Genomic DNA, 102,113 nt, shown 5'->3' on the forward strand with positions numbered 1-102,113 from the left:
GTGCTGCGTAGCCCACTGTGCCCGGTGTCAGAATGGGTCCTCGGTATGGCCTGTGACAGTGGAGGTGTCTGCTCGTCAATCGTCGACGCACGGTGTCCGCACTAATGTGTCGCTGGTGTGTCCCCATGGTCTCTCGAGCAGTTTCCGCAGCAATAACAAAGCGATCTTGAAGATGCTGTCGCACAATCTGACGATCCTGACGTCGGGTGGTGACCCTTGGTCTTCCACTACGTGGTCGGTCATCTGTAGTGTTGGTGGTCTGGTACCGTTGCTGGAGTCTGTATATGGTCCTTACGTGGACTTGAAATGCATTGGCAACTTGCCGGGCGGTTTGTCCAGCTTGCAATCGTCCAAAGGCTTGGTGTCGCTGATTTCTTGTCAATCTTGGCATGTGGTAGCAATTCAATAACGAATGAATGTTATCCGATATGGGTGGATTTTTATAGGGCAAGAAATTGGGGGACGCATGTGCATTTAAATTTGCACGGAACTCACGTGCATCGAGTTACCATGGCCGTTGTCGTGATGCGTTTGGGCGATCGGTTTTATTGTCATCTGCTTTGTTTTTTTTATCATCAAATTTCATTTTTCCGGACAAGGTCATGTTAAATTTTTAAAAACTTTGACAAAAATTACACAGATATTTAAATGACAACCTTTCATGCAATGTTACTTGGGGTGACGTTTCCTTTTCGGTTCAGTATATATATAGTATACGTTTTGCCATTTTGCCTTGGACGAAAACACCTGTCGGGCTATTGTTATAGGGATAGAATCAATTATTTTTGACAATTGTGTGTGTATGTATATAATTGTGTGTTGACTATAAAATATCGATCAGTAACAAGTCTGCCTGACGGCACAGACTCGTCTTTACACGTGAATAGTATTCACACTGAAAAGTCTGCATTAACTGTTTTAACATGTATGACAACACAGTCCGAGATGGAGATGAGTTGTGCCTGTTCCGTATTACGAGGTCTAAACGTTACAACTCGCTGTGAAGTATTGCGTCCCCTTTGGTTTCAGGATCAGGTTTTTTGCGAGTCTGCCTGAACCATAGCCGTGCTCGTTGGCTACATGTCTTATAGTCTTCAACGTCCTGTGATAAGAACATTGGCTAGCCAAAGAAACAGGATTGTCGTCACAGGTGCAGATGGCCAGTGGTCTGCCGATCAAATGGACATGGTCAAGTTCACTGAATACAATGATGGTATCACCTATGTTCTTGTGGTAATTCATGTGCTTTCCGAATATATGTGGACCGCCTCCGTGGTCTAGTGGTAGAGCGTCCGCCCGGAGAGCGGTAGGTCCGGGGTTCGATCACCGGCCGCGTCATACCAAAAGTTGTAATAACAAGTACCATCTTTTAACGTCTTTTGGTATGACGCGGCCGGGGATCGAACCTCCGCTCTCCGGGCGGACGTTCTACCACTAGACCACGGAGGCGGTCCCATGTTAGATGAAAAACAAAAATCCAGGTAGCTCCGTCCGAAGAGTCCTGGGTGTTTCTCCCGTGAACACAACAGTGGAACTGAACGCAAGCCCACGAGTAAAATGATGGCAAATATACATAATCTTGTGGGTAGTGTGTTTCATTTCAGTCTACATGATTCAGTTAATTATATACAATTTGCTTTTGAATATAACCAGGGATAGACCAGTCAGGAAAGGTGGAACATTAATATCACAGGTTATTGTGGATCCGCTTTAATTAATCACACAACATATTATTAGAACTGGATATTACTTAGTGTGTGATCTAAAACGGGTTCATTTTAGTAACGTACACAATAGTCAATTTAATTATAATGAACAGGCGATGCTGCAGCGTGGCGTCGACGATAACTATGATAGCCTCAATTGCCATGTGACAATGGACGACAATTCGATATTTCTAAAATTCGCGTGCATACAACATATAGTTCCAGAAATAAAATGATCTTATTTAAACATACATATCTACAAAATATTAAATAAAATCCAAATGGAGCCCATAACAATGCTTACTTTTCGAGCTGAGGCAATTTAGATACCAAATCATTCTGAACTTGAGTTGGGTTTATTTCTCTATTTATTCCGTAGGGTGTTGGAGACAGACCATATCGCATGACGAACTGAATATATGGAAGGGAGAAATCGGCTTGGGACTGCCTGGGCCAGTGTAATCGGATATGTTGCTGAGTCTCGGGTTTGGTATTTTGGTAAGGGCGGTGTGGTAGCCTTGTGGTTAAAGCGTTCGCTCGTCACGCCGAAGGCCCGGATTCGATTCCCCACTTGGGTACAATGTGTAAAGCCCTTTTCTGGTGTCCCCTGCCTTGATATTGCTTGTATATTGCTAAAGGCGCCATAAAACCATACTCACTCACTTACCTGCTTGTAGAAAACATCTGATTGGAAATATACAACAACACTACTGAAGCGTATGTCTGATGAATTCTTTGATATGCATTACTAAGAAGCTGGCGGATGACAAAGTAGACACAATTCATGGATAACAACTTCTTTAATACTGTAAAGGCGACGTTTCGGTAGAGATTCTTCTTATGCCTCAAAGTGAGATTGACCAATCAGAGACTACTGACTTCACATGAGCCGGTAACCGTCAGTAGAAATCCAAGATGGTTGATACTGACCTAATATGAGACCGTATACCGTCAGTAACACCCACCTCACATATTTCACATGAAAATTCTAATTAATATCATTAATTTTGATGTGCAAGGACGTTTATGTTTTTGGATCATGTTCGTGACTTTATTAACATTATATAAACTTAAAATTGTCAACACGGTTAGGCCTCTGAGGTTTGAAGAGTAGTCTCCCTTTGACCCCTAACGTCTTAGGTTGTAAGTGTTAAGTTTTGAGTTTTAAGTTTTGACATGACATGTGCGACAAAGATACCAAATAGTGTAAACCTTTCGGTATGTTATCCCACTCATGTATGCAATTGTTGTTACTGTTCATCTTCCACCTTCTATATATATTCTGTACAATATTCCTCATTCAGTCTTGCTTGACAACGGTATAAGGATCTATACCGACACGTCGCCTTTACAGTTTTAAAGAAGTTGTTATCCTTAAATTCTGTCTACTTCGTATTTCTGATGAATAGAACCACCCAACAAACATTTCCGTCTAAAACACTGCCCCTTACAGGAATTCGAATAATTATTTTACACTATGCATGGTTTAAATGTTGACAATTTTGTATTTCAAAGGATGGCAAAATAAAATATAACACAGTATATCTTTCTACATTTCGAAATAATGCTCATTATCTGCAATGAAAGTAACACTAGATGGAGATACAACAATGGGGTCCACTACTAATGCAACAACATCAAAGGGCGCGGATAATAACTTTTAGAATACAACCATTGCAACACATTTTCCTTGGTTTAAACCACGGGAGAGAGAGTTTGTTTAGCACCCCTTCAACAGTAATTAAGTTATATCACGGCACGGCAGCTTAATGTGGTAGGAAGGCCAAAAGTGATGCAGGTCTTTGATGAAACCCACGAAGTCGGGTATAACAGTGACAAACCAAGTAACAGGTTTCTGGCACGCCTAAGGAACGCAGCTCCGCTAAACGAGATTCTGCGCCTTAGACGACTGAGACAGCGTGAACCCTTCCGAAGACAGATTAAGTGAATTTACCAGTGTTACCAGAATTGTACCAACGTTGGGGTGTATTCTGTGAAAAAGGCTTCCCGCTATTAAATTTTAGTAATTTTTTTTCGAGCTAGTTTGTTTTATTTTAGCTATGGGGCGCACGGGTGGCCCAGTCGTCTAAGGCGCCGCGATTCGCTGTGCAGAGTTCCGTCCCTTGGGCACGCCGGAAACCTATGATTGTGGGTTCAAATCCCGGTTCGCCCCGATTATGTTTCTAGGTTTGTCAGCACAATACCCGTACTCGTGGGTTTCACCGAAGTGGTAAACGTCTGAGACCTGCATCACTTCGGGCTTTCCTCCCACATTAAGCTGACACGCCGCGATATAACTGCATGAGTTAAAAGCGGCGTTAAAGGTGAAATGCAGAAACATGTCATTGCTTAGGTTGTCTTTGTTCTTGCCAGGAAATTAAGAGAAATATGGCACTTCTTATCACAAAATGACGTGATGAGAGACAAAACAAAATGAATACGTCTGCAGAGCCATTGACTTTATGTCGTTCAAGCTCTTAAAAGTTCTTGACAGCTGTGCTCTTACACCTGGAAAAAAAGTGAAACACAACTCTTTAGTCTCATATATTCCGAGCTTCAATGTACTTTTCGGAAATAAATACATATATAACATTAACCTCCTTTTCATAAATGTCCAAGATACTTTCCTTCGCATATCGATGGTAAGTGCAATAACACTCTATGTTCCTAGGGTTGACCACAAGGACTGAGTCGCATCATACGAGCGAGTGAGTTAGTATGGCTTTACGTCACCTTTATTTCCAAAATATAGTGAGTGAGTGAATATGGTTTTACGCGGCTTTAAGCAATATTCCAGCAATATCACGACGGGGGACACCAGAAATGGGCTTCACACATTGTACCCATGTCAGGAATCGAACCCGGGTCTTCGGCGTGACGAGCGAACGCTTCACCACAAGGCTACCCGACCGCCCCTCCAAAATATATGTCATATAATAAGTTTATAATGTAAGGTGTTGACGCACAAATAGTCACGTCCTCTGGGAAAATCTGAGGTCTTTTGCGGGAGTAACATACTTCTTTGTGTCTTTGTGTCTTTGTGGCTGTTGAAGAATATATAGCCACATTTAGCAATACTCCAGCAATATATCGACGTGGAACACCACAAACGGGTTTCACACATTGTGCCCATGTGGGAATCGAACCCGGGTCTTCAGCATCACGGACGAACGCTTTAACCACTGGACTACCCCCACCGCCTACGCATCATAAGAAGCGAAGAAGAAGAAGAAGCACTAGAAGGGGGAGTAGTCGATTAACTATTGCCACAGAATAGTTACAAAATATGTCATTATCTAACTGATTTCGGTTTCTTAAGTAGGAAGCCCCCTTGTAAACAACACGAAATGTGTCTTTTCGGAAAATAAATATAGGTTACCATTTATAAAAATGTTATTATATTTCGAAATATATAGTTAGGAGTTAATTACTTAATTACTTTTCCAGATGGGTGTATATCTCTTTCAGTGCCACGTGTGTGTGTCCACTGACCATGTCGAATACTTTTACCTAACGCAGCTGGTTATCAAGATGCTTATCGGAAGCTTATTCAATCCGTGGCGCTATTTTCATATCAATCTCCAGAGTGATCCCTCGGTCCTGTGCGTAATTAGTGACGGGCTTCCAGCGTTAACCATCATCTGTTGCTTATAATAATCTCCCGAATGCTGCCTTTAGTTCATCATTGCAGTGACAGATGTGCGTCTACATCTACGTGTTTTATACACAGGTCCAGTGGTGGTAGGTAACCTTCATCATTTTTATTGTATAAACTGCAATCGAAATAACTTATTCAGGTGCTCCTCATGGCTTAATATGCTTGTTCAGCAGTACCATACTGAAAGACATATTCTGACTGTCCCCCATCTCTATGTTGTATCTTTCAATGCATCAGTGCTGAGCCAATAATCTGAGGCTCAACAGAACAAGAAGACTTTGATCCAGAGGATCAACACAGGGCGTGGAAATTTTGTAGCACACCTACCTTTAGATGCGCGTACCTATACTGTCATAATAAGCACGTACACTACTGCCCAGAAGTTCATTCCCCTTACACGCGTTGAGAACGCGTGTAACACGCATGTGACACGGGTGCTCAACGAGTTGTACACGGGTTGAGCACTCGTTGAGCATGGGTGTGCACCGAGTGTGGCTGCGTCACTTGATCAAAATAATGAAAAAGACTTTTGGAAAAAATTGGAAAAATCGGACTAGCTGATGATAAAAATGGCCAAGTTCCTTTTGGAGTCACTGATGAAGTCACTGAAACATCCGATAAGTCTTATTCTGCTTGGGTATGTCTTTTGATGTTGCTATGAAACTGTATGAAAGTCTTGTTGTGCCGGTAATGTTTTATGGATCTAGTACATGGGGATTGAACGTCTACAGAGAAGTTAATCTGATCCAAAATAGCGCCTGTAAATTCTTTCTTGGTGTTAGTAAACGTATCTCCAATATAGCCGCTAATGGAGACATGGGTCTCTCCTCCCCGTTTGTTAAATTACCTGTAAATGTTTTTAGACTGTACACAGGGCGTGGAAAGTTTGTGGTATACCTACCTTTAGATACCTATACTGTCACAATAAGCACATAGATATGTAGCCCGGAGAAAACAGTAGATTTGCCTGTTATACTTTCAGAATTAGGCATATGACACATTTGAGTTTAAATGCTTATATAATGTTAAAAATAGCAAACAAACAAAATGAAAACATAACTAATAATATATTTTCACAACTTTCTGAAACATTTGCTTTTGTTATCAAGAAACAAGAGGTATTAAATTGACACATAATGGCAGTATACATGATAACTGTTTATTTATGTATCTGAATGGAATGGCATCAAACCTCCTTTGTTGGCACATCAAATGTTAGCAACATGTGTTGCATATTGTCTAGAATTGAACGGCAAAATATGGCAGCGACACAATGGCTGTACGGAATGGCATACAAATGGTTTGTACATCTACATTGGTAATTATATTATTATCTTTTGAAATAAGAGGTATATTGTTGTAATACAATTTTATAATTAACTAGATCTATGGAGAAATTAGGATATTGATAAAACTGAAACCTACAACGTTGTGAGTGCATACTTTTTATACTTCTCTACGAGAGTAACCTGACGAATGCTTAGCGTACTGTATGTTAACTGCTGTTATTTACGCTGTACGAAAGTGTTCATACCTTGGTACACGGAAGGGGCGGTCGGGTAGCCTAGTGGTTAAAGCGTTCGCGCGTCACGCCGAAGACCCGGGTTCGATTCCCGACATGGGTACAATGCGTGAAGCCCATTTCTGGTGTCCCCGCCGTGATATTGCTGGAATATTGCTAAAAGCGGCGTAAAACCATACTCACTCACTCACTGGTACACGGAAACTGGGTCAACGTTTCCCACGTTCCCATGACAGTGCTTGTCTCCCTTTGATCATTGACCCCCACTAGACAAACGTGTTTCGTGTCAAATTTACAGTTATGAATGATTAAAAACATATTTTGATAAAGACTCGTGCATTTTATATGTACACATACCCTAATACATGTATGAGACAAAGATATGGTTTATTCTAAAACAATATTTAAATCTATATTGCAATTAGTCATATCACAGAGGCGTGTTCCCTTTCTTCATTGAGACTGTCAAACACAAACGTGTTGAGTGTAATAACTTACAGTTGAGAATGTTTTAAAACATGTTTTATAATTATTTATGTATTTCATATGTTCACATATCATAATACATGTGCGAAATAAAGATAAGGTTTTTAAGTTTGATTACATATTTCCACTTATCACTCATCTCCACGTAACTTTCTCAAACAAAAATAAATCTTGTAAGAAATCTCCGTGAATGTTAATTGAAACTGACCACCTCCTACAATTGACAGGTCACCCCCATTCAAGAACCAGAATCGTATTTAAATATATATAACGCCAACAATGGTACAACATGAGAAAGTTCAAATATGAAACATCAACGCCAGAGAATAACCAGTCTCGAATATCCAACGAAACAGATTCCATTTAGCGCCAAATGTAAACTAGTGAGTGAGTTGGATTTAACGCCGCTTTTAACAGTATTACAGTCATATCGCGGCGTGTCAGCTTAATGTGGGAGGAAAGCCCGAAGTGATACAGGTCTCAGACGTTTACCACTTCGGTGAAAACCACGAGCACCGGTATGGTGCTGACAAACCTAGAAACATAATATGGGCGAACCGGGATTCGAACCCACAATCATAGGTTTCTGGCGTGCCCAAGGGACGCAACTCTGCACAGCGAATCGCGGCGCATTAGTCGACTGGACCACCCGTGTCCCAAAAAAGTTAATTAGCTTTGAAAATTACATGAATGGATCACTGAAAACCAGTGGTGACACGCAGAAAGGACAAAATAATATGAATATACATGATATGATTATTTGGCAACAAAGATAACTTGATCGGACCTTGCTTCATAGCTTGAATTACTCAACCATGAAGCATGCCTTATTGTTTCAGTATTTTGTTGTGTTAACGGATAATATCTTTCATGTACTTATCATAATTTTGCCAGTTAATGGGGGGAGGGAGGGGGTACTGATCTCTCACAATTCTCCGGAACGGGATGTTGCCTTTGTTCTTGTTTTTCCCCTTGGATACCCGGATGGTATCCTAGAAATACGACCTCTGCCGCGCCGACCGTAAGGGTATTTTGTCGCTTTTATTGATAGTAAGGACGTGTCGTCACGTTGATCAACAAAAATGAAATACAATTTTGTCTGGGCATTAATTAGGACATATAGGCCTCTTCCGCGATTGCATCAGTTATGGTGACAAAATGTTGAAATGACACTTGCTTGGCATTCTGTGAATTTCTTTGACATTATTTTGACTAATAACACAAACTTATGAAGTTTAACTGAGCACTGCTTATCATATCGCCTGTCTTTATTACAGTCAATGTGTAAAATGACTGAAATATTCACTTAGGCAATTTGGAAAATGCCCAGATATTTCAGTTATTTCGGGGCGGTCGGGTAGCCTAGTGGTTAAAGCGATCGCTCGTCACGCCGAAGACCCGGGTTCGATTCCCGACATGGGTACAATGTGTGAAGCCCATTTCAGGTGTCCCCCGCCGTGATATTGCTGGAATATTGCTAAAAGCGGCGTAAAACCATACTCACTCACTCAGTTATTTCACAAATTAACTGAAAAAACTGTCCATTTATTTTATGATAACGAATTCCAAACATTGTGATGTTGATTTCATCACCCAGTGACGGAAAATGATAGGATTATAAGGTTATATATGTCTATCAATAATATAATATCAGTCAGTTACCTTGTTCGAGGAATGTATCTGCAGCTGTACAATGAAACGTGTTCGATGTCAAGAGCCTTTGTAACAATCTAATATTTTAAAAGAAATATCGCGTTTGTGGATATTATTACTCGCGTTCGTTTCTCGACTGACAACATACGTTTTTTGCAAGTGTTTCACATAGGTGGTAAGTCTCAATGGTCCTAAGATAGCATACGTGACAACTATTTTCATGATGTCCAAGGTTATTAAAAATAATTCCATTGAATAAGAGAACAGTAAGCAAGCAAGCAACGTATTATTGGCTCATCCTTTGAACAAAGTATACTCTTCAAAAAAAAGAAATGCAAAGTCAGATTTGTGTGAGGTAGGAAAATACATTTATACGAGGAACCGTACAAGGTATTGAGCCAAAATGTTGTGGAGAGAACACTTGGTAATTGTAGTCATCTCAATTATCGGTACATAGGAAAAGTCCATGATGGAGATCAGCTACCATCAATAACGCGCATGTTCGATGGAATCGATAACGGCCTGACATCTCCTGCCCATGGAAGAGACGAGAATGCGAATCACATCCTGGGGAATGGTACCCCACTCGGCCTGCAACGCAAAAGCCAACTGCTGCAACGTCTGGGGTTGTGGTTGACGTCGGCATAGCCGTTCATCCAATTCATCCCACAGGTGCTTTATCGGGTTCAAATCCGAGGTGCTGGAGGGCCAGAGGAGAACATCAACGTTGTTGCTGTGTAGACATGCTCTTGTTATCCGTGCTGTATTGCGGTCGAGCGTTGTCCTGCTGGAATACACCATTGCCGTTGGCTGCAATTTGGAGGACGTGTGGTAGGAGAAATTCGTTGATGTATCGTTGGTTGCCCTGGGTATGGACCAAACCTGTCCTGCCATGATGAGAGATAGCCGACCACATCATAAAGTTACCCCCACCAAACCTGTCCACTTCCTGTACACAGTTTCCGGTGTAACGTTTTCCCCGACGTCTGTAGACCCGTGCTCTTCGATCCCCTCGATGGAGGAGAAATCATGATTCGTCGCTAAACCAGACATCTCTCTATCGCATTTGAGGCCATACCCTCTGTTGACGACACCAATGCAGTCGTTGTTGACGATGTTGTCAACTCAATATGACGCATCGAACAGGACGTCTTGCTCGTAGATCTGCTGCTCTTAAATGGTTTCCTACGGTCTGGTCAGAGATTCTGCGCAGTATTTTTGATGCGGTTGAGTTGGCTGTGGTTGTCCTTTCACGCAGATGCCAGGCAATCATAAAACCCTGCACTTTAATACCGTTCATATTGCTGCTGCACGTGCAGTACGTGCAGCTCCATGGCCCTTTTGTTTAATGCACTGGGTGCGTTTTTCAGAATTGTACGTGTTTCCCGACTAATGGTTGTGCATGACCTTGAGATCTTACAAAGTTTATAAATATACAACGCGCGGACCTCAGATCGGAGCGATCTCTCCTGGACCGCCGGGGAATATAACAGACTGGCGCTTAGCCAACGAGTGTTTCTACACGGGAAAAAAACCGAATAGCACACTAACTACTGTATATACACTGAAGATGAAAGTATAAAAACAAAACGCTTGAACATAAGCTACCCAACGGTATCATTAAAGATTTCAAACAGGCTATGTACGATTATTGAGGAGGCAAAATGTGAAATATCTGAGTGTACATATAAATTCCCCTAATGTTTGAAAATCATAGTTACAAAACCATTTTTAATACAAGAATAAGGTAGCGAACATATAAGAGATAACAGAAATCAAGTCAATACATGGTTTGAGAGTGCCATTATATTAGATTACAAGAGAATGAAATAGTTGGGTCACTAAATCTCTAACACGGATATAATCACACTGTACAACGACGACCGAAGCACTATGCCGAGCGGGGTCGGAAATGAAGCTAGGGAGCAGAGCGATCACTAGAGCACGAGTGACTTCGAGATTCGGTGACAATATTACACCGTAACATGTAACATGTGGAGGTGTGTGACAAATGGGTCGTGTAATTATTGGGAGATAACCACCAGGAGTGCTATATTCCGTGTCAATGAACCGTGAATGATTCCTAGTCCCGGAAACGCCACGGGGAGTTTACCTCCTAAATATCAAATTTGTCGCTCCCGGGCCGACAGTAGGCTGATTGAGAGTAAAGTACACTACAATGGTGATGAGGATTAACAATGGGGATTAACGTCTTAAAAGTAAAGGCAATTAAGTGTTTCAATGAAAACAAAACTTTTGTTAAGGATAACAACTTCTTTATTCTTTGTAAGGAGGTTTCATGACATTTTTCATGCCCCACCAACCCTAAATATCTCCTCCCATTCCCCCTCCCCCAAACACAATGAATGACTCGTCCCTCATTGTTCTTTTTGTTATAATACTCACGTACTGCCGTTTGGTAATAGAATGATTCCTACACGCTCCTGTAGCCAAATATTATGCTTCAAGGTGACCCATGGCATATGTTTAACAATACAGTCTTCTTTTCAAACATTTAAATTATGTTTCAATGTATTTTATATATGTAGAGTTTATTCCTACATCAGTTCTCCATGCGATACTCACACCGTAGTCTGTCTCCCAGACCCTGGAGAGTAAATTTGAAACGGACTCCAACTCAAACCAAGAATGATTTGGCAAGTCAAGATTGCCTCAGTTTTGGCCCTCAAATCAAGCATTGTTTGTTGGCTCCATTTGGATTCAATTTAGTAGCTTTTTAATTTTAACAACGAAAATTGTATTTCTGGAACTAAATGTAAGTCCAATGACACCAGCACATTCCCATGAAGAAGTTATTTATATCTTGAATTAGAATATGGAATTATCGTTCATTGTCCGATGTCAATTCATCGATGACAGGTAAGGATATATTATAGTTAACATATTCGCCTATTTTTTTATAACCAAATTTACTTGTATGTACATTACTGCAATGGATATGTACATGAATGAGTCTGTGAGTGAGTTGGGTTTAACGCCGCTTTTAACAGTATTCCAGTTATATCGAGGCGTGTCAGCTTAATGTGGGAGGAAAGCCCGAAGTGATGCAGGTCTCTGACATTTACACTTTTGGTGAAACCCACGAGCACCGGTATGGTGCTGACACATCTTGAAATATAATCGGGGCGAACCGGGATTCCAACCCACAATCTTAGGTTTCTGGCGTGCCCAAGGGACGCAACTCTGCACAGCGAATCGCGGCGCCTTAGTCGACTGGCCATGGACCACCCGTGTCCTCTTGAGCCACAATTGAAAATATGTCAGTAAATACTAAAAAAATTCAGATATAGAATTATAACCATGCTGATTCACGATCTGTTGGTTATTTTAAAAGACTCACTATTTAAATATAAACTACCGGTCAAAAGAAAGTTTTCACCCACTTCACTTGACCAAACACCAAAAACAAAGGCATATGTGAGACTTATGATGATTAATTTATAAACAGAAATCATTTTCCATGAATTAGAATGAAAATGCATTGTAATGCCGATATTGCATTCTCCGCAATACACAAAGAAAGAGTCAAGGGGTCCAAATTAAACATTACACAAATCAGAGTTCATTGAAAAAGTGCATGAAGAGACCATTAATGACACAGTAGTCAGGTAACACGTCATCAATAGCGAGTGTGACCACCCTGGGCATCCGTGCACGGCAACACATGCATCCACTTTATTGATGCATGTCATCGTATCCCAATAACGTGGATTGATGCACATGATGTCAATCACTGGATTGTCTGGTCCAGCCTCGATTATTAACAGACCGCCGTCATATAGCTGGAATATTGCTGAGTGCGGCGTTAAACAACAAAACAACCAACCAACAGCCGTATATGGTCAATGGACACAAAATTTTGAAAACTTCATTAAAACCGATTGATTAGTTGGGTGTCTCTGAAAAGTGTCGAAAATGCATATGCGTCATTAATTTCAAGTGAACAGTCAACGCTTTTTCTCAGCCCCAACATAACCGTCAAATCACTGACCAAATCATTCACAACCCTCCTTGTTACGTATCATACTTTAATTACAATTAATTGTATAATAGTTTGTGTTTACAGGGATTCAACATTTGACGACGAAAAATGATTTCAAAGACGCTTGCCTTCTGTGTGGTATTCCTTTGCTGTAGTACGTACTTCTTTTATTGTAAACTGAAGAAAGATTTCAGAATGGGTTTGACAAGGGACTTCTCTCGATATACTGCAGCAGAAATCACAAACAATATACAGAGTAATGCAAGAAACATTACAAAATATTTTAACGGAAAGATCGAGCGAGATTACCCAGGAACCGGAAACATAAAAGAAGGCAAGGATGGATGTCTGGTCAGCGACGATGGAAACAGTGGTAACTATACGGAAAGACGAGTAACGGCTCTATTCTTTGAAAGGTTATCACATAAGAACAAAGAGGAATATAGGGACCTCATCAGAACCTTCAGTAAATATGTGCCCTCCAACATCACTTACTTCCTCTATGCAGGAACTCTCCTCGGATCCTACTCACATCACGGCATCATTCCCTGGGACGATGATATGGATATTATTGTCAGGGAAAATGACAAACCTGCATTACTGACATTCTTGAAGTCTCTCGGTCCAGAGTATGAAATTTACACTGAATGGTCAGTAAACTGGAAATTGTATCACACAAAATCCCCAAAGGCAGGTACTCGAAAATGGAATTGGCCATTCCTCGATATATTCTTTTATTCGGAACACCCTTCTTTCATCCAAGAATCTAGGGAACTGTGGAAAATATATAATAAGCGTGATGTGTTTCCTTTGATGACACGGCCCTTCATGGGAATGATGCTGCCAGTACCAAAGAAGACCCGGGAGGTGTTGGAGCTGCATTACAAGATAGATATGTGTGTGTCGAATTCCTATGATCACAGACTGGAAAAGGATGTGCCAAGAAAATGTGTATCAAAACTTCCTTGTTCTCTCCTGAAAGACAAGTTTCCCTTTGTGGTCAGAACGTACTCATCAACAAATACATCTGTTGAAATACTTGAATATGGCTATAGCGTTCATCAAAAAGAGACTTTGGCATAATAACATCTGTCCTGTCATTCGTATTCATGCCAGTGTGGACAGTTCCTTCTATAAGTTTCTTAGTGAGAGACCATTATATTTCCTGATCAGTTTTGACTTGGGTTTTGCGGTTGACGCCCTTAAGTTTTGTTCTTTTTAATTTAGTTTATTTTGCATCCATAATCCATTGATTATCCCTTCTGTCGTGTGAAGAACATGTAAAATCCATACCGGTTTCCTCTCAAGTGTGAACCTACTCCACTTTACTTCAAGCTGGTAACACTCATTAGATAAACAGCTGTATAGATTTTAAGAGCAGGCAGCGGTTGTTATGCTTGTAAACGGGCCAACGGATAAGGTGTTATACAGGCTTGCAACTGTAGCAGCCTGATACTAAAGCTGCTGTACAGGAATCACGCTGTTGGAGATGATGGATGATGCCTCAATAAAGTGACCAAAATACCTTCGCCTGTAATAAACAGTGTCTTCATTTACAGAAACGAGCCTTCGTGTTGTATTGTATACTAGTTCCCGGACGCAGAAATTCTTGTGCCAGTATTTCGAGAGTCAGAACCAAGTATTCAGCGTCCAGACCCATATCCGTCCATACAGTTTATTGTTACTCCAGGTTCACTGCAGTTCTGTGAAGATTCCGGGTGAGACTCAGTTTCTTCAACCCACGTTTGAATCAGGGGGCGACTGACGGGATCGGGTAGTCAGTCTCGCTGACTTGGTTGATGCATGTCATCGTATCCCAATTGCCTGGGTCGATGATCATAATGTCAATCTCTGGATTGTCTGGTCCAGGTGCCATTATTTTCAGACCGCCGTCATATAGCTGGAGTGCGGCGTTAAATACAGGTACCGTTGTGCCGCCATTTTAAGGCTATGTATGTTGGTCAATGTACATGTACAAAGGTTTACCATGTTTATGTGTTTGGAAATAAAACAAGCACAACATGTCAAATAATGTAAACTGCAAGTGTGCACATACTTTTCGGTTTTCTGAAAAAGAAACGTACGTAGTTTTGGTAACATAACTTTACTGCAAACCCTGACACAAGCTAAGTGATAACACACTGCAATAGGACAAACAGTGGAAAATGTGAAGACTCCACACGGAGAGTGACAAATGTCATGGCCATGAGAACTCAAATTCTCGTTTCTACCATTATAGTTGAAGTACACTGACTGCCATGGACAAACTGATATTATGGATCACACGTTGGGGAACGTTAGCCCATACTGTCTGTAGTGTATGTGCAAACTGTTGCAGTGTCCGTTAATTAGGATGACGTTGTCGCTGAAGCAAATAGTTGGTCTGACAGCGTGCGTTACACCTTGACACGTCGCGTGGGGTAGAAGGGGTCGCGTCTTCCGGTCCGTGACTTCAAATAAGGACGACCCGTGAAGAGCCGGGATAGAATAGCTCTTCAGGAACCCATGCTTGCAGTAAAAGGCGACTATGCTTGTCGTAAAAGCGACTCACGGGATCGGGCGGTCAGGCTCGCTGACTTGGTTGATCCAATTGCGTCGAACGATGCTCATGACCTTAATCACTGGAATGTCTGGCCCACACCCGATTATTCACAGGCCGCCGTCATATAGCGGGAATATTACTGAGTGCGGCGTTAAACAACAAATAAACTAGTCAGTATTGTATTGTTGGGTCAGCAATAACATTTAGTGTTTCGTCACGTGATATGGATTAATCAATGAAATTAATCAATCTTAATAGGGGTATGACGTTGCAGACTATTTACTGAACATCATAGCTGAGTGGTAAGATTTGTTGACAAAGGTATAAGCAGCAATTGAGATTTTTTTAATGAATTATTTAACTGCTTGTAACATGTGTATGCACAATCCAGGAAGGGATCACAGGACTTCTCACCTGTAAGTGGGCCAGGTAGATCAGCATTTGATTACATCATCACTTCACATGAACAGTGGAGTACTGTGGGAGATTTCAATGTCCATGAAGTCAGTCACATCCTCAGTCAGTGTGATGATATCGCCAACAGTCTCCCTGCCAGATCAGTCAACACTGGCCTGGAGAATCGCGCATAAAATACCTTGAGGAATATCGTCTAGACTACTCTTCATCCTCTGTTTCATTGTCATTTTGCATGTGATTGACTGAAGTGCAAACAGATGACACTTACGTACAATACTAGTATTAGATTTAAAGACTATTCTTGAGTTGCAGTTTAACATATACAATGTATGATAAATCAGCACTCTGTGAGTCTGTCATGTTTGCGTTTACACAAAGTGAGATCCACACATTATATTCATGTGGGGGGTCGAACCCCGGCGTGACGAGCAAAAGCTTCAACCACTACGCTACCTAACCCAATGACATTTGTGTGAATTTATTGGTAAGCGATTGTTTACATTACATTACATTACAGCTATAAGGAAAAGCGGACTTGCTTTTAACCACAAGGCCATTCCACTCCTTCGTTGAATGTGTTACTTGTCGATTCCCAAATTGAAACAACGTGTTAACTCAGAAATATGTACGTACATGTATGCACGGGTATGGTGCTGACAAACCCAGAAACATAATCGGGGCGAACCGGGATTCGAACCCACAATCATAGGTTTCTTGCGTGCCCAAGGGACCCAACTCTGCACAGCGAATCGTGGCGCCTTAGACGACTGGGCCACCCGTGCCCCCAACATGACATGAACAGATCCTTACCTTTGTGGAAAGTTATCAATCAGTTTGTCCAAGAACTTGATTTTGGAGGAAGAAATCTCTTCTTTTAAGAATAGCATTTGATTGTGTGACCCTTGAAACCCTTCAGACAATCATCTAGGTTTTCTGCTGATGAAGACCACTGTCAGATTTCAACTCCCCCAGACCTGTGAAAAATAGCTCTTCAGCAACCAATGATTACCGTAAAAGGCGACTATGCTTGTCGTAAGAGGCGACTAACGGGGTCGGATGGTCAGGCTCGCTGTCTTTGTTGAAGCATGTCATCGATCCCAATTGCGTGGATCGATGCTCATGATATCAATCACTGAATTGTCTGGTCTAGCGTCGATTATTTACAGACCGCCGTCATATTGCTGGAATATTGTTGAGTGCGGTGTAAAACAACAAACAACTCAACTCCCTCAACTTATCAAGTGTACTTTTGAAAGGACAGGTTCAACTTGGCAACAACTGAATGATGTCCATCATCAAGTTAGGGCAATGGACTCTGAGCAAGCTTCCTGAAGAAAGGGAATTTGAACAGTTGTGATGTCATTTATCTGAAAATACATGTTCAACAGTTTCACCTAAAATTAAGCTTCAGGAATGTTTTACGAAATCTAATTCAACCTACCCAACTCAACATATTCACAACCACGTTAGTTTATCACTTAATAAGTACCTGTTTTATACACCAATTCTGCATGCCTTTCAAACAACGGGAATAAACAGAAGGGAACAATAAACCAACGGATGAAAACACACAAACTGTTAATTTGTACTGTTAAGCTGATTTGGAATTCAGTGTACGACTGTCAGACACAGCAGTAAAATAATAACTCTCACATACCAAAAAAATAACAAACAAAATTAACAAGAATGTTATTGAATTGTCATTACTGCAATGTTAGCAGAATGAATTTAAATTCTGAAACAAAATGTCTGCAAATGTGCCGCCTTTAGATCTTTGGATGTGTCGACTTCAGCAAGATACGCTAGAAGGGCATTAAGGGTCCTCCCATACATGGTCTCAAGTGCCCTGTAAAATGATAGCCATCTGACTCTGTGGACTTCTTTATACATAAGCTGGGGTAAGTCTAGGATGGCATTTATTTCTGCCATTCGAGCAGCTTTCTTTGGTGAATATTTGAAATAATAATAAATTGCTGTGAGCGCTAGTTGGAAGGCATCCAAGGCTGTAACATCTTGTGCAGTTTGGCTTATACACAGTGCAAGTCTATGTGCGATGCAGTGCACGCTAACCATTCCAGGATTGTCTATCTTCATCATACCTGCCACACCCTTGCCCTGACCAGTCGTAACCGATGCTCCACCAGAGCCGAGTCCCATCACCTTTGACACAGAAATCCCTCTTAAAGTTATTTTCTAATTTCCTGTGAAAGAGCCACTCCAGTACATTCTGTAATGTTAATATTGGGTTAGGTAATTGGTGCTTGGTTGCATATTCCCTAGATCCACAAGTTGGGTGTAAATAACCAATCTCTTGTTCACACAGATATCAGTGCTTTCATCAGCTAGATGGAAATATAGGGGGATTGTTTCACTTTTGCACTTAATTTCATTGTCAATAGACGCAGAGAGTGCTTCAATAAATTCACTTGCTGCATACGAGAAGCCACAGTGTCTGAAACAGGTAGGGGAGAAATGTCTGGCACATTCAGTTCTCTCAAAAGGGACATCAGCGAATTATATTTCACAAGTGCAACACTTTCCTTAAAGCTTGCATATCCAATAGGCCACCTTAAGACCAATCAAGGCACCTTTCTCTTGAGTTGAAATTTGCCGATTTTGTAATTCACGCAAATCGCATCTGAGATCTGGGGCAAGGATCTCCGTTTGGTGGTCGTTCGTTTCGAGTTGATCCTCGATGTTTGATAGTCGATTATTGTGACACCCTTGTGTAACTGTGTTGGTTCGTTTTGCGTCCACACACAAGTGACAAGTGATTTGGCCGGTTTTTGAATCGCACGTCAACCATGAGTGTAGGTTCAGTCATCGTTGCTGAAATTTACGTTTGACGACTTAAGCGCTCTGTGCACCTGCATCAACATCTGTCCGTGACACGGAAGCCTACAGTCTGCCCTGTTTGTTTTAGATGGCATTGCGAACGATTATATAAGCCACGTGCTCCATCAACAAAAATGGCGAATTAATGCAATGTCGTTCCTGATTGGATGAAATATCCGATCTGGCCAATGAATGTCGCGTCAAGAAAGGCGCTTGACTAAGAAACAAAAGCTCCTGACAGCGTTTCCCTATGATACAGAAATACGATGCCAAGACACGTTGCTGAGAATTTCAATAACGCCTTTTGATGGTTGGCATTGTTTTCGAAACTGTATGTTGAATTGGACTATTCCTCACTATTTACTTTTTAATAGTGAAACGCACGACGCCTTGGTTAGCATTTCTCTCGGTCAATGGTCCGACTATTTCAACAAACCATCGGTCAAAATGAAATTTTATCGGTCAATAACCGGTGACCGAAGGCCATCTGAAACTTAAAAATAATCAAATAATATCATGTCCAATCTCATTAAAATCAGATCTTAGTTCTCGCTATCGCCAAACAAAGTGAGTGAGTGAGTGACTGAGTATTGTTTTACGCCGCTTTTAGCAATATTCCAGCAATATCACGGCGGGGGACACCAGAAATGGGCTTCACACATTGTACCCATGTCGGGAATCGAACCCGAGTTTTCGGCGTGACGAGCGAACGCTTTAACCACTAGGCTACCCGACCGCCCCTCGCCAAATAAAGATCTGAGGACATCACATTACGGGTCACGTCAGAACGACCTTTCATCCGACCAATCAAAGCGTCGCTTACCGGATCATGAAAGTGACAGTCTAATCATGCAAACTCGAAAACGTTAACACGGAGTATTCCGAACGACTGATTCCGTCAAAATTATCGTCTATCTCTCGCTTCCGTGGGATAAACATTTGAACGGAGGAGGCGTACGTGTTGCACAGTATGTGGGAAGCACTGCTATACAATCTCACCATCAGTTTTCCAAATTTTAATCGAGAACTGTGTCAACATATTTTTCAAGCGTAGTCTGCAATGGAAGTCGCCAGGTTGAAACGAGTGCCGTTAAGCTCAAGAAAGCTGCTTTCTAATTGGCTGTTTGTCATTTCAGTGGTCGGTCAAAGTTCGCAAAAGGTCTTTCTGACGTGACCCGTAACGGGATGTCCTCAGATCTTTATTTAGCGGCAGCGAGAACTTAGATCTAATTTTAATGTGTTTGTATCATTTTGGTCTTTTGCCCAACACCAATTTGACTCAATGAATGGACACATAGTGGGAGAAGATGGTAATGTGACTGTTTGCCATTTAGCGCCTATAAGGCAGCTTGGGTTATATATTCCCCAGGAAGCTGAGAATGGAATTATTGGATTACACCCTTATCCATTGAATGGGGTAAATTTATGTATTTACTTGTTGTTTAATTTATGTATTAATGCGTGCATTCATGTATTTATGCATACATTGGTTTGTTCAATTAGTTTTTCTTCAGTGCAAAAACACTGCCAGCTTCATAAAATGCACTGACGGGCAAGTGAGCAGTTGAGTAAGAGTTAAACGCCGCTTTTAGCAATGTCACAGCAATCTGAGGGGGGCTACAGCTGGGCTTCACACATTGTACCCATGTTAGGAATGGAACCCAGGCATTCAGCGTGAGATCTAGAACGAAGGTCTTAGCCACTACGCTACCCCCAGCTGTCCAGGTGAGTGATTGCAACGATTAAGTATTCAGTCCACAAGCAGAATATGTGTTTGTTCGCGCGCACTGAAAGCTTATCACACTACGGCTATATAGACTAACATATAGTCTCTGAAATGAACATATCGTACAGAAAAAAACAGTTGTTCAGTTATCTTAATAAAAATATAATAAAAAGGGAGCCAAGATATTCTCTTCATTTTCTGATACTGCAGTAATCTAGACTTGCCAAACATTATAGACTTGCATGGGCTGTAGTTGATATAAATTTATCAGGGTCTGTAAGACGGACTATACGGCTATACCACACCGTGACATGAAAATAGCGTGCCCCTGCCTGAAGAGCCTCACTCTTTCTCGTAATGGCGGGGTGGGATGACTTCACTGTCAAACGTGATGATCTCTGCAGTTTCTGCATCCGATGTCTGGAGGCGGCTGGCGCCAGGACAGAGCACGCCACGTGTTTGACAGAGGTACTGGTGATGGCTGACTACAGAGGTCACTACAGCCATGGCCTCAACCGTCTAGGTGAGAGTTGTCACTTTCTACAAATAGAACAGAAGGTCACCGACTGGCTGTGATAGTCACATAGCTGTGTACCTGTCCTGAAGATTTCTGGTGACACAGACAGCATTGTAGTTTACCCTGACTTGCTGACTGTCCCGGTTTGTTTTTAACCTGTACCTGAATTCTAGTTATGATCTTATCAGGGTGTACTTGTTTGATATTGACATTTATCAATATATCCCCAAGCCATATTATTAAGCAATGCTAATGATTGATTTGTGAGCATAATTTAGACAAAAAAAACATCATTTTCAACATCAGGACAGGCCTAGGTCGCGTCCATAAAAATCTATCAATTGCGAGCGGTCGTGCACGCAGGCGCAGTGTTGATGGAAAGAAAGCTTAGTATAATATCAGACCAAATAAGCAACTAGTGCTTCATTCTGTCAATATGCTCTTTTAAAGGATTTACGAAAAACACACTTTCGGTACATATGTGTAGCAAATTAAAAGTAAGTATATGTGTTTTAATCCTCATTCAATAAATCTTTATTCATGCACTCAAAGGAGATTTACAGTGAACCACTGATATGGGATTAAAGCATTTTATAAAGCATATTTAAACTAGTATACTAAGGGAAACAACTTAAGGCAATATTTGTGACAAAAATGTTAAAACCTACTGGTATTCCGGAAACTACCGAGAGTTAATGAACAGAGTTGTCATCACGTGACGTGATGTCATGGTGGAGAGTTTAATTGTAGACGATCACTGTTTCTGTATAGAGTTTGGTAGATTACCAACGTTCGCCATGGCATCACCTGACAATACCATCGATGAAAAGGTTGCATTTTTGCCCAATGACCTTACACATATTCGTCCATCTCGATATGAGACAGTTGTTACTCAAAACAGCAGCGGGGAAGCTCTACCGAGTGAGGACGATCAGCCTGATGTCAACACGGAAAGACTAGGGAACACAATCTGGTGTAAAACTCCTGTAAATTCTGAATCAAATGGGTGTTTATTAATAAAACATAATTCGTCCACAGTTATTCTTGTCTTAAAAGTTCAACATGTAGATTAACGCTTATCAATTGTCAAAAAAATGTTAATTGTGTTGTCTTTATGCCAAACAATTAACATAGGGCTATTTATACCTAAGTCGTTTTCTAAATGATTATTATGCGTTAAACCTGTATTGTCTAGCGATGGCTGGTTCTGTTAATACTGCCGTGTAAAAATTTAAAATAATATGTACTTCATTGATCAAGTAGCGGCATGCTCAGTTACTTTACTCGTCTTGTGAAAACAACCATCTTTATAACATGGACTACCTTATATTAGGATAGAAACTAGTGTTGACTTGGTTGGGCTGAAATCGACTCCCTTTTAACCGGGTAACGGCGGGTATGGGGCCCATCATCTGCTACGGGGGTCCGAGGTGCAGGTTAACAAGTCGCAGGCATGCTCACTGCGTTTTGAGAAGGAGCATTTCTCAGCCCTGGGGTCTTGCTTATTGGCGGGTGGTCGGACTGCCAGTGTTGACATGAATGGGTTGTTAACGACGGGCTACAGCGAGTGTAGGGGTCCCAACAACTAACTGATAACAAATGAGACGCCGTATGTTTCAGGTGTGTAGGCTAGAAGAGTTGGTACTGTTTTAACCGTGCGTGACAAGTGTTCATGTATTGGTCGCCTGTCGCCCAAGGCCAGTTGTTTTCAATTTGCTCCACAAGAAGTATATTGAATAGAGATATTTTAACCCACTATGTCTTACATTTTGTAATTTTAACAGAAATTCGTAGGTCTTAGGATGGAAAATGTCAATAACGACAGATACAATGTAATACAAGGAAGGGAGGAAAAGACATGTCATCACAACTTGAACATTTATTTATGTAAATTCTAGTTCAATAGGGAAAACACGTCATTAAAGCATTATAATCCAATACGAACATGGAAGGCTTAAAAATATTTGTTAATTTGTTTGTTTTGTTGTTTAACGCCCAACTTAGCATTATTCCACCTTTTTGACGGCGGTCTGTAAATAATCGAGTCCTTTTAGGACAAGCTTGGTTTGCTTAAGGCCTTTTTTACCCCGATCTTCACGGGTTGGAAGGCTTTAAAACGATTCTCATGACCTGAATACAGGGTCATGTAATTCTGGTTCAAGTACATCATGATCCCGTGAAGATTCGGGTAGAAGAGATCTTCAGCAACCCATGCTTGCCGTAAAAGGTTACAATGCTTGTCGTAAAAGGCGACTAACGGGATCGGGTGGTCAGGCTCGCTGACTTGGTTGATGCATGTCATCGATCCCAATTGCGTGTCTATGACTGGATTGTCTGGTCCAGATTCGATTATTTACAGACCGCCGTCATATAGCTGGAATGTTGCTGAGTGGGGCGTTAAACAACAAACCAACCAACCAACTAATCATGTACATCATGACTGGATCAATAATGTATGTGTTAACGTGGCTATAATGCAAGAAGGCAACGATTAAGATTTTGTAGTTTACATTCACAGGTGGGAAGGGAAAAACATTAGGATTCATTCAGGGAAACGGCACCTCAAAAGAAAACAACATTTGCGCTAAAACAATTTTATCTCAGGAAAGAGTGTCATGTTTAGCCATGGAAATAGTATCTTTTAAACGTTTTTAAATTGCAAATCGGGGTTTTTTTTGTCTAAAGCGTTGACGCGATCATTTTATCATAGTTCATAGTTTTGTGAATGGGCCTTTGAGTGGCGACATAACAAAGAGTTTAAAAGTTTTTTAAAGTGTCTGTCCCCAAATAAAATGTACACAATGACAAATGTATCCCATGCAAGGTAAAAACAACTTATCCCCGAGTGGCAACAAAACGTTATATAAAGAAAACTTAGAAGTACTTGAATAAATTTATGTAACTATAATTAATTCATTTTTTTTACAAAAGTAACTGCTGTGGACAGTTAGGTAAGTAGCTGGGATTTTTTAAAAAGATGGTGTTGATTACATGCTTAACTTGCATTTTATTCAATTACAGTTAACGTTATGGTTTTGAATTGGTTTGTTGAATCGTTCTCCCTGTGTCGCAATGTTAAGAAAGTTGTGATCATGTAAGTGTTAGTTGAGTGTGGAATGTACATATACATATATCATTCTAACGGCACACGCGAAACGTGACTTTGTGAACACTATCCAACGTGGCGTTCCATTCTGTGTTAGTGTTTGTGCATTTTCTGCAACGATTATTGCAGACGTTTCAGAACTATTACTGTTGTTTTGATAAAGGACAGACGTCCAGATATGCTTTTTAACGTAATGTTCATAGTAAGTATATTTCATGTAGACCAATAATAATGCAGGCAAAGAAAAAATAATATTTATAAAGAGTAAAATGGCGATATTTGGTTTGTTGTTATTGTATTTGACGTAGCGTGATTTGTCTGTAATTGATATTCAGTAATAGATCATTTCACACAGAACCCATCACTATCTCACCTTTAACACAGACATAGTCACCGTCTGGCCTTTAATACAGACATATTTACCATCTGACATTTAATTCAGACATATTCACCATCTGAACTATAATACAAACATATTTACTATCTGACCTATAATACAGACATAATCACCATCTGGCCTTTAATACAGACATATTTACCATCTGACATTTAATTCAGACATATTCACCATCTGAACTATAATACAAACATATTTACTATCTGACCTATAATACAGACATAATCACCATCTGGCCTTTAATACAGACATATTCACTATCATGACCTTTAATACAGATATATACACCATCTGGCCTTTAATACAGACATATTCACTATCTGACCTTTAATAAGACCCATTCATCATCTGACCTTTAATACAGACACATTCACCTTAAATACAGACATATTCACCATCTGACCTATAATACAGACATATTCACCATCTGACCTATAATACAGACACATTCATAATCTGACCTTTAATACAGACATATTCACTATCTGACCTTTAATACAGACATAATCACCATCTGGCCTTTAATACAGACATATTCACTATCATGACCTTTAATACAGATATATACACCATCTGGCCTTTAATACAGACATATTCACTATCTGACCTTTAATAAGACCCATTCATCATCTGACCTTTAATACAGACACATTCACCTTAAATACAGACATATTCACCATCTGACCTAAAATACAGACATATTCACCATCTGACCTATAATACAGACACATTCATAATCTGACCTTTAATACAGACATATTCACTATCTGACCTTTAATACAGACATATTCACCATCTGGTCATTAATACAGACACATTCACCTTTAATACAGACATATTCACCATCTGGCCTATTATACAGACATATTCACTATCTGACCTATAATACAGACATATTCACCATCTGACCTATAATACAGACACATTCATAATCTGACCTTTAATACAGACATATTCACTATCTGACCTTTAATACAGACATATTCACCATCTGGCCTTTAATACAGACATATTCACTATCTGACCTTTAATACAGACATATTCACCATCTGACCTATTATACAGACATATTCACTATCTGACCTTTAATACAGACATATTCACCGTCTGGCCTTTAATACAGACATATTTACCATCTGACATTTAATTCAGACATATTCACCATCTGAACTATAATACAAACATATTTACTATCTGACCTATAATACAGACATAATCACCATCTGGCCTTTAATACAGACATATTCACTATCATGACCTTTAATACAGATATATACACCATCTGGCCTTTAATACAGACATATTCACTATCTGACCTTTAATAAGACCCATTCATCATCTGACCTTTAATACAGACACATTCACCTTAAATACAGACATATTCACCATCTGACCTAAAATACAGACATATTCACCATCTGACCTATAATACAGACACATTCATAATCTGACCTTTAATACAGACATATTCACTATCTGACCTTTAATACAGACATAATCACCATCTGGCCTTTAATACAGACATATTCACTATCATGACCTTTAATACAGATATATACACCATCTGGCCTTTAATACAGACATATTCACTATTTGACCTTTAATAAGACCCATTCACCATCTGACCTTTAATACAGACACATTCACCTTAAATACAGACATATTCACCATCTGACCTATAATACAGACATATTCACCATCTGACCTATAATACAGACACATTCATAATCTGACCTTTAATACAGACATATTCACTATCTGACCTTTAATACAGACATATTCACCATCTGGCCTTTAATACAGACATATTCACTATCTGACCTTTAATACAGACATATTCACCATCTGGTCATTAATACAGACACATTCACCTTTAATACAGACATATTCACCATCTGACCTATTATACAGACATATTCACTATCTGACCTATAATACAGACATATTCACCATCTGACCTATAATACAGGCACATTCATAATCTGACCTTTAATACAGACATATTCACTATCTGACCTTTAATACAGACATATTCACCATCTGGCCTTTAATACAGACATATTCACTATCTGACCTTTAATACAGACATATTCACCATCTGACCTATTATACAGACATATTCACTATCTGACCTTTAATACAGACATATTCACCGTCTGGCCATTTATACAGACACATTCACCTTAAACGCAGACATATTCACCATCTGACCTATAATACAGATACATTCATAATCTGACTTTTAATACAGACAGATTCACCATCAGGCCCTAAAAACAGACATATTCACCATCTGACCTATAATACAGACATATTCACCATCTGGCCTTTAATCCACCTGTCCTACAGTATAAGGTAACCACTTATACAATATAAAGTTACCACTTATACAGTATACATGATCTGTCCTTTCATGCACATTCATTTATTCGCCATCTGCCCTATGATACAGACAAATCCAAATCTGACCAGTAATACAGACATATTCACCATCTGCCATTTAGTACAGACACATTCACCTTTTATACAGACATATTCACCATCTGACCAAAATACATACACATTCATAATCTGACCTATAATATAGCCACATGCACCATCTGGCCTTTAATACAGACATACTCACCATCTGGCCTTTGATACAGACACATGCACCATCTGCCCTTTAATACATGTATATATATTCATGATCTTGCCTTTAATACAGATACCTGCACCATCTGGCCTATAATACCGACATATTCATCATCTTGCCTTTAATACACATTCACCATCGGAACTTATATACAGAAATATTAACCATCAGAACTTTGATGCAGATACATTAACCATATGATCTTTGATACAGACACATTCATCATCTGAATTTTGATACAGACACATTAGCCATCAGAACGTTGCTACAGATACATTCACCATCAGATCTTCGATACAGAGACATTCACCATCTGAACTTCGATACAGAGATATTCACCGTCTGAACTTTTGTGCAGAGAGCTACCTACATGATATCGTGTCGGGAATGACGTCAGCACAAGACGAACCCGAGGTTGTGAAGGAAACGGTGTCAACAGCTCTTGTAGATGGCAAGAATGTGCTAGGTGAGTGTCATGCTAACAGTACTGTGGTCGTCAGTATATCTTACAGCATACACATAATTCCATTTAAACATACATATAAATTGTTATATTGTTGCAGCTGTGATGCATTGTTTCTGTTGGGATTTGGTAGACGCTAATTGCATTGTGTTTGGACAGTGGTCAGTCACCAGGAAGTTACTATGTTTAGATGCTAGCGTGGTGCCGACACTTCCGGTTCGGTATACCGCAGACGGTATATGTTTAATGTTCTAGTACCGTTAGACTGTTGAGGGCAGTGTATAGAAAATGTAGTACATTTGTTGATTGTGTACTACTTGTTGGTTTGTTGTTAGTTTCACACTATTGTGAATCGCACGTAACAAATAGATAAGGGCCTGACGAATTCTTGACAGGTAGCGAGTTCTCAAAAATAATCACCCGGAAGGCGGATTTCCTGGTTAACGGGAGGTTTCATTGTACAGACGTAGGGGTATCCCTCTGAGAATATGGTTTGATGTACCCTGTGTGATCGTGTACCTCGATCTATGTACCCTGTCTGTGGCCGTGTATCCCGAGCCATGTACCCTGTCTGTGGCCGTGTACCTCGAACGATGTACAATGTGTGACCGTGTACCCCGAATTATGTACCCTGTCTGTCGCCATGTACCCCGATTTATGTGACCGTGTACCTCGAGCCATGTACTCTGTCTGTGGCCGTGTACCTCGATCTATGAACCCTGTCTGTGACCGTGTACCTCGAGCCCCCCGAGCCATGTACCTTATGTGTGGGCCGTGGGCCCCGCGGTGGCAGGCGAGCAGTACCCGGCCATATAAAAGGTACTCAACCGTATTCCCCCGAAGGAAAAGCCAACAACGAATTTTTCTCACCGCCATGTTTATCATTTACGACAATTTGAAAAAAAGACGGATATTGAGATGAAAAGCTTTTTTTTCTCCGCCGGGTATATGGAAATTAATCAAAATGTCATTGTCCAATAAAATTCAAATATTTTACATATTAGGAACATGCAAGATAATTAAAAACGTTCAAAACCCTTTCCATAATCAAAAGAAATCTCCAAGTCCATAAGAGTCCATTGTACTATTCCGACTGTGCCAAAAGCATGGGTTTATGAGTCACTATCAAATCATGGTGATACTAGGTGTTCGCGAAAAGGTGACCGTATCCTGCACAGCCGCTGGCAACCGTCACAAACACATGCAAAAGCAAGTCAATTGTTCACCCGAAAAAACATATTGCATCAAACATCTTTTTGACAAATTTGGAAATGACGTGGCTCCACGTGGCTTCAATTAAAAATTAAAAGCTTTACAAAGGCTTTCAATATTGAATGTGCTTTTGAACAACGTCCGAGCTTCTTCATGGACCCTCACATTGGAACTAAGAGGACGAGATTTGTTCAAACGTGTCAGTTTAAGTAATTGATTGTGTCTTCAGCTTTTCGTCTATGATTCATGAAAATGTACAGTCTTCAGAATGTCAGCGTCTGACGGGATGAGGCGTGCCATGATCCGCTGATCAGTGCTTTATATCGATTGTGACTTGTTGTTACCCTGTCTGGCGCTCGAGATTAACATATGGGGTTGTAAAGAGTTCAATACAATTGAAAAGGTTCATCTCCTCGCTTGTAAAAGGTTTTTGAATGTTGGTATGTCAACACCAAGTAATATGGTTTATGGAGAATGCGGGAGATTCTCAATGTACGTTATATCTTACACTCGTTGCTTGAAGTAATGGTGTAAAATAATAATTATGCCCGTTTACCCAAGAAAGCCTACAACATGTTTGTACACCTCGATAGTCTTGGAAAGAACACATGGGCTTCTTGCATACGTACATTGCTTTTTACATATGGCTTTGGTTTCATTTGGCTGTCCCGGACAATTGGTAACGCAAATGTTTTCATTAAGTAGTTTCGCATGCGTGCCATTGGTATGTTTCATCAGAAATGGCATTCAGATATTTACGAAAGTTCAAGATATGATACTTATCGCCAGTTCAAGTCATTGATTGAACCAGAATAGTATTTATCAAACTTACGGTATCATTATTCGTTTTAGACTTGGCCTGAATGTTCTAAAAATTAACATAGGGAGACTTTCATCTTTTGAGAAATCTCTAAGGTTATGCCCATTCTGTGACATTGTTTTCGAAGATGAATACCATTTTATGTTAATTTGCCCTATATACGAAATTCTAAGAAACAAGTACTTACCGCAGTGGTCTTTATCTCATTTTAATGCTTTTACATTGTCTTCATTACTGTCCTGCAAGGATCTTCTAACACAGCATCAACTGGCTTTGTACATACATCATGCGTTTTTGTTACGAAGTGAATTGTTACCTTGACTTTGTATCTTATAAATATGTTATGTAACTCCGTTGTATATGGGTCTAAGGCCTTTCATACAATAACGAATTGAATTGAATTGACTTGTTGTTACCCTGTCTGGCGCTCGAGATTAAGGGGCTAAAAAAAGGACTGGTAGGCTCGGAGTCAGCATACTGTGTCTGAATGGGGTATTCATGTTATACTGCGTCATAGTATCTCAGTGGGCTAGTACTATAAAATCGGCTTTAGTCCGGACTATAACATATAGCCATACATACACGTTCGCACGCACGCACGCGCACGCGCAAACCCACGCACGCACGCTTGCACACTTCGCTAAATAAGTGCAATAATCTTGAACGTGACATTAAACCTTAATTCATCTCACCTCACCATATCTTGTCTTCGTAATCTTATGAACTTTTTCAGGTCCCGTTGTTGGCAGGTTCTGCATGGACCTCGCAATACAGAAGGCCAAGGAGACGGGGATCGGATGGGTGACAGCCAGAGGTATCTGTAACTTCAACCCTTTTTGTCACTTAATGCTGCATTGCTCTCATCGATCCAGTGACTTTTGATTAACGCCATTGTCAGCAATATTACGGCTATATATGACGGTCTGTTAATTATCTGGACCGGACACACCAGTGCTTACTATTGTGAGGACTTTCCAACATCGCCAGGATGTGCAATCAACCAAGTCACCGAGCCTTACCGTCCGATCTTAATTAGTCGCCTCTCGGTGCTTGTAACTGAGAGTTGGTGTCACAAGAATATAACTGAAATACTGTTCAAAGCGACGTTAAACCAAATACACTCACTCACTCACTCTACCCCGGAATAAAAAGGATGCTCTCAACGACTGATGATTCTGTCTAACAAGGAGTGAGTGAGTAAGTGAGAAGATATTGTTAACGATACAGTCAGCAATAAGTCTATTGTACCACAGTAGCGTGTAAAACAATCGGGTACTTGCCTGGCATCTCAGCTGTATAAGGTGCCACAGCCACTCATTGTAACCCCATAAGCACCGATCCCCGCAATCGAGGCACGATGACATGCAATTAGCCAAGAAAGCGAGTTTCACGATGCGATGCTCATTACGACAATCATATGACATTGAAGATCCTTTAATGGTTCTTCACGAATCCCCACAAGGAACATGAAATGAAAACTGCCTACCGTTTTAGCTTTGGGTACTGACTGCTCATGGAACCTCTACGTAGGCTCCATACCACGGCATCGAGCATTTTCCAGAGATATTGTACACCATTTTATCATACTTATTTGTTCATTGACAGCATCAAACCACTTTGGAATCGCTGGCTGGTACGGCCTTCGTGCAATGGAGCAAGGGTTAATTGTAAGCCAGGCTTGATTATTACTCACCAAAGAATACATTTCATATGAGTGCATAATTTCCATATAATGTCAGTACATGCTTCAGGGTAATTTCTGAGTGTGTGAGTGAGTGAATCTTCCACAACTCCAAAGTTAGCATAAGCCCACCTATAACAAATCGATTTGTAAAAAAAATCTTTTTGTTTCCCATCTTTGTAATATCTTGAAACAGTGACCAAAGATTTCCGAAAATGAACCCCAAGACTATTAAATTGATGGTCGGTCCGTACAGGTAATCCACCTTTTGAATATAATAGAGTAAACGTCAACCTTTTCAATGTCACAAACATCACTAGCACAGGTACTTAATATAATATACTCTTCAAAAAAAGAAACTTGACATAGATGTTAAACCACTTTTTGCCAAATATCTAAAATAATTACATTCAATGAGAACCAAATAAGTCAAACAGAAAGATGATGTGTCTATAAATCGCGAAAACACATGCAAAGCAGATAAACGTAGCCTTTGGGGATCAATTTTACAGCTTCATCCAAACGCAACCGCCTGTAAAAAACGTGCAGCACAGGATCCTGCATTTAGGCATGCAGCCCCTCCCCCCCCTGCTGAATGGGTATAAAAATCCACATCAACGGCTGTTCATACAGTCCTTATAATGGCAGTAGAGGCAAGACATAATGCCAAGACTGAATGCAGCTCAACGGAACAACGCCATTGGGAGATTATAAGCTGGATCAACTCAGCAAGAAGTGGCCAGGCACTTTGGCGTATCCAGACAGACAATCTCTGTTGACGACAGACCAATGTCAGGAAGACCAAGGGTGACAACCCAAGCACAAGATCGATACATCCGGCTGCGACACCTCCGAGACCGCGCTACCACAGCCACATCTACAACCACACAGATCCCTGGGGTACGCAGAATATCAGATCAAACGGCACGCAACAGATTGAGGGAGGCTGGACTTTTTGCACGAAGACCTGTTCGACGTCATGTATTAACCCCACGTCATCTGGCGGACCGTCTGCTTTCGTGCAAAAAGAGGGTTAGACGGACACGTGCAAGGTGGAGAAATGTACTGTTTACTGACGAGTCCCGTTTCCTACTCACTCGTGCTGATGGGCGCGCACGTGTCTACAGACGTCGGGGTGAACGTTACGCCCCCAACTGTATGCAGCAGGTTGTCCCATTTGGCGGCGGGAGTGTCATGGTACGGGCCGGAATTCATCACGGTGGTAGGACGCCTCTCGTGCATGTGGCAGGTGCATTGACAGGTGTGCGTTACAGAGACTTGATCCTACAGCCTTACGTTCTTCCTCACGTCAACGTTCATGGCGGACAGTTCCAGCAGGACAACGCTCGACCGCATATTGCACGTGTTTGTCATGACTTCTTACAGCACAACAACATCCAGACATTACCTTGGCCAGCGCGGTCACCAGATTTGTCCCCGATTGAGCATCTGTGGGACGAGTTGGATCGACGCGTTCGCAGAAGGAACCAACCGCCCCAAACACTTCCGGCGCTTCTTGATGCACTTCAGCATGAATGGCAGCACATCCAACAACGTGTTATTGACAACTTGATTGCATCTATGGGTCGTCGGTTTCACGCGGTGATTGATGCACGTGGTGGGCACAACCGATACTGACATTTTCTGTACCCCTGTGACTTTAACCGTATCGTGTACATGTGTCTGTCTAGGTGACACGATTAATGTTTTGAACATTGTGTACATTGATCTTCAAACAGTGTTTCAATTATGGTTTCTGTACTTATTTTGAAACAATCGCATTATATTACGTTTTGAAAGTCAGTGTCAAGTTTCTTTTTTTGAAGAGTATACATCAGCAACCAGATCATGATACTTTGTGCCTGTGCTTCTTTCAATTACAGGGGATGGCTTTCTGTAACACCTCGCCAAATTTGGTTCCTACACGTGCAAGAGAGGTACAGCAGTGTTCTCACATCTTAGCCTCTTTCAAAACCAAAAACAGTTGCAACCACTGGCTAATGCCACACTTTACTGACTTTGAAACAGAAATGTTCAAAGAAATGAAAAATGTCGTTTTAATCACCAGAATGTAAAAACAATACATATATTTCTGGGACGTTTTTGTTTTTGTTTACTTTCTAAATGGATAGTGAAAGTTTTTCATCAACGTATTTTGAAACTCTATATCAAGAATGTATGACTACCGTTATTTTCACATTCTAGAAATCACTTGGGACCAATCCTATTTGTGTGGCAGCACCGTGTAACCATGGTGACAGTTTTGTGCTTGACATGGCAACGACGGGTGTGGCACAAGGAAAGGTAGGTTATAGGTCTAAAATATTAATGTCACTCTTTTGTTTCAATTTGGTTCGCTTAATTTGTTGAGACTGAAAGCATTCATTCAGATTCCCAAATATAGGAGTTGCTGACTGATAATATTTGGGAATAGAACATTCAGACAAGTGGGTATTCCCATTGGTATCTTCACGATCAAAGGCCCCTACAGGAAATGACGACTCTTGTGCGCCCTGTTATGAAATGTCACACACGCCCAACAACCTCTTCAAAGGAGACCTGTTACCTTTTTATTTTTTTTGGATAAACGTTCTCAATGGATTTGAGTTTTAACCAGCAATAAGCACAAGGACTGGAATTTTTTTCATCTGTTTGTTGGGGGACACGAGTGGCCGCGATTCGCTGTGTAGAGTTGCGTCCCTCTGGCACGCTAGAAACATAATTGTGGGTTTAAATCCCGGTTCGCGCCGATTATGTTTCTAGGTTTGTCAGCACCATTTCCGTGCTCGTGGGTTTCACCGAAGTGGTAAACGTCTGAGACCTGCATCACTTCGGGCTTTCCTCCCGCATTAAGCTGACACGCCGCGATATAACTGTAATACTGATGAAGACGGCGTTAAACCCAACTCATTCACTCACCCATCTGTTTGTTGACCAATTTACATTAGGTTTCACTGTCCTTGATATGGTCATTACATTGCATGGAAGGAACATGACCACATGTGTATCCCGTTGTTGAACAGGTAGAAATGAAACACCGACTGGGACAGGATCTTCCACATGGCTGGGGCGTGGACGAAACTGGGCAGGTGAGCTACAGTGATACTCCAGCAATATTTGCATAGTGAATCAGTTACAGGAACGCGTGTAGGACAGACACTTATAAACCTATCACCGTATTACCCTTTGTTGCATTAGGTTCCTGACAACCTCAGCTAAACCTTGATGGAAAGTAAATCAGTCACCAGTTCATCTGCCAAACCTGGGTCACTTCTCAACTTGCTTTGAGGTTTTAAATTCCAAATGTAAGACCTAGGTCTTACAATTGACATTTTGTGCACTGGCCTTTTGATATCAATATCATGTTAATTTTTGATTGGTTAAAAGTCGGGTTTTTTAATATGAACAATCCATGACCTGATCAAATCTGCAACCTGACATAGCGTGTAAAGTTTTGTAACCCGCTGTTTTCCCACTGAGCCACCGGGGCAGGTGATGAAAGGTTGTTCAATTGTACCTGTCATGATTTCAGTTGTGTCATTGTTGCACGTTTGTCTCTCGCACGCTTTGATCCTTTTATACCGCGACACACTGTATCACTCACACCTCTAAATCCAGATATCGAGAAACGCAATATCAGCTAAGCATACTCTACTCCCCACAGTAAATATTTGCTTAAATTCGACACATGCAACAAACGCTGAACGTTTCTGGAATGTGAATGTGAATGTCGTGTAGTCCTGCCTTCCTCTGCTGTTTGCTTTCCTAGCCATCCACTGACACCCGCCGTGTGCTACACCAGGGTGGATTACTGCCCCTTGGGGGCACAGAGGACACCAGTGGGTACAAGGGGTTTGGTCTGGCCATGATGGTGGAGATATTTTGCGGCATCCTCAGCGGATCTGACTTTGGACCATTCATCAGACATTGGTCATCTCATGCCAAGCAAGCCAATCTGGTGAGACTTTGGCATGTAGATGAATTTTCAGCTGAAACTGTTTAACTGTCATTTAGGGTGCTAGAGGACATATCTAAAAGGTTTTGTTTGTGGCCCGGAACAACAGAGTTGCGGTTCTTAGTCTGATCTGCACCTTACACATTCACTATGATCATGACATCACTTTGTGTTTTGTACGTGCCCATTCACGTATCCCGTAAAAAATGGAAATAATTTATATATCGAGCTAAATTATTGTTCAAATCATATCTTCTTATAATCCCCTTCTTATGTGATGCTATTATCTGTATCATCTGTCAGCCTGCCGGGCAGACGTAATCATACACCTGAAAACCGATTTGACCAAAACAATTACAAACGTTGTCAAAACGTTACAAGGCTTGAAACAGTCACTGAAACACTGCCAACTTTAGATCCAAAACACAACTATGATACCCGTATCATAAACATAACTATCGATTACCATTTCTTGGTTGTTTCCTTCTTAGCCACCATCAAACATGGGTGTATACTTCCGTTTGTCCGGCAGTTTATAATACTATAATACTGACAGTTATCTATCACAGGGCCAGTGTTTCGTTGCCATCGACCCAAGTTCTTTTGCGCCAGGATTTGAAGACAGACTGAGTCAGCTCATGGACCACTGCAGAGGACTGGAGCCGGTATGTTATAAAAATGAAACCGAATCATCGTAAAAATGTGTTTCAATATCTTTAAATTCAGATCTCTCCAGTCACCTTATTGTCTATTTTGACGATCACCGCAGGGGATTCTTAACTTCAGGGAATAGTGAGAGAAGCATTGGGGGCAGCATATATATCTGATTTCTGTATCTCGAAAACGAACATGAACGGGCAGTTCGAAAGGAGAATAGCGAAGGCCGGTCAATGTACATTATGGATATTATGTGCACTATATCTTTTCTGAGCGTAATGGCATATACACCCAAATGGTCTTTCTGTCGGGGGAACGTCTGTGTTTCGTTTAAAAAATATCAATCTATTTGAATATGGAGCCCTCACATTATGCATTTGGATTGGGCGACCACAGTTTGTAGGTGTTCATCTATTGAGGTTTCTTTCGATCTTGAGGGCCGGAGTCGAATCAGATTGAAAAATCGGATTTAAACGAGATCGAATATGATTGCATATGAAGGGGTATACAGTCACATTTTACAATAATATTCAGTCGATATGTTTTAATAATTACACAATGACAACTCTACACTGTATAATGAAATGAGCCTCTGTTGGCACACTTTCTGTTAGCCACGTGGACTATGGTTTCAGGCGGACGGAGAAACGGAAGTGCTGGTTGCTGGAGATCCGGAGCGCAAACACATGCAATTATGCGACAGTCTCGGAGGAATACCTTACCATGGTAATCAAATGAAGTTTGCGGTGAGTTAGACGAACATTGTGACTCACGTAGTGAGTGTGAGTTGAACGAACAAATTGACTCACATTGTGAGTTGGTTTAAAGCCGTTTTGGGCAATATTCCAGTTGCATCGCAGCTATCAACTTTAGGGGCGAGACAAATTCTAACAAAAGGTCGCAAATCTTTACCAAGTTGATGAAAGCCAAGGCTGACATAAGGATCCTGACACAGCTAAAGGATACAATTTCTCCTCCTTAGACCTCAAGGCTACCTCGCCCTCCCAGATACTGAGACACTTGCAAAACGTTCTCAACGTATCTTGTTTCTAAAGATCATTTATTCAATAGTTTAGGGGCTCAAAAAGATTAATAAGTCACTAACTGATTAATAAATTAGAAAGCAAGAATATCGAAGTCATTACTGCACTCAAATTATGGAAATTTGTCATAAAATACAACCATTATTGGGAATTGTTGTGGTGATAGATTCTGCTCGACTGGTTGTCAACCTGTGACCATTGAACCTGAATCTCGCAGGAAACACCTGCTATATAGTGGTATTAGATCTTATCACAGTTCGAGGGCACCCGGGAAGATGCGGGTTAAACTTGATCAGCCACCATGCTTGTCGTAAGAGGCGACTGACGAATCGGGTGGTCAGACAAGCTGATTTGGTTGATGCATGTCATCGGATCGCAGTTGCTGAGATCGGTGAGCATGATGTCAATCACAGGATTGTCTAGTCCAGACACTATTATTTACAGAACACCGTCACAAAGCTGAAACAGCTCTAGCACCAGTGGTATCTTGTTCACTATTTTATTTTCTTACATGGATGAGGGACTTTTTAAAAACATACTGATCCAATAAGATATCTTAATCTTAAAGGTACCTTAAACAGAATATTCGATCAGATATTCCAAAACATCTTCCCGAGGCAAGGGAGTTAACTGACTTTAAAAGTACAGTTTCCACCCTTGCTGAACTAGGCTGGAATTCGATGCGCCACCAGTGGTTATGTCCCTTCTAAGCCACTCCTATGGACCAATCCGATTCCCTCACTTGCATTTGTTTCAAACAAAATGGCGGCGCCCAGTCAAATGGGTTTGATCGATCATCAAGATCTATATTGTGATAAAACGGGTCTTACATCGCGAAGTACATCAAATCATGCAAACTCCTTGATTAAAAACATGAAAAGGTTTGGAAAATATATGATGGCAAAGAGTTGGCGGTGCACATGCTTTGCATATCCTGCAATCGACCGAAATCTGCACGACAGTTTACGAACCGGATTTCGAGTTCGGTGCGCGATTTTGTTTCGACTATGCATAGACTCGTTAGTCCAGCCAAAATGTAACTCCATAATTCCAGCCTTGTTCGGCAAGGGTGGCAACTGGACTTCTATAGTCAGTTAACTCCCTTGCCTTGGGAAGATGATTCCAAAAGTGAGTGAAAACGAAGTGCTTCTTTGAAGAAATGTTGACTTCAGTTGTACCTGCCAGGGTTGACAATTGTTCCACCCACACATTGTTCCCTATTAAATTGCAATTCACCCAATTTTTTTTCGTTTATGATCGGATAATATGTATATACGTTACGTTAACACCAGAGAATCATCACTCTACTATAAGAGGAAACAGATTCCATTATGCGTAAAAGGCACACTATTGGTAAAAAAGTATACGAACGGATTACTGAAAATATGTGATGAAAAAAGGTGTTTCAGAAAAAGGGTAAGGGTTCGCGTAAACCATGTAAAAACACAATATAAGACTGACACGTTGTCAACTACACCAGCACACAAAAAGATGACCCGTGAAGATTCCGGGTTAGAATAGGTCTTCAGCAAGCCGTAAAAGGTGACTATGCTCGTGGTAAGAGGCGACTAACGGGATCGGGTGGCCATGCTCGCTGACTTGGTTGATAATTTACAGACCGCCGTCGTAAAGCTGGAATATTGCTGATTGCGGCGTTATACAACAAACAAACAAATCAATTGCGTGGATCGATGTTCATTATGTAAATGACTGGATTGTCTGGTCCAGACTCGATTATTTACAGACCGCCGTCATATAGCTGCAATATTGCCGAGTACGGCGTTAAACAACAAACAAACAAAAAGAGGCTTCTGACCTAGTGTATATATGTTTTCATCCAAACACGTGATGTACATGACAAGTACACTTTGGAGTGAGAGACGTCACCCGCTCTCTTTATTACCTGGTATGTTATACATGAACCAACAAATCTCTTTCATTTCAGGATGACGTGGCAGCCAAATATAAAGTTGACCCACTCAGGAAAAGCAAACAAAGAAACAGCATATAAGAAACCATATCTCCTTTGCCTAATAAATGGATATCGTAGTGATGAGTGCTAATATGAAAATTGTTTAAATTGGAAAACCAGGTGAAAAATTGACTTGCTTTTGCATGTGTTTGTGACGGGTGACGCCGGTGGGACAGGTAACGCTCACATCTTCGCGAACACCTGGTATCATCCTTATCTGATATTGATTCATAAACACACGCTCATCGTATATTAAGAATTGTACAATAGACTGCTTTTGGCACAAATTTCTCAGGAATTTATTGTTTAACAATGTTGCAATTGTATAACTTTGTTTCTGTTAGGATTAAAATTCTGGAAATTAGTAATTAGTTGTCAGGAATGTAGTACTATCTAATAACCATGTTATAACACAATATTGCAGCTATATGACGGCGGTCTGTAAATAATCGAGTCTGGACCAGACAATCGAGTGCTTGACATCATGAGCATCGATACACGCAATTGGGATACGTTGACATGCATCAACCAAGTCAGCGAGCCTGACCACTCGATCCCGTCAGTCGCCTCTTACGACAAGCATAGTCGCCTCATAGAGCAAACATATGTTGCTGAAGACGTATCCTAACCGGAATTTTCACGGGTCTGGAATATTGCTGAGTGCGGCGTTAAACAACTAACGTAACACAACAGATAGCTAGATGAGTGTTATGAGTGCCAGACGGACAGAAGATGCCAATAAACTGAATGAAGCATTTGACCACATCATGCCAAAAGACTGCTTGATCCTCTGCTCACTCAGCATCGGATCCTGACTGAGGAATTGGGTGAATTTGATTGTAATATTTTTGTTTTTTCAACATATTTTCTATTCACAATGTAAAAGTAATTTACAATGACTTTATTAGCATTCGTTTCGGAAACGAATAAAATGTTTTTTTAATGTTGTTGTTGATGGTTCTTTAACATTTAGAAATATATGGTTAAAGATATTAATTAAATCTGAATATATTTTTCTTAGAACGGCATGTTTTCATAAATGTTAGAATATGTTAATAATAAATATGCACAGAAGAATTCATTTTGTTGTATTTCCTTTTACGAATGCATGTTTGATAGTTGAATTTTTCATTCTCATTGTGAAGCATAAGCCATTACGTAATAACATAGCACGTGATATGACATAATCACTTGTATACATTCCAGTGAGTTGAGATCAAGAGAGAAATAGATGCGGGCGGTTATGCAAACTCACTCTTCGTGCAATCGAATCTAGAGTCAATATTTAGTTATCTCGTCTGGTTGTGATCATATGAAGATGTCACTGATTCGAGAATGTAAAAGAACAACATTGTAAAATATGAGGGCAAGTACCACAATTTGGTCTCTTACACTTTTGTACTGTTTTACATTCTTGTTTTCCATTCGAGAAAGAAGTCCTAGTAAGAATCTGTTTTAGATTTTGGCTCTGTCTTTTACTTTTGAGTAAGGCATTGAGAATTTGAATATACTTATCTTTTAAGATTAAGTAATACAGATTTCTCCGAACTGTCTGAAAGCTTTCTGTAACAAAATTCATCTTTTAACATATTTAATGAGAGTTCTTGGTAATAATTACTGTCCATAATTATTATAGCGCCTCCCTTATCCGCTTCTTTAATAACAATTAACTCGTTGTTTGAGAGACGCTCGTTCATTTTTTGTTTACCTCTTTGAGGGTTTACAGTAAAGGGAAAATCTTTGTTACTACCAGGGGTTTGGAGTGAAGGTGCTTTTGTTTCTAACTTATGTAGTATCTTCGTTTTTGGCATCAATATCAAAATGATTTAGTAATCTCAATTTTCTACAAAAATTATATATATATATATATATATATATATATATATATATATATATATATATATATATATATTAAATCGGATATCGATGCTCTTCGCATTTCCCGAGGCAAGAGAGTTAACTGACTTTTAAAATCCAGTTTCCACCGTTGCCGAATTCCTGGGCTCGATCGTAGCGCCACCAGTGGCTATTACGAGTTATGTCCCTGCTAAGCCTCTCCTATGGACCAAACAGATTCCCAATGTAACTCCATAATACCAGCCTAGTTCGGCAAGGGTGGAAGCTGGACTTTTATAGACAATAAAATAAGTTAAATCTGTTGCCTCAGGAAGATGTGCGCTTCGTCAATTCCTACATACACATGAGAAATATGCTGACATCTCTCTCCTAGTGACGCTTTCCTTTTTTGGACAAACAACACTTGTTTCTTAATAACTCCCCAAAGCTGCTGATGTAACCACATTTGACAGTTTTAAAAAAAATACTTAGCACTGCACCATGACATCATGTCTATTTTTAGTTCGGGTCAATAGTAGGATAGTGACGTCACAATGTCATCATGTCTATTTTTAGTTTGGGTCCATAGTGGGTTACATACGACTCGGATTTAAGTATTTTTTTATTTAATATAATCATTTAACAGAATCATATGTTTTATGCCATTCATCTGTATGTCTTGTGCCAAACCGTATATCAAGTGTTCTTTGTTAAAACATCAATATAGACAATTAAGTATCACCTCCATTTTGTAGAAATTATACATGTGAAGATCCATCTGCCCAAAACAACATTCGTACATGTGATACCCCAATAACAACGCCTAGCGTATGTACTATTATCCAATCGTGAAAGTGAAACTCAATTTTTTAATAATATAACGCATTCATTGGATTGTTAAACTTCTGTGACGCATGAGTCTACCAATTATGGGTTTAAGTTGTTTGACCAGGATTATAGTGAGTGAGTGAGTTGGGTTTAACGCCGCTTTTAACAGTATTCCAGTTATATCACGGCGTACCAGGGTTATAACATTCAAGGTTTCAGTAAATTCCAAGTGTTCAAATAATTCCATGGTAGACATGTATAGGACAATTCTAATTCCTAATTTGACGCATCAATGACAGTTATGTCCAATTTCCCCTATTTTGACTTCTACCAGATGTTCCGGTTTTGCTCAGGTGATCATTTGACTTGCCTCTGCGTGTGTGAATGACGGACGTCACCCGGATACGCTCACCCTTTCGCGATTACCTGGTATCATCACTATTTGAAAGCTATTCTTAAACATATCCCAATGATATAGTTGGGATCGTACAGTCCCATAGACGAAGGATGTAGATGCTTACCACTCTAAAGAACCCCACGAGCATGAGTATTGGGTTCACTCTCAGTCTGCCTACATCTCAGTCTCCCTACACTGTAAATTGTTCAGGCGATACCTGAAGCCTCCAAACAAGACTTGGTGACCTCCAGCCTGAGAAGTGATGTACTCAACTTTCTGTAACGCAGCCATCATAACACTGTCACCAAAGTTCTATACACACCTTTTATACTATTTCAGGTTTTTTAGAATAAAATACTCCTTGAAATAAAGCAATGGGTTAACAATGTGAATAAAAGTTTGAATAGGATTCACTAATAAAAACACACAAAGTATATAAGTAAGTGTTTGATCTCTGAGTTAATTGGTTAATCCTTCTAACTGAGAAGGCATTGAATTTTAATAAATTATTTGATAACTAACCAGAACAAACAAAGAAACATTGGCATGTCTCACATTAACCTTTAGATTATTTTGTGTCTGAAAGGCCGTGCGGCCGATGTTGTTTTTTAATCTGCTGTTGATACTACATGTATGTAAAGCAACATCTTATTCTAAACTGTGAAATTGTAGACAATTTCATTTATAAAGCAACATCTTCCTTTTCTCTCGCTATTACATTGTGGACCATTCCATTTTTCACCAGGTAAGATAGCATTTCAGTTAGTCTGCCTACACTAATTACTAATTTACACTCAGTCTGCCTACAAAAAAGTGCAGGCAGATTGAGATGTAGGCAGACTGAGAGGTTACCGAGTATTGTGCCAACATACATACATTGCGAACGCATGGTCAGCGGATCCCTACGCGGCCAAGGGACACAACTACATATAGAAAAAGAAACGTCAACATACACCAGCCACTCAATTTTACGCTGTTGGCGGACGTACTCTAGCAGAGACACAAAGTAACCTTTAGATACGGAAAGCCGATATAGTACAACTGCACAAGTAAATGATGTGTATCAACATGTAGCCTACCTATTCACATGGTTGACAGCTTTACAACAACAACAACAACTCAAACACATATATAATTGATATGCATCTTGGCGACCGACCAACGTGTAAAGAATGCTATTATGGGCTGATTTCGTGGAAGCTGCGTAATAATCCTTCTCGGAATTGCAGATTTTCTTCTCACCCAATTGTAGCCATGTATGAGTTGTTCCTTTAGGGGCATGCCGCTTTACAGTCTATAGGGTGCTTGTGTGGAGGGTTTTGTGCCAGAGACATGATATTCAAAACACGCAATCTTGTCAATACATGTTGCACCGAGTTAAAAAAAACCTTTGACAGATAACGTTCAAGGAAATTGAGCTTATCTCTCGTGTGACCTTGTATTAGCTTGAAAGGATTTGTGCATATGCATACACCCTGTTGCCTTTACTTCACTCGCCTAATTAACACTGGGTATAATTTGGATTTACGTTGAAATGATTGCATGTTCATCACTCGTCCTCCTGTTGGTGATTGGTGAGTACCTTTTGCTTACCTGTGATACACGTTGTTATTTTCGTATTGGTCTTTACTTTTTCATATCCCTTGCTTCATACGACACGACAATATCGCATTATCTATGTAAACAGGAATGTGTACCTTGCGGAGCAGCAGCCATGCCTGCAGTAGAGATGTTCTTACCCAGGTACAAGACCTGTCATGCGCCTTCTCAGCTGTGAACAAAGCAATTTGTGCAACAGACCAACATTTAATTGACACTTCGTACTTTAAACGTTAATGTTCAACTTCAGTAAGACTGCATAGACATGTCCATACTAATGATCCTGTTAAATGTTGTCCTTATGGCACAGATTATCGGCTACTAATTTTGTTGGTAACTCCAATAGGCACTTTTCTGGTTCAAGTATAAATTTGAATGTGGACTAAGAAAACGAGGTGAGGATACAGGTTTATCTTGCCAGTCGTCCATCGGATTGGGTATCCACAATGCATATGTCAACAGTTCATATGACGGATTATCGGAATGAGATACCCACACGGGTAAAATCATGGAGCACTTATCCACAGAATTGCTTCCATTACTGAGATGGCTAATACCTTTCAGCTTTGTCTCCTCAGAAGGTTTAGGGAGATCACTATGTAACATAGTAGCATGAAGACGTGAGCATGTCTTACATGTTAGCCTGTTCTGACAAAATTTTGAAAGATGTCCATTAAGCATCTTTGCTTAAAACAGTGTATAAAATGATATATATATATATACATATTATAATGTTTCGAAAACTCTGAACGGAGAAACTGAGTATTCATGATGTTTATTTTAGAAGATAATAACTGAAGCTCCTCCGTTTTCATTCTGTGCAGTAGACTGTTTCGGACCCTTTTATTTTAAGGAAGTTAAAGCGATTCGGTGTTCTGTTCACATGCCTGTGTTGCCGAGCAATACACATAGAGACTGTTGTGTCAATGAGTACAGACTCATTTATCAACGCCCTAAGACGCTTTATGTCAGTGCGTGGTCCGATCCGTCAACTACGATGCGATCAAGGTACTAACTTTGTAGGGGCAAAGAACGAACTGCATGGTGTTCTAACAAATCTTGATCAAAGAAAATTGAGACAATTCCTATTGCAGAGAGACTGTGGTTTCTTTGAGTTCAAGTTTAACCCACCATGTGCAAGCCATATGGGTGGTGTCTGGGAGAGGCAGATTAGAACTGCAAGAAATATCATATCTGCTTTACTTCATGACTTTGGATCACAGTTGGATGACGAATCCCTCCGTACTGTGATGTGTGAAACTGCTGCCATTGCAGATCAATGATACCGACAACACCCCATCCCAGGTCGGTACGTTGTCCATATGGTTGACCTTCCTGAACTGGTGCGATAACCTCACGAGGTATGAGTCCTTGTGGGCAATTATAGCCTATCAATAGACCAATGTCATCATCGTATGTTGGCTTCAATACATCACACAGTTGTTGTAAGTGTGACCATGCTTGCACTTTGTCGGGGGTCGGAATATGGTCTTTATTGGCTGGTATCACATCCTTTGAATATGTTCCAGGGAGAGCAATCCTGAACACATTGTCCATTCCTCGAACTTGAAGACCTCTGACCTTCTCGCTTCTGACATGTGCATTTGCTGAAGTCATTGTAGAGAGCAACAGATTAACTGGTGTACCTGTGACACCGAGTTTGTTGCACAAGTCTTTTAACACAAAAGTCGCATCGGATTGGGTATCCACAATGCATATGTCAACAGTTCATTTGACGGATTATCGGAATGAGATACCCACACGGGTAAAATCATGGAGCACTTATCCACAGAATTGCTTCCATTACTGAGATGGCTAATACCTTTCAGCTTTGTCTCCTCAGAAGGTTTAGGGAGATCACTATGTAACATAGTTGCATGAAGACGTGAGCATGTCTTACATGTTAGCCTGTTCTGACAAAACTTTGAAAGATGTCCTGGCTTGAGACATCCAAAGCACACTTGACTGTCTATGAGGAACTGTTTTCTTTCAATCAAGGGTTTAGACAACAATGTCTCACAATCATCAAGCTTGTGTTGACCTTTACAGAAAAGGCAAGTTTCAAATTTCACATTTGATTTCTTGTCTAATTTACCTGTGACAGTGCTTAGAGATGAATCTTTCAGATTTACGTCGAACACTGTACCATGTGGTCGTTTAGATGTCTGATGCTGTGACGATGCACGAGTGTTCCGGGGCTTGTTCTCATGTTTCAATTCCAAGGGAAAAGAAGTGACAGGATCACACATTATTTCTGCTTCCTTAGCAATGAAAGTCACAAATCTTGAGAATTTAGGAAATTCTGATGTCTGTTCCCTATATTCGGCGACTTTACGTCTCCAACAATTGAGGAGCCAATCAGGTAGCTTCTGAATAAGCTTACGATTTTCACATTCATCATTTAGGATGTCAAGTGATCTGACGCTTGACATTGCTGTTTCACACTGTCTGAGAAAGTCTGCAAACTTACGTAATGCATTACCATCCCTTGCTGGTAGTTTCGGACATGAATCTAGACGGTCACGAAACGCACCTCCAATAATGAAATGGTTTCCAAAACGTTCATCAAGCAATTTGATCGCCTCACTGAATGCATTCTCTGACGATAAAAGAAAAAATCCCTCGACAGCCTCTTTGGCTTGTCCGTCAAGATAGCGTTGCAAATAATAGATTTTTTCACTTTCAGGAATACCTCGCCTCCCTATGAGGACATTGAATGCACTTTTCCATTTTGGGTACATTAGAGAAAGTGCCTGGCTCTGGTGGAGGTAAACGCCCAATGTTTATCTGATTTACTAAGGCCTTGATTAAATCTTCATTCTGAGATTCTCTGAGCGGAACGTTTTGACTGAACGGAACATTTTGCGAGTCTTGAACGTTTTTAATCGGAACAGATTCTATGTCTACATTCACAATGTCACTTTTGACATATGACTCTTGTGGAGCTTTAATTTCACTTTGTGTAAGATTCTCAACCTGAACTGAGTCAATATAATCTTGTACAAACATGTATTTTCCATCCGGACATAAAGCAGGAGAATGAACAGAATCCTCATTCACTTCACTTTCTAATTTCTCTACAGCTTCTAATTGTGCCATAGCCATAGATATTTTCGTTTCAGTTTGACACCTTTCAAGCTCAGCTCTCTTTTGATTTTCAACTTCAAGAAATTTCAATTTAGTCTTTAATGCTGCAGCTTCGGCTGTAGCAGCAATTTCGGTCTCCTACAGTTTTGACACATTCGACATTTTTGATGACTTAGTCTTTACAGATTTACATGATTTGCTGTCAGCGAATTTCCGTTCACTCAAACCAAATTCAAGGTCACACAGTTTATCACTCACGGATTTAATTAAATCAAAATGTTTTGATTCATTCTCGTCAAATTTTGCAAGCAAATGTTCATCAGAATAATTGAATTCAGTTAGTTTCCCATGTTCACTACACACAATTGCCATACGGTCTTCTAAACAATCACGAATTGAACGCAGTTCAGATATGGCCACACTGTCAGATACTAACTTCATGACACTACCCGCCTGCCGACGCCATGCAGATAGTGCAGATTTGAAACGTTTGACACATAGTTCAATCTTATAATCAGTGTATTCTTGTGTAGGTTTAGCCGCACGGCTACTTAAATCATCATCACAATTGTTCATATTGTCAATATTCAAATCCATGCTGACACTATTGAAATTCAACTTACTCCCGGTACACGTTCTTTCCACTCAATCGATGTTTTACTATAATGTTTTCGAAAACTCTGACTGAGAAACTGAGTATTCATGATGTTTATTTTACAGAATTTCTAATATAGAGAACTCACAGTTGTCCAATTCCCTGAAATCCGTAAAACATATTGACGGAATGCGGATAAACAAAGGCTTTTCTCACCGGAAGGCATGGTACTCGCTCCATACCCCAAGGGAGCTAAAGAAATACTCACCGCTAATGAGAAGAAACAATAAAGCGCTATTAAAATATCATATTACCATACCTGACTGACTACCGTTACATATATCCACAATCGTGTGTGGTTCAAACATATGACAATTCGGTGTATGTATCAGTAACTGTACATGATATACCAAGTTTCTTGTTGCTGTTTCCATCGTATGACCTTAGCATTTCAAACCATGTCTTTCGATAATATCTGACCATTGTACCAACAAGTGAGAAAGGCAGATTATTTTAAGACTCGCTTTAGGTGGATACATTACACTACAGTACAACTATAGATTAACAGATCGTTATGTTTCGTGACATATTGATGTTGCATACCGCCAATGGGCTAGACTTTAAAAGATCGAAGGGCTTCCCGATCGGGCTGCCGTTTTTCCCCTTTATCTCGAATTCTTAAAACTATGTTAAAATGAGCCCCAGATAGTTGTCGAAATCGGAAATGTTTATTTTATTTTCACCACAAACGAAGGTAAATCCAGTCATGGGGATCGAAGAATCCGGAAATGCGCAACAGTTGATTGATAATTGATAACCTTTATTGATATGTAGTTTATTATTTAAACATCAGGTGTTCAGAACGTCCAGCATGGGAGACAACTCCAGATCAGGATGCTGCCGTTCCTTCAGTCGTCTGAGCCAACTCCGAAACCAAGAACATTAGTTGACTTTCATGCAGTCAAACACCTTTGTGTCAAAATTGAAGGGACCTCCGAGGTTCTTTACAACCAAACATGATAAACATTGATAAAGAAGAAATACGCAGGGACCAAACTTTAACTTCGAGACAACCGCAAGTTCGACACAACGGTGTTTGACTGTACCAATAATTGTAAAACTACATCTACCACAACTAGACTCGTGGCTCTCCATGGTCAAATCTATCTACATGCATTACAGTAATAGTATGTATTTCTCATTCCTGTGTAATGCCCAATGTCCTTTTAATGTGACAGGCCTGGTGTCGCCGAATCCTGATGTAGATACTACCTGGATGAAAACCACTCTTCAAAACTATTTCTCCAAACCTCGACACCATGCCACACACCCAACATACAAAGCTGAAGCCAGGGACTTCATCATGAAGGAGTTCAAAAGCTACGGATTGGAGACACACTCTCAACGTTTTGACACGAATCTTGTGCCGGTAATGCTGATTTAACACGCTGTGATATTATATGACTGATGGTATGTGTCAGGATTTATCACATCATACAGACAGGCCATTAGTGTGTGTGTTAGTGTGTTAGTGTTAGTGTGTTAGTGTGTGTGTGTGTGTTAGTTAGTGTGTGTGTGTGTGTGTGTGTGTGTGTGTGTGTGTGTGTGTGTGTGTGTGTGTGTGTGTGTGTGTGTGTGTGTGTGCTAGTCTAGAGTAATGGCGCGGGTTTTATAGACTAAGTGCTAGCCAACTGAGATACCACGCCGCAGTTGAAATATGGATATCCCGCACACACATTATACTGACTCCGAGCTGGCGATACCTTGCTTTAATATCCCCTTAATGCCGAGAGCTCTGCAGGGTCACAACTAGTCTCTTCTTTTAGTGTGGCCACTGGATCAAACCACTGACCGTCCTCTCTCTCTCTCTCTCGCTCTCCCCCTCTCTCTCTCTCTCTCTCTCTCGCTCTCTCTCGCGCGCGCTCTCTCTCTCTGTCTCTATTCACGAGATCAGGGATGCCGCTACATATATATGGGGTAACGTTGAATCTTTTAACATATTCGCCTGATCAATTTAGAAGATTGAAAATTAAACACTGCATAACACATACTCTCAGTTTTGCTTAGCTACTAGTTCCTCACATTGACGACACAGTGTAATCGCAGTTTGACAGCACAATAACCCTTATATCAATTCGGGCTCGCCTCTTACACTAAAGTGGCACGATGTTATATAACCGGACCACTATAACGTGAGGCACTCGTATCATTGTTTAGTGTCTCGATCATCACCATGTCATACCCTCTTTACCTTACAGGTGAAAGGTGTAAATATCATCGCAATGTCGAAGGGAAAGAATTTCGGAACATTTAAAGATCAAATAGTTGGAGTCGCTGCGCATTATGATACCATGAGAGACACTCCAGGTAAGGATTTTGGTTGAAATCATGATTCATAACAATCACTTTCGTCAAACATTATCCGAAACTACTGCACACGAAATGCCGTCGTAACACCATGAGGGACACACCAGATAATCAATTGATTTTAAATCATGATCACATTCACATTCCATGAGCATGTAAATCAACTGCATCAGAAATGCAATAGTCGAGTTTTCATTTATGTTTTTTTTCATTGTATTCAGCATTATCACTATTTTACTGGAGCCTGTTAACAAACATGACCAGTACCTCATAGCACGATAAACGATTCACGCCTTCTGGTACTATTGCACGTAAAAAGTCAGGTCACAAATTATTTGTGTTTTGTGTGTTGTTCACAGCAGTCAAAATTTCTCGAGCTACATCACGGCTGCTTACTGTACAAATGCCAGTACCAGACAAATCCTGCAAGTTGTTGATATTGTGAACACTAGATTCTACAAGTCGCTGCTTCGACAAGTGAAAACGTTCTGGATGAGTCATCTGACATATCCTCATTTTAACATTAAAATCTTGACAGCAGATATCGATATTCATACACCATCAGTTGACAAGAAACTCGTCCCATACGTTCCTTGCAGGTGTTGACGACAATGGCGCTGCAGTTGTCGGTATGTTACAAGCAGCCAAACATCTCGCCAAGTTCACACGAGACTTCACCGTGGTTTTTGTCGCCTTTGATTTCGAAGAATGGGAAAATAGAGGTCGGTACTCTAACATTGTTAGTGGATACTGCTAGACTAGAAAGTTTTGCATGCTCAAAATATTTTCGAACCAAACACATTACTCGCGATAACAATGTACATTTTTTTATAAGAAATGTAAATCTGTGTTTTTCCCTTACTCTAGTTATTTGAACATTTGTATCAAAACAGTCGCCCATGACATTTTCTATTTCAAAAGGACTTCCCCTCGAGGCGTGTGGAAACCTGAGTTGTGGAAGCAGAAAGTTCCTCAGTGACTGGGTGCCCACGTTTTGGAGCACGACACCTGTTGTAAAAGGGGTCGTCGTCATGGACACCATTTTTAACATACAGGAAATGCCAAACACCCAACAACTCCCACCTGGTTTGGCTCAGGTAGTGGCAACATAGTATTAATCATCATACCGAAACATATTATATTATAGGTGTTTTTTTCCTTGAATCTGGCTGGACACCAAGTTGACTTGAATACAGAATAGTTATTCAAGTGTTTATTACCGAATACCTGTAGCTCAATACCTTCGCAATGATTCTTCTCTTCATAGAGAACATTAAAAACTATTTCTGTATCAGCCTAGGGTGTACTTTTTTCAAATCTTGTACTTTCTGATAGCTTTGCTGAGCCTTCTGCCTGACGAATTCCTGCTTTCGTGGTTTCGGTATCTAACAGTTACGGTGTATATAACGTCAAAGCCAAAGCATAACCAGTCTCGAATATCCGTCAAAACAAATTCCAATGAGTGCAAAAGGCAAAATAGCGTTGAAAAAAACCCCCATTAAAAATCATGGACTTTCGGATAGCTTTGCTGATCTTTTCGTCATACGAATACCCGCTTTAGCGGTTTCGGTACAACGGCAAATCATTCGGTGAAAACTATGTGAATGGATCATATGCTAGAACGTAACTAATGGCCTTTGTTCCAACCAGAGGTGCCTCGTGCAGACGTTCGGTACGGTCGACTACTTATTACATATAGGGGTGTAGTTCAGGAAGTATTACTACTTTGAAAAACGAGAAGGATAGGAAACAAAAGGATGACGAGACAAGAATGATTAATTGTTAAATCCGCATGTATCTCCAGCTTAATCCGGGCGTTGTGAACAGCATTAACTCAGACGGCAAGAAGGGAGATTTCATCGCTGCAATTGGCCGTGCCTACGATTCTGACGTCCTTGATGCCTTCGTCACTTCTTACACCGCCTTGGGTCAACCTGGGTTCGAGCTTGAGAAGATTAACATCACCGCTCTAACTGGCCCGACAGTAACACCACAGCAATTCATGGTGTTCCAGGACTTCATGAGGAGTGACCACTACACCTTCTGGTCAAACGGAATCAAGGCAATCTTCCTGACGGACACAGGTGATCCACTGTCATGTGACTTGTTTGAATCTGAGAGATAACCGAGATATCTTTTTTATATTCTTTAGAAATTAAACTTAAGTAGGGAACATATTTTAGTAATATCGCGTTTAACAAAGCATCGCCACTCAAATGTTAAAGTGTTTGTCCTGGTGAAAAGAAATATTGAAATATGTACATGTAGATACAGTGTACCAATTATGTCGTGTCGTGGCAGCTTAATGTGAGAGACAAGTGACACTTAATGCTTTGGGGGGAGGGGGTGTTGTTAATTCGCTGTGCAGAGTCCCCTGGGCATGCCAGAAGCCAATTATCGGGGGTTCCAATCCCGGTACCACTATAGGATCCTGCCACGCCCAAGGGACACTGCTCTGCATAGCTGATTTATGCGCTTGTGACGATTGCGCTGCAGTACCCCCGATGATCTGTTGCAGTGATTAGTAATATCCACCAGTATATATAAACATTATCTCGTGAGAACATGACTAACACTTTTCATTTCTTACAATAAAATGTAAACGTTATCTTTAAGCTAACTTCCGAGGGTACATGGAAGTCTGCTACCATCACTCCTGTGATAATCTTAGCCGAATGACTGACAAGATGCTTCAGTTTCTCGGCAAGACGACCCAAGCTGTCATTGGTACAGTCAACAAACTGGCACCATCTACCGGACATGTATCGGGGGCAGGTAACTCTAGCCATGACACACTATTTGTTAGCTTTTGATGAAAATCATCGGCTTATACCTGAAATATTATCTCTGACTTGGGTTTAACGGTGATTTTAACATCATGTGGAAGTTGCGACAAATGTGACACATAATACTTTCGTATCAAAGGGACACAAGTAGCAAGGGACACAACCCTCCACAGAGAATTGTGGTGCCTTTTGAAAATGGGCCACCTAGAACACAAGTGAACAACTATATTCAACATTGGTTGGTGGCGACACAAAATACGCTGCCAAACATATACGAAGGGCGTTCAAAACGTTTTGCAACTTCAATATAAGACCAAGTCGCATAATAACTTTTGCACTTTTATTTTTCAATATAATCTCCATTCACCTCAATACACTTATTCCATTTGTCCTTCAAGCTTTTAATGCCACTTTTATAGAAATTCGCAGATTGGCCCTCTAACAGGAAATAGTCACTGGGGGCTAAGTCTGGGCTGTAGGGTTGGTGATTTAACTGTTCGAATCCACATTCACATATGGCGGCATGTGCACTTCTCGACTTGTCATGCAAAAGTAGCATTCCACGTGTTAACATCGAACGGCATTTCTGGCGAATAGATTTTCGCAGTTCTTTCATTACATTAGCATAATACTGTTTATTGATTGTAGTCTTTGGTGGCATGTAATCAGTCAGTAATATGCCTCTTGCATCCCAAAATATGGTGGCGATTACCTTTCAGCCGATGGTTGAGTGCGTAACTTCCACGGAGGCGGAGAATTTGGGTGCTTCTATTGCATGGATTCCAAGTTAGTTTCTGGGTCCCAGTGGTGGATCCATGTTTCATCACCTGTCACTAGACGAGAAAGAAATCTGGCTTCATCAGCAGTACAGAGATCCAGGAGGTCTCGACAACTTTCAGTTCTCTGATGGCGATCTTTAGCTCTGAGGTTTCTAGGTACCCATCTTGCAGATACCTTGGACATACCAAGATGCTCATGAACAATGGTTCCAACAGTTCCAACTGATATTTGGAATTCCCTAGAAAGTTCAGATACTTTCACTCGTCGGTCAGACAAAATTCTTCTTTCTATAGCAGCAATGGTTTCCGGTTGGGTGCCATCTGAAGGCCTGCCTCAACTTGGGTCATCGTCTTTTGACTCCCTCCCTATACCTTACTGTAGAGACCAACGGCAAACTGTGGAATAGTCAGGAGCATCCTTACCATCACTTTACACATGCGATCGTGGATTTCTTTTGCTTTGCATCCCTCCTTGGTGAGGAACTTTATCACAGCGCGTTGTTCATGTTTGAGAGAATCCATGATTGTGACCACCCTCAGGTGAATGAAGCCATCACATCTAACTTATTGTTGTTATGACACGTGTCAATCTGATGTTATGATATGTGTCACACCTGCCACAAGTTGACATTGTTGTGTAAACACAAATGCCCAATTTGCAAAACTTATTGAACGCCCCTCGTATCTACAACAGATGGTGTTTTCCATTACTGCCTGAAGTCTCTCTTTGTCAATGAAAGGTTATCGGATAAAAGTTATGAAAATTCGCTGTCTTGATAAAAATTATACCTTGGAGACTGGTTTGCTGCGATAAAACATATGTTGTCTGGTGCAGGGTCGAACAGTTGGAGGTTTGACACTGCACACATACATTCTTATTCCTTTGAACACATCTGATAACTTTTATAATGCTGTCCTTATCTTTAGCTCTGCATTTCTAATTCAACAGTTGGTTGGTTGGTTTGTTGTTTTACGCCCCACTCAGCAATATTCCATCTATATGACGGCGGTCTGTAAAACGAAATGGAGTCTGGACCAGACAATCCAGTGATTGACATCATGAACATCGATCCACGCAATTGGGATACGATGATATGCATCAACCAAGTCAGCGAGCCTGTCCACCCGATCTCGTTAGTCGCCTGAGCCCTCTTACGACAAGCATAGTCGCCTTTTACGGCAAGCATGGGTTGCTGAAGACCTATCCTTCCCCGGATCTTCACGGGTCTCTCAACAGATCTTGTGGGTCAATAACATATTTTAGTCATAAGACATATATGAAGTTTTAATGCATGTTGCTGTTTACAATCCTTGTTTGATGTTTCAGGGATCCCTGGGAACAACGCTGTCCTGTTGGCATGTCTCGTGGCTCTGTACTCAAGACTCGCAATGCCAGAATAGAGGGACATCCTTCTCCAGAAACAAAGTACTTCATTCAGCGTGGTACAGTCCCGCAAGATTCTTTTCGACACATAAAATAAACTTGTGTCCAAACTATTTTGATAAATGTAACTGATTTCTGTAGAGGATATGTCTGTTTTATAGAGCGGTTCCAGTATTTTAGAATTAGATGTTCATAGTTCTATCAGATAACCGTCATGCTTAATCTTTTACAAACTGTATTAATTTTCCTTTTCATTATTAAAGAGAAAATAGCGTATTGTCGTAATAACGAAATAACAAGAAATAAAGGTCAATACATACCTTCAAGGGGTTGTTTAATGTGTTAATAACGTGTCTCTGACGCGATAGATGCACACACGTTGACACACAATGACCAGGACCGTTGTATTATATAAATCAAATGAAACTTAATGGTGTTGGTCATATGGAATTGGAACCATATGCCTGAAGGCTGAGTGCAAATCAATTTACTTGGGCTCAATAATGTACAGGCCTTTGTGAGATGTGGACTACTCCTGACTGTGACATTCAGTGTACTTCAAAGTTAGGTGGATAAATGTATTGTCCACCTACTCCAGTAGAACTGGCTGATTTGTCAGACCAGCGTTCCGTTGACTTTGTAGACAAACCCGACTCAGATATGTTGACAATGGGATACGGAGGGTTTGCTCATAACATATGCAGTTTCTATGGCAAATGCAATGGGGAAAAAATAAAATTATTGTTTCTCAGGGATATGCCATTACATTTTGCCCAGAGGCGTAAGCTAACATCAACTACATAATATACTAAAACTTTCATCAGGTTTAACTGGTTCTCTATTTACTTGAGGCTGATATAAAATCATTCTTGAGTCTACGGATGGTTAAAGCGGTGGCACGGCACCCAAATGTCCCTGGTTTGATTTCCTAAGTTGGTACAATGTGTGAACCGCATGTTTGTTGTCTCCCGCTGTGACATGGTTATGTTTGTTTGTTTGTTATTTTATCCCGCTCTCAGCAATATTCCAGCCATATGACGCGGTCTCTAAATAATCGAGCCTGACATCATGACAACCGATCTACGCAGTTTGGATACGATGACATGCATCAACCAAGTCGGAGAGCCTGATCACCCGATCTTTCGACAAGGATTGCCTTTTACAGCAAGCATGGGTTGCTGAAGACCTATTCTAACCCGGGTCTCACAGAAATATATGACTAGGTATTCCCATCACATCGTCGTTCACTCACTCACAAACTCACATATAAAAGTTACAACAGAGTTGTTAGATCTGCTTCTCCTGCATGTTGTGCAGGGCAGTCATATGTGAACTATTAATCGACCAGTACCTTGTACCTTGGCTAGCGAGCAACAGTCAGTTTTGGCAAAGGCTGACACTCCTCCAATTAATATAACCAATTCATTTCAAGTGATTTTATATAATAAATAGTGTTAGCATTTACTCCTACACACTTTGTCCATCAATCTTTATTACAGAAATACGTATACTGAAAGGCCTATAGTGAATATCTTTGTGGGTAGTAGGTGGACATATTGAGTTCTACTTGCTTAAGTCACTCATCTTATCATTACGCAGTCAAAGGCTTCAGTACATAAATATTTGTAGAAGACATTAATTCATTAAACTGAAAAATATTGGAAATTGATCATTGATGGATGTAGGTACGCAATTCGTAAATTCTGATAAAATGGACAAATGAGAACGAAATGGTACTCATCCTCTATTAGCTGTACATTACACATTCTGAACATTCTGTTCAAATTATTCGAAAACAAAGGCGAAAAAACCCGTTTCATAATCACAAGAAATCTACATTGGCCATTTGCCGATTCCGACTATATGAAAAGCATGTGTGCATGTTCGCATCTCGTTAATATGTAGTGTACTACACACACCCTTCCCTTTATGACGCCCATTGTTCAGGCGTATCAGGTGTGTGAAACAACTGCTCTGCATGCGTTTTACTGTGCGTATCTAGCATTGACTCTCAGGACAGATTTTTCACTGTTACACTGGAAATATTTGTTAAGTGAGAGACGCTCAGAATGCCATTTTCTTATGATACAAAAAACGTATACGGAATGAACATGTAAATTAAACTTTGACATCCTTACATGAACTCATCTGTACAAACATGGATTGTTACATCCTACGTATGCAGTGTATTATGACACCGAATAACCCTCACTTGCAACTTGGAAGGCACATGTATTTTAACAAACTTGGAATACAACAAAACACAATGTATTTGACAAGCAATAACGTTCGACCTTCTTAGCATATTACACCCTCTGTGTATTTCATAATGAAAACGCCCGTTTCTGACTTTGAATGTCCAGTTCACATCAATAACTTTTGCTCAGTGACTATATTCTATCGCGTGTAGAGTGCATTCATGTATTTGACGACAGAGGTTTTGAACAATATTCATGAACTCTTTGTCATGTACCGGCTAGAATTCAGATCATACAATTTTGAAAGCACATTCACTCAGCTATCTGAGCCACACTCCCTTGATAAGCTGTCAACGCTTTCGATTATATTTTTTCTATTGGAACTATATAAAAACGCTTACACTTCCATGGCTGAAGACGTCACCTTTTTGCACGATATTTTCAAAGAAACACATATGGTTATCCTTTTGATAAATGTGTAGCCTTTTCCTGTTCAAAACCTAACCTTTTCTTCTCGGTCCACCATTGAATGCAAACTACTTAAAGTTTTAATAGTAGTCTGATGTTAAAGTTGATCAGTGACCTTGGCTCAGTGACGATATGTTACCCCTTGTGAAATGTATGCATGTATTTGACGACAGCAGCTTTTGAAAAATATTCATTAACTCTTTATAACCCACTAGAATTCAGATAATACAATTTGATTGAAGGATCAGAGCGACACAACCTTGATCAGCTGTCAACGCTAAACGTGAAAACAAATTTTACATTATACAAACGGACAGTATAGTTGCATTCTAACTTTGCACATTAACTAGTCATAATACTTATACTACAATAAAACTTGGGATGATCATACGTTCAGGTCGTGAGAAGGATTTCTTCTTTTATTTATACGGATGTCAACTACAAAAGAATCACACACACACACACACACACACACACACACACACACACACACACACACACACACACACACACGTTTTTTTGCAAAACAAATATACATCTTAAACGGTTTTTCTTTCTTTACTATTAGCCTGCAGGATCTCTGCACTTGTACACGGCAAATATTCAAAATTAACATTGCGTTTTTAGTAAATGCGTTATCGTGTGACTGGATGTCAGGTCTATCAGTTGATCGTCCGATTCGTATACATGCCTCCGGTCATAGGAGTTCTGTTTCATAATTTCTAATTCAAGTTTTGTGAATGGTGGGTGTGTGGGATGGGGGGTGTTGGGGGGGGGGGGGTAGTTGATACCCGTTGAGCGAACATGATTATCCTTTTTGCGAACTACTGGTGATATGATAATCAGCTATTTTGCCTTGAACGACCAATGGAATCTGTTTTGTCGGGAAATCAAGACTGGTTATTCTCTGGCCTTGACGTTTAATATTTATGTGACACCTGTGCCCCAACACCAAGCGTCAATACATCAGGCATTGTTTAGATCATCACGAAGTTAACCAATGACTGGATCGTTTTTGTGTACCATCATATTCCAAACCACGACCTGTTCTTGTTGTAGTCACACAATATGCCATCGTTTGAATCATAGTTAACATTGTAGAACAAAGTAGTATATGTCCCTTACAGCTCAAATGTTTCCTTGTCCCTCAAACCCGAAGAAATCATATTCAGTGGGAGAGAAGTGTTATAGCCACGGGTCCTACTATAATACAGCAAAATTGTTTCCTTTTCCACCGGTGAGTCACCTATAATAAATCTTACCCGAGTATCTCAGTAGTTTTAATATAAGGGTAAAGCTATTTTTTCAGGGCATTATCATTTGCAGAAGCCCGAAGTCTTCCACCAACTTCCCGACGAATGTAGGTTTTGAAACATTTACTGCAATCAACACGAATGTCACTGACCCACTTTTACAAATATTGAAACGTCATAGAATAAACCAGATGACGTCACTATTGAACGTGACGTCACTATCCCTACTCTATTACGTCACCTAACGGCGTGATAATGGCCCGTAGTCAACCAATATGAGGGCATTATCAAGTTGCAGTGGCCCGCCAATTTTTGATAACGGGCGGTTTAATATAAGGGTAACGCTATTTTTCAGGGCATTATCATTTGCAGAAGCCCGAGGTCTTCCATTAACTGCCCGACGAAGGAGTGCAGTTGAAAAGACCGAGGGCTTCTGCAAATGATCATGCCCTGAAAAATAGCGTTACCGTTATTATAGCTAAAATGGATGGATTTTGTTATCAAATAAAAACAAACAACAATATCGGTTTTGAAACATTCACTGCAATCAACACGAATGTCACTGACCCACTTTTACAAATATGGAAACGTCATAGAGCAAACCAGATGACGTCACTATTGAATGTGACGTCACCTATCCCTATCCTATGACGTCACCCAACAACGGGCGTGATAATGGCCCGTCGTCAAGCAATATGAGGGCATTATCAAGTAACAGTGGCACGCTCATTTCTGATAACATGCGGGCGGTTTATGATAATTCTATCCGTTTTAGCTATAATGTCAAATAAAAACTTTTACCGAAGAGTGATGATGTATTTGTAATACAAAACACAAGGGGTAAGATTCTATCTATCATCCCAAACAATATCTTAGTTTGTAAACTGCACGAACCAGTATCTCTTGAACAAAAAGTAATTTTAAAAACAAACAAGATCAAGTGGTAGAGAGTTACGGCTATGGGTCCTTCTGTAAAAAAAACAGCAAAGGAAAAGTTAACAGTCACATGACAATACCCTGTTACGTTATTTTCAGAATAAGGATAAAAAAAGGAAATAAACCTTGTGTGCTTTCACTGTTTAGATTCGTTTACTCAGATTAGATCACGATAAGGATATAAACATTGCGAGCTTTCAAATTATGGATTTAACAAAGATTCAATAACTTTTGAATATTTTGGGAAAACGATTGCACTCGAACCTCGAGAATTATACAGGTTGGTATATGGCATGGAATATTGCTAAGTACTATTGCTATTGCGAACTACATGTATTAACAAACGTGGCAGGAATATTTATAAAACCATGCACTGTATTCGCGCATACATATGAAGTAAACCACATTTATTGAAGGTATTTTGCAGTACGTATTCTCACGAAATTCCAAATTGAAAAGCGGGTTAACCAAGGAAGCGGTTTGCACGGAAATTGTTAAACTCGTGAACGATCACACAATTAATAATCAATATGAATTGTATCAAAATACAGTTTACAATCAAAACAACCCGTGAAGATCCGGGTTAGACTAGGTCTTCAGCAACCCATGCTTGTCGTAATAGGAGACTATGCTTGTCGTAAGATGCGACTAACGGGATCGGTTGGATAGGCTCGCTGACTTGGTTGATTCATGTCATCATATCCCAATTGCGTGGATCGATGCCCATGATGTCAATCACTGAATTGTCTGGTTCAGACTCGATTATGTACAGACCACCGTCATATAGCTGGGATATTGCTGAGTGCGGCGTTAAGCAACAAACCAAACCAAAAAACTATTTGTGTGTGTGTGTTTATCAATAAGACCTTGTGCTGATGTCCACATTTCCATTACGTTGTATTGATCAGAGCACAAACACGAGGAAGCTTGTTTCGTGTTTCTCTCCATACTCCTGCCTTGGTAACCAATACAGCATGTTATGTCATTATTTCCCCGGATGTACAATGCCTGATGCTGCACATTGATCAGCTAACACTGCTTACATCAACATGACCTGATAATGTCTGACTGGATTATTTGCCACTATGAGAGCTGGCTTGTAAATGTACGGCTCGTATTGCTGTATTGAGCTTAGTTTCAGTTTGTCATGGATAACTCCCGTTCATTCTGCCAACATTGTATAAGCTCTGATTGGTGAATATAAGATAGGTAAGCGATAAATCGCAAAGAGCAATAAAGAAGGAAGCGTGGTTTATTCTCCCTGTTGTGTTTTAATGTACGATTAACAACTTCCGGCCCACTCGTCGTTTATTTTTTAAATATACGAAAGCTACTCGATAAATCTCAAAGAACAATAAACAATGATGCGTGAATAAATCACGATAAAACATTGTTCTAACATGACGTCATTTCTGGAGATTTCCAACATGCGCTCGCAGCTTGATGACGTCATAAATTGAACGACGTTATTGGTCAACGCAGATTAACGCAATTGCCGAACGATGGTATTAAAAAGTGGGAAAGGCTGTACAAAAAGTTGAAATCCCATGTATCAAATAAACAACTCCCTCTCGTGGTTTTTTTTTTTTTTATTTGAAAATTGCGAAATGTACACTTTGCTGTTCATGATTCTTTCACTCGAGGTATGTGTCAGATGTCATGTGACAAAAGCACAGTCGGACCAGCTTCGTCCACTTTCCTGGAGAAACCCTTTTGGAAATCAATAAATGTACAGTATCACGATCTCTCCGAGGCTATTCGGTGGGAAAGGTCAATGTTTAGACAGAATACAAGGTACTCCATGATTAAACATCGTCCCCGATACACTAGGCCCGTGAAGATCCGAGGTAGAATAGGTCTTCATCAACCCATGCTTGCCGTAAAAGGCGAATATGCTTGTCGTAAGAGGCGACTAACGGGATCGGGTGGTCAAGGCTCACTGACTGGGTTGGTGCATGTCATCGATCCCTATTGCGTGGATCGATGCTTATGTTATCAATCACTGGATCTCGATTATTTACAGACCGACATCATATAGCTCGAATATTACTGAGTGCGGCGTTAAACATCAAACAAACCAAACCAAACCGATACACTAGCACTGTAACCGATACTCACGTGTCATACACTTCAAGGGACACAACTCTGTGATGTAATGTCTTTGACTTATGTGACACCCGTGCCCCAGCAGCCTCCAACACCCGCACCAATCACCATCAACCATATAATGTCATCGTTGGAACCATAGATAAATTTGCAGAACAAAGTAGTAGCAGTCCCTTTCAACTCAACTGCGTCATTGTGTCTAAAACCCGACGATTTCATATAGCAGTGCCACGGACATGTCTTATTGATATACGAAGTGCTGATTGATATCTTATTCTTATCAAAATCACATGTGACTGTTCATATGAACCCTTGTCATCAAACTTTCACCTTGAGACACAAAAGTTGAAGTTTTATTATCCCATACATACATTCTTGTGTTCACGCTAGTTTGTCAAGAGGAAGCTGATGAGTCGTCAACATGCAATGCAACGAGAGTACAAAGCTGCATGTGTTGACCCAGTGGGGCACTACGGTGTTAGACGAGATGGTGCTGTCCCGTGGACTGTGGTTATTACTCACCTATATCTTGCAGCATTCAGTTAACGGTAAGTACAAATGTTATCAAACCAAATTGTGATCAAGCTATTACCAAGAAACACAACTCAAAATAATAGGTTTAAATTCAGTTTCGGCCGAACAATTGTTGTGTTCTTTATTAAAATGTCTTGTCCCTTTCACCTCCGATAAGTGTGAATCAGTTTGAAAGGGAATACAAATTTAACTGTGATACCTTTGGCCTTAAAATGACAGAAAACTACTATGATCTGTCTTGACAAGTTGTTTGATAGTCAGCTTATAAGGTGCCGGAACTAGCTGTGCAGAATTAAAAGCATTAGGCGTGCCAAGATACATGGTCATGAGTTCGAATCATGGATTCGCAATGTTTATGGTCCGTGCTTTGTATGTATTAAATAAAGTGGGTGTGTAAATATTGCAATCGGTTCTCACGACAAATATGGGATTCCTCGGGTGTGTTGCTAGCGTGAGGCAGGCATACGAGGTAGGAATTTTAAAATAGGGATTCTCACTACAGGAGGCAGCTGTCCAGATGATGTTGTCTCTGTCAGTGGAGGTAAATGCTACTTCATTGCAAATACTTCGAAGAAATCGACTTCGGCTACACACTATTGCAACGACAACTATAAGAACAAAGCTTTCCCGGATACTCTGGTAGCTAACAACGAGATCAAGTCACATCTTCTACGGCTAAACCCTACTTGTGAGTATGTTACAACTTTCCATAGTCCACAGCCAACAGCCAACCGTATATGATCTTGTGGCACCAACAAATGCAATCAGTAGTTTAATACCACTTATGCAAATGACCGGGGGGGGGGGGGGGGGGGGGGGGACTTTATGGAGTAGTATTAAACGTTTATTACAGTATCGCAGTCGAAACTCTGGGGTGCCACCGTCTGTCTGGGTGACTTACCTTCATGAACATGTTTCTGATAATGAGTTTGATACATCTGTTGCAGATTTTATCAGACATCATGATCCTCTGAATTGTGAGAAATGTAACGAAACTGAGGTGCTATCAGATATGATTACATATGAGGAAATATAACAAGTATTGAACACTTTAAAATTTTGAAAGGCACCTGGATCGGATGGAATACCACCCGAGTTCTACAAATATTGCATGAATATCGTCCTATACTTAAATATACTTTTCAATGCCATTTTAAAGACAGGGACTTTCCCTTCTGCCTAGAATATTGGCCTTATTATTCCTTTGTATAAATCTGGTGAGTCAACAAATCCTAACAATTATAGAGGAATATCCCTCCTAAATATAATGGGAAAAATGGGCAATGGAGGTAAAAATGGTAAAATCAAATATTATTGTTTTCAGAAATGGTGTGTATCTTAACAAAGTGGAAAAAATAGTTTTATAAATCTATGGAAATGTCAGCAATTTCACATTATAAATACCTGGGCATTATATTTTCTTCCAGGTTTATCTGGTCTAAAGCTTGTGAGACTATTTCATTACAAGCTAAAAAGTCATGTTTTCCGTTATTTCAACTTATGAAAACTTATCCAGATATATCTTTATATCGGATTTTGCATTTCAAGAGTGTTCAGGCTAAATGACCATCACTCAGTATGTGCTGCTGTACTTATAGCTATTCTTCGTGTGAGTTAATGAAAGTATTACTGACTTTATGGCAGCTGTTAAAGCAATTTTATCTGGTATCAATGGTTCACAAAGTGACATAGTTTATGAAATATTAAAGTTGGATACATTTTTTAACTCAAAGTTTATTACGTGTGTTATTGTGTGGATTCCAGCTCATGTTGGGCTGCATGGAAAATAGACAGCTGACGAACTTGCAAACTCTCGCTTGCAATATCCTGAGGTTAAAACATCGGAATTCAGATCTCAAACAAAAGATTTCGACTTAATGTCAGCAAAAACATTCAACACAAGCAGGGAATAGTTGTCGGGTAATTGGACAAGGGGCTGACATATGAATTCAATTTGTCCTTCTTTTAAAACAAATAAGATAATTCGTCGACGGAATTCTGAAGAAACGTGAGGAGGTCATTATTACAAGACTTCGTCTTGGACACGGTGGGCTAAATGCTTCCTGCATTGTCATTGATGAAAAGGTTACACTATTTTCATGGTTCAACTCAGCGGGCAATATTAGGCTTCGTGACTTCATTAAATTAAGTGTATATCAACATTTTGTCCTTTTTCTTGTCTGACCTGTTTTTTATGGAATTATTTCTTACTTTTCAGAAATGAAATAGTGATTACCTGCTGTTTTAATACATAAGTTGGATCATGAAGTAGATGCGTTCATCATCTCAATTCCATTACTCGGTTTGCTCTTGTTTAAAAACATTGGATGTGTTGGGCCTTTAAAGTCGCCCTTAAACCCAAATACCACACCTTACCACATAATACAAATCCATTCTGGTAAGCTCTGAACTCTGTCCACGACAGCATTTTCTACCAGAAGTTTGATCATTTGCTACCATTGATAGTTACTATAAATATACTTACAATAGTTTCTACCGACACTAACATTCCTAACATATAACTTTATGCATTTCTGTAACGTCTGATACAGTCCATTCAAACCACCAGGCAACACTGCGGCTGAATATCGTTACTGGATAGACCTCCGTCGTACAGAGGCCATACCACACTTCCATGTCGGCAGCAATGCTACAAGATTGCCCTATACTGACTGGAACCCGCATAAACCTGTCCCTGAGGATACATTTGGCTCTCACAACTGTGGTATCTTCGCCTGCTCTAAGAACCTGTACTGGTGGGAAAATATTAGTTGCAGCAAATCAAGAAACTTCATCTGTGAAATGAAAGGTTGGTATTTGTCTTCAGGGACCATGGCTTGTCATCAGAAGTGACTAATGGGATCAGGTACTCAGGCTCGCTGAGATGGCTGATGCCCATACTCCAATTGCGTGGATCGATGCTTAGGATGTAAGTCACTGGATTTTCTTGTCCAGACTCGATTATTTATAAACCGCAATCATATAACTGGAATAGCGCGGCGAGTAGGGTTAAGAAGCAAGTTAAATGATATCACAATGGAATGTACACGACTGAAAATCGCTACCACTATCTATAATAAAGGCATGCGGGGGAACAGGGGACCCCTGGGCGCTGCAATTCGATGTGCAGGGTTGCAGTCCCTTTGGCACACCAGAAACACATGGTCATAGGTCCGAATCCCAGATAATGTTTCTAGTCCCGTGTCCCGTGGGATTCACCAAAGTGTTGAGTGAGTTGGGTTTAACGCGGCTTTCAACAGTATTCAAGTTCAATCGCGGCGTGTTAGCTTAATGTGGGAGGAAGGCCCGAAGTGATGAAGGTCTCAGACGTTTACCACTTTGGTGAAACTCACGAGCATGGGTATGGTGCTGACAAACCTATAAACATAATCGGGGCGAACCGGGATTCGAATCCACAATCATAGGTCTCTAGACAGCGAATTGCGGCGCCTTAGACGACTGGGCCACCTGTGCTCCCACCAAAGTGGTGAAGGCATAAAACCTGGCTTTTTTCCCACACCAAGTGAACACGCCGTGATATGACGAGAATACTGTTCAAAGCCCCGTTATTCCCCATTCACTCACTCTAAGCAATGACTTGGACATTCTATAAAATGAGGACATTGATTGATATGGCAAGTCAAGATCTGTTAGCGAGAGTGTCTGTGTCTTGAGGGTATCAGATAACATGTCTCTATCACGAAGGTGTTCTTTCTTTTCAGAGTGCCCACACAGTTGTAACCCTGCAGCTGGTAAGAACTGACTTTCACTATTGTGTGAGTTTCTTAGAGCATTCCTAGAGTGAGGGCCAAACATGTTCCCATATACCAGTGTATAATTCAATGTTCATGTTTATTGCTAACACTATGGATATTTCTTAAAAACCGCACTTTGCACTTTTTATCATAACCGTGCGTGATATTCCTTATCGGCGGAATGGCTTGTTTTGACTAAGACTTAATAAGAATTAGCACACATGTAGCTATCTTCGTTAATTAATCATCGCGATATTTCGTGATTCTATTCAAGGTTGCGAGGACTATAGTACACATGTCTATACACCCACACACGTGTGCACGTCGCTATGTGAGTGACATAGTCTTGAACGCAAAGTAAATCGCCATCTCACATCACCTCATTCTATTTGTCTGTACAGAAACCTCGACGACTGCTGTTGTTAACACTATGGCGTTTCCGAATACAACATCAACGACACAGGATGTGACAACAGTGGAGCTCATTTCTAATACAACATCAGTGGACACGGAGAATGTGTTATCCAATACAACCATGCCAACACAATTTCGTAAGTATGTGCATGTATTAACGTTAACACACCGTAGGTTGTGGGGAGCTTACTTAAAGTGGCATGTGAATACAGAACTGATGATATAACGTAAATTTAACCGTTGAGGGCAAAGGAGGCCTTCGGCGAAAACCGTTATTGTTTGACAATCGTTTGTTTTATCTACCGACAGGGCAGGTTTACCCTTTCCGCGAAAACATGTTGTCACCACCGATTTTGTCAGTCATACAATAATATAATGTTCATCACTATTTTGTTATTCAATTCGCAGATAAATGTAGACTGATTATTCTCTGACAAGTTATATTTCCATGCTTACGCCCTCCACGGCGTGAGGATAAGGGAACGGAGTCTGTTTCTCAAGGTGGATAAAGTTACTCAAAAACTGTTTAAGTTTGAGAAATGAAAGAAACTACTGACGTTACAGGAATGGAAATGTGGTTGCTTATCTTGGAGATACTAAGAAAGCCTGAGTTTTAAAATTTGTGTCATAAATTATTTTCTCGAGATTAGTTCCCTTGCTCCATGTTTTTACGGCATGTCATTTTACTTCGTGCATAGTGTCTGCAATGGGTTGTTCTCAGAAACTCCAGTTATTATTATTATTATTATTATTATTATTATTATTATTACCGTTATTTTCATTTAAATTTTATTTTAGACATGGGTTCAACTGCCAGTGTGTTTGAAGCATCTCTCAAGACAGCCATGCTTATGATTCCAGTCCTCCACTTCAGTTCATAAAGGCAAAACACCACACATGTACTTGTAGGGTCACGAAATAAATATATGTGCACGCAATTTAGTTACAGTACTCTACGGCGTCTTAATAATATAATGCCGGACGTCATATCGTATTTCAAGGTTTTCTTATATCTGTTGCATCACGAGATGCCTAAGAGGTCCATCCTATAGCTAGACTGCATTCAAAGCCAAAACAGGTTCCTTGACAGTGACGGATTTACAATGATGTATTTTCAATTTAGAATTGACGTTCACTTTGCGTGTGTTAAAAGAAGTAGGGCGAAACTGTATGAACCTCTGAGCTAGCGATGACGTTCATACAATGTTTGACCCTCTGTCTTTGAAGGGCCCGTGAAGATCCGGGGTAAAATAGGTCTTCAGCAACCCATGCTTGCCGTAAGAGGCGACTATGCTTGTCGTAAGAGGCGACTAACGTGATCGGGTGGTCAGGCTCGCTGACTTGGTTGAAACGTCTTCGATCCCAATTGCGTGGATCGGTGCTCAGGATATCAATCACTGAATCTCGATTATTTACAGATCGCCGTCATATAGCTGGAATATTGCTGAGTGCAACAATAACCTGCAGTAACATCCTTGAAGTTTGGTAATAACAAATAGATCTAAACAATACCCTGCAGTAACATCCTTGAAGTTTGGTAATAACAAATAGATCTAAACAATACCCTGAAGTAACATCCTTGAAGTTTGGTAATAACAAATAGATTTAAACAATACCCTGCAGTAACATCCTTGAAGTTTGGTAATAACAAATATATCTTAACAATACCCTGCAGTCACATCCTTGAAGTTTGGTAATAACAAATAGATCTAAACAATACCCTGCAGTAACATCCTTGAAGTTTGGTAATAAGAAATATATCTTAACAATACCCTGCAGTAACATCCTTGAAGTTTGGTAATAACAAATAGATCTAAACAATACCCTGCAGTAACATCCTTGAAGTTTTGTCATAACAAATAGATCTAAACAATACCCTGCAGTCACATCCTTGAAGTTTGGTAATAACAAATAGATCTAAACAATACCCTGCAGTAACATCCTTGCGGTTTGGTAATAACAAATAGATCTAAACAATACCCTGCAGTAACCTCCTTGAAGTTTGGTAATAACAAATGGATCTAAACAATACCCTGCAGTAACATCCTTGACGTTTGGTAATAACAAATAGATTTAAACAATACCCTGCAGTAACCTCCTTGAAGTTTGGTAATACCAAATAGATTTAAACAATACCCTGCAGTAACCTCCTTGAAGTTTTGTAATAACAAATAGATCTTAACAATACCCTGCAGTAACATCCTTGAAGATTGGTAATAACAAATAGATTTAAACAATGAAAATGATACACTGATTTCAAGTGCACGACGTCAATGCGACGGAAACGACAAATGTATTTCTACGTGTAATCTTTCTCTTGAATGTTACTTCGAGTACATCACATGATTTTCATGTTGGGACCCGTGATGATCCGAGGTAGAGATGGCCTTCAGCAACCCATGCAAACGGATCGGATTGCCAGGCTCACTGATTTGGTTGATGTATGTCATCGTATCCAAATTGTTTTGATCGATGCTCACGATATCAATCACTGGATTGTCTAATTCAGACTCGATTATTTACAGACCGCCACCATAGAGATGGAATATAGCTGTGTGCGGCGTTAAACAACAAACAAACAAACCTTCCTTGTTGGTGAACATACAAGTGGACCCCAGAATTGCTTCGCCTTGGACCGTTGCAGTTTTATGGTAAATGAGAAAGGCACCAATCCCAACTGTATGTATTTTACAACGCTTTCAACGGAAACCGTGTAGCATTGAACGTGACGTCGAAATGAATATTACCAAACCCCTTCAGAAGCTACTTTACTGCCACTGAAGTGAGGGATGGACTTTGGTTTAAAGCCGTTTTGCACATGATTTCAGTTATATACCACTGCGAGTAAGCTTTATGTGTGTGACAAGTCAAAAGCAATGCTTACCACTTTGGTGAAACACACTATATAAGCTAAATGGTTCTTACAATCCAAGGTCAGGGTCAATCTGAGATTTTAACCTGTGACAGGCGAGTCATGGCTAAGGAAGTTAATTGCATATATAGCAATTTGTTGGACCATTCGCTTCCCTTAAAACAACATGTACGCGTAAATAGAATGTATCAACTCAACAGTAGAAAAAAATATTTAGACAGACAGACAAATTGCTTTCGTATATGTGGCCGTGAGGCCATTTATACAATTATATTTTGTTGTCGTTGAGCATTTTCCCGTTACATTCTGAATAGATACACATATTTGAATTTTATGAAATTTAAGAACCCAAGAGAAAGTTAAAAGAAAACAATTTATTACAAAGCGAAAATAAACAAAAACTAAAACAATTTCTTAATTCCCACTAAATTTTAAATGCCTAGTCCTATTTTCTCTTACTAATATTAAACTTATACCAAACAAATACTAAACTAATCACAATGCTAATTCTAAACTGTTACCAATGCTACTATAAAACGACTACTAAACTACTCCACTCTTAATGCTACTAATAACACTTCTCTACTGTCGTAACTGCTTTCGGGCGTCCAGTGCGACCCTAATACCGTCACCAAATGTATTGCCGTTCCTGGTCCTCATAGTCAATTACGCCATGACATTTCCACTCGCCTTGTCCGCCGCGGCTCAGCTCCGTCAAGGAGTGATTGGTCAAACGACGCTTACTCCAAGTTGTGTCTATCAGCATTCACACTCACATAATAAAGAAACGCAACACCAGTTTTTATATCCACATAGTTTTACTTACTCTCAGCCCATCTATCAATACAGGACAGGATCAGACCGGCCAGACTCGTCACTAACTGGGGAAACTTAGAACGATCGGGATTCGACTCGATCGATTGCAAACCGCGCTCTTCTCTCCTAATGTTGAAGGTATCATTTTATGGTGTTCGGGCCTGTCCTGTCCTTGTCACATGTCACAATACCTCATTTTGATTCGTTAAAAGTTAGATCTGACCTTGAACTCATGTGTGTCGTAATCGGAAAAATACAGAAGCCGACGTGCCATATTGCTCAGCTCTCTATTGATTTTGTGACTCGCATCCGGAAGCTCCAAATGAAATATACCTTGAAACTCTCTATTTGTTTCATTAACTAATGGACGATAACCTGGAACCAATCCAATGATAATTATGAAATGTCCAAAATACACTTGTGATAAATGTGAAATGTCTTTTATCTATTGAATCCTTTCAAACTAAAAGTTCTGTCACAAACTATATCTAATGCAACTCCTCATTGCAGCTATAACGGTTTTATTTGTTACCATTTTCCAATGTTTTTTAGATGCATTTTTAACCTTATAACACTACCAATACTAAGGCTCACCACTAAAACTATCCACTGAACAACACAAACAGCTCTACTCTAATAATACTAATTACATATACTCTGCAAAAAAAGAAACGCAAAAGTAGTAAAATCGTTAATATTTGACAGAGTTTTGCTGACATCCATACAAAATTAAAACCAAAAATTAATTGGCCATTTCTGCATGGATTGTGATTGATTTGTGTGGAAAGAGTGAAGTTTATGTACTTCAGATATCTGGTGAAAAGATGGAAAACTCTCAAAAACACAACCACTTAAGAGCCTGGACCTGAAATACACCAACATAGCATGCACGTACAACATCACTTGTTGGGCTATAAAAACGTTGGGTTTTCATTTGCATCCCATCACAAGCTTACAGCAAGTGAAGAGCGAAAACATGTCACGACTGACGGAAGCTGCGACGTCAATGGTGTCAAGGTCACAGACTCTAACCACAACTGTGATGGAGGTCTTGACAAGTTCGGTTTAGTGACGAGTCACGTTTTATACTTCGCCGTGCAGATGGTAGTCGTCGTGTTAACAGGCATCGCGGGGAACGTCATGCACGAATCTGCATACAGGAAGCGGCCAGATTTAGTGGTGGTAGTGTGATGATGTGGGCAGCCATCTCCTACACTGGTAGAACAGGCTTGGTGCAAGTTCTAGTGAAGTTAATGGGACAACGTTACACGGATGAGACTCTTCGGCCACACGTCCTTCCCGTTATGCAACAAGCGAACGTCATTTTCCAACAAGGCAACGGCCGACCTCAGACAACAAGACTGACAATAGCCTTTTTCAGGAATCACAACATCCAGGTCCTGCCAAGGGCCTCCAGGTCTCCCGATTTAAACCCAATCGAACATTTATGGAGTGCACGGGATCAACGACTGCGAGCACGTCAGCAACAACCACAGAACCTCCGACAGATGGCAAAAACACTGCAGGCATAGTGGGTGAACGTTGCCCAGGCCACAATTCGGGATCTGATTGCTTCCATGGGATGAAGATGCCAGTCAGGTTTGGACTCTTATGGTGATCATACAATACTGAGAACAGATTACCTTCATCAATAACTTATACATCTAAAAACACTTTTGCGCTTTTCTTTGCAGAGTATAATACATATCTACACATTTGTTTTAATTCTTTTATAATGTCATACTTATCTTTTCCGAGACAAGGGAGTTAACTGACTAAAAAGTCCAATTTCCATCCTTATCGAACTAGGCTGATATTATGGAGCTCCATTTTTACAGGACTAACGAGTCTATTCATAGTCCAGTCAAAATCGTGTAACGAACTAGACATCCGGTTCGTAAACAACATGGGTTTCGGTCGACTGCATGATTCGCAAAGCCTGTGTGCAGGGCGTCGACAGATATTTTGTTGTTTTTTTAATTTGTTTAATCAAGGTGCTCAGGTGATTTGATGCACTTTGCGGGGTAAGACCCTTTTTTACAAAAGAGATCTTGATTATCGATCAGATCGTCTTGACTGGGCGCCGCCATTTTTTAAAACCAAATGCAAGTCTTAGTGAAATGTGGGATGGAATCTGATTGGTTGATAGGAGGGACATAGACGGCACATAACTCGTAATACTACTGGCGGCGCTAGGATCGAGCCTGGAAATTCCAGACAACAACTTAATATGCGTTATGAAAGCATAAATAGTAAAAGCTGGACTATATTAAAACACTTTGTCACAATTTTACTCCACAATTACAATACTCATTATACTAAACAGCATAATTTCATTATTCACAATACATTCAACATATTTATAAACTACACAAGTCTACGATACACGTTTTTGCAAAAATGGTAATAATTGTTGAATTTATTTGTCAGGCGATGTTGTTGTCTACACAGAAACATATAATCTTTGATTGTCAATTCTTTCCTGAAGATGATGAAGACTTTGGGCTTTGAAGCAACACTTTCAGATTAGGCCGTACGAAAAAAAAGGGTCATGTTTCTCAGCATCTCTTTTTTAAATTTGTAGGAAGTTCTATTTATGTAATAATAATTTACTATTGCACAAACTAGACAAGAGATATGTACAGAATATGTTAATATGACCTTTTAATAGCAAATAGCACGAACGCCATTTTTGTTCGTCATGTGAGTCATGAAAAATGTGCAAATTCGAAAAGTCCAAGACTGCGGAATCGGAACCGAATTTAGCTTGAAGGTTCAACAAAAAAAATGGTAGGGCCAGTTTGTATATAAAAGTTGGTCGGTGATGAGAAACGGATCAATAACATTTAATGGGAACTGGTGTAAACTTCAGCCTGTCCTGTCAGCAATGCGCGGGCAACTGGTTACAGAGGGTCTATACAGTAAAGGCAGTGTTGATCCACAGGATTATCCCCACGAGAACTCCAAGCATAGACACATCCAGACGGTGTACTCCTGGAAACAATAACAGACTGACGATGACAAGAACTGACTACACTTATATCAATGTTCTGATTTGACTGTCAGTGTTTTTATTTATTCTGATAAAGGGATTACAAATATAAAATGAAGGGTCCCTATTCTTGCACCAATCAATTTAGACACACAGTGAGAACAACATTCGGAATGTACGTCATGCAGAGTTACCTGCACTTGATGCTAGCGCCAGTTAGCCCACAGTGTCAATGACATTATATATATTTCAGATGCAATTTAAAGCACATCGGGACATGCGGAATTATGCTGTAAGATGATTCACATTTAACTGTGTCTTTGGTATATTTTTAGATGCAAGACAAATGTGAATTCAAAAATTATTCCTGATGGATTCTTTGACAAAGAACTTAAAATCATAGAGCGCATTCTGATTGGTTTGTCGTATTTTCGCACATAACATTCATTGATAGAAGGACGAGTCTTCTTGCAGGTTACGGAAAGGGGCGAATGGTGACGGATGAGTGCGAACAACATTCGGGATGTACGTCATGCAGAGTTACCTGCACTTGATGCTTGCGCCAGTTTGCCCACAGTGTCAATGACAGCCTGAGTGGTCTTCCCGGCGAACTGGATCCTCTTGTCCGTGACCTGACTCATGTCATCACATGATTGACGGAAGCAGGTTTTCATGTAACCCCGAAAGTCGGCTGCAAGAATACGTTAAATTGTGTGAGTCCATATTGCACGGATAATAGAATGGTTAATTTGTTTGTTTATTTCGTTGTTGCCTTACGCCGCACTCGTCTATTGTCCAGCTATATGATGGCGGTCTCAAAATAATAAAGGACCCGTGAAGATCCGAGGTAGAATAGGTCTTCAGCAACCCATGCTTGCCGTAAAAGGCGACTATGCTTGTCGTAAAAGGCGACTTACATGATCGGGTGATGAGGCTCGCTGACTTGGTTGATTGCGTGGATCGATGTTATGTTAGAAATAAATGGATCTCGATTATTTACAGACCGCCGTCATATAACTGGAATATAACTACAACAAACAAACCAAACCAAACCAAACCAAACCAGTGATATTAATCACTGATTGGATGGCATTACAAACAAACCTTCTTACCAGTGTCAGTGAGGAAGATGCACGGGATGCCACTCAACCAGAAGGTACGGTGGTCGCTTCTCATAAGGTCCGAGTAGGTGATGGTTTCGCCGACAGTAACAGAAGGCCCAGTTAAGGTGGAGATGTAAACCTTCTCCATGCCAAACTCCGGCTGACCCAGAGCGGTGTAGGATTGAATGAAAGAGTTGAGAACAGCTGAGTCAAAAGGACGTCCGATGACTGTCAGGAAGTCTCCTTTGTTGTTGTTTGAGGCGATGCTGCTCACAACGCTGGGAAACAGCTGCAACAAATGCATGAGTCTTTTCACGGAAGTCAGAAACCACTAGCTATACCAAGGTGGAATGTACAAAATCGAGTGTGGACCAGATAAACCAATGAAAGAATACACGAGCAACTCTTTGCTTGTTTGTTTTTGTTTAACGCCGCAGTCAGCAATATTCCAGCTATATGACGGTGGTCTGTAAATAATCGAGTCTGGACCAGTCAATCAAGTGATTGACATCGTGAACATCGATCCACGCAATTGAGATACGATGACAGCCATCCATGTGTCAAGGTGACAACATGCTATCAACTAAGTTATCGAGCAGTCGTGTGGATCCAATTAGTCGCCTTTTCACGGCAAGCATCAGAGTGCGAGTCAAGTGATGGGATAATCCGTCTCGATGACTTGGTTGATTGTGCTAGCATTACATAGCCGGGTTCACGACATTGAGTCAGACGGATCTTCAAGCCTAGATACAAACTTGGACTTTCAGGTATGAATATGAGTACTCCGAAATCGTTTAGATCTTTAATAAATACTTTTGTTTTAATAATTAGAAAATGGACGATGAGGTAACCCAGTAGTTAAAAATAAAAGCTTTCGCTCGTCACGCAAAAGTCCCGAGCTCGATTCTCCACATTGGTAAAAATGTGTGAAGCCCTTTTCTGGTGTCCGCCGCCATGATCTCACTGGCATATTGTCCCAGTTTTGACATTTTACTTATGTGTTCGATTCCCGACATGGGTACAATGTGTGAAGCCCATATCTGGTGCCCGTGATATTCCTGGAATCGAACTCACTCACTCACACTCAAACGTTTTCAGAAGTCGATGTCAATCAACGGCATTGACTAAACAATTGTAGGTTCAATCTCAATTACTAGCGACAAAATCTATCCAATTCTTCAGTGGTGTGGAAACTGTCGCAATCGCATTGTTAAATGACGTCAATTGGATATGATTTATGTCACTGCAAACTGAAAAGTTTGGAAAACTAAAACGTTACCATGTTAAATCCAGTAGGTAGACTCTGTGATTCCGCGCTGTTATCGAAGTTCAATATATTGTCCATCACAATGACGCCGATTACTGTTGGTAGCGTGGACCAATATGAATTCACCCATCCAGTAATAAACGTACTACTTCCGCATCCAAGACTTGTGCAGGCTGGGAATGCATCTACAATGAAATATATTAAAAGAATTGAACTTTTTCTAGGATATGTAGGATATGTATGAGCACGGTAAACTGCCGCGCCAAACTTTACTATAGCGTCGCCCAGTCGTCTAAGACGCTGCACTTCGCTGTGCAGAGTTGCGTTCCTTGAGCATGTCAAAAACCCTGGATTGTGGTTCGAATCCAGGTTCGCCCCGATTATGTTTCTAGGTTTGTCAGCACCATACCTGTGCTTGTGCGTTTCACCAAAGTGGTAAACGTCTGAGACCCTCAATACTTCGGACTCCCACATTAAGCTAACACGCCTTGATATAACTGGAATACTGTTGAAAGCGGCGTTAAACCCAACTCACTCACTCAATGTGGAGGCATATAGGTCTTAATACTTAATGTGCTAACAGTTTTACATAAAACTATAATTAACGGTATTTAACTTTTTCTATGTTGGTGTGAATAATGTTGAGCAAATTTATCAAACAGGCATAGTTACGTATTCCCTTAATTTCTCATTCAAATCCCTATTCCACTGATAAATTACGTTATACATTAATATGACGCCACGCAAAAAGGTTACACTACAGTGACGTCATATTTTAAAGACCTTACAGCGCTGCCTCATTCCGTCATGCTGTGAGCCATGCATGGATTGTAAATGGGAACATCTTACTTCTGGTATGGTTTATTACGCCGAATATTTAACGATCTATGATTCATGTTTTTAGTCTGTAATTCATCGGTTCATATTGGCGAAAGTATGACAAACCATGCAAAACAGAAAACCTTATCATGTTTTTAACGCAGCTTTGAACAGTATTTCAATTATATCACGGCGTATCATGTTACCACTTTACCTGTAACCTCACATGTCGTGTTAAGTTCTGTAACTCAGTTTTCCAACATTTGTTCAGTTTTACATGTCATGACTCCAGCTGGTACATGCTGCACGTGGTTTTTCGCCAGAACGCTTTGATCGAATTCCTTCGACCGCGACACGCAGTATTGTTTTACTTTAAGGTACTTTGATGTTTCCTATGCTTTCTAATATTCCTGGTATTTAAACGGTTCATAATGGATAAAACACGCCTTTTCGGTTTTGGTTGAAAATGTAAAACCTTGATCTCGGGAAAAGGCCTCGGGCCAACGTCTAGCGGTTTTACATTTTCAAGCAAAACCTCGGAGGCGTGCTTTATCCTATGCATCATACTCCTGGCGAATTTGGCATTCGAACACCCGCGATCATAAGTCAAAGGGGGTACTAAGGGACGCACCTCCCCACAACGAATTTCTTGGTCTTTAAGGACAAGCCTACCGGCGCTGGTAAACAATCCAAGAGAGACAAGGTTCCAATGATCCAATTGCTGGGGGGCGACTAATGTAGTGATGAAGTACCAATGTGGCTACTATTATCGCTGGCTACATTTAGCTGACGGGAACCCGAAGGTGTCATTGTTGTTCTAATGGGTAGGGAATTAACATGCAAAGTCATTTTTAAGGGAGAAAATATACGTTTTTTGTCTTGTTGTAAATTGCTACAAATATATTCAAACATTCAGCTCCGGGCAGAAATATTATCAATAAATAGATGGAAAACCTGTTTGAGTGACCACCTGGAGGTGTTATTGTTGTTATGCGTTGAATTCATGTTAGGTCCTAGTTTGTTGGGGGAAAACATTGCTTTAAAATATTCAAACCTGTTCCGGGCTCCAAGAAGTCGAATGCAACAAACACCACGGTGTAGTCTCGAGTAAACTTGGCGAGATGTTTGGCCGCCTGCAACATGCCCACGACCCCTGCTCCGTTTGCATTCACGCCTGAAAAAATGGTGAATGCAGGTGAGATGAAATGGGGTCTAACGTCGCGTCCAAGATTATTGCATGCACTGGTGTGTGTGTGTGTGTGTGTGTGTGTGTGTGTGTGTGTGTGTGTGTGTGTGGCTGCTTGTACTAGTCCAGACTGATGCCGATTACCATGCCGCAGTTTAACATGAATACCCCACTCAGACACAGCATACTGACTCCGAGACGGCCAGTCTTTGTTTTAGCCCCTCAATGCCGAGCGCCAGACAGGGTAACAACAAGTACCATCTTTTAACGTCTTTTGGTATGACGCGGCCGGGGATCGAACCCCGGACCTTCCGCTCCGCTAGACCACGGAGGCGGCCGGTAAATAAAGTAAACTTTCATATTTGACACATATTTCTCATGTTTAAAAGGCGAAATTATGATAAAGTTTAATGTAGAATTAGGTACATATATCGTTGGTTGAGAACATAATAACTGTCCAATGTACAAGGTCGATGATCGATGAGATGGGCACATGACTGTTAACATTTCAGGTAGCGCCTCGAAGGCAACTTGGGCAGTTACTCCCCAGGGAGCTGAGACTGAAATTCGAGTGTACACTCATACATTGATGACCAGATTTCAAATGGTATGTGGGCGGTGGGGTAGCCTAGTGGTTACAGCGTTCTCCCGCCGAAGTCCCGGGTTTGATTCCCGACATGGGTACAATGTGTGAAGCCCATTTCTGATGTCCCCGCCGTGATATTGCTGGAATATTACTGAACGCGGCGTAAAATCATACTCACTCACTCTAATAATATGTAGCGCCGCTAAACAGCAGTACTAGTTAGAATTTAGGCACATCATAAACGGCACTAGTAGTAGTAGTAGTAGTAGTAGTAGTAGTAGTAGTAGTAGTAGTCCCGTAAAGACCCGGTTTAGAATAGGTCTTCAGCAAACCTTGCTTGTCGTAAATGGAGGTCAGGCTCGCTGACTTGGTTGATGTATGGAATCGTATCCCAATTGTGTGGATCGATGCTCATGATGTCAATCACTGGATTGTCTTGCCTAGACTCGATTATTTACAGGCCGCCGTCATTCATGAATAAAGTTATGATGTAAAAGTATTTCCTTTTAATATATCACAAGTGAGGGTTTGGCAACACAAACTCACCTGGAGTATCCATCGCAGTGTCGTAATGAGCGGCGACTCCAACTATCCTGTCATTTGCTGTTTTGAAAAGCTTTCCTTTCGAAATGCCAATAACGTTGTTGCCTTTGACCTGAAATAGAGAAACTATCAGTTAAAGAAATTTGAATAAAAACAACTCGTCCTAGCATAATAAGTATATCGATGTTTTTATCGATGAAATTCTCAATAGTTTTAAGTTACACTGACGGGAAAATATTTAAATTTTAACGTGACTGAAATATGTTGGCGTTTCGTAAATTGACTCAGTGAAAATTAGGCCCATTACCACTTGAATGATTTTACACATTGACTGTATCATATATGCATCAATTATCCACATGTATATAACCTTCCTACTTCACATTTCACCGAAACATTACACCGAAACGTCACATTCTTTGTAATAAAGAAGTTGTATATCCATAGAACTATCTCCCTTGCTCAATCAAAAGTAGTATCAGAAAGGTCAAAGTGTGCGTAGCACCGAGACAAATTCCATGGAAGTGTTATGATACCTGCTGACGTACACGCAGTACCACTTCGGTAACAAAGGACGTCAATAGGGGCTGCAATAGTTAGAGGTTAATCTATGGCAGTTTTCATATCACATCCCATGTCAACCCGATACCGAATATCAGCCCGATTTGAAAACTGCCACATACTAACCTTTTTATCATATACCATAACATAAAATTGTAAAATGTATCTATTTGTAAGTGAATTCCAAACAGTTTCACCTTGTTTGGAAGTCATTGGCTCGGGAAAGCTTGCTGAGCAGACGAGCAGACGACCACTAAGGGACGTAACTCTTGCCACCCTGGCTTATATCGCTCGCCCGTTAAAAATGCATTGACAAACCATATCAGCCCGGCAGAGGATGTAATACGTGTCTGGTTATTACAACCCCTATGATAGGAGCCTCTCCACGTTGGCTCTATTGCAAATGCAAAATGCCTCGTGTCATTGCTAGGGGTATGATAAAGAAAGTTATTGAGGAGTGCATTATTAAATAGTAGTGAGGGGAGAAATAGTGAACGTTATTTAGAAATGCTTTATGGAACATACGCAGGAATGCAACATTGAAAGTTATTGAGGAGCGCAGAATGCAGAACGTTTTTTAGCATAACACAATGGACTTTTTTGAAAAGTGTACGTTTAGTTGCATACGAACATGCAATCTATGAGTTTTAAAAAATAAAAATAAAAATTTGTATGCGTGCGTGTGTGTGCTTCTTGTGTAATCTCGCACTCAGCAGTATTCCAGCTTTATGACGGTTGCTTGTAAATAATCGAAACAAACCCGTGATTGATATTGTGAGCAACGATCCACACTGTCGGGATACGTTGACACGCCTTCAACCCAGTGACCAAACCTGAATACCCGATCCGAGAAGTCACCTCTTATACCCAGAACAGGTTGCCGAGGACCAATTCTTAAACGGGATCCCAACTGGGGACATAAGCATACTAATGCTGGGTAATGTTAAACGTTGATGACGTTACCGTGGAGACACCTGCGGCAAAAGTATGTGTGTGGGTCTCCAAGCCGTAGTCACCGAACTCCTTCAAGATGAAATTCTTTGCCGCCTCTTTGTAGGTCGAGCCTGTGCCGTGGTTCCGTGACTGGGAGAAGTAGCCCTGAATGGTGGTCTTCATCCAGACAGTGTCTACATCAGATGTGCCAAGGACAGACCCTATGGAGGAAATATGGCACATATTACAGGTCACGCACAACACGTTTTGGGATCTTAGATCGTGCGCACAGTCTTAGGACAACAGGTCAATATATTTTTGAGATTTGCGATGTTATTGAGTATTCCATGCACGGAATTTTCGTTTCAACCTACGTTGTTATCGTTATGAGATACAAACGTTATCAGCCATGTTCCGTACATCTCAGTCTTGACACAGACATGGCGTCACTCTGGAATGTTATGACGTCATGATACCTTGTATGACAACACGAATACACAATAATACTCGGAAATATCAAAACACACCCTGTCCTAGCTGCTTTCGGGCGTCAATTGCGACCCAACTACAGTTACTGAAAGTATTGCCGTTCCTGGTCACCATGGTCAGTTAAGCCATGACTGTGCAACTCGCCTTGTCAACATCGGCTCAGCTCCAAGGAGTGATTGGTCTAACGACGCTTACTCCAAGTTGTCTCCATCAGCATTCATACTCTCATAATAAAGAAACGCAACACCAGCTTTATACTCACATGGTATTACTAACTCTCAGTCCATCTATCAATAACACGACAGGATCAGACCGGGCTCGTCACTAAATGGGAAAACTTAAATCGATCGGGATTCGACTCGATCGACTGCAATCCGCGCTCTCTTCTCCTAATGTTGAAGGTATAATTTTACAGTGTTCGGGCCTAGCCTGTCTTTGTCACATGTCACAATACCTCATTTTGATTCGTTAAAAGTTAGACCTGATCATGAACTCATGTTTGTCGTAATCGGAAAAATACAGAAGCCTACGTGCCAGATTGATCATCTCTCTATTGAATGTGTGGCTCACTCTGGATGCTACAAATGAAAAGTATCTTACCTCTCTGCTTGATTCATTAACTTATCGACGATAACATGGAACCAATCCAATGATAAATATGGAATGTCCAGAATACTCTTGTGATAAATGTAAAATGTCTTTTCTCTTTTAATTCCTTTCGAACTAAAAGTTCTGTCACGGACTTTGTATATCTCATGCAACTCATTATTGCAACTATAAACGGTTTAATTTGTTACAATTTAGTTATCATTTTCTAATGCTTTTGAGACGCATTTTAAGCTTATAACAATACTATTTATCGATGCTGGGAGAGAATGTATCTGGAAAAGTAACCATGCGCAGTAAGTAATGTAAATCTTGAAATTAATGTGACTCCAAATTAATGCGACTGCTGACCCCGAGTCTAGTAGTTCAGGGTGAATCAGCCGTGAATTAGGAAGTGCATTGGATATGTTTTCAGTGCGTCTATTGCTAGAATGAAGTTGTACAGACGATACTTAAAGAAAATAAATTAAATCGTCAAAGATATCGGTTTTATCTATGACAGAGGATGAGTCGAATATTGCTCAAGACAAATGTCAATGGTAGTTCATTGTAGCTGTGAATTCGCTGCAATGTGACATCGCGACGTGAGGACATAGCTCTGTAGGATGAAGGAAAGACGGAAATGCGAACGTTTTTAACCAGTTACTCAATTAGCTTGCACCATTACATGTACACTTTGTTATATGAACTTCGTGTCCTCATGTGGTTAAAATATATTCCAAAAAGTTAAATAATATTAATAACACCTCTGTGCAAAATTGTGAAGGTGAGTGATTTCCGTGTATGCCTATACAGTATCACGCCACACACTGTACAACTAAACTCCCCTCTCGCACAAACTGTACAACTAAACTTCCCATCTCGCACAAACTTTACAACTAAATTCCCTCTCTCGCACTAACTGTATAACTAAATTCCTCATTAGCACAAACTGTACAACTAAATTCCCTTTCTCGCACTAACTGTACAACTAAAATTCCTCATTAGCACAAACTGTACAACTGAATTCCCTCTCTCGCACTAACTGTACAACTAAAGTTCCTCATTAGCACAAACTGTACAACTAAATTCCCTTTCTTGCACTAACTGTAAAACTAAATTCCCTCTCTCACACTAACTGTAGAACTCAATTCCCTCTTTCGCATATACAACTAAATTCATTCTCTCGCACAAACTGTACAACGACATTCCCTCTCTCGCCCTGTACATTCCCTCTTTTCCAGTAACCGTACAACTAAATTCCCTTTCTTCCACTGAATGTAAAACTAAATTCCCTCTCTCGCAATAACTGTACAACTGAAGTTCCTCATTAGCACAAAATGTACAACTTAATTCCCTTTCTCGCACTAACCGTCAAACTTAATTCCCTCTCTCGCACTAACTGTAAACTGAATTCCCTCTTTCTCACTAACTGTACAACTTAATTCCCTCTCTCGCAGTAACTGTAAAGTAAACTCCCTCTCTCGCACTAACTGTACAACTGAATGTCCCCATTAGCAGAAAATGTACAACCTAATTCCCTCTCTCTCACAAACTGTAAACTTTATTCCCTCTCTCGCACTAACTGTACAACTTAATTCCCTCTCTCGCAGTAACTGAAAACTGAATTTTCCCTTTCTCGCACTAACTGTTCAACTTAATTCACTCTCTCTCACTAACTGTACAACTTAATTCCCTCTCTCTCACTAACTGTATAATAAAATTCCCTCTCTCACAATTAATGTTAAACTAAATTACCTCTTTTGCACAAACTGTACAACCACATTCCCTCTCTCGCCCTATAGATTCCCTCTTTTCCAGTAACTGTACAACTAAATTCCCTCTCTCTTACAAAATCTACAACTAAATTCCCCCTCTCTCACTAACTCTATAACTAAAATATCTCATTAGCACAAACAGTAAAACTAAATTCCCTTTCTTGCACTAAATGTACAACTAAATTCCCTCTCTCGCACTAACTGTAAAACTAAAGTTCCTCATTAGCACAAAATGTACAACTTAATTCCCTCTCTCGCCCTGACTGTTCAATAAATTCCCTCTCTCGCACTAACTGTACAACTAAATTCCTTCTCTCGCACTAACTTTACAGTTGAATTCCCTCTCTCGCACTAACTGTATAACTAAAATTTCTCTTGAGAACAAACTAAACAACTAAATTCCCTCTCTCGCACTAACTGTTCAACTAAGGTTCCTCATTAGCACAAACTGTACAACTGAATTCCCTCTCTCGTACTAACTGTAAACTAAATTCCCTCTCTCGCACTAACTGGAAACTAAATTCCCTCTCTCGCACTTACTGTACAACAACATTCCCTCTCTCGCCCTAAAGATTCCCTCTTTTCCAGTAACTGTACAACTAAATTCCCTCTCCGCAAAACTAAATTCCCTCTCTCTCAATAACTGTAAAACTAAATACCCTCTTTCGCACAAACTGTAAAACGTAATTCCCTCTTTCGCACAAACTGTACAACCACATTCCCTCTCTCGCCCTATAGATTCCCTCTTTTCCAGTAACTGTACAACTTAAGTTCCTCATTAGCTCAAAATGTACAACTTAATTCCCTCTCTCGCCCTGACTGTTAACTAAATTCCCTCTCTCACACTAACTGTACAACTAAATTCCTTCTCTCGCACTCACTGTACAATTGAATTCCCTCTCTCGCACTTACTGTATAACTAAAATTTCTCATTAACACAAGCTATACAACTGAATTCCCTTTAGATTCCCTCTTTTCCAGTAACTGTACAACTAAATTCCCCCTCTGGAAAACTATATACCCTCTCTCTCACTAACTGTACAACTAAATTCCCTCTTTCGCACAAACTGTACAACCAGATTCCCTCTCTCGCCCTATACATTCCCTCTTTTCCAGTAACTGTACAACTCAATTCCCTCTCTCGCACTAACTGTACAACAAAAATTCTTCATTAGCACAAACTGTACAACTGAATTCCCTCTCTCGCACTAACTGTAAAACTAAATTCTCTCTTTCGCACAAACTGTACAACCACATTCCCTTTCTCCCCTTATAGATTCCCTCTCTCGCACAAACTGTACCATTAAATTCTCTTTCTTGCACTAAATGTACAACTTAATTCCTCTCTCGCACTGAATGTATAACTAAAGTTCCTCATTAGCACAAACTGTACAACTTAATTCACTATTTCGCACTAACTGTTAACTAAATTCCCTCCCTCACACTAACTGAAAACTAAATTCCCTCTCTCGCACTATCTGTACAATTAAATTCCCTCTCTCGCACTAACTGTACAACTTAATTCCGTCTCTCGCACTAACTGTACAACAAAATTTCCTCTCTCGCACTAACTGAAAACTTAATTCCCTCTCTCGCACTAACTCTACAACTAAATTACTTCTCTCGCACTAACTGTACAATTGAATTCCCTCTCTCGCACTAACTGTTCAACTAAAACTAAATAAAATTTCTCGTGAGCACAAACTATACAACTGAATTCCCTTTCATGAACTAACTGTGCAACTAAATTCCCTCTCTCGCCCTAACTGTTCAACTAAAGTTCCTCATTAGCACAAACTGTACAACTTAATTCCCTCTCTCGCACTAACTGTACAACAACATTCCCTCTCTCGCCCTATAGATTCCCTCTTTTCCAGTAACTGTACAACTAAATTCCCTCTCTGCAAAACTAAATTCCCTCTTTCACACAAACTGTAAAACTTAATTCCCTCTTTCGCACTAACTGTGCAACTACATTCCATCTCTCGCCCTTTAAACTCCCTCTTTTCCAGTAACTGTACAACTAAATTCCCTTTCTTGCACTAAATGTACTACCAAATTCCATCTTTTGCACTAACTGTACAACTAAATTCCCTTTCTCGCACTAACTGTAGAACTTAATTCCCTCGCTCGCACTAACTGTACAACTTAATTCCCTCTCTCGCACTAACTGTAAACTAAATTCCCTCTCTCGCACTAACAGTACAACTAAATTCCCTCTCTCGCACTAACTGTACAACTAAATTCCGTCTCTCGCATTAACAGTACAATTGAATTCCCTCTCTCGCACAAACTGTACAACTAAAATTCCTCATGAGCACAAACTGCACAACTGAAATCCCCCTCTCTCACAAACTGTACAACTTAATTCGGTCTCTCGCACTAACTGTAAGCTAAATTCCCTCTCTCGCACTAACTGAAAACTAAATTCCCTCTCTCGCACTAACTGTACAACTTAATTTCCTCTCTCTCGCACTAACTGTATAACTAAAATTTCTCGTGAGCACAAACTATAAAATTGAATTCCCTTTCATGAAGTAACTGTGCAACTAATTTCCCTCTCTCGCACTAACTGTTCAACTAAAGTTCCTCATTAGCACAAACTGTACAACTGAATTCCCTCTCTCGCACTAACTGTACAACCACATGCCCTCTCTCGCCTTATAGATTCCCTCTTTTCCAGTAACTGTGCAACTCAATTCCCTCTCTGCAAAACTAAATTCACTCTCTCTCACTAACTGTAAAACTAAATTCCCTCTTTCGTACAAACTGTACAACCACATTCCCTCTCTCGCCCTATAGATTCCCTCTTTTCCAGTAACTCTACAACTAAATTCCTTTTCTTGCACTAACTGTACAACTAAATTCCCTTTCTTGCACTAACTGTACAACTTAATCCCCTCTCTCGCACTCACTGTAAACTAAATTCCCTCTCTCGCACTAACTGAAAACTAAATTCCCTCTCTTGAACTAACTGCACAACTAAATTCCCTCTCACGCACTTACTGTAAAACTAAATTCTGTCTCTCGCACTAACTGTACAACTACATTCCATCTCTCGCCCTTTAAATTCCCTCTTTTCCAGTAACTGTACAACTAAATTCCCTTTCTTGCACTAAATGTACTACCAAATTCAATCTTTTGCACTAACTGTACAACTAAATTCCCTTTCTCGCACTAACTTTATGACTAAATTCCCTCTGTCGCACTAACGGTACAACTAAATTCCCTCTCTCGCACAAACAGTACAACTAAATTCCCTCTCTCGCACTAACTGTACAACTAAATTCCGTCTCTCGCACTAACAGTACAATTGAATTCCCTCTCTCGCACTAACTGTACAACTAAAATTCCTCATGAGCACAAACTGCACAACTGAAATCCCCCTCTCACACAAACTGTGCAACTTAATTCCCTCTCTCGCACTAACTTTAAGCTAAATTCCCTCTCTCGCACTAACTGAAAACTAAATTCCCTCTCTCGCACTAACTGTACAACTTAATTTCCTCTCTCTCGCACTAACTGTATAACTAAATTCCGTCTGTCGCACTAACTCTACAACTAAAATCTCTCATTAGCACAAACTGTACAACTAAAATTCCTCTCTCGCACTAACTATACAACTTAATTCCCCGTCTCGAACTAACTGTAAACTAATTTCCCTCTCTCGCACTAACTGTTCAACTAAAGTTCCTCATTAGCACAAACTGTACAACTGAATTCCCTCTCTCGCACTAACTGTACAACCACATTCCCTCTCTCGCCTTATAGATTCCCTCTTTTCCAGTAACTGTGCAACTCAATTCCCTCTCTGCAAAACTAAATTCACTCTCTCTCACTAACTGTAAAACTAAATTCCCTCTTTCGTACAAACTGTACAACCACATTCCCTCTCTCGCCCTATAGATTCCCTCTTTTCCAGTAACTCTACAACTAAATTCCTTTTCTTGCACTAACTGTACAACTAAATTCCCTTTCTTGCACTAACTGTACAACTTAATCCCCTCTCTCGCACTCACTGTAAACTAAATTCCCTCTCTCGCACTAACTGAAAACTAAATTCCCTTTCTTGAACTAACTGCACAACTAAATTCCCTCTCACGCACTTACTGTAAAACTAAATTCTGTCTCTCGCACTAACTGTACAACTACATTCCATCTCTCGCCCTTTAAATTCCCTCTTTTCCAGTAACTGTACAACTAAATTCCCTTTCTTGCACTAAATGTACTACCAAATTCAATCTTTTGCACTAACTGTACAACTAAATTCAATTTCTCGCACTAACTTTATGACTAAATTCCCTCTGTCGCACTAACGGTACAACTAAATTCCCTCTCTCGCACAAACAGTACAACTAAATTCCCTCTCTCGCACTAACTGTACAACTTAATTCCGTCTCTCGCACTAACAGTACAATTGAATTCCCTCTCTCGCACTAACTGTACAACTAAAATTCCTCATGAGCACAAACTGCACAACTGAAATCCCCCTCTCACACAAACTGTGCAACTTAATTCCCTCTCTCGCACTAACTTTAAGCTAAATTCCCTCTCTCGCTCTAACTGAAAACTAAATTCCCTCTCTCGCACTAACTGTACTACTTAATTTCCTCTCTCTCGCACTAACTGTATAACTAAATTCCGTCTGTCGCACTAACTCTACAACTAAAATCTCTCATTAGCACAAACTGTACAACTAAAATTCCTCTCTCGCACTAACTATACAACTTAATTCCCCGTCTCGCACTAACTGTAAACTAAACTCCCTCTCTCGCACTAACAGTGCAACTAAATTCCCTCTGTCGCACTAACTGTACAACTAAATTCTCTCTCTCGCACTAACTGCACAACTAAATTCCGTCTCTGGCACTAACTGTACAACTAAATTCAGTCTCTCGCACTTACTGTACAACTAAACTTCCGCTCTCGCACTATCTGTAAACTTAATTCCCTTTCTCGCACTAACTGTACAACTAAATTTCATTCTTGCCCTTTAAACTCCCTCTTTTCCAGAAATTGTACAACTAAATTCCCTTTCTTCCACTAAATGTACTACCAAATTCCATCTTTTGCACTAACTGTACAACTAAATTCCCTTTCTCGCACTAACTTTATGACTAAATTCCCTCTCTCGGACTAACTGTACAACTAAATTCCCTCTCTCTCACAAAGTGTAGAACTTAATTCCCTCTCTCGCACTAACTGTACAACTATATTCCCTCTCTCGCACTAACAGTACAACTAAATTCCCTCTCTCGCACTAACTGTACAACTAAATTCCGTCTCTCGCACTAACAGTACAATTGAATTCCCTCTCTCGCACAAACTGTACAACTAAAATTCCTCATGAGCACAAACTGCACAACTGAAATCCGTTTCTCGAACTAACTGTGCAACTAAATTCCCTCTCTCGCACTAACTGTTCAACTAAGGTTCCTCATTAGCACAAACTGTACAACTGAATTCCCTCTCTCGTCCTAACTGGAAACTAAATTCCCTCTCTCGCCCTAAAGATTCCCTCTTTTCCAGTAACTGTACAACTAAATTCCCTCTCCGCAAAACTAAATTCCCTCTCTCTCAATAACTGTAAAACTAAATACCCTCTTTCGCACAAACTGTAAAACTTAATTCCCTCTTTCGCACAAACTGTACAACCACATTCCCTCTCTCGCCCTATAGATTCCCTCTTTTCCAGTAACTATACAACTTAAGTTCCTCATTAGCTCAAAATGTACAACTTAATTCCCTCTCTCGCCCTGACTGTTAACTAAATTCCCTCTCTCGCACTAACTGTACAACTTAATTTCCTCTCTCTCGCACTAACTGTATAACTAAAATTTCTCGTGAGCACAAACTATAAAACTGAATTCCCTTTCATGAACTAACTGTGCAACTAATTTCCCTCTCTCGCACAAACTGTACAACCACATTCCCTCTCTCCCCTTATAGATTCCCTCTCTCGCACAAACTGTACCATTAAATTCTCTTTCTTGCACTAAATGTACAACTTAATTCCTCTCTCGCACTGAATGTATAACTAAAGTTCCTCATTAGCACAAACTGTACAACTTAATTCACTATCTCGCACTAACTGTTAACTAAATTCCCTCCCTCACACTAACTGAAAACTAAATTCCCTCTCTCGCACTATCTGTAAAATTAAATTCCCTCTCTCGCACTAACTCTACAACTCAATTCCGTCTCTCGCACTAACTGTTCAACAAAATTTCATCTCTCGCACTAAGTGCAAACTTAATTCCCTCTCTCGCACTAACTCTACAACTAAATTCCTTCTCTCGCACTAACTGTACAATTGAATTCCCTCTCTCGCACTAACTGTTCAACTAAAACTAACTAAAATTTCTCGTGAGCACAAACTATACAACTGAATTCCCTTTCATGAACTAACTGTGCAACTTAATTCCCTCTCTCGCACAAACTGTACAACTAAAATTCCTCATGAGCACAAACTGCACAACTGAAATCCCCCTCTCTCACAAACTATACAACTTAATTCCCTCTGTCGCACTAACTGTAAACTAAATTCCCTCTCTCTCACTTACTGAAAACTAAATTCCCTCTCTCGCACTAACTGTACAACTAAAATCTCTCATTAGCACAAACTGTAAAACTAAATTCCCTCTCTCGCACTAACTGTACAACTAAATTCCCTCTCTCGCACTAACAGTACAATTGAATTCCCTCTCTCGCACTAACTGTACAACTAAAATTCCTCATGAGCACAATCTGCACAACTGAAATCCCCCTCTCTCACAAATTGTACAACTTAATTCACTCTCTCGCACTAACTGTAAACTAAATTCCCTCTCTCGCACTAACTGAAAACTAAATTCCCTCTCTCGCACTAACTGTACAACTTAATTTCCTCTCTCGCACTAACTGTATAACTAAATTCCCTTTATTGCACTAACTGTACAACTTAATGTCCTCATTAGCACAAACTGTAAACTGAATTCCTTTCTCGCACTAAGTGTGCAACTAAATTCACTCTCTCGCACTAATCGTACAACTTAATTCCCTTTCTCGCACTAACTGTACAACTAAATTCCCTCTCTCGCCCTAGCTGTACAACTAACCTCCTCTCTCGCACTAGCTGTACAACTAAATTCCCTCTCTCGTCCTAGCTGTACAACTAAATTCCCTCTCTCGCCCTAGGTGTCCAACTAAATTCCCTCTCATGCTCTAGCTGTACGACTAAATTCCTCTCCAGCACTAACTGTACAAATAAATTCCTCCCTCGCACTAACTGTACAACTACATTTCCTATCTCGCACTAACTGCAAACTTAATTCCCTCTCTCGCACTAACTCTACAACTAAATTCCTTCTCTCGCACTAACTGTACAAGTGAATTCCCTCTCTCGCACTAACTGTATAAGTAAAATTTCTCGTGAGCACAAACTATACAACTGAATTCCCTTTCATGAACTAACTGTGCAACTAAATTCCCTCTCTCGCCCTAACTGTTCAACTAAAGTTCCTCATTAGCACAAACTGTCCAACTTAATCCTCTCTCGCACTAACTGAAAACTAAATTCCCTCTCTCGCACTAACTGCACAACTAAATTCCGTCTCTGGCACTAACTGTACAACTAAATTCTGTCTCTAGCACTAACTGTACAACTAAACTTCCGCTCTCGCACTATCTGTAAACTTAATTCCCTTTCTCGCACTAACTGTACAACTACATTCCATCTCTCGCCCTTTAAACTCCCTCTTTTCCAGTAACTGTACAACTAAACTCCCTTTCTTGCACTAAATGTACTACCAAATTCCATCTTTTGCACTAACTGTACAATTGAATTCCCTCTCTCGCACTAACTGTACAACTAAAATTCCTCATGAGCACAAACTGCACAACTGAAATCCCCCTCTCTCACAAACTATACAACTTAATTCCCTCTCTCGCACTAACTGTAAACTAAATTCCCTCTCTCGCACTTACTGAAAACTAAATTCCCTCCCTCGAACTAACTGTACAACTAAAATCTCTCATTAGCACAAACTGTACAATTAAATTCCCTCTCTCGCACTAACTGTACAACTAAATTCCCTCTCTCGCACTAACAGTACAATTGAATTCCCTCTCTCGAACTAACTGTACAACTTAATTCCCTCTCTCGCACTAACTGTAAACTAAATTCCCTCTCTCGCACTAACTGAAAACTAAATTCCCTCTCTCGCACTAACTGTACAACTTAATTTCCTCTCTCGCGCTAACTGTATAACTAAATTCCCTTTATCGCACTAACTGTACAACTTAATGTCCTCATTAGCACAAACTTTAAACTGAATTCACTCTCTCGCACTAACCGTACAACTTAATCTCCTTTCTCGCACTAACTGTACGACTAAATTCCCTCTCTCGTCCTAGCTGTACAACTAAATTCCCTCTCTCGCCCTAGGTGTCCAACTAAATTCCCTCTCACGCTCTAGCTGTACGACTAAATTCCTCTCCAGCACTAACTGTACAAATAAATTCCTCCCTCGCACTAACTGTACAACCAAATTTCCTCTCTCGCACTAACTGCAAACTTAATTCCCTCTCTCGCACTAACTCTACAACTAAATTCCTTCTCTCGTACTAACTGTACAATTGAATTCCCTCTCTCGCACTAACTGTATAAGTAAAATTTCTCGTGAGCACAAACTATACAACTGAATTCCCTTTCATGAACAAAATGTGCAACTAAATTCCCTCTCTGCAACTAACTGTTCAACTAAAGTTCCTCATTAGCACAAACTGTACAACTGAATTCTCTCTTTGCACTAACTGTACAACCACATTCCCTCTCTCGCCTTATAGATTCCCTCTTTTCCAGTAACTGTACAACTAAATTCTCTCTCTGCAAAACTAAATTCCCTCTCTCTCACTTACTGTAAAACTAAATTCCCTCTTTCGAACAAACTGTACAACCACATTCCCTCTTTCGCCCTATAGATTCCCTCTTTTCAAGTCACTCTACAACTAAATTCCTTTTCTTGCACTAACTGTACAACTAAATTCCCTTTCTTGCACTAACTGTACAACTTAATCCCCTCTCTCGCACTAACTGAAAACTAAATTCCCTCTCTCGCACTAACTGCACAACTAAATTCCGTCTCTGGCACTAACTGTACAACTAAATTCTGTCTCTCGCACTAACTGTACAACTAAACATCCGCTCTCGCACTATCTGTAAACTTAATTCCCTTTCTCGCACTAACTGTACAACTACATTCCATCTCTCGCCCTTTAAATTCCCTCTTTTCCAGTAACTGTACAACTAAATTCCCTTTCTTGCACTAAATGTACTACTAAATTCCCTCTCTCGCACTAACTGTAAACTAAATTCCCTCTCTCGCACTAACAGTACAATTGAATTCCCTCTCTCGCACTAACTGTACAACTAAAATTCCTCATGAGCACAAACTGCACAACTGAAATCCCCCTCTCTCACAAACTATACAACTTAATTCCCTCTCTCGCACTAACTGTAAACTAAATTCCCTCTCTTGCACTTACTGAAAACTAAATTCCCTCTCTCGCATTAACTGTACAACTAAAATCTCTCATTAGCACAAACTGTACAACTAAATTCCCTCTCTCGCACTAACTGTAAGCTAAATTCCCTCTCTCGCACTAACTGAAAACTAAATTCCCTCTCTCGCACTAACTGTCAGCTAAATTCCCTCTCTCGCACTAACTGAAAACTAAATTCCCTCTCTCGCACTAACTGTACAACTTAATTTCCTCTCTCTCGCACTAATTGTACAACTAAAATCTCTCATTAGCACAAACTGTACAACTAAAATTTCTCTCTCGCACTAACTGTACAACTTAATTCCCCCTCTCGCACTAACTGTAAACTAAATTCCCTCTCTCGCACTAACTGTACAACTAAATTACCTCTCTCGCACTAACAGTACAATTGAATTCCCTCTCTCGCACTAACTGTACAACTTAATTTCCTCTCTCTCGCACTAACTGTATAACTTAATTCCATCTCTCGCACTAACTGCACAACTGAAATCCCCCTCTCTTACAAACTGTACAACTTAATTCCCTCTCTCGCACTAACTGTAAGCTAAATTCCCTCTCTCGCACTAACTGAAAACTAAATTCCCTCTCTCGCACTAACAGTACAACTTAATTTCCTCTCTCTCGCACTAACTGTATAAGTAAAATTTCTCGTGAGCACAAACTATAAAACTGAATTCACTTTCATGAACTAACTGTGCAACTAATTTCCCTCTCTCGCACTAACTGTTCAACTAAAGTTCCTCATTAGCACAAACTGTACAACTGAATTCCCTCTCTCGCACTAACTGTACAACCACATTCCCTCTCTCGCCTTATAGATTCCCTCTCTCTCACTAACTGTAAAACTAATTTCCCTCTCTCGCACTAACTGTTCAACTAAAGTTCCTCATTAGCACAAACTGTACAACTAAATTCCCTCTCTCGCACTAACTGTACAACTTAATTTCCTCTCTCTCGCACTAATTGTACAACTAAAATCTCTCATTAGCACAAACTGTACAACTAAAATTTCTCTCTCGCACTAACTGTACAACTTAATTCCCCCTCTCGCACTAACTGTAAACTAAATTCCCTCTCTCGCACTAACTGTACAACTAAATTACCTCTCTCGCACTAACAGTACAATTGAATTCCCTCTCTCGCACTAACTGTACAACTTAATTTCCTCTCTCTCGCACTAACTGTATAACTTAATTCCATCTCTCGCACTAACTGCACAACTGAAATCCCCCTCTCTTACAAACTGTACAACTTAATTCCCTCTCTCGCACTAACTGTAAGCTAAATTCCCTCTCTCGCACTAACTGAAAACTAAATTCCCTCTCTCGCACTAACAGTACAACTTAATTTCCTCTCTCTCGCACTAACTGTATAAGTAAAATTTCTCGTGAGCACAAACTATAAAACTGAATTCACTTTCATGAACTAACTGTGCAACTAATTTCCCTCTCTCGCACTAACTGTTCAACTAAAGTTCCTCATTAGCACAAACTGTACAACTGAATTCCCTCTCTCGCACTAACTGTACAACCACATTCCCTCTCTCGCCTTATAGATTCCCTCTCTCTCACTAACTGTAAAACTAAATTCCCTCTTTCGTACAAACTGTACAACCACATTCCCTCTCTCGCCCTGTAGATTCCCTCTTTTCCAGTAACTCTACAACGAAATTCCTTTTCTTGCACAAACTGTACAACTAAATTCCCTCTCTCGCACTTACTGAAAACTAAATTCCCTCTCTTGCACTAACTGCACAACTAAATTCCGTCTCACGCACTAACTGTAAAACTAAATTCTGTCTCTCGCACTAACTGTACAACTACATTCCATCTCTCGCCCTTTAAATTCCCTCTTTTCCAGTAACTGTACAACTAAATTCCCTTTCTTGCACTAAATGTACTACTAAATTCCATCTTTTGCACTAACTGTACAACTAAATTCCCTTTCTCGCACTAACTTTATGACTAAATTCCCTCTCTCGCACTAACTGTAAACTAAATTCCCTCTCTCGCACTAACAGTACAATTGAATTCCCTCTCTCGCACTAACTGTACAACTAAAATTCCTCATGAGCACAAACTGCACAACTGAAATCCCCCTCTCTCACAAACTATACAACTTAATTCCCTCTCTCGCACTAACTGTAAACTAAATTCCCTCTCTTGCACTTACTGAAAACTAAATTCCCTCTCTCGCATTAACTGTACAACTAAAATCTCTCATTAGCACAAACTGTACAACTAAATTCCCTCTCTCGCACTAACTGTACAACCTAATTTCCTCTCTCGCACTAACTGTATAACTAAATTCCCTTTATCGCACTAACTGTACAACTTAATGTCCTCATTAGCACAAACTGTAAACTGAATTCCTTTCTCGCACTAAGTGTGCAACTAAATTCACTCTCTCGCACTAACCGTACAACTTAATTCCCTTTCTCGCACTAACTGTACAACTAAATTCCCTCTCTCGCCCTAGCTGTACAACTAACCTCCTCTCTCGCACTAGCTGTACAACTAAATTCCCTCTCTCGTCCTAGGGGTCCAACTAAATTCCCTCTCACGCTCTAGCTGTACAAATAAATTCCTCCCTCGCACTAACAGTACAACTAAATTTCCTCTCTCGCACTAACTGCAAACTTAATTCCCTCTCTCGCACTAACTCTACAACTAAATTCCCTCTCTCGCACTAACAGTACAATTGAATTCCCTCTGTCGCACTAACTGTACAACTAAAATTCCTCATGAGCACAAACTGCACAACTGAAATCCCCCTCTCTCACAAACTGTACAACTTAATTCCCTCTCTCGCACTAACTGTAAACTAAATTCCCTCTCTCGCACTTACTGAAAACTAAATTCCCTCTCTCGCACTAATTGTACAACTAAAATCTCTCATTAGCACAAACTGTACAACTAAATTCCCTCTCTCGCACTAACTGTACAACTAAATTCCCTCTCTCGCATTAACAGTACAATTGAATTCCCTCTCTCGCACTAACTGTACAACTAAAATTCCTCATGAGCACAAACTGCACAACTGAAATCCCCCTCTCTCACAAACTGTACAACTTAATTCCCTCTCTCGCACTAACTGTAAGCTAAATTCCCTCTCTCGCACTAACTGAAAACTAAATTCCCTCTCTCGCACTAACTGTACAACTTAATTTCCTCTCTCTCGCACTAACTGTACAACTAAAATCTCTCATTAGCACAAACTGTACAACTAAAATTCCTCTCTCGCACTAACTGTACAACTTAATTCCCCCTCTCGCACTAACTGTAAACTAAATTCCCTCTCTCGCACTAACTGTACAACTAAATTACCTCTCTCGCACTAACAGTACAATTGAATTCCCTCTCTCACACTAACTGTACAACTTAATTTCCTCTCTCTCGCACTAACTGTATAACTTAATTCCATCTCTCGCACTAACTGTACAACTAAAATCTCTCATTAGCACAAACTGTACAACTAAAATTCCTCTTTCGCACTAAGTGTACAACTTAATTCCCCCTCTCGCACTAACTGTAAACTAAATTCCCTCTCTCACACAAACAGTACAACTAAATTCCCTCTCTCGCACTAACTGTACAATTTAATTCCCTCCCTCGCACTAACAGTACAATTGAATTCCCTCTGTCGCACTAACTGTACAACTAAAATTCCTCATGAGCACAAACTGCACAACTGAAATTCCATCTCTCGCACTAACTGTACAACTAAAATCTCTCATTAGCACAAACTGTACAACTAAATTCCCTCTCTCGCCCTAGCTGTACAACTAACCTCCTCTCTCGCACTAGCTGTACAACTAAATTCCCTCTCTCGTCCTAGCTGTACAACTAAATTCCCTCTCTCGCCCTAGGTGTCCAACTAAATTCCCTCTCACGCTCTAGCTGTACAACTAAATTCCTCTCCAGCACTAACTGTACAAATAAATTCCTCCCTCGCACTAACTGTACAACTAAATTCCTCTCTCGCACATACTGTACAACTAAAGTTCCCTATCTCGCACTAACTGTACAACTGAATTCTACCTGGAACATTAGATGGCAAAATTCCCTTGGTGTGTCAGCTAAGACAAAGTGATGCAGATTTTTTACATGTTTGCAACTTTGATGAAACCCCCGAGCACGGGTAAGGTGCTGACAAACGGAAATACATAATCAGGGCGAACCGAGAATCGAGCCCACGATCATATAACCTATGGGCCAACGAAACGCCACCAAATAAACAATGGTCGTCAGTTTTCAACAAATTTGCCAAACAGCATGAAAACAGTTGGGAACACATAGCTTGAATGCAACTGACCTATTCCGTGTGAACATGTGCACGTGTTCACGTGATGTGCGAGAAAAGTGAATTTAACCACTAAAAAATGCAAGTGTGCATGCGCACAGTTACCAGTGTGAAATTCTGGTATAAAACATGAGCAGGATTGTACTCTCTCATCACATGAAACCTTTTAAAACAACGAACATGCCTCGACTAACAGCAGAGCAGAGGGAGAGAGCCATGTTGCAAATGGGAGCGGAAGTGGCAGCAGAGAAATTGGCGAAGAGTGCTCTTCAGCGACGAGAGTTGGTGCCAGCTCGTCAAGTCTGATAGGCGGGTGTGAATCTACCGACGACGTGGTGCACGTGGACGCACGTTGTTGCGTCCAAGAAGTTGAGCCTTATGGAGGTGGTAGTGTCATGGTCTGGGGTGGTATCTACGGGGACCAGAAGACAGATCTGGTCATCATCGAGGGAAATCCCACTGCACGTCGTTACATTGATGAGGTGTTGCGGCCTCTGGAACTGCCTTTCCTGCAACGACACCCACGGACGCTGTTAAAGCAGGACAGCGCCACCCCTCACACAGCTCGAGTCACAAGCGACTTTCTGAACGCCAACAACGTGACCGTATTACAGTGGCCATCCAGACCACCGTACCTGTCGCCCATAGAGCTCATCTGGGACCAACTTGGACGCAGGAGTCGGAAACGTCCACTGCTGCCATTGACAAGGATGCCTTGGCAATTGCCCTGCAGGAGGAATGACGTAGGATCCCTCATCAGGATGTGAGGAGACTCGTGTACTCAGTTCGACGTCGTGTTTGGGTCTGCATCGTTACTGGAGGGGTCACATGCGATACTGAGCCATGTGTGTAGCACAGGACTTTAAAAGAGATCGACGTCGATTCTGCGGGTGTGATCTAATACTGGACAGTGCACCCAGCATGATAAACGTGTCTACCCAACCTGTACATGTTTTTTTTTATCAAATTATTTTCAAATACCGTTTTTGAATAATTGATTTTTATAGTAAAACATCAACTGCTACTAAACTTTGCGTGTGTTTTGTTTTCGACCAGAAATGTGTTTGGTGGCACTTCTTTTTGCCCGTTAGTTTATTGTGTACGCCTTAGCAACACAACTCCACACTGACAACGACAACTAGCAAAACCTGTTTCGCCTTTCCACGTATTGTGCAAATTCTAGGTAGTGATCAATACGTCAGCATCACACCGTCGATGTCTTTGCAGGGAAATTGAAAAGTTGAGTTTGAGAAAAATTATTATTTTATGACTCAACTCAGATGCGCTATCGATCCGCGAGGATTCCAGGTAAGAGCGTAGATTCCCAACAACCAAGCTTTATAACGGGATCGGATGGCCAGGCTATCTGACTCAGCAGATGCATGTCATCTTACCCAATTTCGACAATCGATATAGCCTCGGAATTGTTCCATTTTTATCAACTCGTGTTGATATATTTGATATCAAAAGACACTCAGGTGAGCTTCTCTATATACATAAAGTGGAACACTAAGAGAACTGTCCAGAATGAAGAACCCCAGGACATATCGGAGAAATCTTGCATGCATATAATGTAAATTTGGATAAAAATATTTTGATTAGTTTATTAAGAACTCAAATAAAACTTAGCAATATAGCAGTTGATAAGTATAATATCAATTATATTTGTCACGTCAGAGCTTAAAATTACTTTCACGCACGTAGCACAACAACATCGGTGCTTGTGTCACTGGCACTACGTAGGCAAACTTCGTCGGTCCAATTGAGTTTAAAGTGACAACTGGTAAGTATGGCCTATGACAGTAATGCTTATGTGCTTGAACAAACAAGATTACCTGCAATGTATTTTCTCTTTCAATTGCGTTTTTATTTGCGTGCGCACTTAACCTTTAACGAGGAGCATATTGTCCAAATTCTTTGTACACCTATGGTCTACCTGCTTATATTTATATTTCGAAATTGAATGTTTCTTTTTATATTCAATTATTTACATTAAATGTATTACATTTAAAATGCACGACAATGGATTGCCGCTTGCGCATGCGTAATCAATAAGAACAGCCAAAGCGGTGAGCGGTGTACACATGTTGCAAATTGATTCATGAATGACACAGTATTCATTTGTAACAAATTAGAGATGTAGCAGAAAGCAAAAAGGGGCATACAATTTAGGGCGGAATTTGAATTTAATCATTATCAATGTGACACTTTGGAAAAAGTTCGTAATATGCATGTACCTATACTCTGTTTATAGTGAATAGTTAAACATAGGCATACTTAGGTTTTGTTATAGTAAGAAATCTGCACATTTCTGTTTCAAATACTGGACACGTAAAACGATTGCAGAATTCATATCTAATGTCTTGTTTGCACAAACATAACTGAATAAATATAAAAGTTTCGACAGGAAGGTAAAAACATCTCGCAAACTGACATTGTCTCCAGACAGAAGCAAATGTCTTACGAGATGGGACAGATACATACACTTAATACGATAGAAGCGTCTGTCTTTTTCAGCGTGCATGTCGACAACAAATAAAAAACTACGTACAATTATTCAAAAATCTAAAAATATTCGATACAAATATATATATATTGATTTCTTACCAATGATGAACATCACACTGTAAACTGAGAGAGCGTTCATTTTGTAGTTCGCCACCAACGGTCTGCCTACGGTTTTGACAAGGCACCAACAATCCTAAGCGGTTTTATATATGCCGTGACGTCATTCTAAGATTCTCAGAAAAACCTGTATCGAGGGGAGATGATCACGCAAACATGAACAGCTCGAACAGTTCAATCCTATCCAAACAGTAAATTTCTGAGAAAAACCTGTTTCGAGAGAAAATGATCACGGAAACATCATCAGCAACATGAATCGATATACTGAACGCATCCTCCCCCTCCCCCCCCCCCCTCCCCCCCTCCCCCCCTCCCCCTCCCCCTCCCCCCCCCCCCCCCCCCCCCCTCCCGCCCGACCCCCCTACCCCCATCCCAACCCATTACCCACCTCTCTAATAACTGGCGTTTAAGATTGATTTTCAGGTTCCATCAACTGATTCCTGCTTGACAGGTAACAATCATCCAATGGCTTACAAAGTGTGTGTTTGTGTGTGTTTGGGGTGGGGGTTGGAGCCCTTGGGGGGAGGGTGTAGGTGTGATTTTGGGTTTAAGGTGTGTTAAGGGGTCTCGTTGTGTTTGTGTTTTTGTTTTTTGTTGGTATTGTTTTACGCCGCACTCAGCAATATTCCAGCTATATGACGGTGATGGGTGTCGTTGAGGGAGGAAGGATGCTATATAATTCAAACATCGGAAGATGAGGTGTGGTGAAGATGGGTTTAAACCCTTTAGAACAAGTACCACCTTTAATCCTATTTTTGCATGATGGCAGGGGATCAAAACCCCGATCATCCTTTTTTCAGGAAGACGCATGACCACGTAGGCGGTCTCATACATGCGGAAACTTGTCACTTGTACTTTTAGTATTGATTGCAATTGTATCATAACACTTTAACTAACAAATGTGTTTCAACAACATAACACGATAGCTGTTGTAAAGAAAATATTGAAATCACAAACAAGCTGTGCCTGACAACAGGGACTACTTCGCCATTGCTTCAGCCACAAAATAAGAATAAATTATGGAATTATACACATGGTGTCTATACATCGACATATATGGATGTATTGTATGTGCAAGCATTCTGTCTAACATATTGCATGGCAACAATATACACAAATGTTCCAAAGTAGCAGATCAATGAGGCGACTTCCAGGAAGAGGACAGTTAACTGGAAAAATGGTTGTAATGCTGTAATCAATGTCGGCGTCTGCTGACCGTGTGACTCATCTTGTGTGTGTTTGTGTTTGTGTGTTTGTGTGTATGTGCGTGTGTGTGTATGTATGTGTGTGTGTGAGGGGGGGGGGGGGGGGGGGGGGGAACTTATTTGATATTTGATAGCCAATACATTACCACTTCATTACCAGTTACATATTAACTTATAAAACTAGAGTGAGTGAGTATGGGTTAACGACGCTTTTAGTAATATTCCAACAATATCACGGCGGGAGACACCAGACATTGTACCCATGTTGGGACTCGAACCTGGGGCTTCAGGGTGTGACGAGCGAACGCTTTAACCACTACGCTACCCGACCGCCCCTATAAAACTGGAAACAATTTAAGAAAACGCGAAATGAAGTAGCGTGACGGAAATAATTAACTACACGTGTGTGTGTGTGTGTGTGTGTGTGTGTGTGTGTGTGCGTGTGTGTGTGTGTGTCTGCCTGCCTGTCTGTGTGAGTGTGTGTGTGAGCGAATGTGTGTGCGTGTGTATCTGTCTGTATGTGTCTGAGTGTCTTTGTGTGAGAGTGTCGTGTTTGTGAGTACGTAATAATTGTGTTGCGCCATCAGGAAAGACGGTGGGTTGGATAAAGGTTCTGCCCTGAGAGCGGGAGGTCGAGGGTCTGATCCCCTGGCCACCACCTTAAAGTGGAATCAGGTGGTCCATATGGCTGCTTGAAGGTTCTTGGCAAACCATCAGCTGTGACGTAGGTGGTCTTCGAACCGCTATGGTTTGGTGCATCTCTAACGCTACTGGTTCCGCTGCTCCGGAACCACCCATACCTTAATCATCTTACAACAACAAAAAACAAATTTTCCATGACACTGATCTTACAAGCACGGACATGGTGCTAACAAACATAGGATCATAATATAAAGCCACTCTGAATACCAGATAGTATGCCCACGATATTGAATTATTTCTAGGCGGCGCTGATGCCTTCCTGAACGAAGCCATAAACACGTTAAACAAGTTTTAGAAAATGCCTGGACTAAACATAAATATCGATGAAATTAAGGCAATATGGATAGGATCAATGGCAACGAAATGCCAATCAAGATTTAAATTTAGCCTGACATAATGGTGATGTTGAAGTATGACACTACTTCATTATGAAATAATCACAAGAATTCTTTCAATTTGAAGAAAACGAAACCTCACTTTAGTTGGCAAAATTACTGTAATTAAAACATGGGCTTTCTCAACACTAGTTCATTACCAATACCTCTCCCAAACCCTCCTGAAGATACTTTTTACCAAACTTAAAACAATGCATGATATAAGGGTACTATACCATATTACAATCGATTGAACCTAAATTTACCTAAATCATGGAGAACTATTTTTATCAACACTTTATCACTTAACATAAGCAACCCATCTGTGACTTACTTAAATCAGGTAAAGGTTCTAGATAATCGTATTACTTCAGTAAATCCATCAGCAGTGTGCGAGTGAGTGAGTAAGTATGGTTTCACGCCGCTTTTAGCAATATTCCAGCAATATCACGGCGGGGGACACCAAAAATGGGCTTCACACATTGTACCCATGTCGGGAATCGA

The 102,113-nt window shown here is 40.4% G+C and overlaps 5 protein-coding genes across 6 annotated transcripts; 4 read left to right on the top strand and 1 right to left on the bottom strand.

Moving 5' to 3' along the window:
* Positions 1-5,398: 5,398 nt before the first annotated feature.
* Positions 5,399-14,555, top strand: LOC125377796 (uncharacterized protein RT0683-like). Its single transcript, XM_048391816.1, has 2 exons — positions 5,399-5,447; positions 13,113-14,555. Exon 2 carries the CDS (start codon positions 13,137-13,139, stop codon positions 14,109-14,111), a length of 975 nt encoding a protein of 324 aa, XP_048247773.1. The 5' UTR covers positions 5,399-5,447; positions 13,113-13,136; the 3' UTR covers positions 14,112-14,555.
* A 5,865-nt stretch (positions 14,556-20,420) lies between these two features.
* Positions 20,421-39,545, top strand: LOC124148067 (uncharacterized oxidoreductase YjmC-like). 2 transcript variants are annotated; one of them, XM_046519004.2, is made up of 11 exons: positions 20,421-20,547; positions 27,562-27,669; positions 30,432-30,512; positions 31,304-31,365; positions 33,263-33,316; positions 33,585-33,683; positions 34,403-34,468; positions 35,149-35,337; positions 35,904-35,999; positions 36,627-36,737; positions 38,980-39,545. In XM_046519004.2, the coding sequence occupies exons 2-11, from the start codon at positions 27,591-27,593 to the stop codon at positions 39,043-39,045; spliced, it is 903 nt and encodes a 300-aa protein (XP_046374960.2). In that variant the 5' UTR covers positions 20,421-20,547; positions 27,562-27,590; the 3' UTR covers positions 39,046-39,545. The 2 variants fall into 2 exon arrangements, with proteins under 2 accessions (XP_046374960.2, XP_046374959.2); XM_046519003.2 differs by lacking the exon at positions 20,421-20,547 and adding an exon at positions 20,872-21,071.
* Positions 39,546-43,354: 3,809 nt separating this feature from the next.
* LOC124148068 lies at positions 43,355-54,984 on the top strand. The gene is made up of 8 exons (XM_046519005.2): positions 43,355-43,641; positions 48,587-48,777; positions 49,607-49,715; positions 50,315-50,437; positions 50,637-50,812; positions 51,520-51,799; positions 52,332-52,490; positions 54,608-54,984. The coding sequence occupies exons 1-8, from the start codon at positions 43,602-43,604 to the stop codon at positions 54,679-54,681; spliced, it is 1,152 nt and encodes a 383-aa protein (XP_046374961.1). The 5' UTR covers positions 43,355-43,601; the 3' UTR covers positions 54,682-54,984.
* Positions 54,985-62,101: 7,117 nt separating this feature from the next.
* LOC124148084 lies at positions 62,102-67,270 on the top strand. The gene is made up of 6 exons (XM_046519021.2): positions 62,102-62,173; positions 62,662-62,847; positions 64,729-64,968; positions 65,882-65,911; positions 66,316-66,465; positions 67,127-67,270. The coding sequence occupies exons 1-6, from the start codon at positions 62,113-62,115 to the stop codon at positions 67,207-67,209; spliced, it is 750 nt and encodes a 249-aa protein (XP_046374977.2). The 5' UTR covers positions 62,102-62,112; the 3' UTR covers positions 67,210-67,270.
* A 5,011-nt stretch (positions 67,271-72,281) lies between these two features.
* On the bottom strand, positions 72,282-99,555 carry LOC124148069. The gene is made up of 8 exons (XM_046519007.2): positions 99,311-99,555; positions 80,037-80,227; positions 78,516-78,624; positions 77,252-77,371; positions 75,391-75,563; positions 74,121-74,400; positions 73,553-73,699; positions 72,282-73,010 (listed from the first exon to the last, which is right to left on the bottom strand). Exons 1-8 carry the CDS (start codon positions 99,348-99,350, stop codon positions 72,931-72,933), a joined length of 1,140 nt encoding a protein of 379 aa, XP_046374963.2. The 5' UTR covers positions 99,351-99,555; the 3' UTR covers positions 72,282-72,930.
* Between the last annotated feature and the right edge of the window lie 2,558 nt (positions 99,556-102,113).

This window comes from Haliotis rufescens, unplaced genomic scaffold, assembly GCF_023055435.1.
Source record: "Haliotis rufescens isolate VD_foot unplaced genomic scaffold, xgHalRufe1.0.p SCAF_10, whole genome shotgun sequence".
Classification (NCBI taxonomy): domain Eukaryota; kingdom Metazoa; phylum Mollusca; class Gastropoda; order Lepetellida; family Haliotidae; genus Haliotis; species Haliotis rufescens.

Bases quoted from the DNA above. Each gene is read 5' to 3' on its own strand.
- LOC125377796 (XM_048391816.1), top strand. From the start codon at position 13,137: ATGATTTCAAAGACGCTTGCCTTCTGTGTGGTATTCCTTTGCTGTAGT.
- LOC124148067 (XM_046519003.2), top strand. From the start codon at position 20,906: ATGGCGGGGTGGGATGACTTCACTGTCAAACGTGATGATCTCTGCAGT. The intron at 34,469-35,148 runs GTGAGCTACAGT...TTGCTTTCCTAG, and splicing joins GCGTGGACGAAACTGGGCAG to CCATCCACTGACACCCGCCG. The intron at 36,000-36,626 runs GTATGTTATAAA...CTATGGTTTCAG, and splicing joins ACTGCAGAGGACTGGAGCCG to GCGGACGGAGAAACGGAAGT.
- LOC124148068 (XM_046519005.2), top strand. From the start codon at position 43,602: ATGATTGCATGTTCATCACTCGTCCTCCTGTTGGTGATTG. The intron at 51,800-52,331 runs GTGATCCACTGT...GTTATCTTTAAG, and splicing joins AATCTTCCTGACGGACACAG to CTAACTTCCGAGGGTACATG. The intron at 52,491-54,607 runs GTAACTCTAGCC...TTGATGTTTCAG, and splicing joins CGGACATGTATCGGGGGCAG to GGATCCCTGGGAACAACGCT.
- LOC124148084 (XM_046519021.2), top strand. From the start codon at position 62,113: ATGGTGCTGTCCCGTGGACTGTGGTTATTACTCACCTATATCTTGCAG. The intron at 64,969-65,881 runs GTTGGTATTTGT...CTTTCTTTTCAG, and splicing joins CTTCATCTGTGAAATGAAAG to AGTGCCCACACAGTTGTAAC. The intron at 66,466-67,126 runs GTAAGTATGTGC...ATTTTATTTTAG, and splicing joins AACCATGCCAACACAATTTC to ACATGGGTTCAACTGCCAGT.
- LOC124148069 (XM_046519007.2), bottom strand. From the start codon at position 99,350: ATGAACGCTCTCTCAGTTTACAGTGTGATGTTCATCATTG. The intron at 78,625-80,036 runs GTAACGTCATCA...TCTCTATTTCAG, and splicing joins TTGCCGCAGGTGTCTCCACG to GTCAAAGGCAACAACGTTAT. The intron at 77,372-78,515 runs GTGAGTTTGTGT...CCATTTTTTCAG, and splicing joins CACTGCGATGGATACTCCAG to GCGTGAATGCAAACGGAGCA.